Source organism: Aulonocara sp. 'chitande type north' Nkhata Bay, linkage group LG18 (assembly GCF_057382095.1).
Source record: "Aulonocara sp. 'chitande type north' Nkhata Bay isolate Kocher_YH1m ecotype deep benthic linkage group LG18, A_spYH_male_GT1.1, whole genome shotgun sequence".
Taxonomy (NCBI): domain Eukaryota; kingdom Metazoa; phylum Chordata; class Actinopteri; order Cichliformes; family Cichlidae; genus Aulonocara; species Aulonocara sp. 'chitande type north' Nkhata Bay.
In genome coordinates, this window is record NC_141361.1 from 7,300,050 (window position 1) to 7,443,868 (window position 143,819).

Sequence of the window (143,819 nt, forward strand, 5' to 3'; positions counted from 1 at the left end):
CGCAGTCAGAACTGACAAAACAAAAAGTCACAAACTATCTCACAAATAAAATAGAAATAAAAATTGCATTCAGGGCTTTTAGTTCAGTTTTCCCTTTGAATAACTAGCTGACGGGAGTTTGCGTGCACGAGTGAGGCTGAGAAAGGGCGAACTGCAGAGACACCCAGCTCTGGCGTGTGGTAATGAGATGAGTGGAGGTGGGGGTGGTGGCGGTGGAGACGGAGGAGGGGGGTCTACTGGTAAAGATAAACAGCCGAGCCGAGGAGCCTCTGAGCCAGATGAACATGGCGGCTCCGGTCCAGGACGCCGCTGCCGCTCCGTCCCGCTGACCGACATCTCCCCGACGACATCCCGCACGTCAGGCACCCACGGTCTCCCAAACTCTCAGGTAAGTTTCCCGTCATTCTCTTGACCCCCACTTCTCCCGTTAGTCCCACCTCCAAAAACACGTATTAACGTAAGGGCTCGTGCAAAGTGTCCACTAATTTAAATCGAGTTCTATACTAAAATGATGTGCATTTGTTGTTGTTGTTTCATGTTTTTTTGTTTTCCTTCATGGCGGTTCTACATTTTTATTGGGTAGTGAAAATATACCACAGGGTTAATTAGTTGATTACAGGAAATAACGTTATGTTCGTCCAGTATTTAAACGCGCAGGTCATTCATCCGTGTTCACGAACCGGGTCTGACGGCGAGTATACTTCGCTGTGTTTATCGGCCAAATCGGCTGATTGACAGCTATCACTACTGAAACGGGGTTTCGGGCGAAACTAGCTCGGTGGATAAAAATGCTAATTTCCGTTGGTAACCTGCCAAATCCACGACTAGGGTTCAAATGTTCGGCAGAAGAAGTGAACGCAGATTGGCTCTGCTGTTTGTTTAAGATGTTTAAGCAACCGTGTTACAACGGCACAAATATCCCAACCAGGACTTCGCCGTTTAACTTTTAACGGTTAGCTGTTTAAATCCCCTCTTCCTGATCGAGAGAAGCGACAACTGCTGGTTTATGTGAACCTCCGCTGTAGCCACAAGCGTTCAGTGCTCGCTTGTTGCTCCTGTTAAAGTTTCATGTAACCACCCATAATTAAACCCTCGTTGATCACAGATGGGTTTATCAGATTAAGACAGACATATAATTGTTTAACAGTGAACATTTTATGATGTTGTCACACTGGTTCATATCGCTTTAACTTCCTCAAGCAACTCAGGCGTCAAGCAAAACAAACGCAAGCATACACTTCCGGTTTGTAGTTTCAAAGTAAAACCAGAGACGCTCTAAAAGAGCTGTTCCACTTCCTATTACTAATCCCATTGAACAGAAATTGGCTGAAATTCTGCAGCGGGCCCACATAAATAATTTTATTTTTGGAAATACAGAACACAGATCTAATATTTGTTTAATGTGCAGACTTATAAAACAACTTTTATGTCCTTTTCTCATAAAAACACTTCTGTTAATACATGCTAAGTAATTGTTTAGAATTTGTGGCACTTTACCAAATTAAAACAAGTTGTTAAAAGCAAAGTCAACCCACAAGATACATTTTAAAGTGTGTACATGTAGCAGCTGGTTGTGGTGGTCTAACTGCCATCAGGAAATAAAAATTTCTGCTTTTGTTTCAAGTTTCAAGCCTGAAACTAACATATCAGCTACAGTGAAGCAGTTCACAGCCATGTACCCAAGTCCCTCAAATACTTATTTCACTATAATTAACCCATAAACAAAGACCATAATGGAAATGTTAGAAGAAAAAATGTTTAACCCATAGAAATTGCTGGGATACCTCTATAGGATGCTATCAGAGGTCCAGAGAGCTAGTGTTCTTCAATATATTAAAATTTCCATGTTTTTGTTGTTAATTCAGTTTAAAGATACAATTGTAGGTAGTTCATAACTTATGTTATTTCATGATGGTATAATTTCAGCATTTAGTAGAATGATGTCACAGTTTAAATGGCTGTTAATAATAGATTTTTAATAATTAAAAAACAAGTGTCTTTTCCTTTTCTTCCATCTAATTTGACATAGTTTATCAGCTAGCTCTACTGTGTTGTGAGGGGATGCTTATCTCTCCAGAATGTGTTTTTTTTTTTTCAGGTTTGAAGCTGCAAACAAACAATAATAAAAAGGCTAATTATCTGAAAGAACATGTTATTTCAAGTGATATTATCGTTTTAGTCCAGTGGGAATAGTCGTAGGTGAAAATCCATTAGAGACTGGTAGATGGATAGAAACTACTGACATTATTATCGTCATCATTTTTTTTAATGTATTTAAAGTCATAACAGGCTATACTCTGTAAAGATGGGAGGACGTCTGCTGGTTTGTCAAGAAGGGCGTTGTGTGATTTGAGACCAGGCGTTTAGGAAATGAGGGATATTTACATCAAACTTGCGTCTTTTTTTCATGATATATGATCCTTGAGAGTGCTTTCACTTTTGCTTTTCCTTTGTTATATGTGTATGCTGTTAAAAGCCAATTTGCAAAGCAAAAGCCAAATGATTTGCACTTTAGAGTGGCCAAGTTTGAGATATTACAATCATCCCTCTTATATATTCAGCAGATTGCTCCTTTTTGGACTACATAGCATGTGTATGTATGCTAACAGGACAGCATAGAATGAGGAGTGCGGCTGTGACAAAAACATGTCGTGCAGGTTTACGCTGAAAAGAAACACTCACAGCCCAGAACGTATTGTCTTGCAGTGAGGTGGGCCTTTTTAAATGCAGGCATAAGAATTTGTCTTTATTTGCTGTTGTGCTGGTTTCTCTGTGTTTGCTATTGTGCAGGTATCTTACTACAGGAAACCTGACAGTTTGCCTACGTGACAGGTGCCATCTGAGTCCTCTGGAAATGTTATCTTTGAGGGCTGGGCTTATGATTTTTTTTTGGGCTCTTTTAGGCTTATTTGCTCTTCCCGGCACCCAAAACTGAACTTTGAAAGGGATTGCAACATGTAGGCCAAGTGTTCAGGTTCTGTTTAACCCTTCTTTTTGTACCTTTTTTCTCTCTAAGGGGTTAAGAGGCATTATGCTATTTATGCATAGAAACAGTCAGGCAGCACAAAATACTGTGCATGCTTTGTTTTAGTCAGGGATTCACCTCTATCTGTTTGCTCTGTGTTTTTGTAACATTTTCATTACAGTTACAGAGTAGTGTCTTGTCTGATTAAATTCTAGCACATTACAATACAATGTTCAATGCCAAAACTACCTTATAGTGCTGCAGCAAAGTGCAGGAATGTACTTAAGTCCAAGATCTTAACACAAATTTGGCAGCCTGCCCAATGAGGGATCCTTAGTGGCTTGAATTCACTAAACCACATGAGGGCTCAAATAATGTCCTGACCAATGACGGCAGCAGCAGGAGAAGGAGGAAGGGCAAGGCTTGACTGTGCATTTCTCCTCAGTTTGTTTTCTATGACGTTTTATCCTGGGACAGCAAGGAAATAGATTCACACATTTAAATCATAGCCATCAATCCCTGATGTTATCCTGGTCTTGGATTTAAAATAAATCTAGTCCTAATTTAATGTGAGTGAATTAAATCAGATATAGACGTGAAAGTAGTGACAGACTATAAAATAAACATGCCAAAATTGTAGCTGTAGCAAATTCAGGTGGTGAGCACTGGGTTCCGTATCTACTTAAGAGCAAACGTTGCCTTCAGTGTTTCTCACCCACAAGCTGATATTGTTAATTTGGGAATGATTTAGGGGGGTATTTAAATACCAGCACAACTGGTTCATCTGTACATCTACTAGTATTTACCAAGGGGTGTATGTGTGGGTGTGTGCATGCTTGTCGACTTATCTGTGTTTGTTTATGTCTGTCTCCTCTCTCTGCCACCAACTTATCAGACACACTCTGCCCCTGGCTTTCTGTCACGTAGCAGAGACAGTCGCCTTCCAGGTCTGATCCTCCTGAGACCAAGTGCTCTAATTAACCACACACACACACACACACACACACACACACACACACACACACACACACACACACACACACGCACGCACACACCCATGTCACTGACTCCCCTGAAAGCTTCCTGTGGTGCCTGAAAACCATAATCACTGTAATATTCCCTCAGCAAAATGAATCTGCAGGATATTGTTACAGTATCTGATGATAACATACGTTTTACTTCTAAATCAAAGTGCATTGACTTGCAGATTTGAATACAAATTATCTCCTTAAACATTACTGAATAATAGGAAGTAACATAAAAGAGTCTTAGAATAGACTTCATATATGAGCGTTTAAAAGGTCAGACGATGTATTGGCTCATGCGCATTTTTTAAGTTATCTTGAATAAGTAAGAGACGATGCTTTAGATTGCAAAATGTTTAAGGCAGCCTATTTTGTACAATCTTTGTAATTGTTACACAGTTTCTAAATTAGTTCTTTCTTATCGTGCAAGATGTGACATACGCCAATACTTTATATCTGCGATAAGCTAATATCAGCTGATATCAGCTAGCCAATTCACTGGTTTTTATCATCTCTGTTGACACATTCAGTAGGTTATTTAACAAAGTTCTCCTTTTATTTATTTTTGTCCAACCATATTATTTTATTTGACCTTAATGTAAACAGTGAAAAGCCTTGATAAGGGTACTATATAAACCAGTGCAAAATGGAGCACATTTCAGATTGGAGAGCTGTAGTGAAAAATAGGTCTCCTTTTCCTTCTACAGCATTTGGCAGTATGTAGTGATATGGCTTTGTTCTGCAACATTCAGATACAGTGCATACACGATGGGAGCAGCAGCACCCTGACAATAGACATAACACTGATTGATGCAGGTATTGTAGATTCCACACTGACAAGTATATGAAGGCCTTCCTCGGCCTGAGTGACAAGAAGTCATGTAAAAAAGGATGCTTTTGGGTCCATGCTTACTGGTTCCATATGAATTAAGAGGGTAAATAGCAGCCAGATGCTGCTAATAAAATATGCTTCATTTTAGGTGTTTAGCACAATGCTGGAATTTCCCAGTGCTCAGAGAAACTGCAAGAAACACAAGGGCTACATCCTAGACTCTGCAGGCGTCAGTTAGCATGTTAAATCCTAAAGTACAAGGCCTGCATAGAGCCCTGTGAAAACGATATTTTTCACATGAGTGTTCATTAACGTGCCTGCCTTTGGGACCATTTGGGCTTTCATGTAAGAGACTGCACTATCGATTACCCATGTGTCTTTGAGGCTAATTTCTATAAAAGTATAACCCTTCTCTGTGGTGTTTGCAGATCTCCAGATAGATAATGTAGTATGATCCCTACATAACTTTCTGGTTGTGGCTTCCATGAACTATGACATCACCTTTACTCATTTATAGTGGCATTTGACGTGTGGGCCAGCCATTTTCCAAATGAAAAGTTTCTTAACGCCAAAAAATTAAAAAAATTAAAAATAGTTTCATCACTGATGGACTGAAAAAGCAATCATGGAGGTTTTTCAGTTTTGGGTAGACTATCTCAACTTTCTCAACTAAATTATTTCCACAGTTTCCCTCAGTGCCATCTGGAAATTTCTGTGCTCCTGCACTGAAAAATCGTTTTCTATTCCTATTCTATTTTGGATGCATGGGTCAGCATGTGTCGCAGTTTGAATGAACAATGACTAATGTGTCAACCACAATAGCGGCTTAATACAGACTCAAAGTTTTTTGGTCTACCACCTGTTTATTTTAAAAGGCTAATACTTCTAAAGGCTAGATGTGTTTAATAATTTGCCACGATTATGATTTAAAGGACTTAAAGTTTCAGATACATCAAAACATTTGAATCATATTTTTAAAATGTGATCATATTTTATCCTAATGACAGGAGCTGAGAGAACTGAGGAGAGGAGCTCTAATACAACAACAGCAACACATCATTGCTCAGATACTAGCCAAGGCGAAGCACTTGTAGCTATTCTTGCAAAAAGTATACATACTTATTATAGATATACTGGAAACACTTGTTTTGTTTTTTGTTTGTTTTTTCTCGCGGTTATAGTAAAACCATGAGACCTAAGGCATGCTATGAGGCATCTGAAAGTTAAGGATAGTTGTACAAAGAAAAGCTGTTCTTGGGAGATGCAGAGCAACGGCTGAAAAATTCTTGTTATTGTTAGGGGAGCAAGTCAGATCTACATGTCTGTTGCTTATGACTCAAATATGATCTTAATTCGAAATTCAGACAAAGAATAGATTGCAGCAAAAACCACAAGTATTTTGTAATTTCTTGACATGGTGACTGCACACAACAACAGGAGGGGCTTTCATTCATATTCCCTTATTTACCGTATGTGTACCTAAAATAAAATACTCGTGGACTGGAAAGTTTGATCAGTCATCGTCATCATAAATCACCAATGTGTTTCTTCGAAAAATTTTAAAAGACTCTACTGTACTTTGACATATGATAAGATGATACTTATCATATGTCAAATAAGTATCATATATCATGATACTTGTGACTGTGGCCATGATTATAAGACAGTGTGGTCAACACCATTAAGAAGCATTAAGAATTATTTAGTTAATTAATAATTGTTTGTATTGTAAATGATTACATCAAAACCTGACGTAAGCTCAGACCGCCTACAATTTAAATGAAATCTTTTTGTTTGTCATGTATCTGAATGATAGGAAGTCTTTTAGACTCATCCAATACTATTGTTTTTTAATTTGTGCATACTTAGATTTATACTTGCTAAAGCCTCATATTTGCTTCAGATAAATCTTGGAATCACTTCAAAAATGTAGCCCTTTCCCCTTGTTGTTGGTATATGATAGTGCTATCATAGTACTCATTTTAGTACTGTAAGCTACAGTGTTAGCCAGGGCACAGTTGTGGAAGTTTACATGTATTCATGATGGTAATTTGAGGCTTTTTATGACTTTTCTGAACGGTTCTTTGTCTGTTTCAAGATTTTTTTATTCAGCATACACCTTTGCCAACTTTAAAAATTAGAATTGGGTCCACAAGTTTAAATTTATTTTAGATTTTGTCTGGTTTAAACATGGTCAAAAGTACACATACAGGCACATACAAATATAAACATGCATACATAAAACATTTTTAATCAGTTGTGCTGAAGGTTCTCTAATGTCTTTTAAGTTGACTACAACTGCTAGTTTCTCTTTGGCAGCATAAGAAAACATTTGTTTGACACAACTCACTGGTTCAACCAATATAGAACAATGAAAAAGTCTAAGGAACTCAGTGAGGTTCTAAGAAGGAGAACTGTAGATTTATTCAAGTGTTTCCAAACGCAGATTCTGGGATGATCGGTTCAAATAATTTACGTAAATGCAAGTGGTTCTGATATGCCACCACTTTGCCGATGTCGGGAAAAAGACCTAAACTGTTGACCTCAGATGAGAGGGAGGATGTTCAGAAACATTTTAGGATTCAGCAAGGTTCAAACCTGCCTGGGTAGAGAGGGTGCAGGGCAAAAAAAGAAACCACTGCTCCAAAATCAACACCTTCAACTTCAACTGCAGCTGTACATGGACAAGCCAAATGTTCTTCCAATGATACATTGCACAAAGGGCATGCAATACTGAAGAAGGAGGACTAGCTCAAAATTAATCAATTTCACCTCAAATCAGCTGCTAGATGGTGGAAACTTCGGTGGTCCAATAGGACAATGATCCCAAACACATAAGAACTGGTTTTGGAATGGATAAAGGAGGCTGATGTTGGGCTTCTGGAATGGCCTTCCCAAAGCCCTGACATTAACTCGATTGTAAATTTGTGGACTATGCTTAAAAGCCAGTACTTTAATGAACCCTTTAGATCTGTTTTTTTGCAGTGGTTTTGACAACTGATTTAAGAATAGCAAAGAGAGCAATCAGTAATGCTTACCACTTAAAATACACTTTTGTTGAGGCTCTTTCAAACTTGGGATGAATGAATAGCATCTCAGGCAAGATTTATGTTTCTATTTTTATTTTTTCTTAGATTCATTATTGACTAATTTGGGAAATATGCCTAAATCCAAATGAATACTGTAATTTGAACTAATAAATGTGGAAAGATTTGTCCTTCTAAACACAGTTTTCCATCACCAGTTTACTCTTAGATTTAATTTGAAAGTGGTATTTAAAGTGGCAGAAAAAAGTCTTAAAAGTCTTCAGTTTGACTTGCTTAAACCACATATGCTACAGTGAGACAGTGAAAGTCAAATTTTAAAACTAGCAAGTATCAAGACACCTTCTGGCAGATACATTTACAGTCATTTTTTTCTCATTTTTTTTTATAAACACTGAAGACTGCAGCTGGCTATGAAAGCGCAGCATGCAGCCTCACATGATTTGAGTTTCTGGCTTTGAATTCACTCTCTCTCAGCTGTTGTGTTGTCGTGGCAGAAAGTCTTAGTTTTACAGTAAACGTCTGTTGCATATAAGGGATACATATAGCAGATTAAAGTGCTTAAACAAAGCAATAAACCAGCATGTTGCCACTCAGCTGAGGAGCAGGCTGCAAAGCTAACTTGCCTTCCTATGTGCAAACCATATGGAAAGCTGTGCAGGGTTGAAGCAGTAGACCCGTGAGCCAAGTGTAGCAGGTTGCATAACAAGTGCTAATTTGGTTAGCTGGAGCTGATGGCGGCTGTAATTCTCCAGCACTATGACAGCAGAGCTGTGTTACAGAGAGAGAGAGAGAGAGAGAGAGAGACTCCACAGGCTTCCAGCTGGATAATACAAGCTAATAGCATAACAGGCTTTTGCAGAACAAACGCAGGCCATGGCCAGAGCTAATTGTGTTGTTCATCACAGCCTTTTGGTGACAGACCATTGCTGCAAAGATGACAGTAAAGAGGTTAAGCAGCACTGTGGCCAAAATGCATATTATGGCTTGATTAAGTCCATTCTGATGTCCATTTGTTACTCCGATCCTATTCTCACCATGAGACTCTGGAGATGAATCAAAGTCACGTAATGACAAGTTATTAAATTCAGGAAATAACTGAAAAATTTTAAAAGTTTATAAATATCCTTTTGTCCACATGTGATCAAAGAGAGGTCATCAAAGCTGAGCTTCTTGTGTTTTGGTTTAGCATCACATCTGTGGCTGAGAGAGAATAATTAGATTAAGAGTAAAAGCAGATGACAGGGCTGCTTTTGAAAAACTTGTCATTTTTAAGAGTTACTTAAGTCATTTGTGGCTTAAGGGTAATTTTTGTGCAGTCTTAAGATGAATGATTGAGCAGAATTTGTAATTAGTTGACATGCTAACCTCCCTGAATGACTGTGGGTGCTTTTGTTCATATTCACAAATTAGTCATATGTTTCACATAACATTATAAGACATGGGCGGAATCTCACAGTTTCACAAGAAATTTGATGCATAATTGTGAACATTGCAAATTGCAGATGGGCTGTTTTTGCACATCTTATATGGGATTATATATTTTGCGTTACTGGCCAGGATTATCAGCCTATGCGTCTAACTTGTGTAATGTGTTAGACGCATAGGCTGTATACTGTAAACCAGCTCTGAGCTCGGTGTAGCTGTGGATGTCTGTGTTACCATAGAGCTGCTTAGTAACAGAAATTAATCACAGTCAGGAAGTAGGCCGTCTCTCTGTGTGGCTCTCATTGACTTTCTGTAGCTCCCTCTCACTCTTCCCTCTCTCTATCTAACAGACACTCAGTGTGTGTGTGTGTGTGTGTGTGTGTGTGTGAATGTGTGCATGTCAGTGTGTATGTGCGTGCTTGGTTACCACAATGTCTATTATGCAAATAATTAACAGTGTAACCCTCCATTGCTAACTACAAAGTTTGGTCTTTACACAATTGCCATGACTCTGTAGGTGCAAATATGTGTTTCTTTGTTTTTGCTGAAAGCAAAGTTCAAGTCACTTTGGGGGCCCATTGTTTATTTTTTTAAAACAGCCTTTAGAAATTATTTGCATGTTCTTTCCTTTGAGAAAAGGCTGTTTCCGAAAGGGAGAAAACAGTCCAACTGGTTAATCTGTATTTTACTGGTGCTTCAGTGTGCATCTTACTGTCTTGGTTTGTTCTACTTGAGGTCCTGGGTAAAATGACTGACAAAAATGTACCCTTTGCAGTACCTAAGTTTGCAGTGCACAAAGTGGGCTGGGTGACAGCCACAGGATTTTTCTGTCATCGTGCATGTGCGCAGGAAGAACATTTGTGCTTGCATGTGTGCTTGTGCAATTCACAAAGGAGTTGGGTAGAGATCAGCTGTCCATCTTTCCTCCACAGACACTGACACACTCTGATGCACACACAAACTGACAAATGCACACACACGCACAGCTATCTCAGTGGTGGCAGGTGCATGTTAAAGTGCAGTGTGGTTTGAGTGTGCTGTGTCCAACTGACTGAGAATGCTGCTGCCACACGCGCACACACACACACACACACACACACACACACACACACACACACACACACACACACACACACACTAAGTAACAGTGAACAAATCGGGGGGAAGAGCAAGCAGATGTTTCAGATTTGGCCACTGACCAAAAAAAATAACTTCTTCTTTTTAGTACTTTTCATTTGGTGTTCTTGATTACAGTAACTACACACACACACACACACACCACAAGCATGCAACACATTACCACTGTGCTAACGATCTCGATTTGGTAGGTTTGACTCTTCCATTTATTTCATCTATTTTAACTTGTTAAACTTTCAAGCTGCAACATATTGCATTATACACATCATAATGTTTTTAAAACTGGTTGGTCAACCCTGTCCATGCCCACAGTGAGCAATGCATGCGGATACCGAGTACTGATACCAGTTAAATGACTGGACTGTATTCTTTTACTACGAGGAAGCAATTGGGAATTGCTCTTTTATCTGCAAGGCAATGTCAGGCTTGGCTTTCGCTTTCCAGACTTTGTAAAACAAATTGTAACAGGCTTATTAAGTCTAGTAATAAATGACAAGACAACCAAGATGAATTCAATCTAAAATAAAAGTAAAAAGTGTGTATGTTATTCGCCTAATCTTTTTTGCACTAGTTTCATTTCAGCTCAGATTTAGAATCTTCCCTGCCCACAGCTTTCATTTCATACTAGTTTCTCCTTTCGCTGCTCTCAGTCTCGCCGTGAGTGCACCTACACACAAACACAGATGCACATGCACACATGTGTTTACATGGAGCTGACAAGAGGCAGGCGAGGTGAAATAATATTAATCAAGTTGACAAAATGTGTTATGTTAATGTATGTGAAATAAATATTTCCCAATAAGTGTTAGACTGAACATTGCAAGAGGGAGAGTGCAAGAGCAAGTGAGAGAGAGCTATGTTAGCTCTCCTGCTAGCAGTGCATTGCTACTGATTCATACTTTATTAAACACACAACAACATAGGCTTGAATTGCATAGATTGGCCCAGCTGTCGGCTTTTTGAGTCCGGATCAGTCTGATATTGGATCAGTACATCCCTGTGGCCGCATCAGCCTTTATTCCTATTTTGTGACATATTCTTTTGTTTGATGCTTCACATTATGTCTCTAAGGGAAAACAAGTTTCAGCTTCCTGCATCGAACGCTGAATTTGTTTAAACATAAGTACGTGAATGTTCATAGCCCCAAACCTCAGTATTAGTGAAATTGTATTTATAACTTATTTACTACTATGTCAGAAGTGGAAAAGAACAAAGTCACAGTAACAGTTCTTGTCAAGGACTTTTGGTAAAGATGTACAGAAAATTATGGAAAAATACTGAACGCTTCACTTCTACAGTCGGAGGATTTTGCAGGTCTGTTATGCTGTTGCACTGGACGTGTCGCTTCTGTGTCGAATTCTTAGGGCACGAGATGGTAAATCGTCACTCAAACCCACAGTGTGGGGTTTTCCTTTAATTTGCCATCCCTTTTAACACTGAGGGGGGATGAGGATGTGATTCAACACAGAGAGTATGTGATGCATAATAGTTCCTGAAAAAAATGAGTTTTTACTTGATTACAACAGATATATATGTGAGGGAGGGTGACTGAAATCCAGTAAACAGGTAGGCTCTTTCTGTCTTTCCACAGCAGCAGGACATGTGACCTACACTTTGGACTTTACACACACGCACATAGTTGTCTGCAACATGAAAATGAAAGGGCACGCTGTAAAATGGTTCTGAAATATCTGATCGTTAGGGAGGGATTTAAGTAGATTTCCACTACACTTCAGCTGTTCAAATAAAAGGAGACCAGTTGTTTCATAAAATAGGATGTTTCTTGAATATGAACCAAAGCCAGTGGGAACCCGATGAACCTGGAGCAGCACCATACTGTTCCAGGTCAACCTCACGGTGTGAAAAAGGCCTCCGAGCTCTCGGAATCTTCCTCCCAGGCAGGGTCATTGTCTGGGAAAAGCTGCAGGTATCCTTGTTATTGTGGGCAGGAGTGCGATTTCCAGCATAACTGGTGGGTGATGATTAAGGTTAAATTCTGCTAAATGATTTTACCCTGTAAAAGACGGCAGCATATTTAGCAAGCACACACTCTTACACATTTGATCTAGGCGTGCCCTGCATCTGTACTTGATGATGGGTTGACTCTTGTGGTAAAATGAAGTGATGTGTCTCACTTAAGTGTGTCTCATGCCTGGAAAGTGATAATTATTCATGCACTTTAGCAACTCAATATGATGTCAAAAAACGTTCACTCAGTACTTACGGGAATGTCTCATCAGTGTTTGTGTTTGTATGCCTTTATTGTTTAATATTAAAGTTACATTACTAGTTTTGGGAAGTTCTCATCCTGTGAAAATACGCTTTATGTTTCTGAGAAAATAACCTGATGATGTCACTGGGGTTGTTATACCTGTGAGCCTGGAGACTAAACATTATTTTATAAGCACTGGATTTTGAAAGACACATCTCCGTTTACATCTTCATAGTCACACAAAATACATTGACGTATGCTAATTTGCGCTATGAGAATGATCCAGTGTCTTAAGAGCTTCATCTGTATTAGGGATAAAAAGCTTCGCCAACTTGGCTAATGTTGCGTTGATTTTTGGCCATTTCCAGTTTCTTACAATTTTTCTCAGTTTGTGCCTAAGCTGTTCATTATACATGCAATAATTCATTGTCCACGTGTCTGTATTTCTACGAACAAGATGACATGCATGCATTTTATGGTCCTTCAATCTGGGATCCTGTTTTCAAAGTATTACATAGTAATAGACACAGTAAACATAGTAATAAAAGGCTGAAAGAAATGTTATTAACGAAAAAACTATTTTTAAAAGACAAGCAAAGAAACAAAGATTGTGCAGATTCTAGGATCAGCTGTCAGACACATTGCTATTTAAGAAATCTGTTTCGGCCCAACCTTTCAAACACAAACTTAACATTTATCTTTGTTTTTGTTTCATGTGTCTCACAGAGATAACTGAATGATGTTGCCATATCTTTATGGATGTTTACCCATGATGCTTTGCAAATCAGGTAAGCAGAATCTTTATGTTAAGATAGTGTTTTGCTGTATTACAATAGGATGCAATACAAATATAGCATATATCAGTACATATATATGTTAAATTACAATGCAAGTGATACAGAAAAAAAATTTATTTAGGAATGCAGTGGAGTTCAACATGCAGATGCACAGATTCTATAAAACACTGAATTTTATTTGAGTTTTTTTTGGTTTGTATGTTTGGTTTTGTGCTAAGGGAAGCAAATCTCTGCTTTAACAACACAACTGGCCTGTGTTTCACCCCTTCATCACACCATCCAACATCATTTATCCGGTGCAAAACTGGGGTGTTACATCAGATATATTGACCACTGACCAAGTTAAATTCCTACTTACTTGCCAATATACTGACATTAGCAGTGATGATATTGGCCAGTGACAATGGTAGACCATTGTACTGTAACGGCACTCTTGTTTGATTTTCTATAACCAAATATAATTAAATAGCATATTGCATGGCCAAATATCAGTGCCATGGCATCGGGAAAAGTACATTTGCAGGAGAAGTTCAAAGGTCATTCCTCAGTCAGTGTATTTGTGATGGAGTTCAAGTCCTTTAAGATTCGATTCAAGTTTATTCGTTGTGCTACACATGTACCCTTCAACCGGACTTAAGGGTACTTTCACAGCACTATAACAGGACTACTCATCCACTTTTGCACGTCAGAGTATAATCGCCTTCTAACACGGCAACTTGCAGAGTAGAAAATGCAAAAAAAGAAAACAAAACCCCAAAGTTTTCAGTTTCACAGCACTCATCATTCTGCCACTGTGAGCTTAAACTTTAAGCTCTTAAAAAAAAACAACCATCTGAACATTTGGTTGGGATCATTAAAACTTAAAACATGAAACTAAACCAAAAGGAGCATCACTGGATCAAAGGTAAGGAACACCGTCAGACATTATTTACAGCAGTTCATAGAAACCACAACAGCTCATAAAGCAAAACAGGGACATCCTGACATAAGAACATGGAAAGTGAAAACACAGAAGGACCGTATGTTTTAAGCGAGGGTGACAGTTAACCTAGCAATTTTTGTGCGAGTATGGGGTAGCTGTATGTGTGCGCAAAGCTCTTAGAGCTTTAGCCATTTGTAAAATTACCTCTTAGTGTGTGTTTGTCTCTTTTTTCTGTGACTCATTTCACTTGTGTGTGTGTCTGTGTTTTTGCCATCTCCCTTCATGTAGGGCTTATTATACAAGCAGGGACAATGCTTATTATGCAAGTGCTGAATGTAATAGTCTTTCTCTGTCACTCACTGGCTTCACTGTTTCTGACAGACATCTCTTTCTGCTTCAGTTTTGAAAGTTGTGCGCAAGTTTGAATAATAGAAAATGTATGTATGTATTTATTTTTTTGTTCTTCTTGTTCGCCAAAAATAGACAGAAATATTCAGGCACCCGTAAATTCTGACAGCACTCACATTTCTCATTTTGCCAAATATTTGCAGTTTTTTGAACATCTGCATGTAAGCATTGCAAGTTTGTGAAAAGTGTTGCAACTAGTGATAAAGTAACACATTTTGTACTTTGACTGTTTTGTAACAAATGTCATAGACGGTAATGATTAGTGTATTTTTTTAAAATAATAAAAGCCATCCAGAATTACAGAACAATAGGCCATGTAAATCATCCAGTGCCTAGAACGATTGTGAGCGAGAGGAGGGAGGAGTGTGTTCCTGTGTTGTGGGAGGAGACAGGGAGGAGTGTGTGTATGTGTGTGTTTCTACGTGATGGGGGGAGGGGAAAACAAGCGAGAGAGGGGGAGAGAGAGAGCAAGGGGGAGGGAGGGAGTGAGAGAGAGAGGATTTGCGGCATGTAGTTTGTCAGCTGTCATTAGAGGCAGATGACACACACATACACACAGACACACACACACACACACAGGAATAATCTCACAGAGAAGCGAGGGGAAATACAAAACGAGTGTATGGTTGTGCGTGTGTGTGTGTGTGTATGCTGTGAAAACCAGTGTGTTTGCCCGGCCGGCATGGGATGTTTAGCCGGCTCTGGACCTGTTATGGACTGTTTTAACCAAAGCAAAGGTAAGCAATGCTCAGACTCTGATCTGCTTCGTTCTGTTTCATGCTGACAGCAGATTAAAAGGCAAAGTCTATAAGGTTGGTTGACACACTATATTTAAGAACACACTCTTTTTTTCCATATGTCTCAGATAATGACATTAAACAGAAGCAATGTTTAGCAGTGTCGTCAGCTACTTCTTGTTAACTTGAATCAATCAGAAGTTATGTCCCGCTTTAAAGCACCTGTCAGTCACTCATGCTTTGATTGGACATATCTGAGCTAATGTTTATTTAATGTGAATGACAGAAATTAACTTTATATTATGTTATCCCCATGTTTCTTTATTAGCCCACAATGATGAGTTCTGATGCTCACAGTAGGTGTGACTATCCCAGTCATACTTGGACTTTGAGCTGTCATGTATTGTTGTTGTGGTTTTGTGTGTGCGAGCGTGTGTGCGAGCGTGTGTGTGCATGTTGCAATGGGAGTGGTTATGAATGACTGGCCACACACGCAGAGTGCACAGTCAGCAGGCCCGAAGCTGCTCTGTCACCTGAGGTCTAACCAGCCAACTGTTTACTCAGTTTTCTGCGCTTCAATAACAACTGTTGGTAAAACTCACCCAGAAAGCAGCAAGTTGGCCGAGTGTAAAATTCACAGGTTTGTGAAGTCGCTTTGCAAATGCTCAGTTTCGTAATGACAAGCTCGCAGTTAAAGGAAAAAAAAGGGGTGGACTTGTTAATATTATTAGCTAGTGAGGTGTCAGTTCAGTTTTAATCATTTTAACTAATTCCCAACGGCAGTTTTTACACAGGATATTAAATTTCAGTAGAGGAACACTTAAATAAATCTTTAGTGTACCAGAATGTTTCGTTTCCAAGTGAGCACAGCGATCCACGTTTGAAAAATCCATGACTGCTTTTCTCACAAAGGCACACATACCAGCGCCAAACTTGAGCAATCTTAGAGGTTAAACTTTGAAAGACAACTTTCTGAAGCACAATGCAAACAGCTGGCGTTTCATGGGGTCACTGGGCTGTGACTGCATGTTAATTTTCACACAGACACTAGCTGCTTCTGCTGATAAGTCACTCAGGGAGCTGAAGGTGGAGTTTGACCTCTGGGCCAGTAGAACAACGTGAAACTCCTCTGCTATCTCTATCTAGGAGTTTTTGCTTTCACTTTGTGTGGCTTTTTTAAAGTTGCCTACCTCACCGGTGAATTCGTCTAATCATGTCTGATATGAGCTGTGGTGTCTTCCCATGTCATAAAAAGAGATTTACTGCTAACTGCAAAGAAAGCAGCATTTTAGTGTTTAGCACAGTGTTTAAATTGGATAAAAGTGGTAAGGTTTGTCTTGAATTCTGCATATGTTATACAATGAAGAGGGACCACATCACTCCAGACCTGGGAACACTGTACTGGCTCCCTTATCTCTCAGAATTGATTCTTTTAAAAGTCACCTTGCTCAAAGGCTTAGGACCAGCCACTGCCTTGTGTCCTTTCTACTGCTGGGTAGCCAAAATCACACCAAAAATGAGAACTGGAGATGCTCCCTCATTTTCAGCTAATATCCTACTTGATGATATTAGTGATTTAAACATTTAAACACCCATTAAAAGCAGGGCTTCTCCTGTCACAAACTGTTATGACAAAATGCCTTTGTGTGTTGTGTAATTGTTATCGTTACTTGTTTGCTCTTTCATCAAACCTGCATCCTCATTTTTTTAGTGCCGCACATGTTGCATGAAAGGTGCTGTACAACCAAAGCAGTATTACACTACAGTATACTGAAAGATCAAAAGAGCTTTTCAGAAGAGTTTCAAACCACCGGCCCTGTACTGTGAACTTGAAACTTGAGCTGAGAAGAGGCAGAAATCATATTTAGGAGTCCAGATTTCATGATGACATAAAACAATCACTTTATTTCCGTCTGTGTCTCGACAAGCACCACTTTTATGTTTTGTGTTTGTTTTTAATGCATGTAGGATGATTCTGCACATTAGAGGAACATAAGTTCTCCTTTGGTGTCTTTCGTAAACTGCAGTGCCGAGGCGGCCCCGATGTTTTTGTTCTGTGCTGTTAAGCAGCCGCTCAGTTTCAGTGTTTACAGCAGAAACTCTTTTGTGTGTGTATGTGTGTGTGTGTGTGTGTGATTATCATCATGTTTGTCCATGTAGAAGCATGGCGTTTTTGTTTGTGTTTTAGTGAGTGTGCATTAGTGTGTGTGTGCGTATGCGTGTGTATGCACTCGCAATTGAGTTAGCATCCAGGCAGGCATGTTCAATGTTATTGATCATGTCTATAATCGATCACGCTCTCACATTACATGAAGCTGCACATGCCGAGTAATGAGCAGCTGCTGGCTATCTAGCCAGCTAACAAGCCATCTGTGAACAGTTTATTTAGAGTTATTATTTTTAATGTCCCTCCATTTTGATGCTATGATAATTACTCTGGCATTTCTGCACGGCACTTGCATCAGATCATCTTTCACTCAGCTGATTTTCTTGGGTTTCTGTCAATACAGTTGAGTTTCTGCTTGTTTTGCCTCTTGTTCCCTTTTCTAACTTTGGGAGAATTATAGAGACAGAGATGTGCAGATAATTTGCTATTTAACTCTAGTTCAAATTTGATCGGATCATTCTAATTGTAATCTATTAGTAACAACAAGATTTTTCTCAAGTTGATGTGATGACGTTGAAGATGGCAAAAAAGAAAAAGAAAAAGGGGAACAGAAAGAAGACTGAGCTAAGGTGGCTGAGCTATGGTGGTGGGGGTGATTATTTAGACAAAAAAAAAGGAGTGCTGGTTGAAGTGAGCCAGTTTGTACAGCTTGGTTTTTACGGGGACTCACTTCTCAGCACACAGAAAGGAATTTGCTTTTCATTCCAACACAACAGCGTCAAAAAGTCTTTGGAAACTTTGACACTTCAATAAAAGAAGGTCTGGGCAACCAGGTGGCAAGAGAGGTAACTGTGACCAAATGTTTGACGGGCTTGATTGGCTGAGAAACTCCTGTGTGTTCAGGTGGAAAACCGGCTGTAGGGATAGACGTATACTCGTGTCAAATTTGCATCCACTACATGGGCGTAATGGATACACTGGAAAGAAACAACACTGTGAAAGCTGAAGTGGAAGTCAGACTGTGCAACCCTCTCAAAGCCTTTCATAGTGTTTTTTCCTCTTGTTCTTGAGGTGCAACATCTGTTCTGGGATTTCAAATCTTTGATGTACAGATTTTTTGATGTTAAAAGAAGAAAAAGAAGAATTACAAAAAGAAAACAAAAGAGAAAATTTCATAATGTTTCAATTTCTTGTTCCCTTTCATGAGGAAATATTTTGCAAGAGGTCAATTAGCTATACCAACAAACGATCATATTTATTGAATTAAACTAAAGATTTACTGACATGTTGGAGCTGTGAAGACGATGCTGTTGGATGATTTCGTTTGGTCTTCCAACAGGATGTTGATTGAGGTGTAGGATAGTATTATGACCTAAATTGTTTGAACAGCTCTTTAGCTATATCCATGTGTGTCGTAATGTTAGCTATGCTATGGACTATCCAATTAAGATGAAAGGCTTGATATAAGCAGGAAATAAAAAAGCTCTTCTTAAATAAGGCTTAGTGTGACATCTGTATCAAATATACATATGTCACATATGATTTATGTTGAGGAAACAAACAAAACAGAGTTTGTTTAATCATTAATCATTACTGGACTGAAATTTAACATCAATCTAATTAGGTTTGTTTTCTTCTTATTTGTTGACACGCATTAGGGGTTTTTTTTCATATGGTCTTATGCTCTCAAATGCTTCTTTTCTGAGAGGTTAGTGGAGCAAGAAAAGGAACGACAACAGAGTTTAACACACAAAGGTGCAACAAGCAAGAAAGATGGACAGTTTATATAGTTTTTGACATTTAGTTTCATTACACTACAAATACATTTTTGTATATTATGACTTTAGACTACAATGCAGCAAAGCTAATGACCAACAAAAGAACAAACATGAACAAGAATAGCCCACATAACCGGTTATTCCATGTATCATGGCCATTTCCCTAAGTGGCAGCAGTATGTGTGCATCTGCAAAGCTCAGCAGAGCACCTGTGTGTTATCATCCTTAAGCCGTGTTGTAGAATCTATCCTTTTTGGCACATATGTGTAGTCTAACTGGTAACTGGTGTTAGTGCTGATTTGTGTTAGCTCAGTTAAACAGCCTACTGGAAAGTCTAATATTGTTTGAATATTTGCTGACTCGGCTCCAACGAGCCTCAGGCGTCAAAAAAGAAAGCAGCTGTACCAGTTCATCCACTGCTGTCTTTCTCTTTGTGGCGACTCTTTCTAGTAAATCAAAAGCTATTTGGTCATTTAAGGTAGTGGTTACTTGAAATGACTAAATAGTTATTGAAAGCAAATATTGTAGCTACTCAGAGAAATAAAGCTAGATATGCACAATACAAATTGTCACCAGTAACTGGAGAAGAGCCAACCATAGAGTCACCTGCTCAGCATCACCGTGGCACCAAACAGCCGAGATGTACATAAAGAGATTGGACTTGTTGACGTGGACACGCCAACACGTAGAAAGCCACATACACAAACACGCTCACTGTGCATATGTCGCAGGCCTTTCAGTGTGGGAGAAGCCAGTGTTCTTAATCCAGCTACAGCAGGGTATTAAATCTACTTTATGTTTGTGGGTTTTCTGGCTTTTAGACAACAGCCTTAACAGTTTACAGACACCAAAGGGAGGAGGGTCCTTACTACCAAATACCTCTGTCAAGCCCACTGGTGTCTGATTGCTAAATTGATCCTGATTTTTATCATTTAGTTCTTTGTTTTTGCACTAGCAGTAGTAGGGAAACAAGGCACTGAAGTACTAGTCTTCTATTATAGTGGACTGTACTGCATTTGTAGCTGTGACTCCTCTTCACAGGTTGCATTCATAAAAATAATTATTCGGTTTTATTTTTTTTTTTTATTTCTAGAGGTTTGAAAATAAAATTTAATATTGATCTGCAAGGAATAAAAAGTAAATTAAATTCAGTTTTATGTAACACCAAATCAGGAAGACATTGGCTCAAGGCATTTTTATATTGTGAGGTAAAGACCCTACAATAATACAGAGAAAACCCCAACAATCATTTGACTCCTTTAAGCAAGCACTTTGGTGACAGTAGGAAGGAAAAACACCCTTTTAACAGGAAGAAACCTCCGGCAGAACCAGGCTCAGGGAGGGGCGGCCATGTGCTGCAACCAGTTGGGAGGAAGTTAGGATGAAGACACGCTGTGGAAGAGAGCCAGAGATGAATAATAACTAATGATTAAATGCAGAGTGGTGAATAAACATATCGTGAGTAAAAAAGAAACACTCGGTGCATCATGGGAAGCCCCCAGCACCCTAGACCTACTGCAGCGTAACTAAGGGAGGATTCAGGGTCAAAGGTTTGTGTAAAGTCTTAAATATCATCCTTTGTCATCAACCTTTTTGAAGGTGTACTATAAGAGAGAGTATAATAACTACTAATAGTACTACCTACCATGCTTATATGCTTCGCAAATGTATGAAATTACACATATATATGTTAATTATTCATCCTTGAGGTGACTCTTTTTGTGTTTTGGCACTTTATACATGAAATGAATTGAATCCGGATGGATTAATGTGTCTGGGAGGAGTGATGCATGCATACTTTATGATCATTAAAATAAGATGTAAAACCTTTTCACAAAATGCAAAGATCTCCAGGAGGAGATTCAATAGAGCAGCCACCCACGGCGAGCTAAATTGTGCGTAACATTAACTGACGGACTCAATTCATTTCTGGGGATAAAAACTCTGACATTTGCACAGTAAATGTATTAGGACATTAAGAATAAACATGCAGGTTTTCCACTATTCCTGCAAAAAAACAAACAAAAAACCACATTAGCTTTAATTTTGTGCTGTCAGTCATTGCATAAGACTGCGTGGTCGTTGTTATTTTTTCTTTTTTTTTTGTTACACGCTGAAAACCTCAATTAGTCTGCACACTAAAGCCTGGGGATGACTCATTACCTTAATAACAATCCATAGTGCGTTTTACTTCCATGACAACTATCATTTGGTCAGAGTAGGTCTGTCATGCATATGGTGATTGTGGCATCCTCCTGACTTCCCAGCCATTCCCTGCTGAACAACAGGTCTTGTAATTATCTCTAATTTACAGTAGTAACAGATTTTCCAGAGGTTTTTACTCAGTGTGCTATTTTTGTTTACTTCTAAATGGGAGTCGGGTGTGCTATCGCTCATCTTTTTTTCTTCCCACCTGATTTCCATGTGGTTGCAATCCAATACCTACATGCTCTATACCTCTGTTGCACAGTGGGAATTATGGGGAAATTCCTGGAAAGCTGAAGGCCGCAAAGGTAGTTTGTATTAACTAAATGATAATGCCCCTGATCCACTCATCTGATTGCAGACATAGAGATTTAAACCCAGTGTTTTGTTCAAACTAAACAGAGACTACAGATGTGTCCGTTTCCTCTTCTTTAAAAATAAGTAAGGGAAGTAAACAACAAAAACACATAAGTGAAAGCTTCACCCTGCACTCACCTCTGTAACCCCCATCCCCACAAACTGAAAACAAAGAAACTGAGGAGCCGTGGTTTCTACTGGAGACAGGGTCCACTTAAGCAGGCAGTGATCAATCCTCAGCTTTAATTTCTTAATGGCTGGTTTGACCCTCTGGCCCTGGCTCTTCTCTGCTTCTCAAATTGTTTTTAAATGGCTTCACTTTGCGAAGCTCTTGGCTCCTCTGATTGCATTAGTATCGGGCTGAGCGGGGTAAAGGCTTTTGTCGCAGGCTACATTAGTGTTAATTCATTGTGTGCACGTGTGTGTTTGTGTGTGTGTCTTTCTGTGTTTTTATGCCACATGTCTCATGGATGTTCTTGTGGATTTGGACATGTGTATGTACTTCAGACATTGATTGAAGTATTTTAGTGAAGCTGATTGTGAGGAGTAAAGTGACTTTGTGCGTGCGTGCGTGCGTGTGTGTGTGTGTACCTTTCTCTGATTGACTGAATCTTTAAGCGAGGCTTTCATCAACTTTTGAGGTTAGCGTGCTGGACTCTCGTGATGATAACGTTAACTTCACCGTCCGCTGAACATAATAAGACTCTTTGTTTTGAAACTAACATCACACTTGACGTCGCTAACCTTTGTTTAATTAACTTTTAGAGAGGTGTTTCCTTTTTTTCCTACTTAATCCAAGTAAATGGATGTCTTGCACAGCTCGAGGGTGGAAGGTTAGTTTTGGTACTTGATGTTTAAATTTAAATATCTCCAGCAATGATTGACAATCAAGTAATTAACTCACACGTTGTAATTTCCTTGTTTATTAGGATGCTGATTACACTATTAGGAAAGAAGTGGGTATTGTCAAATGACTTTCTGTTCATTTGCATATGCCACGTGAGAGTTGATCAACTTGGCATCAATTTGTGTTAGCAAAATATGTTTGCAAAGCTAACTTTAAATCAGCTGCTGAGTACTGACAGGAACTAGAAAGTATAAACGTTTTCCCATATGAGCTCCTCTACACTGGCTCCCTGTTAAATCTAGAGTCAAATTTAGAAACTTAAAATCCTTCTCCTCACATACAAGGTCTTGAATTTTTAGGCCCCATCTTATCCTAAAGACCTCATGTTACCGCACCTTCCCAGTAGAGCACTTTGTTCTACGACTGTTGGCTTACTTGTGGGATATTTAAAAGTAAAGTGGGAGGCAGTACCTTCAGCTTTTGGGCCATTCTTCTGTGGAACCAGCCTCACCCTCACTTCTTTTAAGATTAGACTTAAAACTATCCTTTTTTGTAGTTAGGGCTAGATCACGTCACCTGGAATCTTCCCTTAGGTTTTCTGCAATAGGCCTGGGCTCCTGGGGGCTTCCCATGATGCACTGTGTGTTTCTGCTTCGCTCACCTTTTTTCACTCTGAGTTTATAAACCACAGAGTATTTATTCATCAGGTATTATTAATCTCTGGTTCCATCTGGCCATGGCAGATGTCTGCCACTCCCAGAGCCTGGTTCTGCTGCAGGTTCTCCCTGTTAAAAGGGAGTTCTTCCTTCCCCCTCCCACTGTCGCCAAGTGCTGGCTAATAGGGGGTGATCTGATTGGTGGGTTTTTTGAGGTGACTATTGTAATTTGGCTTTATATAAATGAAAGTGAGTTGAAAATGAAGACCTATAACGCTGAAAAGGGAACAAAGATGCCATTGATACTATAGAGAGCTAATAAACTATCTTCCATCAAACGACAGATGCAACGAAAGCAAAAAAAAAACAAAGTTGTTGACCCCCAATTCAATAATTTAATGATGTAAGTCAGCAGGAGCCAAAATGGGTAATAGATTTTCTTTGAACTGCTTCATGTTCAGAAAAGATATCAAAAAGCTGCTTTGACTCAGAAGGCAGCACAAAATTTCAAATTCCTGTTTTGTTTATTAGACTGTTTGCTTTCTCATGGTTGACCTGACCAAAAAAAGTAGTCTAAGTTATATTTTTAACTTACTGGCTACCAGACATGACGCGTGTTCTCAGTCTAATGCCTGTGTATGGGAAGGCATTAGAAAGGGTAATTACGGTGGCCAAGTGGACAGAGATGTTTGTCTCTCACCATGACCCTCATCACTGCTGAAATCTTCTGTATTTCATGTGGACCTGCTCTTTTAATTATATTCTAGTCATCAATCAGCAACCATCACCCACCATTAAGTGTCATCATGTAACCTACAGTAGGGACGTTAATGTCGTTCTATTTTTAATAACTTTGCAGTGTATATGTGTGTTTCTTCCTCCACATTTATACAAATCATAGGACGGCTAAGGATCCACAGCTCTGGTGGTGCTTGTAGCCTAATAACAGGACAGTCGAATGTTCACATTGCTAGCACACTGATATTTAGCAGGTACAATGCTATATGTAGTCTAGCATGTTGGTAGTAGTAGATGGAAGAGTAATTACAAAGTAATTACAAAACAGAAGTTGAACGGTTCAAAGGAACTGCTGGTGTAGCTGGAGGGAAAGTCTGGCCATAAACAAAGTCATTATAATCAGTCCTTTTGAGACAAATTCATTCAGTGGTTGTCAAGATGGCAGTGCCACTGTCAGACAGACATTTTATTCCTAAAGCCAGCCTGCTAGCTTTTCTAAAAATTGGCTGATGGCACGAAAAGTTGATAGCTAGCTGAATCACAATGATAACAGCTCATTAACAAGGGCTCTCTTTGCATTGTGGGAACTATCACCACATCCACAGCCAAAGACACCACTTGGCAAAAACTGACTGTCTGATTTTTTTTTTTTTAATTACTTTTTTTTTTTTTTTTAAATCACATTATTGATAATTTTCTGCTCTCTTGGTGTAATAGGGATATATTTTCCTCCTTCCTCAAGCCTGCTAATTCAGAACAGCAGATGCTCCTCCTCCTATTTTCTTCCTCCTGTTACCCCATACATTTCCACTTGTATTATTCTGCAACACTTACACTTGCCAGCTTGAAGGCTGTGTGAGAAAATGTTTCTGCAGGCCCTTATTTATTTCTTCCTTTATAGGTTTCTTTCTTTTTGTCTCTCTTTACTCTCCATCTCCCTCCCTGCTGTTTTTCTTTCCTTTATCCCTCTATCCTGCCTTTATCTGCACAGTATCAGCCCCTCTGACGGCCTGTTATGTAATAGTCAGGTGATGGGCTGGCCCGTTGAAAGGCCTTAAAGCCCGACTGTCCTAACAGACACTGCCTCTGCTCCTGCTTGTAACTGTTGGAGTCTGTCTCATCTGCAAATGATTGTTAAAGATAACAGATGTTTGTCACATCTATTCTGTCAATTTGTAATCAGTATGTCCTTTTTATTACCTCAACTCCAAACCTGTGTTATATTAACAAAAAAGGACACGCCAGTCCTTTGAAAGGCCTGAACCTGAAGCAATTTTTAACCGTTTCTTGGAAAACAGAACTAAGCGCCAAACAGCTACCATAACACACATCTGCAATTTGAGTAATTTAAAGTAAAACTGAGGGAGAAATCAGAGAGTTGACCATGTTAGACCAACAAGGGTTTTGTAAGCAGTGTTTTGTAGGTCTAGCCACATGAGGTGACCATATGGTGTAACTTTCCCTGCCAAGAAGTGTTTAATTTAAATGCCTTTCCACCTGTCTATACTTTGCTTCTTTTCGGTCTTACCCAATTCTTTCAAGATGACAAAAATATTCTTTAAACAACTTGGCTGTCGTCATTATGACTGCTACTGAATGCCTTTGACTCAAACACCATAAATGTTCATGTAAGAACAGTGAATGCCTACATGAATTAGCTGTTTCTAACTGAAGTAATTATTGACACCTACTGTATTCCCACTGGGCCTCCCACATTGCCTGCGGGCACTTTACAATAGCACATTGTGTTCGGGAGTCACGAGCGCACTCCCTCATTATACAAAATGCAGTGTGTGTACATCTTCAGCGCATTAACTTTTGCCTATAAATAATGAAGTGAAGTTCATCAAGGAGTGAGACGAGCACTCTTCACCGTCAGTTTTTAAGGATTTAGTGTCCACGGTGTTCAGCTGCACTTGTGCTGCTTCAATCTGGCGCATCGAGGTTATGTCTTTGTTTATTGAGATTTACTGTAAACACTTTGGATACGTTTGAAATCATGAACACATAAATGTCCAAAGGACTCTATAGTTTTCAGGCTTGTACTCTTGCTGTGAGAATTTAAATATTATGACAGGCAGCTCCAGTAACTGATCTACCTTTGTATTGCTTAAACAAGTCCGTGGTTATTATACTGTTGTACCTTTATATTTGATAGTTGCTGTTTATGCCAAAACATGTAACTTATGTTTTATTTTATGGTGATTTTAAATGAAGTTAAGCCTTCAAGCCACAGTTCTCCAGGCAGGCAGCTCCATCTGCACCACTACATGCACTCATAACGTGTCTCACATTCCTCGTGTCATATGGAGAGCATACTCGGTCTAAATTCTCATCCCAGTCTTCTTCAATTCCTCAATAACCCCAGCATCCACCTGTACACTCCAGAGGGCTATATGTACGCATTATTTACCAATTTTATATGTAACAATAAGCACGCTAAACACCAAACTCTAACTACAATCTGCACGGGTTTGCTTTTCTGCCTCCAGGTGCTGATATCTGCTGAAGATGAGTAGTGGGAGGGGGGACACCCCAGAGCCCCCCAGAGGGGGAGACTCTCTGAAGAGGAAGGACTGTCAGTCAGACCTCCTGGGGCCCAGGTAAAACCTTTATCCACCACACAGCCTCATGATACACTGTAATACATAAATGACAATAACAATTAATCAGAACTAAAGCCTTATTACTTCCTTATAGAACACTTGATTATTAATTATATAGCTCCTCATTTTGGTTGGTTAGATTTTTGACACATTATTAAATAAATAAGTAAGTAGTTATAAATGGCATGATAGTTTATGGCTCATTAAGAAGAAAAGGGAGTGATTAATGTGGGTCACTATAGAAAAATGCTGCTGCAGCATCTTTGTATACCACAAGTTGACTGAATGAACTGTTGTTTGATGGTACGCTGCAGACTATAATGAGGACACACTGATGTTGCGTCGGAGGTTAAGAACTTAATTTTACTAAGTGTCTCTTTGTCTCCGAAAAGAGAAGTAGTCAGTATGGAGAGCACGCGAGTAACTCTCGGATATGTAGAAACATTTTTGGAAACTCAGTGTAAGATTACTGCACGGTGCAGCAAAGTCCTCGGCTGTTATATCACAGCTATATTATCATACAGCGCAGCACCGTTGCAGTTATTGTGGTTTTGACTTCATTAATTTCTTTCAATGATGTCGTCATTTCCCTCCTTATCCTCCAGCCCTAAGAGGAGCACTGAGAGGAGAAACCGGGAGCAGGAGAACAAGTACATCGAGGAACTGGCAGAGCTGATCTTTGCCAACATCAACGACATGGACGACCTTAACGTCAAGCCGGACAAATGTGCCATCCTCAAGGAGACGGTGAAGCAGATCAGGCAGATCAAGGAGCAGGGTGAGGATATGCTCTTGTGTAATAATAATAACTAAATGTTAATAAATGTGCTTTGGCACTTGTGCTTGGAAAACCAAAGACACCCAGATGTTTTTGATTTGCCAGCGTTCAGGGTGTTTGTCCGTAAAACTTCTCAAATGTACATTTACAAATAAGAGGAAAAGGCAGGGGATCCCCCAACGTAATTACAAACAACAGTCAAATAGTCAAAACTAACTGCTGGTGGAGCTGGGGGAAAGTCTGGCCATTACCAAAGCCATTAGAATCTATCCTCCTGTGACAGTTCCATTCAGTGGTTGTCAAGATGGCAGTGCCACTGTCAGATAGACAGTTTATCCCTAAAGCCAGCCTGCTAGCATTTATAATTAATGACTGAAGGCAAGAAAAGCCGATAGCTAGCTGAGTCATGATGAACAGCTCATTAACAAGGGCAAGCAAAGCCACACACTCGTTTTTTGACTTGTCAGCATTTCCGTTTTTATCTTTTTGGTCGTTAACCAGTTTTACAATTACAGAAATTTACAAAAAGTCACAATATCTCCAAAGTAAGTACAACACTACAATCGATGGAGAATTTCTAGCAAAAGATGTTCCTGTTGTGAAGAAAAGTACCAAATCACAGTTAACCTCAAAGTTAACTCGCACACGTGCTGAATAGTTTCATCTGCCTTAATTACGACTCCAGTTTATACACATTAAAAAAAACGAACTCCTAACATCCCCAAAAAAACTCCCTGACTTGGTAGGAGTTACTTTAGAGACTACTGATAGAAGCCCTGAAGAAGAATATGATGAGGACAGTTATGAAAAAGACCATGTTAGCAGAAATTGTATTATACAAGTGTAATAATAAATGTTTTAAGAATAACAACTACTCCTTTTGGTGAAAACCAGTGCCTGGAAGTGCCTAAGAGAGAATCTGTTCAGCAATCTATTTTAATGAGTCCAGATAAGTTGAGAAAATTTCAAGTTCAAGGAAGATCAAACTCTCAGATGACAGTTTCATAATCAAAGAGAGTCTATTCATGTTTTCACAGTCACAAACATGGAACAATTGCCTGAGGAAAGCGTTGACATTGGAAGTGAAGAAGCATAAATAATATTAAGTCTGTAACAACTTAAGTGCTGCAAGCACATAAACTGAACATGTAATTATTGAAATGGCTTTCTGCTCTTCTTACGTGTTTAACTGTACAAAAGGAAACCACACTAATGACAACTGTCAGCACAAAACTGTCTTTTAGCATAACTTTAACACCTAAGTCTTGAAAAACAAAAACTCTGGCTCCGTCCTGCATGTAAGTCCCCATCTTCTAGGACCTGCAGTAGACTCGACAGACCGATGCGGAGAGAGGAAATGTGAGTGTAAACACAGACTCAATAATGACAATGTGTGTGTGTGATGATGGTGAGACAGACAGACAGAGGCAGGGCTGTTATGTAACACTGACCAACATGATGTGAGTCTTCAGAGGAAAGCGGGCAGACCTGCCTTCATCACAGTCTCACGATTTCCTCAGCTCCTGCACGTCTTCCCTTTAGCCCTCTTCCTTTATCTCCCAACTTTTCTCACCACATCTCAGTCTTCACCCGTTGCTTTTTTAAAACACGAGTCCCCCTTTTTACAGTGTCATTTCACTTTAACGCCACATTTTTCATCATCACTTCTTCCCTCATTTCTTCATCCTACCAGGTTCTTTCTTTTCCTTTGCTTTCCTTTCCTTTCCTTTTTAATTCTTTTATGTCCTTATCTCCTTTTTTACCCTTCCTCAGTCTACTTTAATTCCTTTCAGTCATTTTCTTCATGTTTTTCTTCTCTTCTTTTCTCCCTTTTGTTTATTCACTCTTTCAACCTTGATGTAATTTTATCCTTCCTTATCCTCGTCTTTCTCCTCTTTTCTTTCCCTCCCGAGCTTGCTTTACCCACTCTTTTTCCTCATCCTTTTATCTTCTTTTTCATGTGTTTGTCCTTTCATTTCTGTTCTTTTTTATCCTTTTTTCTTCCTTGTATTTTCTTCTTTCTTCTTTGTTTGTCTTGTTTTATACACTCTTTTATTCTTCTGTTATTTTCTATATTTTCCTTTCCTCTTTCTGTTAACCTGTTGTATCTTTCATGTCTCCTACACAGCCTCTGTCTTATCTCTGTACTTCCATTTGTCTCTCTTGCCCATATCTTTATCTCTTATCTTTGCTGGCTTCATCACTCATTTTCTCATGGCCCCTCTTCTCTTTTAGTTCCTGTGGTCAGCCACTTGGTGTCCATGTGTCATGGCGCAGTTTGCATTTGAAAACAACAGCTGAATAAGCACACACACGCACACACACATACAAACAGATAATACACACAGCTGCCTGGTCAACTTCAGAGAGCCACTATTGTCTGCATCTTTTTGACCTGCTGAGGTCGATTTCACACAAAAGTTATGAATTCAGACAAAAAAACATGTCACATGTCACCTGATGGAAAGCTCACAGAAACAAACAGGTGAGAAAATAGCATTGTACGTACCCATTCATGATAGTCAGGCGACAAGGTGTGTGTTTATGCTCTTTGGCTCACAGCTCATATTTACACTTACTGCAGGGTAAAATTCTAGATGATGAGTATTTGTGTAGTGAGCGTGCACTACCATATGAGTGTGCCGTGTCCTTGGTTCTCACTCAAATGCAAAAACACCAGTGATTAAAAAAAACCAACGCTCTGCTTAAGGCTCCACAAACCAGCGGGTGACATCCATCTCTATGTTTAGTAATGACTTACTGTAAGCAATCAGTTGTGTTGGCACTTAATTTCCTGTCTGTTACTCAATTAACCAGTTAATTATTTCAAATCTCAGCTTCCTAAGCTAAATAAGCCAGTGCAGAGGATGGGTTTGTTTTAAAGAGTGTTAACTAGCAATGAAAAGGGTGTAATCATCATCCGTTGTCCAACAAGATATTTGGAAATTCTGCATTTAATACATGGCTCTCCATAAAGAAAACTGTTCTTTTCTATTCTGACACATTTTTGCAGCCTGCTTTGTTTAATGTAAAACGTATATAACCATATATTAGACATTTTATATTCATTTAGAAAAATGGAATCTCACCCACTTGATGGGAGATGGATTTTTTCCCCACCCTGCTTTGTTTAGCTGAAGTTGTCTCATTATTCAAACTGCTGCTTAAGGTGTTGGCTTGAATAAAGCTGTTTAGATCTAATGAGCTGTGCGTTCGTCAATACTGCATACTGCATTATGTATAGTACACAGCTGTTAATATGCAAGTTTGACTGCTAGTATTGAGTGTTTTTGCTGTGATGTTTAGCTTGAAAGTTATTTTGATTATGTAAGCTTAATTTATAGGCAGTGGTATGCAGAATAACTCTTTTGCTTCTTCGTGCAAATTGGGGCTTTGGGGTCCAAACCTGAGTGCATAAATTGATCGTGTCAACTGGAGTGTAACATATTTATTGATTTAAAAAAAAATGCTGAGTATTATTGTAATACCCTCCAACGTGCACTGCAGAGCCACCCCAGGCTCTCTGTGACAGGGTTTAAGGCTGATGACTCTGTACAGCTCCGGTCCCACAACAGGAATGTCAGCTATGTGGTCTAATGGGGCCATGGGAGGCTTAACAGTCCAGTGGTACAACCAGGGAGGAGAGTGGAGACTGGCCTCTAGTATGGCTACGAAAGTGTAAAATGTAGAAGGCATTAGAGTAGTGATACCTGCTGCCCGCGACATCCCCACCACTGAAACCTACACAGGATCGTGCTGCTGGAAGATTGGTTTAGAGTTTATATAAGCACAAGGTTAGAGTAAGGACTAGCCAAAGAATGTAATGTGTGAAAGGTCTTGGTGTACATAAAAAAACAGTCTCTGAGTGGGTGTGTGTTTGCCTGAAGGCTTCATCATCACAAAAACAATACTGTCAGTGTTTTCTGTGAAAATAAAATACCCACTAAGAGGGAGAGCTACAGTGAAAGCTTCGGTCTGACAAGATAGTTTTCCAAGAAAATGAGCATATTTCTCTGATACACATACAGTGAGCTGGTTCATTGGAAACAAGCTTTCCTTTTGATGCTGCTGACATGCTCCATCATCAATGAGTCATGCCTTCATTAAATAACTTCAAATGTTTCGTGCAGTTTTTTTCTTGATCTGTTCCCTGTTGGATGGTAAAGGAATGTAGGCTATTTTTATTATTGTTATTACCTTATCAATACTTTTAATATTGATTAGGTGTGTCACAGTAAGTGTATACTGAAGATAACTATGATTTTCTACGGATTTTTTGCCCACAGTAACATCGAGGAGTGCAAATCTCAAGTCGTTACAGCCTTGCGTTGAAACCATTGAACAAGAAGATCTTTCTTGACTCGGAGATGAAATTTTGTCATGTCTGTTACAGAAAAGGCTCCGGTGGCCGATGCAGAGGAGGTGCAGCAAGCAGACGTCTCGTCCACAGGCCAAGGTGTTATTGATAAAGACACTCTTGGGCCCATGATGCTGGAGGTGGGTTCAACCAACAGTTTGTGGCTACAATACATGTGTTGGGGGAAAAAATGACAGTCATATCAGTAATAATCAAAACAAGCTACAGTGGGGCAAAAAAGTATTTAGTCAGCCACCGATTGTGCAAGTTCCCCCACCTAAAATGATGACAGAGGTCAGTAATTTGCACCAGAGGTACACTTCAACTGTGAGAGACAGAATGTGAAAAAAAATCCATGAATCCACATGGTAGGATTTGTAAAGAATTTATTTGTAAATCAGGGTGGAAAATAAGTATTTGGTCAATAACAAAAATACAACTCAATACTTTGTAACATAACCTTTGTTGGCAATAACAGAGGTCAAACGTTTACTATAGGTCTTTACCAGGTTTGCACACACAGTAGCTGGTATTTTGGCCCATTCCTCCATGCAGATCTTCTCGAGAGCAGTGATGTTTTGGGGCTGTCGCCGAGCAACACGGACTTTCAACTCCCGCCACAGATTTTCTATGGGGTTGAGGTCTGGAGACTGGCTAGGCCACTCCAGGACTTTCAAATGCTTCTTACGGAGCCACTCCTTTGTTGCCCGGGCGGTGTGTTTTGGATCATTGTCATGTTGGAAGACCCAGCCTCGTTTCATCTTCAAAGTTCTCACTGATGGAAGGAGGTTTTGGCTCAAAATCTCACGATACATGGCCCCATTCATTCTGTCCTTAACACGGATCAGTCGTCCTGTCCTCTTGGCAGAAAAACAGCCCCATAGCATGATGTTTCCACCCCCATGCTTCACAGTAGGTATGGTGTTCTTGGGATGCAACTCAGTATTCTTCTTCCTCCAAACACGACGAGTTGAGTTTATACCAAAAAGTTCTACTTTGGTTTCATCTGACCACATGACATTCTCCCAATCCTCTGCTGTATCATCCATGTGCTCTCTGGCAAACTTCAGACGGGCCTGGACATGCACTGGCTTCAGCAGCGGAACACGTCTGGCAGTGCGGGATTTGATTCCCTGCCGTTGTGGTGTGTTACTGATGGTGACCTTTGTTACTTTGGTCCCAGCTCTCTGCAGGTCATTCACCAGGTCCCCCCGTGTGGTTCTGGGATCTTTGCTCACCGTTCTCATGATCATTTTGACCCCACGGGATGAGATCTTGCGTGGAGCCCCAGATCGAGGGAGACTATCAGTGGTCTTGTATGTCTTCCATTTTCTGATGATTGCTCCCACAGTTGATTTTTTCACACCAAGCTGCTTGCCTATTGTAGATTCACTCTTCCCAGTCTGGTGCAGGTCTACAATACTTTTCCTGGTGTCCTCCGACAGCTCTTTGGTCTTGGCCATGGCGGAGTTTGGAGTCTGACTGTTTGAGGCTGTGGACAGGTGTCTTTTATACAGATGATGAGTTCAAACAGGTGCCATTCATACAGGTAACGAGTGGGGGACAGAAAAGCTTCTTACAGAAGACGTTACAGGTCTGTGAGAGCCAGAGATTTTCCTTGTGTGAGGTGACCAAATACTTATTTTCCACCCTAATTTACGAATAAATTCTTTACAAATCCTACCATGTGGATTCATGGATTTTTTTTTTCCACATTCTGTCTCTCACAGTTGAAGTGTACCTCTGGTGCAAATTACTGACCTCTGTCATCATTTTAAGTGGGGGAACTTGCACAATCGGTGGCTGACTAAATACTTTTTTGCCCCACTGTATTTGTAGGCACGATGGTAAAACCAAAAAGGATTACTGCTTTTGCTGCTGCTGCCAAAACTGAGGACAAGCGAATAGTTTCAATTCACTAATCTAGTGCTTCATAAATTTATGTACTGTGACAATGATTATGAGAGCTTCTCACTGGTTTCTGATGCTATCGTCACAGCAGTTGAAATAGGGCAAAAATGCAAATGCTAAAAAAGGAGATCTGACCTCATTATGGCTGCAAATATTTCATGTATGTTGACAATTTAGAGCATCTTCCTGCAGCGACACAGAGTGATAAGAGTTTCTGTGACAAACTCTAATGCAGTCATCCAACCTACTTGAGTGTGAGTGTGTGTATGCACGGGTATGTGGCAACGTATAACATGGGACCCGGTGAGGTATAAATACCTTTGTGAAAAGCCAGATTAGAAAAGGAGGGGCGGAGCCTGACCACACATACACACAGGCTATATATAGCGTTCACCAGCAGCAACGCGCACCGAGGTGTCGGCCTGGAGTCTGTAAGATAAACAGAATTCAAGCAACATCTTTTTTCCATTATATTCTATTCTGCACCGGTGTCAGGATACCTTTGTGTAAACATGGGTGTGCTAAAGGAAAAAAATCACAGTCTGTGCATTAAGGTGGAAAATGAAAGAAAAAATACACAGAAAATCACACGGCGGTCACTGGGATGTGCTGCGGTGCCTCGAATCATGCTCGGTATTTGAGAATATTAGCATTTATTTGTAGTAGATATCCATCTAAACTTTAACTGAGTAACGTGAGTCTCTCCCAATTTGTCTTCTTCCCATTTTCCCTTTCTTCCCCTTCATGTTTTCTGTTGGCTCTCTATTCTCTCTCTTTCATCCTGTCTTCACATCCACCTTCAGGCCCTGGACGGCTTCTTCTTTGTTGTCAACATGGAAGGCAACATAGTGTTTGTGTCGGAGAATGTCAGCCAGTATTTGCGCTACCAGCAGGAGGAGCTGATGAACACCAGCGTCTACAGCGTGCTGCATGTTGGAGATCACACCGAGTTCATCAAGAACCTCCTGCCCAAGAGCCTGGGTGAGAAAGTTATTGACTTTGGCAGCACTGAGAGAATCTTCACTTTCTTTTTATCTTACAACTCGGCCATGTTGATAGAAAGCAGAAAAAGTGATTGGTTTAGATCATTTTTCATGTTTTGTAATGGGTTGTGGCTAGTAGCTTACTGTTGGGAGCATTTACTGTTTTGTGAAATGAGCTTTTCTTGTAGCTTTTTTATCTTATATCGAATTTGTTTGATGCTGCAGTGTTTATGTTGGAAATTTAACATGCTCACGATGTCTCCTCTTTGTTTTGGCATCTCTCCCTGTCTCTCAGTCAATCATCGCGATTCGTCCAACAGGAACAGCCACACCTTTAACTGTCGCATGTTGATCAACCCTCATGCTGACGGTGAAGCCCGGCTGACCTCGGATCAGCAGGAGGCGGCGCAGCAGAAGTATGAGACCATGCAGTGTTTTGCTGTCTCTGAACCCAAGTCAATCAGAGAAGAGGGGGAAGGTATTGTCTCTCCTTATGCCAGTATACTTGTGTTTTTTGTCACTCTTTTCTGTCCTTTTATTTTTCTTCTTTTATTTTCTCAGATTCACCCGCTCATTTTCCATCTTCACTCTGTCATGCCTTTATTCCTCGCTTCCTATTTGCAGTCCCCGTCTTTATGTCTTCTTCTGTCTCTGCTGATTTGGTCCCGTTTTTTTGTTATTTCTCACCATGTAGTAGAGTGACTTTGGCCCTTTCACTTGTGTGCACTTCTTTTACACTGTCATTTCCTTTTTTTTTTTTCTCCACCACCCAGTCTGTGTCTTGACTTTCTGTCACTTTCCTATCACTCTTACCATCCTGGGTCTCCCAGTCTCTTGTGTCCTGTCCTCCTTCCATCATCACTTCTCTCTATTTTCCCTCCCATCCACTGGAAGAGACTAATTAGTGTGTGGCACTTTGTCATCTTCCCATCTAATCTAATCACACACACATGCACATTAGGGAAAAGAATCTGTCTGCCAATCTAATTTTAGATGTCTGACAACCAGATATTGTGCCAGTGTCTCCCACGTCAAGAGGAGGATATCTGGTGGACGGAGTGAAGGCTGCAGGTTGAGATTTAGGTTGATGTGTAGATTGACTCTGACTGAGACTAGTGCTGACATCAATGTCGGGGGTGAGGTCACAGTTGTCCTGTTTGATTTCAGTGCTGAGGTGAAGCTGTGGGTGTGTTTGATGTTAAGGTTGTGGAACAGACAGGGTTAACAAAACTGCTGAGAGTAAAGCTGAAGCTGCTTTAGTATTCGATCTAGGCTGGTAGAATGATGTGGGTAGGAGGTATGATGCCCCAGCCGAGGGGATGAAGATACACCTGGGAGTCACACTATTACATACACCTGTACAGTTTAACACATTCCAGTTTTTAGATGTTTATAACATTCAGTTTTTCACACATTCACCGACGCTGTATTGACTACATTATATTTTGCGGTGCTTCACTATCGAAGGTTACTAAAGCTATAAGAGCCTTTCATTCGCAGTCCCTGTTGCATTAGAAGCAGGACTTATTCTATAATGTAACCTGTTTATTTTTCAATTTTGCAGATTTCCAGTCATGTCTCATCTGTGTGGCAAGAAGAGCCCCTGTCAAAGAGAGACCTGTGATGCCCACGTATGAGAGCTTCACCACACGCCAGGATCTTCAAGGTACATCCGCAGGGCTAGGTCCTGGGTTAATATGCTGTATGATCTGTGGTAGCTTGCCAGCATAAAATACAATAAGAATATGTTGTTAGTATCTGAAACAGCTTCAAGTCAGCCTGGAAATGATGCTACTGTCCTACTCAAAGACATGGCTTTCACCATTGCTGTGCTGGTGTGGAATCTGACCACCACCAAAAATTTTGATAGCTTCTAAAAGCAAATTTTAGGTAGCAAATGATGAAATAATTTCTATTGGAAGAAAATAAGAGCAGACAGAATATTTTGGCTGCATCTGTGAAATCCACAGATGTTGCGGTTCCATCTTTGGGTCTATATGTATTTTGATGCATATTCTAAAACATGACTAGTAATCTGCAAATATCAATGTCATATTTTACCGATTCAGGTAAGATCACGTCACTGGATACTAGTCAGCTGCGGGCATCCATGAAGCCAGGCTGGGAGGACCTGGTTCGACGGTGCATTCAGAGGTTCCACCTGCAGAATGAAGGGGAAATGTCCTTCGCCAAAAAGCACCATCAAGAGGGTAAAACAGTTTTCTTCACATTCATCCATCTGCTTCCTTCCACTTATACAGCTCCAGGTTGTAAGTGGGGATAAGCAACGGAAAATGGTCTTCATAGTTCATAAATTAGTCATTTTAAGCAAGGACATGTTCATTTTACTTAATAGAAAGTTTGAGTTGTCTGTGTTTAAATCTTAGGAAATAACATTTTCTGCCAAAGGTACATTTTATTATCATAAATATCCAACAATGATAACTATTGGTCTATTTGTACTTATCCAATTTTGGGTTGCAGTGGTGCTTTAAACTGCCAGCAGGATTAGTCACAGGACTAAACATACAGATAGACAACCATTAACACTCACACCTACAATTTGGAATCGCCAAATAGCCTGACCCATGCACGTCTTCAGACACATAAATAACAACACAAAAAGGCCCCAGTCTGGATTTGAACCCAGGACTTTTTTTGGTAATTCTACTAACCACTGCACCGCCACTCCACAACAGCTACGCTTTTCTGTATTTTTTTTGTTACCTCTGCTACCAGAAATTATTTCCCTCTACCAGTTGTACTCAGTATTTATCATTCATATAATGATGAAACCTGATTTTTTTTTTTGTTGGTTCCCTTCCAGTGTTGAGAAACAGCCATGCGCTCAGCCCTCTTTACCGATTCTCCCTGGCTGACGGCACCATCGTCTCAGCGCACACTAAGAGCAAACTGGTCCGATCTTCAGCAACAAATGAACCACAGCTATACATGTCCCTCCATGTCCTGCAGAGGTACCACTCACTCTTTCTTTCCTTTGTCTTCACTACACGAGACCCAGTGCCCTTTATGTTTCATTAAATTATTTTTGTTTGCTGAAAAGAAGATATGTTGCATTTTTCACACAAAAGATTTTGAGTTTCTTGCCATGAAATATTTCTTTTAGATTTAAGACAATCAATGTAAGGTTTAGCGCTAAGGTTTATCTTGTTCTAATTCCAACAAAAAAACATTGACAAGTTGTAGTAAATGTGTAACTACAACCAATTGTAAAAATATATGGTCAGAACAAGTGACAATTATGTCACACACATAAGACTAGTCATTTGAACAACATAAGTTGTTCAAATGACTACTTAAAAGCCTAATTTACAGCAGAAATATACTTGATTGGTACATCTGGTACATAAATTACTTTTGGTCTCTATAGCTAATTTCCTCTTTCATAACAAATATAGGAGCATGACCATTTAAAAAATAAATAACCTGTTTAAATTGTAGGTTTAAAATTTGTATCATTAACCATGTGGCTCCATCTCCGCAAATTAAATCTCTGAACCAGACCTCTTGTTTGACCTGCTCTGTTTGTGCCTGTGCATTGTGCACACCACTCAAATGCTGCAGAGACAAAGGACTCTGCCCTGAAAAGCTCATCTTCCCCAGCTTAAGTACTCCCAGGCCTGATTGCTGAGTGCTACTCACTGGCTCCACAGAGAGATAGGCGTTACCTAAGACAGAGAAGAGAGCAACACAGTATACTCACATAGCAAACAACAATGGGCCTGCTGGGGCCTCAAAAGTGCCCTTCAAAGGATTTTAAAGCAGTTAGCTTGGCTCTCTGCTGGTTTAAAGATTAAAAAGTCCTGTCCAAGTATGTCATTTCTTCTTTTGGTGAGTGGAATTCTTGTATTTCATTAATGTGTTACTTAACATCTGTATCTGTGCTGCACAGATAACACCAGCAACCAGACTTGCTGATATTCCACCTTTTTGTCCAAAAAGGTCTGATGGTGGCACCCAAAATGCTAAAATCAAGAATGGGAGAGTCTTTCCAGATTAAGCTTCATATCTGTCCTCCAGTCATAGAAAACCTTTAGATTTGAGGAGTTAAGTCATATGATTTCTTGTTTATGAATCTTCTGATCACCCTTGCAGCTGCCACTTAACTCCATCCAAGTGCCAAGTTTCTCTCTTCCTTATTCAAACCAAATTCTTTCCCCAAATTGCCTTCATCCATTCAGAAAAAGCGACATACTTATTTTAGTTAAAGAAAAAGATGTACTTTTGTGTTTTTTTACATTCCCTAACAATTTTGGCCATTTTCTTCCTCATTTGGTTCTGTAGTTTGCATTGTAAACAGAGAGTCTCTTATACAGAGTTGTCATCGTATGTTAAAGCCAAAAGTCACACAAGAACTACCAGCCAGTCCAGTCCACAGTGCCCTCATTCCTCCTTCCCTCCACAGGGAAGGATTGCGACTCTACCAACATCCAAGTGCTGATACGAATGCTCAAAGTCTGGGTTTGGACAGTGGTCAGAAAACAATGCCAGGACTGTTACCCAGAGTGTTTGTGGATCAATGGCGAGAACTTGCCCTTTTTACTTCCACAAGTTTCACATTGAAAATTATTGCACTAGAATTCAGCACAATGAGAGCTTTGTGTGTTTGGTGGAGCTGAAGCTGATTGATGTTTGAAAGTCTCCCTCTGTTACAGTTACTCCCTCTGTCCCTTGTTACTATGATGTTTTCTCACTTGTGTATACTCGCAGACCTGCTCTGGTTGTTTTACTTTATGGTGTACTCTACTTAATCCTTACATGTGACATCGTTATCACTTATTCCAGAATGTTTTGGACTTTGGACTAAAAGACTGATGCCTCAGTCTGTAGGCTCTGAAACTCAGAATCAAAGTTCGTTGCCTTTCTGTTTATACCATCACCACTGACAAATCTAACTGGATAAGATGTGATTGAATGGGCATCTTTGAAGATACAATAATATAATTTTTTTTCATCTGCAAAAGCTGTATTTGAGTGTGATTCAAGAAAAAGCATATCAACTCTACTACGTCTTCACCAGGCAAATGTTTAACATGAAAAAGGGCAAGGTGCAGGATACTAAGGCACCAACACACCGACTTCCTTTTCAGCCATTCGAGAAAACAGTTCTCCCCAAGATGACACTCCAAAAAGAAAAATACATGCAGCAGGAAGGAAGGGGTCTATATTTGAATGCAAACACATTGTGCAAAATTCAAAAGACACTGGTCACTAGAAAGTGTTGGTCAGTGGAATCTCCCAGGGATGATGGATTGCACACAATAACCGTAGGTGGTATAATAGAATTTTATTTGGACGTTTATATCATTATAATAGAGCCTGCTTCACGTTAAATCTTTATTTTCATCTCTTTTATGTATAACTGTGTGACATGTGGCTTGTAGGTTTTATCCCTTATGTTTTGTCAAGCTTTATCAGCTCAGCATACACACTGAGTCTGCATATCTACATACTGACAGCACATAACTGAATAGGTCTCATTCTTGACTGTCTTCTTTTTCATCCAGGGAAAATGGCAGCATGACTGCAGACACATCTGCCAGTCAGGCTATGGCCAAACCAATGACCCCAACCAGTATGAGTGTGTCTTCTCCTTCCCCTGACGCCAGTGTCACCAGCAACACACACTACGCTGCCACAGCCTCTGGCAACCTTGGACGTGGTTATGGAGCTATGTCAGGGCGAGCGCCTACGCCTCAGGGAAATAGCCATGCACAAAAGCTGGGCAGCCCTTTAGCCTTGGGAAGCCCCATTATCACCTCAGGGGCCCAAGGTGCCATGTTGTCTCCTCGTCATCGCCAGAGCCCCAGCATGCCAGCTAGCAGCAGCAGTTGTAGTAGTCCGCATCTCCCCCAGCACCCCCCTGGCTCTTTCTCTCCTGCAGCCAGCCTCCGATCGCCAGCCCCTGTGTGCAGCAGCACAGGAACCAACCAAGGGTTTAACTCTCTTAGCGCACTGCAGGCTCTCAGCCAGGGCCACAGGATTTCCCAGGGACTCAGTGAAGGACAGCACCCAGAGTCCCCTGACAGAAAACCAGTCGGCCTTCAGAGCCCTCTTCACAGCTCCAACCCCGGTAGCCAAAAAGCCAAGAACAATATAAGCTTAGAGGTTGACCTATTTGGAACTTTTCAGGAGCAAGACCTTTTGACATCCCAGAACCAGGAAGGTGATCAGGGGGAGGGAAGAGATGGTGACCGGGAGAGTCTGGGTGACCTTAGTGATGCGCCAAACCAACTTCTGAACACCAAAGGCCATACCAAGCTGCTCCAGCTGCTCACCACCAAGTTGGAGCCCTCTGATCCCTGCTCACCAACGGGTGCTTTCGGAGATGACCAGATCTGTAAGGACCAGCTTGGTGGTGTAGGTGGGGTGGGACATAACAACCACTCCACCTCTTTAAAGGAGAAACATAAAATTCTTCACAGGTTGCTGCAAAACAGCACCTCGCCCGTGGAGTTGGCCAAACTAACAGCTGAAGCAACCGGAAAAGATCCCATTGGTCCAGAGTCGGCCTCCGGGGACAGCATGACCGCTCTAGGTGAACTCTCCACAAAACAGGAGCCAGGGAGCCCCAAAAAGAAGGACAATGCATTGCTTCGCTATCTCCTGGACAGAGATGATAACAGCATCCTGGATAAAGCCATCAAGATAGAACCTGGTGAAGGACTGAAGCTCTCCAGCGTTAAGACTGAGAAACCAGAAACAGGCTTTAACATGGAGCCACAGGTCAGTAATTTATCAGGCAGATTTATTAACTACTGGTTTGGTAGCGTCAGCTTGTTTTTTGTTTGCCCTGTGTGCTCGGTTCAGTTCCGTTTAGTTTTTAAATGCTTTTTTTTTAGGTTTCAGGTGGTGAAGCTCAATTATTTCCATGTATTTTCAGTTCCTTTGTTACATAAAATAGCCTTAAATATTACAGCTTTCACGTTTCAGTAGTAGTTGTCGTAGCTTCCTGCTACAATATGATGTCTTTACTACATGTAACATCAAAGTCATCAGCTGTTTCTCATTTACAACGAGCACATTGCTGATTAATTCTTGCTCCCTCCAAACTTAGTCAATTTAAAAATACTAAGAAAACAGCACTTTTAAGTCATAGTCATTGTTACAAATGCTACACAATCAGAGGCCTCAGTATTAGGAGTTTTTACTAACTACACAGGGAGCCCTGAATCCCTCAAAATAAGCACTGAGATGCATCATTGTCTAAGCAACACATAACGCTACATCTGTTTTAATAGATGATTCAATTTCTTGGGAAAACTGTATTGTTAACAAATCTTTGTAATTGCTTAAGGTTCACATGAACACCTAAAAGTAAGAAATGTGGTCGGTGATGCTCGTTTGTTCTGTGAGATCCGTGTTGAGTTCCTCTTTAGACAGCCAATGGCACACTGCCCCCCACGCTCCCAGAAACACAAGATGCCCTGGCAAAGAAAGCAGAGGAGTACTGTTTAAAGGCTTAGGCATATGTGTGAGTCAGTGTGTGTGAGCGAAGAACAAGGGAAACCAATACTGTATGGGAATGAGATTTCAAAAACACTGCACAGGTCTCCTGTGTGGTGTCTGTGTGTGTGTGTGTGTGTGTGTGCAGAGTTGCAGTTTCGCTGGGAAAGTTTACTTACTGTGTTTGAGGCATATCTTGCAGGAACAGCAGAGGAGTTGTGTTGCTATGGATCAGCACACATGTAGGTGTGTTTGCGTGCATTTGTATAAGTGTGCACGGCTGCATGTGTGGTGTGCCTGAATGTTTAAAAATATCCATATGTGTGCACATCACAGCATCCTAGAAGAATAAACCATGATGTCTGCCACCAGTTAATAGAAAACTTTATAGATTTGTTAGATTTGGAGGGTTGAATTTTTTTTTAAATAATGTTAAATCCCATGAACATTTTTTAAACATTTATTCCAGGAACCAAATGGGCATCATCAGAATAAATATTACATATGAAAACTTTATCTCAGTGGATGAACATCTGTCAGTGGACCTTGAAACAATGGTCAAAGTCTATCCATCTCTGGTGAGCATGTGTCACTAGACCTGAACTGAACCTGACAGTTTGTTTAAACATGCTTTAACAATTCTGTGGCTCATCACTTAGACTGTATTGAAAAGATGGACACAGTGATGTCACCCACAAATTTGGGGACTCCATTTTTAAGCCTCGAGATGAGCCTCATTGTCACTGTAATCTGTTTTTAAACTACATGTTATGAGCAGATGGTGGAACTAACTGAAAAAAATTAGGAATACTGTACACCTTAGCAATCACAAAATAGCCACGCCCTAAATCTTACACTACGTGTTGTGTATTTTGCCATACATTTGATGATAACTGACTAAGTTAACTTGCTCCACTGAGTATTTAGAAATAGCTGTTGACATCACAATGGCTGACCTCATTAAGGAAATGTTTGTTTTTGTTAACAGGACTTGTCCTCTTCTGGCTATTAGAATGACTCCAGGTTTAACTGGCACTGGAGAAGCACATCCTCCTTTTATAGACACACTTTATGACTTATCAGGGATATGTAAACTGACCAACCATAAATCCTCTGACATATGATATTGATATGGAGTTTGGTTATTATATTGACACCTGTTCAGGGGTGTGATGTGCCAGGAAGAAAGTGAGCAGTTGGTTTTTGAATTTATCAAGTGTAAAGATCTGAGAGACTACAGAGAAATCCTCCTCACAGTTCACCTCCTGTTTCCTTATGCCTATTGGATCCAGGTTAATTAGATGTATGCTAAAATAAACTATAACTTCAGTAGATTTTTCATATTAGATGTATAAGACTAGAGAATCTCCAAAACAGCTCATACGGTGGGGTGTTGCCGACGTGTGGTGATTAACAGCTACCAAAACTTGTCCAATGAAGTACAGCTAGTGAGTCAGGAGCTGGGTCTGTTGACCAATGGAAATTAAGGCTTGATCTCATGGCAGACCTACTGTAACACCGACTGCTTAAAGTTTAGGCTAATAGCAGACACCCGCAATTTTTAGCATCAACATGTAATCATTTGCCCACATTAATATTATGTATGTGGTTTCCTTCAAGTGGTTAAAAATTGCTAAACCCAAACACATCATTGGTTTCAGTGTCGTAACCCTCTATCCTGCTGTTATTGGTTAGTTAGTAAATCTGTATTCAGTTCAGATTGTTGCTTATTGACAAGGCAGGTGCATTTATGGTAAAAGTAAGCTACAGGAAGTGGCCAATGGAAAATGACTGAAGTTCAGTCTTTCGGAGAATAGAGGCACACCTATTAGCAGTACTATATTACATATGAGCACCATGCTAACAGCTAGCAAGACCACGAGTTATAAAGCAGGGTCCTATTACAATGTTATGAACAGCTGAACTTCTGAAATAATAAAAATAAATATATTTTTTCATTTACACATTTTTTTCTTTTTTACTAGTGTTTCCTTTGGTGTGTGGCCATTCTGTTTTCACCTTTCACTCTGTATCTGTGTGTGTGTTCTCTTGGTGTTAAACAGAGCTGTGATTGGGACTTACTGTACATCACACATGACCTCATTAGCACCAGCAGTTTATTTTTAGCTCCTCCTCTCTTCATCAACCAAATGGCCAGAGGCAACCGTATAGTGACATACGTTGTTTGAATTATGAACTAGTTTTAGTGGCATGCCAGGATTACCACAGCATATGGAAAAAAGACATGAAACCACATGATGTTACATCTACTTTCGAACCCTATTTCTGCACGTTGTCACATGAAAGCATGCATTTTTTTCATTATTCAGTTCCCTAAATGTCAACAGCCCTTCACTGAAAATAATGTTACAACGTATGTTTGGATGTAATGCAGCAATGTGGCACACTGGTGCTACTGTCATGTGATGTAAAATGTGTTTTATGTCATTTTATCCTATAAATAATCTATTTATTAATCCTGTTTTTTCCCTGTGGCTGGTCTCAGACCAATGAGCTCGAGGACCTGTTGGATAACCTGCAAAGTGGTGGCCAGGAGCAGCAGCCGCTGTTCCCCAGTCAACCACCGACCAGGGGTGCTGATCCCTCGTCATCCTCTTCCTCTTCTGTGCCACCTGCCTCCTCTGTCGACAAACAGACCACCATCTCTGACATTCTGCAGATGAAAGACAGCGGCAGCCCGCCCACCCAGCACAGACCCTTCCCTCCCATCGTCCCCGCAAGTACGTCTGCAACACAGTGTTTGTGTTTGACTGAATTACACCATTCCAACATCTTGAACTTGCTAAATATTGAGAAAATCTTCAGATTGTCTCTAAATATGTACAGTACTGTATGGGGAATAAAAAATACTGTTTTTCCTCCTAGCAGGCTTTAATGGTCCCAGGCCCAGCCATCCAGTTCAAGGTGGTCCTCCAATAAGGAGCATGTCTCTTGACAGCAGCATGGGCCCCTCCCCTCACACCAACAGGCCTTTCCCTCCTCAGCACAGGAACAGTAGCCCATACCACTTAATGCAACAGCAGCAGCAACAAGGCATGATGGGACCCCACGCGGGCATGGCTAACCAAGCTGCAATGACTAACACAGGTGAGGCAGAACAAGATATAACTTTGAGGTGTATTTCTGGCTATATAGCAAATATGTATGTCAAATACATATATACACATATATACAAATACATATATAATACTAAATAACCTTTGAATGAATCTTTTCCCCATAACAGGAATGCGTGGCTCCATGCAGCAAGGTTGGAGTCCCCAGAGGCCCATGGGGGGCTCTGCAGGCCCAGTAATGGGCCAGGGAGTTGGACCTGGTCGTATGGTTCCCAACATGAATGCTGCACTCCCTGCAAGAGGCAGTGTTCCATCTGGATCCAGAGCCATGGTTAATATGCAGATGATGAGCAACGGTAAGAGAAAATGGGCAAATAACAGAAACTCTTCTCTCCTTGAATTCTACGCTGTTTCTGATATTCTGTGTATTTTTCCCCTGCAGAGTTGGACATGGCAACGCCTCCTTACCCTCAGCAGCAGGCTCCACCTAATCAGACTGCTCCTTGGCCAGACCGAATGATGATGGATCATTATGGAAATCCAAGCAGGTATGGCATAAGAGAAGAGTCATCATAAGCAGAAAATGAAGCACTGAATCTAGTTTGATAATAATGCCAACTTACCTTCCAGGCCACCATACAGTGTCCCCCAGGAGGATGGCATGGGGTGTTGCGGCACAGGGTCTGAGGGCCAGCCAGATGAAGGCACTCTACTGAACCAGTTGTGTTCGGTGCTAAAGGACTACGAGGGTCTAGAGGAGATTGACAAAATGCTGGGAATCCCCACATTGGCAGGACAGGTGAGCTCCTTTAAGCCACTCTATGCTAAACATATAACCTGTTTTGGAGTTTTGGTAAATAACATGTGAAGCACTTTTAACCACTCTACAGGGTCATCTGCCAGACCAGGACCAGTACCTGGGCTCCTCGGACCCAGCAGCTGGCATGAAGCCTCCTCTCTACAGTCAACACTATGCAGGTCAGGCAAGTTATGGTGGCATGCCTCCTGATGGTGGTTATCACGGCCAATCTATGGGAAGCCACATGGGGGCTCAGAGAATGCCGCACACATGTTATCCCCCAATGATGAGAATGCCTGGAGGTGCAGGGCCGAGGCAGGCTGGCATACGACCAGGGGGGCCTAATCCTATGATGCCCCCACAGCCCAATAACCTGAGGCTTCAGCTGCAGCACAGACTCCAGGCTCAGCTGGTAGGTGGCGCCAAATATTTGAATTTCACTCTTTTATTTTTTCCAGATTTCCAGACGTTTTACTGTACACAATATAACATTGATGTTGCAATACTGTATTACAGTGTTGGTTGTGCTCAATGCTTGATGACAGAGCAGTTACAGGTTGTGTAGGCGTTACTTGTAGCTAATAGTGCTTAACAAAAAGCTGAACATGGCATTAGTTTTGGCAGGTGGGCAGAGTGCAGCTGGCAGTGCTGATCCTTTCTTGGAAAGCACATCCTTCTTAGGGTGTCCTTTCTAAGCTGTGTCATCCTGCATACAGTTTCTTCTGCCTCTGCAAACCACTTTGCAACCCAGCTTCATCCTTTTCATGCTATTTCTGACATAGTCGATATTATGCCTGTTCTCACTGGTGCTTGCTCAGTTCTGGGGAGGGGGTTATTGCTGCTGTTCTTGCCTTAGTCTTGCCTTGCCATCCCATGTCAAAGTGCAGCGAGGTCCCAGAACAGAGCCATACTACTAAAGATAAAGTACTGCAGATGAAATATCAATCCAGTTTTTCTGACAGAAATGGATATAAGGACAATTATAATTAGTTACTCAGCATGAAGATTAGATTAAATTCAAAGATGTGACCTGGCTAATGTAACAAGTTCCTCCATTTGGTTCTTTTTTCTTTCTGATTCTCTTTGTTGCTTAAAAAAGCCAGCAATTATTGCTGCATGCAACTGGTGGTTGGAGCAAATAAAAATTTCAAGTAAAGTTTGTCTTGTAAAGCAACGCTTTTATGGAAATTCAGTACAGTGATTGTGATTGACCGTTGTTGTTGTTGACCCCAGCAGTCACCGGGTTTAAAAGGACATCAGTTGCTTTGCAGACAGTCAGTTACATATATTTATAGTCATGTCCATCCCTTAATGTCACCTAAGTACGATCACAGAAACAAATCTTTTCCTTTCTGTAACTACAAACTGTTTCATATGATTCAGTCATGAATCCTGGCAAACCAGGCATTGATGTTTCATTCAAGCATGAAACCTCATTACCATTTTGAAAAAGAAAAATCTGATTACAAAAGATGCCTCTGAGCCAACAGGGTTCACTGAGTTTGAACTGCAGCAGCTAGAAAAGCACAAATGTTTTCCAGCTTTCTGGCTTAATCAGCATTTTTTTGTTGCTTAGACAGTTGACAGCTGAAACGGCAAAATATGCACAGACAAATTCATACACATACCTTATACTATTAGCTGGTAACACGTTAGGATTTCTCTTTGAAAAGCTGTTGTTGTCTAATTTCTCTATGTGAAACACTTTTATTTTTTTTATTGTGTTTGTATTACTACATAAATGTTGAGCTTATCTAGATTTTCAGTTTTTGTTTTGTCTTAAATTTTGTCTACGCCAACAAAGACACAGCTGGTGTTTTGGTCCAGGCTGCCACCTGGTGGAGAGTCAAGGCAAAACGCTTTGTCCCTTAAACGTCACTGAAATTAGCAGCAATTAGCAGTTTGTTCAGATGTGTGGCACGACTTTTACACTTCCCGCTTTACATTTATTGTGCCAGCAGAGAAACAGTGAAGTTTATTTATAGAAGAAAACTTTTTTTCAAAACCCATCTGAATCAAAAATGTGATTTTAATTCTTTTTTTTTTTCTTTAAATGGGTTGCAGGTGAATGCAAAACTGCAAAACTCTTACAAACACCCAGCTCAGTGCTTCAGTACTTGTGCACATCAGTTAATCATATGCATTGAATGTATTTTAAGGCATTTATTAAGGGCAAAATTGCAATATCATATTTTTTTTAATTCCGGGCTGCTCTGCCTTCTCTCTAGAACCGACAGCCAATGGTGAACCAGATGGGTGGAGTCTCCAACATGAATCTACCTCTACGGTCTAATGTACCAAACCAGGTCGGTTTGCCTGCACGAACACTTTATTCTCTTGTAAACACATGCTAAATATTATCAGCACAAATCATTTCCCCTTTTTGCTCCTTGCCTAAATGTGCATCTCCTCCTGCAGGGAACCCTCAACTCTGAGATGATGGCCCAGCGGCAGCGCGAGTACCTCACCAACCACCTACGCCAACGCCAACAACAGCAGCAGCAGCACATGCAGCAGCAGCGTGCCATGATGATGCGCACTCAGGGCATCAACATGCCACCCAATATGCCCACTGGGGGCGCTGCTCCTACGCCAATGCCCATGGGTGGTACCAACCCACGGCTCCCGCAGGGCAACCCGCAGCAGTTCCCCTACTCGGCCTCCAGCTACGGTACAGGCCTGCCCTCTCCTCCTCATCCAAGCTCCTCCAGCCCCTTCTCCTCCCCTCACTCCCCCAGCCATCATCTGGCTAGTCAGGGCATGATGGGAAATGTGGGAGGGCAATACAGAGGTGTAATGAGTCCGCCATCACACCACAGTCCCTTCCACTTCAGCAGTGCAGGTATATGATGAGAGCACAGCAACAGCATCTCAGTGGTCTGTGTGTGCTTCATGGAAGATGTGCTGTAGTTCTTTTTACTTTTTTTTGTGGTGGCGGTCTTTTTTTTCTTTTTTCATGACTGGGTGTTGGTGGAGGCTGCATGATTAGTTTTTTCCTTCTGCTGTCTTTTTTTCTGTGCTAATCAACACAGAAGCAAAATTATTTTCTTATTATTACTTAAAAGAACAAGGAAGTCGATTTTTTTTTCTGTGATTGTTTTATTGTAACTGTCGTAAACCAATCACAAGGGGTGGGGTGGCTTGTAAAAGTTCTGTCAGTGCTGTCAGAACTGAAGTAAATGAATTTCATTTAACAAAAAAGATCTTCTGAAGTGAGGACAATACGACATGAGTATTTTGTGTGAATTTAATTTATTAACAATCTAGCTGTTGGTGAGTTTGGGCCTTTTTTCTTTCCATTTCTGGTTGGTCTTTCAGTTATAGGGCTCTCTCATTGGTGAATCAAAGATTTTGATGATTTTTCAGATACTGTAAAAAACTTTTCTCTGAGTCTCAGAGGAAAGGTCATTCTCATTTGTCTCAAATTCACTTTATCCTTTTGGTAAGATCTTCATATAATGTTGGGGTCTAACTAGTCCAGATTACCACCATCTGAAAATTATTATAAAGTCTTAGTTTTTACTTGTGTTATTGTAACTGTCTATGACACTCTGACGTGCAGGAATGAGCCAGCAGCAGCAGCAGCAACACCAGGATCCAGTGTCCTGTTTTCCATGCGGGGCCACCACGCCGCAGAGCCCCTTGCTGTCCCCCAGAATGGGGCAGGGTCAGAGCCCTATGTTGCAGCAAAACCAAGGTCCACCCCAAACCCAACACCAGGGTCCGAACCAGGGAGGACCTCCCAGCTACCAGCCTAGTGCCGACCTCAACGGATGGTCTCAGCCTGCCAACATCACCAGCAGCAACAGGTATTATGTGCAAATGCTTTTGAAATGTTGTGTTTATTTACAGCTGAGTATTTCTGTTATTGGCTTTTACAAGAGTAGATTTGCATATTCACAGTAGTAATCCTTATTTGGGGGCTTGTTTTGGCCTTCTGTTGTCCAAAACTAGCAGTATTAGCGCCTTTGTAATGTTAGTCCAGCTTACTTCTGATTGGCTGTCCTGAGGAAACCGAAGGCTTGAACAGCTGATGAGATGGTTTCTGTCCTCAAAGTCAGAGCTGTGTGTTCCTAAATATTATTATAATTGTTATTGTTTCCAAATTAGGGATATCCACACTAATTGCTGACATATAGAACAAAGAGTAGCTATTTTAAAGATGCACACATGGCAGAGAATAAGGAAAAGCATAATAGGTCTCAGTCATTTTAGTTTATTTTTCTTTTTTTTTAGAATTCTTTTTATCCTTTTTGACTCAGCTTGTCTTCTTTCAGTGTCTACCCCCAACAGTCTCAGTCTCACTACTCCACACAACCCGGTGGAGGAATGTACAGTGGCAACAACAACATGAACCTTGCCATGGGCAATAATAGCATGAACCCAATGTCTGGACAGATGAGCTCCATGGCCTCTATGAATACAGAACAGGTGCTTCATACAAGCTTACATTGTCACACCTAATTCTTTTTATGTTGTTTTGTCACACATGCAGAAGCTGTAATTGTGGTTGTTCACTATGAATTTGCAGGGCAATGAAAGCAGCCTTATCCTGGAACAGATAACAGGGATTGACATGCTGACTCAAGAGGGTGAATCCAGTTCTGTAAGTAATGCACTTCTTCAAAACATCTTCGTATCCTATTTGCACGGATGTTTCTGTAATACTAGCACAGGCACAGTGTTGTAAAACGTAACAAAACATAGGGTGTAATACACAGTAATTGCTGCAGGTTGCTGGGAAATGTATGCTATAGGTGGAAATGCTCTGTGATGTGGCTGTACACTGTTGCTTAAAAGTGCACCCATCACTACACTATAAAAATAATGGTTTAACTCTAGGCTCAGATTTTGCCATCCTTAGCTTGGTATTGCCCCGCTTTCAGTCTTTAGATTTAAATTCATTAATTTGTGTTTAAAATGTGCACTGGAAGCCTTTAATGGCTGAAAATGAGATATAAGGTGTGGGTGAAAAATCAGTTTTTGTTTTGTTTTTGGTTACATGATTGGTTTTGATTCTGTGGAGTAAAAGTCTGTAATAACATAAAGACTTAAATTGAAATGCATTTGAAGTTCTTCCCCCAGAACAAGTAGAGATCTTAAAATGTTGAAAGCATTCAAATGATCAGATGGTCCTTGTTTATTAAACTGATACATCATTTGTTACCCTTTTATTGATCTTTTGTAATCAGCACTTGGAAACCACTTATGAGTGCAGAAAACTCAGTTCAGTTCTTTGTTATCAGAGTGACTGTAATTTAAATTACCTTGATGATTTTCTGTCTTCTACAGAATTTTTGCTGACCCCAGGCTGCAGTTGAGACGAGCAGTGAGGGAATCCATGCAAAAACACTGACACCCATTCAGCTCAGCTCACAGAGACGTATGAAGGACTTGATGAGAACACTGCCCCTCTGTCACACCAGGCAACTCAGAGGCTCTATAGCATGAGGACAACCGAGACATGTGCAAACTTCAGGACTACATTCACAGTGGGTTTAGTCATTGCTTAACATTTTATGCAAGAAAAAGTCTGACATTACAGGGAAACTGCCATCTGAACCATCCTGACAGCAAATGCCCAACATGAGGATAATCCTGAAAAACCCCAGCTATTTGTGGTTTTTAGGTTTTCAATGTAACTTATTCTTTGATTGATATCAGCTAATCAACATGTGGTATGTATCTGTAAGCTGTAGTCAAATCAAACACTGTATTCACAGTAATCAAACACTTAAGAGGACTTTTAAAACAGAATTTTTCTAAAAAATAGTTAATAAAAGTACTGAAAGGTGTTCTGTGTAGCATTTTTAAAAAGGTTTTCAAGCTTTGTTTTTCTTATAGTTTAAAAAGAAGTTTGGATAAGGAGGTTATATCTAGAAATGAGAAAATGTGAGTGTGTGTGCGTTTTTGGGGGGACGTAAATTTACAAGGAGGGAAAGAAAAGCACATACAGCTGTAAACAGGCGTAAAGGTTGTATTTCTACAACCTTTACATCTTAAAATTGATTTCAATACCTATGATATTCAGTTTTCCTGAAATATCCTCGGATTTCCTCTACAATTAAAACGGATGTTGTGAGGGTTTCAACAGTAATAGTATGTAATCAGACACCGGTAGCACATTCAGGGTTCATTAGGAGATATTATTTGAATTGCCATCAAGAAACGAGGTAAACTTCTCCACCTCTAGCATTTTTCAGCATGCTTTGTTGAGCTGGAGTTGGATAGAGCAAGCAACAAACTTATTCCTTGCACATTTTGACACTTTAGTTAAAAAAATGCAAAGTCATGCTGTAATTTTCACTTTTTATTATACTTCCTTAAATTGGGGGAAAGTACTAAACATGTCTAAAAAGAGAAGAAGCTTGTCTATAATGAAAATGCTACATAGAGCACCATTTAAAAAAATAGGTAATTTGCAACTTGCTGAATTAAAATTTGTGTGGAGGTTATTGGTCCCAAGTTGCCCAAGTTAACACAGTCACACACACAGTGTTTGCTGTTTGAATGTCCTCTGGTCAGATCAGTGTATTACCAGAATTTTTTATGAGTCTCTGAGGTAACTATGATGGATTAAGTTTCTTGTGTGTGCGTGTGTGAAACTGAAACATAAGTGGCAGGATGATGAGTATAAATGAAGCCTCTGGATTATATCTTTTATGGTTCGGTTTTGGAGCCTAAGTGAAAATGACAATGAGAAGGTTTATGAAAGATATTTTATGGTTATTTATAGTTTTAAAGAAGATTTAGAGATTCTTTCTATGACAAAAAACAAAAGAAAACAATCAAGAATATCAAGAATAAAAAAATTCTCTCAAATGGTACATGTTGATGTCGATTTAAAATTAATATATTTCAACTGCTGTAGTTACAGGGGACCTGTCTCCCCATTTAATGACTTTTTGAATGAAAGTGAATGTGTATAGATAGTGTACATAGATTTTTAATATCCTTTTTTGCCCCAAGTGGTATTGTAAAGCAGCAGCTCGGAGTTTAGTTCAACAAAAAATGAGAGCAGAAATATTTTGTTGGTTAAATGAGCATCAGTAGATGAAGCTAAAGAAGCACTTAAAGTGAAAGTTTATTCACTTTTCTGCCCTGTTTGCAGGCTAGCCCTTTAGCTTTCCCAGCTACAAAATCACAAGCTATTGCTAGAATCCTGAAGCTATTTTGACAAACTAGCTAACCTATTTAGCTTTCCACTTAAGTAGCAATAATAATAATTTCTTTTTCTAGCTTTAAGATCTTAGTTTTCAGTAACTTTGTTTTCCTGGACTAACAAGGGTTTTGGTACAAAAAAAACCAATTGGCCAGTATTAGCGTTATAACATCTTAAATTAGAATGGTGTCACGTGGCTAAATGTTAGCATTAGCATTGAAAATAACGCTATTGTTATTTTGAGCACATTACTTTTTTCAGACCATTCTTGTCAGAAATACTTTTCCCCACTGAGATTTAACCAGTGAGCTTATTTCTGCCTCTAATGCAGCTTTGCCTCTAAATGAAAAGAAAAATGTGTAAAAGTAAAAAAAGAAAAAATCTCGACGCTACTGCAGCTCATTCTGAAATGACCCTTCAAGATCGCGACCTTGTAGCCTGCCAGAATGTGTCTTGCACTGCAGGTGTGTAGCTGAATCTTGGGTTGTGCTGAAGGGCAAATTTAACTGTTTCTTGTGTTGGGTTTCTGTGGTTAAAGTTGTCATCTTTAAGTCTCCATACTGTATGTATTGGTAAACAATGCAAACATTTTTTGCGCCAAGGATAAATCCTTACATAAATGAAGAACTAGAGCTAAATTACTTTGTCCGTTTCACAAAGTTATAATGTTTTCAATCTAAATTTCTATAGACTGGACTTTTATTTTCCATTTTGATTCAATCACTTTGCAAGGTACTGTTCATTTAGGTGCTGTTTCGTGCGTGTGAGCTTGTAATTGTGAACAAAACTGACTGTAACTGGCAACATGTGTTTCTAGACTTCTTGGTCTGTATATGATCTGATACTCTAACAATGACAATATGATTGAGAGTATGTGAAAATACACACTGTAACACTGAAATGAATTTCACTGTAGCGCTTCTCACTTTGTTTCCACATCCTAACTTTTTAGCCCCAAAAATGTTGATGAACTGATGATGAACTGTAAGCCATGAGTATCCGAATGTCACACGTTGAGGGATGAACGACCACCTACAGTAACTGCTAATGTTTGATTTCCTCGTGTGACGTGAGCCTGCACAGGTTGTCACTCAGAACAAAATGGTTATTTATGGTTGCACTGTACTGGTATCTAACCTGACTAACATTGTTTTTGGTTTTAATGGGTATTAAGTGTTTTTTACATTTTTAGCACGCCCAGTTAAGCACATTGAGCTACTGTGGCCCAAGAATTACTGAAGTAATTCTAATGCAGGGCCATGTTTCTATTCAAGAAAGGCATCATTTCTGCCTTTCATAGCTGACAAAGTTCAATATTTGCCAATATTAAAAAAACAAAACAAAAACCTACTTGTGGAACTGGATATTATTTCGAATGATTTGTCGGAAGTGTTAAGTTTCCATATGAGTATCTGTTCACACCGAGCTTACTTTTTAGCAACTTTATCTTCAACTTCCCCCCCAAAAAGAAAAAGCTGGCATTGTTTTTGAAATTGTCTCAGCACAAACAGTAGTGTGAGAACGATTGGGCAAATTTTAACTTCCGCTTTATAAGATCTGACACTTTTCAGTTCTCTGTGCTTGAGAAATATTTGGGGTGGAGGCTCAGTGTGAAGAGTTCCCATCTTGGGGGTTTTACATAGCACCACCTGTGTTTCAGCTTTACGCACAAAATGTACAATTTTACAAAATGCATGTTTGTCAGCCTGCAGATCGGGGTTTGTGTCAGGACTTGTTTTCCCCTGCTGTTTGTTTTGTCTTTGAAATTTGGCTTTCATTCACTAGTTTAGACATAGCCACTAAAGACTGCTCGATAGGATTTAGCCACTAAAAACTATTTAGTTATGTTTGGTTATTTTTTCAGTTAGCTTTAGAAAAAAGATTGTGGTTTCTGTTAAAACGCACCCTTCACATGTTGGAAGTGACCGGTCAGTGGCCCTGATGACATAAAGCCATGCATCAGACACCAAAGGACACCTTACCTGTAAATAAGAGACACCAGCATAATTTAAACCCTGGGAATCAGAACAGGAATCGATAACCTCTGTAATAGAACAGTCATATACCAGATGACATACGTCAGACATATGAATTTCCCTTTTGGATAAACTTATTCTTATATATGAGGGTAATATAAGAAATCTAAGATCCTTTTTTTTTTTTACCATTTAACTAAAATGAGGGTTTTTTTTGTTCATTTAAGATAGTTTAATATTTGATGTGATTTTACCTTCTTTGTAATTATGGCCATTATATTTTTTTCTTTCTTTTTATTTTGATTCAAAAGGTTGAGACAGGATCAACTGGTCTGTTATGGATGTGATTCTACCAGAAGGTGGCGCCAAAGTGTTTTAAATGTACTTACGCGACCTTGGTCATGCAAGAAACGTCTTACTTCTTGTGGGTTTTAAGTTTTGGGGATGTTTAAAAGAACCAGTGGAAGAGTAATCTCTGTCACTGGTAAAATAACCCCTGAGTAAAGCTTCTGGGTCAACCCTAACACATTTTTGCCTCCCCTTTCTTCTCTAATGTCAGTAAATTGACTCACTTCCCCTCTAAGAGTCATTTAAGGAAGTTACTTGCTCTGATTTTCTTGGGTTCTTTCTTTCCACTTATGAAATGTGTCTGACATCCTGATATCTACGCAGTGGTAAATTAGAGCAAAACAGAAGGAGAATGCATGTGTCGAAGAATATTTTTCTCATCGCTATTTGAAGTACCCTCTCTACTGTGATTTAACATCTCAGCTGTGACACAGTCCAGTGCATACAGTTCATCATTTTATGCAAGCTGTCGACTCTAATGTTGCTTTTGCCAATGCTGCTTGTTAATTTATGATTCATGCCACTGTAAATAAATTATTTTTACTGAACTGAGCTGTGTCTTTGTTTCAATTTCATCCATAAAGTGACTTGTGCGGTCCCAGGGAATCCCAGTCTTTATATACTTTATATTTAACCTTAACACCACAACAAAACGTTAATAAATGTAAGTTATGTGGGATAAATGTGCTTTAAAATGTGGGTGGTGCGTAGCCTCTGCATGATTGATGGATACCCGAAGTGCCTTGAAATAGTGCTGACTTATGATCCCTTTCCATGGCCCAAAGACCTTTCTCCTCACCTGTTAATATCCTGGGAAAATTCCCCTTCCCCCGAGCCCCGCACACCCCACTAATCAATGATCAGACACTGTTAAAATTCCACTGACATTTACTTTTAAAGTGTCAGTTTTTAGTTTCAGTTTGCAGTTTGTTTATTCTCGTATATCTGACATGCTGAGGGTAACACAGGAAATAGTTTGGCCGTGCAACTGTGTGACACATCCAAGAATCATGTGGCATCCAGAGTGGTTCCCTATTTAAGTTTGGACAAGTGAGGAACAGCAAAAATGTCACAACGGCACACACACCCTGCCTTCGTAAGGCTCTTTTGTTTTCTGCACAGGGAAACTTGGAACTGGTCCAGAGACCGGTGCACTCTGTGTGGCCCTTCAAATCTAATCAGGCAGCAGCAGGCACTGCCTTCTGTCCACCAGTATAGATATGAAAACTGCTCCAGCATACCTTCAGATAAATGTTTTTGTCATGAATCTAATATTATGAAATGTGGCTGGCAACAAGTGTGAGAAGTCACGTGGGGCTTGAGTAGATAAAGCCTATAGCATACAGAGGATTACTCAAGGTCATGGGATTCGTGAAAGGTCACCAATTCTATCTGCAGCGTTTTTATGATTGGATTAGAAATATTTTTGTTATTTCCAAATGTCTGAAATTCAAAATGATGATGTAGGGAATGATCCTTAAAAAACACGGCTCCTATAGGATGACATGAGAATATTAAGCAACGACAGGATTTGTAACTGTTTATTCTCTGGTGCTGCCGTTAGATATTTTCTCTTCTAATAATCTAATCTGCTGGTGTTACGTTATGTAAAATGTTCACGCTTTTGTAATACTCCACGTTTTTAGTGTTTGGATTACAAAGGAATTTATGAATTATTGCTCAAAGTCTCTTATTTCCCGAATGAAGGCGCATATTCCTGGCTATAATTGGTTGGAATTTTCCATGGGACGTGATCTGGGTTCCTATTGGTGGACCAAGCTGTCAGTCAGACAGACTGGCTTTGGCTTTGGTTTCTAAGAGCGGCTCGCGAGCGCCAAAGAAGGGAGGAAAAAAGCGACGATGCATCACTCTGCTGTTTCTCCCAGACAGTAAAGTGGAAATGAGCTTTTAAGAGCAGAATTTAAGTTGAATAATTTATGTTGGGTTGTTACAGCGTCCCAGTTAATGCCACAAAAAAATATATAGCATTTATAAAGGGGTTACTCGTTGTAAATGGCCTGCATTTGTATAGCGCTTTTCTAGTCCATAGGACCCCAAAGCGCTTTACACTACGTTCAGTCATTCAACCATTCACACACTGGCGATGGCAAGCTACATTGTAGCCACAGCTGCCCTGGGGCGCACTGACAGAGGCGAGGCTGCCGGACACAGGGGCCACCGGGCCCTCTGACCACCACCAGTAGGCAAACATGGGGTTAGTATCTTGCCCATGCAGCCCGGAGGCAGCCTGGGATCGAACCACCGACCTTCTGATTAGTGGCTGACTTGCTCTGCCACCTGAGCTACAGCCACCCTAAGGAGCTTGGAAAGAAAAGCGTCTGGACTTCTTTAAGTTGCTTGAGAATCCTGGAAATAAGTTTGAGAAATGAGGAACACTGGGTTACTCGTTATTTATTTAAAGGTTGTAATATTAAGACAAGTCAGTCAATGAAATGGTTGGGTGTGTCCTGATGCTACAACAAACAAACACACTATATCTGAGGTTTTTCATGAAGCATATTTGTTGTTGAATTTCAGTGAAAGGGTCGAGCAATTAATGGCTTCATGGCAATTTTCACTCTTTTTAAGGCCTCCAACAGCCCGACGTGGGCTCAACCCAACAACAGATGAATGGGAAAAAAACATTCCCTGGTCTGATGTATCAGGATTTCTGCTTTTGCTTGGTACAGCACAATTTGACTTTCACAACATGAAAGCATGGATTATTTCTGCCTTGTATTCTTGTATTAATGGTGGTGTTGTAATGATATGTTGGGGGGGGGGCACACTTTTGGCCCCTTAGTATCAACTGAGCATTGTGTAAATGACACAACCTACTAGAATATTGTTGGTGATCATGTCCAACTCACAGTGTACCCATGACCAGATTCAATAGAGCGCCTTTGGGATGTGTTGGAACAGAGATAAGCATTGTTTGGGTGTCTATAAATCAGCAGTAACTGTGTGATGCTATCGTGTCAATTTGAACCAAAAGGATTGTGTCCAGCATCTTTTTTAGCATCTTCCATGCATGAAGAATTAGGAGAATCATAAAGACAGACTCACTGGCCACTCTTTTAGGTACAAGCTGTAAACATTATATAAACTGCAGATCAGCGAAAGGCACAAAACCTTCAAATTTCTGTAACAAAGTAATAATTTGTCATAATGATTTAGATGTAGAAAAACTTAACTTCCTGCGCATTTTCACTGTGACTCATCACCACACAGGAAGGCTGGATGGATTTCAGTGAAAGGGCTGAGCAATTAATGGCTTCAGGGCAGTTTCGCTCTTTGAAAGGCCAAATGGCCTCGTTTTGACCCCAGAACTTGACACTTGACCCCACTGCGCTACCGAAACCGCCATGCAGTGACTCACCTCACTAAATGTAGGACCTCTGCAGAGGGGGTGTGTATGATGAGAAAGAGGGCGGTAACCACTGCAGTCCTCCAGTAGTTCCCCTGTCACGGTTATTGACAGTATTACTGGTCGCTGCTTGTAGAAGAGTAAATCTAACATTTTTATTTAACAGGTGACGGGGGCCAAGGAGACAGAGATGGCTGGCGCATCGGCACCAAAGCGACAGGACACCCGGAAATTCTTTGAGAATCTATCCGGCGCTGGTAAATCCATCGCAGTGTTGACCAGCGGCGGAGATGCCCAAGGTAACTTAGTGAGGTTCCATTATCGGACGGCGCTCCTGCCCTAATGAAAATAGATAATTTCGCGTAAAAGTGCTGCCGAGAAAGCACCAGGAGAATAAACTCCTCTCTTAAAATATGCTATCAGACGTGTTTACTGAGGCTGACGTGGTAGTGGCAAGCACTGCCAGAGTTAGGCTACTTTAAGTATAAGCGGTTCTTCCCCTAGTCTGGTTGTAGGGTTAATTTTACTCCCTACCTCTTTGTGGAGATTTGGAGAAATATGTTAGCTAGAGGCCTGTCCGACAATGGATGTATCCCCTCCAAGCTTGTCAAAAAGCGTGGTGGTCAATCAAGGTGCATAATTACATGAAAAAATAAATAATGCATTTTATTTGCCTTGTATATATTTATTTTTTCTTGATACCCATTATTTACAAGGTATTAAGCAAATCACAGCGACTATTACGCAACAGCTGCTCTGAAACCCTTGTCTTACACATTTTTCCATGGATGCTGCAGTAGACTATTTATAACCGCTTGAGGAGGTATGAAATAGTAGTAGTAATCACGACCTGCTGGAAAAAGATATGCAGCAGGGATGAGGGGGCCAGTTTGGAAAGCTGCAACGAAATCAACAAGTGTTCGCGGTAATTAAATAATTGAATCCTCTTACGTGGGGAGTCGCTCTCCTTATCATGCATTCTGCACCACTGCAGAATCTATATGGACTGTGTTCCTGTATTGATTGCCTGTGTCCTGCGTCCCTGTGCGCGTCCAATGGCACACGTATGATGTAAACAGCAGCCCAAAGCTGACAGTGCTATACACTGTGGTGTGCACTCAGTCAGGTTTCGCCACTGCTTTTGGTGGAAAAGCATGAAGTCCACAGCTCGTGATGGAAATTCTTATTCTTGTTCTTATTCTTATTATTGTTATCATTAAAATCCCTATAATTTATCGGTTCAGGCAAAAGTTGACAACGCCATTAAATGTCATCTTATTTCTTTATATTAACTATGATTTTTGCAACTTCCCCTCATTTAAAAAAAGGGTCATGTTTCAGCAGAAATACACGTATTGTGTCACTGAAGATGAGTCGTGAGGAGGACCACCGTGAAGAAGCCAGACTAAATTACTCGTCTTCCGGCGTAACCTTTCACAGTAAAGGGTTTCCCCTCCCCTTTCCGCAGCAGGGCCTTAATTTTGAAAGAGACCTGCAGTGACTTCCTTTGTCCTTGAGTCACTGTAGTCATCCGGAAGTCACGAAGGGTTGAGTCGCCTACGTGAGGGCGAGCTGGTGTGCTGTGATGTGCAATGTGCAAAGGAAACGTAAATAAGTTACTGTGTGTGGATGTCATTTTATCCGTAAAATTAGGTTCTATGACGACAGCCTAATATAAGTGGAACATTTTTTTTTAAAAAAAGGTGAAACAGTGATTTTGGTATTTTTATGTGTCTAATAGCGTCACCATTCATTCATGTGATGTTCCAGAAACAGCACTAGAGTGTATTTATTGGACTTCTATATATCGATATTGGAGTGTAGTATCGGCTCTATGCGTGCAGTGCAGCAGCAGAGCCATTGTTGCCTTTGAGCCAGGCTGTTACATAACACACGGTGCCTATAGGCTCCTCTATGAGTGGATGAATATTTCGTTTCTCTGTTGTCTCTGCAGCAGAAGGCAGCACATGAGCACCTGTGTAGAATGTAATAGAGCCAGCCTCTGTAGGAACTATGTGTAGGAGCGCATACTCCTGGCAGCAGCTGAGATTTAATTATAACTACATTTGGACATTGTTCCCGGGGCGTGAAAATGATGCGCACACAGTCCCACTCACCAGGGTCAAACGATAGCAGGACTAGCTTTTGAATGCCTTTCCTGGAGAATCTCTCTGCAGTGGAAGCCTTTAACAGCCTCGAGTGTCTTTAAGGAGGTTTTTTCCCCGCTTGCCATTGTCACCAAGAATAATTAGGTTTGTTGTGATATAATAATCACATGTGGACAAAGTTTCTGATGTCTATGAGCACTGGTTCCATTTAACATTTCTTCTGAATGTGTATATTTTTACTACCCAGACATTAAAAATTAAAAAATACAAAACAAATACAAACCAAAGAAATGAACTGTAACTGCATGGTACTGTTATAATGTAAGACAGTGTAATGCTAACGTTTTAAGAATCATTAAAGAGGATCTTTATGCTTTTCCTTATTTCCAGTCAAACCTTCTGTGTTTCAGACAGTGGATGAACTGAGGATCTTCACCAAGGTTCAGATTAAGCCATATAAAGAATATGTAAACTGTAATTGAAGCAAAGCGTTTCTAATAGAGACTAAGAAAAAAAAACACAGAGCTAGAAATATGGCTGATAGGCCTCTTTTAGTGTTACTTAATAAAAATTCCCTCTTTCTTAAAAGCAGAAACAATCGGTAGTTTTGTGAAATATTTCAGGCTATTTTTCAGACTTTCATTTAGCAAACTTTACAGTTTTCTGAACTCACAGGAACATCGGTGCTTCATGTGCAATGACAAATTTTTGCCAAGGCAGATTTCCCGACCGCTGCGGAGAATACATGCCCAGACTGAGCTGGAGATGTTTAGTCATTGCAGCAGTCTGGGAGGAAATACTAACAGCATTTCATGATTTGTGATTTAATCCAAGAGCTCAGCTGGGACACGACACACACACTCACACACACATACATGAGATGATAAATGAGATGTACTCACGGTCGCTGATCGCTCTTATCTGTCTGTGAAATCCTTATTATTTTTTTCTTTCTAATTTTGTAAAACTCAATTATAGTATCACACAATTCAGCTCAATTTTACTCATTTGCCAGGTCCCCTCTGACCAATCAGCACTTTGCAGGTCTATTAGCAACACTAGCTCCAACACAAAAAGAAACACAGTATGGAGGCCTGGATGTGGTTTCAGCCTGTTCAGTGTTTGCTAACGAGTGCTGACAGCACGGTGACTCCCCCACCCAACCCCCACCCCGTAGTGCATTTGTCTTAGATGTCACCTGCCTTATAATGCTGTTGCTACTTCCTCTAGGTCAGCAGGAGTAGTTTTGGTAAAGGGCAAGATAATTAATTATTTTACATAAAAGAGGTAGTTAATGATCATAAATAAGAGAAGTGAGGAAAACAAAAACAAAGATTAGAAAAGAGATATTTTTAGTCTCTTATCAGAAAATTGCAGGCAGCTATTGATTTATTGAGTCATCCACTGACAGAAAAGTGAGTTTATGAATATTTGGATCATAAGAAACCCTTGAAAACCCCTCATTAATACAAACAGTCCTTGTCTGAATTAAGATAAGATAAGATAAGATAAGATAAGATAAGATAAGATAAGATAAGATAAGATAACCTTTATTAGTCCCACACGTGGGAAATTTGTTTTGTCACAGCAGGAAGTGGACAGTGCAAAAGTTATGAGGCAAAAATTAGAATACAATAAGAATAAATACAGTACACAACTGTACAGAATAGAATAAAATAAAATACTATATACAGTAGAATAAAATAAAATAAATATACAATAAGATAAAAATAGAATACAAATACAAATACTATATACAACTGAGTAAAAATACAACGATGACAGAAAGGATTATTGCACTTAGTATTATTGCATATTGTATTATTGCATATGTATGGATGTGTGTGCTTGATCAGTTAAAGTCTTCCTGCATATGATAGTTTTGAGATACAGTATTTTTATACATTATTAATACGTTTATTTTATTAGTTTGCTTTGTTTACCAAATTATATTTGAACATTCATCAAACACAAAATGATGTGACTTGAGAGATCGATATTAGCCACTGACACTGACACTGTTATCTTATTTGCTAATAGCCTGATATCAGTCAACAAGGCTGATGTCAGCCTGTTCATCAGTGCTTCTCTATCTAAAGCTGATTGCCCATGCAGTGGCTGCCACTTAAACCATTATTTCTGTCTGTTGCAATCATTGCAAGGTAAACAGAAAACTTTGTTTATAGTTATCTGCAAAAAATGTATGATTGCACACATTTGACTGATTGCAATGCCTTTCCAGAAGAGTTCATGTTCAACTTTGTTTCCCCCAGCTAAGCCTTTGTTGTTTCGCTCTGGCCCTTTGCCATGGCCCCGTTGGCTCTGCCAAGCTTAGTGAATTGAGCTCTTGTAGTAATGCCAAAATCGTGACATAGTCATCCAAGGAGTAGACCCATCCCATACGCATTCTGCAGACAAGGGCCAGTAAAAGGGATGGGTTGTTTACTCCATGTGGTGTGGGAAGAAATTTGGCGAGGTGGTTAAGTTGGCAGAGCGTGCTAGCTTGTGCTTGCTGGGCTAAATTCTGGGATGCATGCAATGCCTCACCAAACTGGGCTCACTGAGATCTAACATGCTCGTCATTCCAATGCTTTTCCATAAATGGCTAATTAATTCTTTATCCCTATTTTGAATTTTTAAAGTGACCTTTTCTTTTTTTACCAGTCATCTATGTTCTCTGTGCTCTTTATTAATTGCTATGCACTGACCCTATTAGATTGATTGATTAGCTGATGGAAAGAAGAAATAATCAATAGCAATTACGATAATGATTCAGCCACTTCACGTGTTAATGGCATAAAAAGCCAAGCGTCAGCTGATTCAGCGTCTTGTTGATTGGATGTCTTTTTCAGAATAACTTAAAACTGTTTATTATTAAGATAAGATAAGATAATTGTAAATTACCCATTTCTGAGACAAATAAAGTCTATCTTAGCTTATCTTACCTTTAATTTGGTAAATAATCAGTTCACTGATAAGTCAAAATTCAAAGATGAAACAGTGGAAGATGGATTTGTTATTTTCAGCCCAGGCTGATACGTAGAGCTTGTTTCTTTTTTTCAGGTTCTCTTATTACACCTAGCGTTAGGATCATTAAAGTTTTATTACAGCTCTTATTCTGTATGCAGGTTGCGACACAGAATCAAAGTAACATCAATTTATTCCTTCTCTCAGCGTTTTTACACATCAGATATTTCTCGTCATCGTGCTTTTATGGGAGTCTTCGGTGATGTAAAACTGCACCTTCACTGTGACACCAGACTTAGCTCAAGGTTTATGTTTTGTTCTGTCTCTAATTTCACTAAGTGCTCTTTCAGACCCTTCTATGTTTTGACACAAAATCCTCAGAGGGATTCTCACTTGCAGTCTCCTCTCCCTGTCTCCCTGTTTTTTCGATGGCGTTTACCGCTCCTGTTATCTGCTGGTCTGTCTAGCTTTCTGCCACGCCCTGTTTGTGCTGCTGCTTATACAATCACATTTATGGAAACATCGTTTATTTAGTTCACTGACAGATCTAATTTCTTAAATGTCAAAAGCACCTTAGAATAAGACCGACATTAACTACTTTCTACCTCCAGTTTCTGTGTCTCCCACATCCTCTGAAAAGGTCAAACTGCTGCTAGTCGCTGCGCTGCAGTTTTAATAAACATGGCGGTTCTTCATTAGCTGACACCAAAAATATCTTTAAGACCAATTTGTCAGCATGAAAAAGAACCTGGGTAGGCTCGCAGTTTACCGCAGACGGACATGGTTAATTTCCCAACCTGTCAAACATGATATGTGAGAAACACTGTTTGTTTCTGTATCAACCCCAAACTCTTTTTTTCTCTATTTCCAGGTATGAATGCAGCTGTCCGGGCTGCCGTGCGGATGGGCATCTATGTGGGAGCAAAGGTCTACTTCATCCATGAGGTGAGGCATGACTCAGGCTTTAGACATAGCCCCAGGAGAGTCTGCAGTGTCTGTCACATCACACGGTGAACTAAATTAGAACTGACGAGTCTTTTTTATCGAGCTGTGATTGTCTGTGATACAGCCAGCAGGACTCAAGACTGCATGTTGCTCTGCTTTTGTAACTGAATTTGACCTTAAGGAGTCATTCAGGTGGCTGCAAAGTCTCAAAACTGAAAATTTGAATTTCATTGTTTTATTTTTCTATTGGGGTTAAATGCATCGCATCTACAGGGTTGCATAGATGTAATCTTTGGTGTAAATTCACCACATTGTGTCAAATCAGGTTTCATGAAGAGAAACGCAAACATGCCACAGACAAGTCATTGTGCTGTTACTGCCTGTTGTTGCAAAACAAATTATATTTTGTTCACTCAAATTCACCCAAGTGTAGCTGCAAAAACCTCTGTACACATAAATATCAAAAACTGCACAGTGTTGGCAGCCCACCACTTCATTTTTGTCTCCTTAAGCTGTTCTGTGAAAGCTGTTCTGTTCCAACAGATTTAAGCATTTCTCACCTCACTTCATGCTGTTTAGGTGCTATTTTGAAAAGATTACCTTAAATCAGCCACACTGACTACAGTCATTGTTTATGGCTCTGGTCGTTAAGCCTTTGTTTTTCAGTCATTAAGATCTCCCCATTAATCCCTTTACAGGTAGTGACCTTGTTTTTGTCTTTTTGGCCTCCACACTTGTCACACTAACGCTTGGAGTGTCTGTGTGTGAACATTTGATTGAAGTGGAGTGTATTGACACTTAAAACTGTGTCCACATGGAAATTTGAACCCACTATGGGCTCGTTTTGTGTTTTTAACCTACTGGAAGCAAGGGCATGGATTTGGATACAGTATGTACTCTGACCAGCTCCAACATAAAACCACTGGATCATAAATTTTCTACTGGAAAACCTTGAGCTCTGGCATTCATGTGAATTTTACTTTGACAAGTGCCGCCTACTGTTTGGGCTCTATCACAGATCACACCTACTGTAACAGTATTTGAACTTAAACGTGCTGCCGATGGAAATAATGATTTGATAGTGATAGTAACTGTAGTAACTCCTTCTTTCCTGAGTCTCTCAAAGTCATCGATATTGAATGCCTGAGGATGTACAGTATGTGCAATTTTAACTCGACATGATGCCATGAACGACGGGGGCAGACAGACGTGATCTGGTCTCAGTGTAGATATAATTGGATTACAAAGGGCAGGCTTCATCCTTCACTTGCCACACTGTCATGTCCCCATCAGCTTCAAATAACCACTGGGCTGTGAGTAATAACAGCTGAGTGCCACAGTGCTTTTATTTTGGTTTGGGACCATTGCCTCGCAGTTTTAATCCCTGAACACAACACAGCAGTTCCCTAAAAAAGCTCAACCTGACCCACAGGGTTGTCTTCAAGTTCCTATTGAGTTTTGGTTCAATTTAAAAATACCGAGCACTGTCCTTCATTTGTCAGTTAAAAAATAAAACTTTTTTCAGCTTTTGCCAAGTTATCAACAATCCGGTGAATGTCTGTCACACTGATTGCTCTTCTCAGGGTTACCAGGGGATGGTGGACGGTGGAGACAACATCAAAGAGGCGAAGTGGGAAAGCGTCTCCAGCATGCTGCAAGTGGTGAGCAGATCAGTGTTCAGCTCACACACACCGCACATTTCTTCTTAATGGGCTGTAAACAGTGAAACAAACTCAGTCTGCTTTGAGAAAAATACTGTGTGTTGTAAATACTGTAGACATTTTAGCATCATTAAAAGTGTTTGGTAAGAAAACCTTTGTAGTACTTATGCTGGTACGTGTTGTCATAGTGGACATGAGTGACTTTTACTCAAAGGGACACAGGCAATAATGCTTTTAGCTTGCAGCTTGATGATACTGAAGTAGCTTGCCATTGCCAGTGTGTGAATGTGTGTGTGAATGGGTGAATGACTGAATGTAGTGTAAAGCGCTTTGGGGTCCTATGGACTAGAAAAGCGCTATACAAATGCAGGCCATTTACCATTACCATTTCAAGGAGACCTTTTCACTGATGAGTGAACAGTGGGGATAAAAGATCTCGTAGGTCAGCGATACTGGAAAAAATACAGTCTAAGAGGACACAATGTCCTAAAAAGAAGCCAAAAGAATCTTTAAAAAATTTAAAAAATGAAGAAAATCATGACAGGTTATTGTAATGTTCGTTTACTTTAGGGTGGAACTGTCATCGGGAGTGCCCGCTGCAAAGATTTCCGTACCCATGAGGGCCGCCTGAAAGCTGCACACAACCTTGTGCAGCGTGACATCACCAACCTGTGTGTGATTGGTGGAGACGGAAGCTTGACTGGGGCCAACCTGTTCAGGGAAGAATGGAGCAGCCTGTTGGAGGAGCTCCTGCAGCAAGGTGACTCCTCACAACAGGAGGTTTTGTTTTTAACTTTAACACCAGGCTTCCCTGCTTTTACAAGTTTAAAGGGAAACTTTCTCCCTCCTTGTTTTTTGTTTAGGTTTGATCGATGAGGAAGCGACCCAGAGAAACTCCGAGCTCCACATTGTCGGTATGGTTGGCTCCATCGACAATGACTTCTGCGGCACTGACATGACCATTGGCACCGACTCGGCCCTGCATCGGATCATTGAGGTGGTGGACGCCATCATGACCACTGCCCAGAGGTGAACAATTTCTGAGAGAGGTCTTAATAGAAAAGATATAAACTGTGGTTTTTTTTTACATGCTTCAGTGTAGGGTAAAGGTTGGAGTTCCCCCTCTACTGAACAAATTTAGATCAACCCACTGAGTTTCAGCATAAATGCTCTTTTTTTGTTTGTTTTTGACATTATTTCTGTTTGTTTTTTTATAGCCACCAGAGGACGTTTGTCCTGGAGGTCATGGGGAGACACTGCGGGTAGGCATCTTTTATTCCACACACACATATACATAATATTGCGTGACATCCACTTAGTCTTAGTGGCCACAAAATCATATGCTTGTAATCAAATTCTTTAGAAAGCATATTTAAGACTTTGAAAATGTCGAATGATAAATGTGGAATGTTCAAATACCGACAAGTGAGTCAGACTCCAGCTAAAATGTCAAAGTAGTATTTTATGCAGATACATTGTATGTACCATGGTCCAGAAAATTTAGCATTGACAACAGGCGAAAAATCGACTCTGTTCGGAATCGAACCCACAACCTTTGAATTGCATTGCACGTTGACTGGAAGTCCAATGGGCTGTCCATTATGCCACAGAGCCTGCTGTTTAGGCCTACTGATAAGGTTAGTGAGTGGAGTGCATTCTGGCTTTAGTGAGATTTCAGTGTAGCAAGAGACTAAAAGAACTGTCTTTAGTGAGAGCTGAAATGTATGATTTTATAAATTGTGTATGTGTGCAGATATCTGGCCCTGGTCAGCGCCCTGGCATGTGGAGCAGACTGGGTTTTTATCCCAGAAATGCCTCCTGAAGATGGATGGGAAGACAACATGTGTCAGAAACTGTCCGAGGTGACAAACACACACATACACACACACTGTTTTCACTGTAGTAGCTTATGTTTTAATTAGAGTGGATAGTTTTCTGTCTTTGGCTAGGAGGACAGAAGTAATTTAGCTAAGCAAGTTTCTAATAAAGATTTACATGACAGAAAATATGTTAGAATAATTAAGCAAAAATCTTTATTTTCTTGAAAATACAGTGTAAAAAGTGAGAACAGTAATCCCTGTCACAATAAAGAAACTTATAAATGACATATTGGAAGGTTACAGCTGTCAGAACTTAGTATAATGTGTAGAAGTGCTTGCTTTGATGTACGTCAGGACATCAGCACCCACAGAATTTTACCAGTTTCTCACAATGCTCTGAGGGGACCATTCTCCAGTTTTCATCCAGTCTTTGCCACAGAATTGTGACTTGTGTGTGGAAGCAGACATCTTTAAACTTCCCCAGATATCCACAGTAAAGCAGGAGTCCCTCAAATTCGACGTTCACTATAAAATCGAACTCACATTTGAACTGTTTAACTATTAGTTGTGCCACAAGGGCTTCTATTTTTACACGTTTCAGCTTGACTCACATGCTGCCTTTTCATGGATTTAATTTTAAGCATCTAAAGTAGAAAGTTTAATGTTTCCTTTGAGATTTTTTGTATAATGAGAATCTTTATAGTTTTCCCCTGTAATAAAGTGACTCTGTTGGCACTTGAACCCACAAGCTTTGAATTGCATCTGAAGAAAATCATTAGAAGTCTAATGCTCTATCCATTGCGCCACAAAGCCTGCTGAATGCTGGCTGTTGGGTCATTAAGCAAACCTGCAAAACTCAACCCAGAATCTCCAAATCATTCGATTGTAATCTTAAACCTTCCTATAAGTAAACTTCAATTTAATTTCAAGCTGGAAATTAGAGTCCATAAAAGCAGTTATGACTGAAAACTAAATGGCAGAAGAATTGGAGAAAAACAGGCCCTTGAATGGCAGCCTCTGATGGGATTAAGACCTACAAACTTTGAATTAGAGCTCAACTGCCAACTGGCAACACATGAAAGGCTACCATTAAAGTTCATTCTGTGTTTAGTGAACCTGAATAACTAACCAGTTTGGTGGTTACACAGTCCCAGTTGATCAAGATGCTTCGTGCTGGGATGACTAAAATCACACTGGCCAGTAGCTAAGATGTAGCAGCACTTGGTCTATAACAAAGGTTCTCCACACACTTTAATAAAGTGGCTCTGGTGGGATTTGAACACACACACTTTGAATTGCATCTGACATGATCTAGCTAGAAATCCAATGCGCTATCCATTGTACCACAGAGTCTGCTTGAGTCACTGTTGCTTTCAGTTCAAGTCTGTTCATACATTAACAATAGTAGCTCAGGAAATTGGGTTTTGTAATAGCAGTTAGTTAAGAAAGTTATATGGTAGAGCCTGACTCTTGTGGCCCTCAACCCCACAAGCTTTCGATTACATCTTGACTCTTTGCCAGTCCAATGTGGCCACCACATAAACACAAGACTATTCTAATGTTTATCACAGACCATTTGAAGACCTGAAGAACATTGTTTTGTTTTTTTTATTTTCCAGTCAGTCTCATATGGTTAGTATTCTTGTTATTGTCCAGATTCGATCTCGAGGTTCCAGGTTGAACATTATCATAGTTGCTGAAGGCGCAACTGACCGACAAGGACAACACATTACCTCTGATTTTGTAAAGGATGTGAGTAGAGCTGTGTTTCAGACTGACACAGAGGGGAACCAGAAGCTGGACCAGCTGGTGGATATAAACATGAAAATGAAAAGCTACAGCAGAGCAACCTTTCTGTTTTGAATCCAAACATTTGCCACATGCCACACACATAGGAAAGGTTTCATTGTGATATTATAGACATTCATGTTTCGGTGTCATGGTTTCTTTAGCTCAGTAGACACTGACATTGAATGACTCAAAACTCAAGAAGTTTATTGTCATTTCATATTGTGTTACCCAGCCTGAAACGAAATACTGTTTCTCACCAGCCTCTGCAGTGCAAAAAGCAATACAGTTTAAAAAGAATAAATACAGTTTAAAATGATCTGATGTCTTAAAAAGTTTTTAAATAAAAGGGAAATATGGTGTTATAAAGTGTACCCTGTAGTGCAGCTGATTGACTGTTGATGGCACTAAATGTATATTTCAGCCAAATTACAGCAAAGAGCAAAGAGAAAGCCTACCAAACAAAAAGAAATTCCTAAATTTAAAGTTTTCAACAAATTCAAAATTGTCTTTTAGAAATGTTTTATGAGAAAGGACCAAATATGTGAACACTGCATGTAAACTGAGCTGTAAATAAAAGAAGGTTCTGCAGTCAACTTTAAACTAACCCTGCTGGCTAACAGCAATAGTATAAGTAAATTATTGATGTATCTCTACAGCACACTGGTTTTCATGACCAGTTAACTTCACATATGAAGCTTCTCCCAAATTGTGGCAAATGTCTGCTGATGAAGGGCAACCTGTTGGTGCTCTTTGGAAACGCAAAGGTCTCTCAGTAATTAGCGCTCAGACTTATCCTACGTTACTGGTTCCAGCTTTTGGCAATGCAAAACATTTTCTGTCATGTTTTAAACTGCCTTTGCTTGTTTATATCCCTCTAGAATCGTGCTGATAAGAAAAGGCTGAACATTATTATTGTAGCCGAGGGTGCCATAGATCGCCACAACAAATCAATAACCCCCGATTATATCAAGGATGTAAGTACGGTCACGAAGCCTGGCCGATACACGGAGCCACAAATTCTCCCTCAGAAGCATGGGCCACTGTCTTTCGTGGTTTGGATGTTGGTTTCCTTCACCATGGGAACACACCATTTCGTGTCCTGTATGCTGTTGTATTTCGTTCTTTTTTACACAAATGTTCATATATCCATTTATGAACCATTTATGGATGAGCTGTACGGTTCTCTTTGCACCCTGTATTTTGCTTTATGCCTGTTCACTTTGCATGTGTATTACATGACAGGAGATGTTTTGCATGATTTCTCCTTCTTATTTTTTTCTTTTGGCATGTCTTTTCTTGTTATTGCATGTTCCTACGAATGTTCTTGTTTATTTTTAAGATGCTATATAATCCTGCTTTATATAATATTACATTGACACTACATATTTAGTAGAAATATGATCACAGTCTTCAGAAATTTGGAATTTTTTAAAGTGAAATCCTAAATATTTTTTATAGATATATTGTATTTAACTGGAATGGCATATATTTTTAAGCCCTTTATGCCAACTAATAATTCATGTTTACTATTCAAAACCAGCTGGTAGTGCGCCGCCTGGGTTTTGACACCAGGGTTACTATCTTGGGCCATGTGCAGAGAGGTGGAACACCCTCAGCGTTTGACAGAATCCTGGTAAATAGCAATCAATAAATAAGACTCATATCATGGATTGGTGAAAGTCAAAAAAAAAAAAAAGTTCTGTGCTCATTACTTCCCTCTGAATGAACTTTAATCTTTGCAGGCAAGCCGCATGGGTGTGGAGGCAGTGCTAGCATTACTGGAGGCATCTGCAAACACCCCGGCCTGCGTCGTGTCTCTGGTTGGCAACCAGGCTGTTCGACTGCCACTTATGGAGTGTGTTCAGATGGTAAGTATGTTTGTTTTAGAGACAGATATGAGATTGTTAGGTTTTATAATAAAGGTCAAAGGTCCATCATCAGAATCAGAATCTTTCCAGTAGAGGAAACTGTTTTGTTGAAGAGATGTGGCTAGAATTTAGAAAGAGATGAATTTTGGAAAACAAAAATACAACAAAAGCCTCAAGTTATATTGGTCTTTTCACTTGTCCTAATCTTCTTTCGTAGCAGGAGTCACACAGAATTATGTGTAAAGGCGACTCTGGTGGAACTTGAATTTTTGAATTGCATCTGAAGGGAACCACTAGAAGTACAATATACAAAGCCCAATGAATGACTAAATTCATGCTGGAAAAAAACTGAGATTTTGGTGTAGCAGGAACCTTGAACAAGGTTTTCCCCTTGTTCAAGGTTCTGTGCTGTGGATTCTGTGCTTAGTAAACTTGAGGCTTTATTTTCCTGGTGGTAGTAACAGATTTTCAGTTGACCAAAGAACTTTGTTTAGATGACTGCAATCGAGCTGGTCAGAAACTAAGATTTTTTTGTAGCAGGAACCTTCAATAAAGTTCTCCCCTTTAAATTAGTGACTCTGGTGGGACTCGAACCCACAACCTTTGAATTGCATCTGAAAGGATCCACTAGAAGTCCAACGCGCTATCCATTGCGCCACAGAGCCTACAAATTCTGCACTTGATGACCCAGAATGTGGCGTAGAATTCACGTTGGTGATGTGAACGTCCCTAGAAACCCCATTCTGAGTACCTACTGTTCAGATGCGCATTTGTGTGCAACCTGAATCTTCTCTTCTTTGCAAAGAATTCAAGGGAAATAAAAACCCTCTTGAGTTAGTGATTCTGGTGGAACGCAAACCTTGAAAATTACATCAACAGCAAACTCAACTGTATTTAAATGACAGCCATATGCTACTACAAGTAGTGTGGATTCTGTGCTTTGTAAACTTGAGGCTTTCATTTCCTGGTGGTAGTAACAGATTTTCAGTTGACCAAAGCACTTTGTTTAGATGACTACAATCGAGATGGTCAGACCCTAAGATTTTTGTGTAGCAGGAACCTTCAATAAAGTTCTCCCATTTAAATTAGCGACTCTGGTGGGACTTGAACCCACAACCTTTGAATTGCATCTGAAAGGATCCACTAGAAGTCCAACGCGCTATCCATTGCGCCACAGAGCCTTCAAATTCTGGACTTGATGACCCAGAATGTGGCGTAGAATTCACGTAGGTGATGTGACTGTCCCTAGAAACCCCATTCTGAGTACCTACTGTTCAGATGCGCATTTGTGTGCAACCTGAATCTTCTCTGCTTTGCAAAGAATTCAAGGGAAATAAAAACCCTCTTGAGTTAGTGATTCTGTGGGAACGCAAACCTAGAAAATTACATCAACAGCAAACTCGACTGTATTTAAATGACAGCCATATGCTACTACAAGTAGTGTGGATTCTGTGCTTTGTAAACTTGAGGCTTTCATTTCCTGGTGGTAGTAACACATTTTCAGTTGACCAAAGCACTTTGTTTAGATGACTACAATCGAGATGGTCAAAAACTAAGATTTTTGTGTAGCAGGAACCTTCAATAAAGTTCTCCCCTTTAAATTAACGACTCTGGTGGGACTCGAACCCACACCCTTTGAATTGCATCTGAAAGGATCCACCAGAAGTCCAACGCGCTATCCATTGCGCCACAGAGCCTCCTAAGTCTGGTCTTTATTACCCAGAATGTGGCGTAGAATTCACGTAGGTGATGTGAACATCCCTAGAAACCCCATTCTGAGTACCTACTGTTCAGATGCGCATTTGTGTGCAACCTGAATCTTCTCTGCTTTGCAAAGAATTCAAGGGAAATAAAAACCCTCTTGAGTTAGTGATTCTGGTGGAACGCAAACCTAGAAAATTACATGAACAGCAAACTCAACTGTATTTAAGGGAGAGCCATATGCTACTACAAGTAGTGTGGATTCTGTGCTTTGTAAACTTGAGGCTTTCATTTCCTGGTGGTAGTAACACATTTTCAGTTGACCAAAGAACTTTGTTTAGATGACTACAATCGAGATGGTCAAAAACTAAGATTTTTGTGCAGCAGGAACCTTCAATAAAGTTCTCCCCTTTAAATTAGCGACTCTGGTGGGACTTGAACCCACATCCTTTGAATTGCATCTGAAAGGATCCACTAGAAGTCCAACGCGCTATCCATTGCGCCACAGAGCCCACAAATTCTATCCTTGATGACCCAGAATGTGGCGTAGAATTCACGTAGGTGATGTGAACGTCCCTAGAAACCCCATTCTGAGTACCTACTGTTCAGATGCGCATTTGTGTGCAACCTGAATCTTCTCTGCCTTGCAAAGAATTCAAGGGAAATAAAAACCCTCTTGAGTTAGTGATTCTGGTGGAACGCAAACCTAGAAAATTTCATCAACAGCAAACTCAACTGTATTTAAATGACAGCCATATGCTACTACAAGTAGTGTGGATTCTGTGCTTTGTAAACTTGAAGCTTTCATTTCCTGGTGGTAGTAACACATTTTCAGTTGACCAAAGCACTTTGTTTAGATGACTACAATCGAGATGGTCAGAAACTAAATTTTTTGTGTAGCAGGAACCTTCAATAAAGTTCTCCCCTTTAAATTAGCGACTCTGGTGGGACTCGAACCCACAACCTTTGAATTGCATCTGAAAGGATCCACTAGAAGTCCAATGCGCTATCCATTGCGCCACAGAGCCATCAAATTCTGGACTTGATGACCAAGAATGTGGCGTAGAATTCACGTAGGTGATGTGAATGTCCCTAGAAACCCCATTCTGAGTACCTACTGTTCAGATGCGCATTTGTGTGCAACCTGAATCTTCTCTTCTTTGCAAAGAATTCAAGGGAAATAAAAACCCTCTTGAGTTAGTGATTCTGGTGGAACACAAACCTAGAAAATTACGTCAACAGCAAACTCAACTGTATTTAAGGGAGAGCCATATGCTACTACAAGTAGTGTGGATTCTGTGCTTTGTAAACTTGAGGCTTTCATTTCCTGGTGGTAGTAACACATTTTCAGTTGACCAAAGAACTTTGTTTAGATGACTACAATCGAGATGGTCAAAAACTAAGATTTTTGTGCAGCAGGAACCTTCAATAAAGTTCTCCCCTTTAAATTAGCGACTCTGGTGGGACTTGAACCCACATCCTTTGAATTGCATCTGAAAGGATCCACTAGAAGTCCAACGCGCTATCCATTGCGCCACAGAGCCTACAAATTCTAGCCTTGATGACCCAGAATGTGGCGTAGAATTCACTTAGGTGATTTGAACGTCCCTAGAAACCCCATTCTGAGTACCTACTGTTCAGATACGCATTTGTGTGCAACCTGAATCTTCTCTGCTTTGCAAAGAATTCAAGGGAAATAAAAACCCTCTTGAGTTAGTGATTCTGGTGGAACGCAAACCTAGAAAATTACATCAACAGCAAACTCAACTGTATTTAAATGACAGCCATATGCTACTACAAGTAGTGTGGATTCTGTACTTTGTAAACTTGAGGCTTTCATTTCCTGGTGGTAGTAACACATTTTCAGTTGACCAAAGGACTTTGTTTAGATGACTACAATCGAGATGGTCAGAAACTAAGATTTTTGTGTAGCAGGAACCTTCAATAAAGTTCTCCCCTTTAAATTAACGACTCTGGTGGGACTCGAACCCACAACCTTTGAATTGCATCTGAAAGGATCCACTAGAAGTCCAACGCGCTATCCATTGCGCCACAGAGCCCACAAATTCTGGACTTGATGACCCAGAATGTGGCGTAGAATTCACTTAGGTGATGTGAACATCCCTAGAAACCCCATTCTGAGTACCTACTGTTCAGATGCGCATTTGTGTGCAACCTGAATCTTCTCTGCCTTGCAAAGAATTCAAGGGAAATAAAAACCCTCTTGAGTTAGTGATTCTGGTGGAACGCAAACCTAGAAAATTTCATCAACAGCAAACTCAACTGTATTTAAATGACAGCCATATGCTACTACAAGTAGTGTGGATTCTGTGCTTTGTAAACTTGAAGCTTTCATTTCCTGGTGGTAGTAACACATTTTCAGTTGACCAAAGCACTTTGTTTAGATGACTACAATCGAGATGGTCAGAAACTAAATTTTTTGTGTAGCAGGAACCTTCAATAAAGTTCTCCCCTTTAAATTAGCGACTCTGGTGGGACTCGAACCCACAACCTTTGAATTGCATCTGAAAGGATCCACTAGAAGTCCAATGCGCTATCCATTGCGCCACAGAGCCATCAAATTCTGGACTTGATGACCAAGAATGTGGCGTAGAATTCACGTAGGTGATGTGAATGTCCCTAGAAACCCCATTCTGAGTACCTACTGTTCAGATGCGCATTTGTGTGCAACCTGAATCTTCTCTTCTTTGCAAAGAATTCAAGGGAAATAAAAACCCTCTTGAGTTAGTGATTCTGGTGGAACACAAACCTAGAAAATTACGTCAACAGCAAACTCAACTGTATTTAAGGGAGAGCCATATGCTACTACAAGTAGTGTGGATTCTGTGCTTTGTAAACTTGAGGCTTTCATTTCCTGGTGGTAGTAACAGATTTTCAGTTGACCAAAGAACTTTGTTTAGATGACTACAATCGAGCTGGTCAGAAACTAAGATTTTTGTGTAGCAGGAACCTTCAATAAAGTTATCTCCTTTAAATTAGTGACTCTGGTGGGATTTGAGCCCACAACCTTTGAATTGCATCTGAAAAGATCCACTAGAAGTCCAACGCGCTATCCATTGCGCCACAGAGCCCACAAATTCTGCACTTGATGACCCAGAATGTGGCGTAGAATTCACTTAGGTGATGTGAACATCCCTAGAAACCCCATTCTGAGTACCTACTGTTCAGATACGCATTTGTGTGCAACCTGAATCTTCTCTGCTTTGCAAAGAATTCAAGGGAAATAAAAACCCTCTTGAGTTAGTGATTCTGGTGGAACGCAAACCTAGAAAATTACATCAACAGCAAACTCAACTGTATTTAAATGACAGCCATATGCTACTACAAGTAGTGTGGATTCTGTGCTTTGTAAACTTGAGGCTTTCATTTCCTGGTGGTAGTAACACATTTTCAGTTGACCAAAGCACTTTGTTTAGATGACTACAATCGAGATGGTCAGAAACTAAGATTTTTGTGTAGCAGGAACCTTCAATAAAGTTCTCCCCTTTAAATTAGTGACTCTGGTGGGACTTGAACCCACAACTTTTGAATTGCATCTGATGGAATCCACTAGAAGCACAATGCGCTATCCATTGCGCCACAGAGCCTAAAAAGCCAAGTCTTGATGACCCAGAATGTGGCGTAGAACTCACGTTGGTGATGTGAACGTCCCTAGAAACCCCATTCTGAGTACCTACTGTTCAGATGCGCATTTGTGTGCAACCTGAATCTTCTCTGCTTTGCAAAGAATTCAAGGGAAATAAAAACCCTCTTGAGTTAGTGATTCTGGTGGAACGCAAACCTAGAAAATTTCATGAACAGCAAACTCAACTGTATTTAAATGACAGCCATATGCTACTACAAGTAGTGTGGATTCTGTGCTTTGTAAACTTGAGGCTTTCATTTCCTGGTGGTAGTAACACATTTTCAGTTGACCAAAGAACTTTGTTTAGATGACTACAATCGAGCTTGTCAGAAACTAAATTTTTTGTGTAGCAGGAACCTTCAATAAAATTCTCCCATTTAAATTAGCAACTCTGGTGGGACTTGAACCCACAACCTTTGAATTGCATCTGAAAGGATCCACTAGAAGTCCAACGCGCTATCCATTGCGCCACAGAGCCTTCAAATTCTGGACTTGATGACCCAGAATGTGGCGTAGAATTCACGTAGGTGATGTGACTGTCCCTAGAAACCCCATTCTGAGTACCTACTGTTCAGATGCGCATTTGTGTGCAACCTGAATCTTCTCTGCTTTGCAAAGAATTCAAGGGAAATAAAAACCCTCTTGAGTTAGTGATTCTGTGGGAACGCAAACCTAGAAAATTACATCAACAGCAAACTCGACTGTATTTAAGGGAGAGTCATATGCTACTACAAGTAGTGTGGATTCTGTGCTTTGTAAACTTGAGGCTTTCATTTCCTGGTGGTAGTAACACATTTTCAGTTGACCAAAGCACTTTGTTTAGATGACTACAATCGAGATGGTCAAAAACTAAGATTTTTGTGTAGCAGGAACCTTCAATAAAGTTCTCCCCTTTAAATTAACGACTCTGGTGGGACTCGAACCCACACCCTTTGAATTGCATCTGAAAGGATCCACTAGAAGTCCAACGCGCTATCCATTGCGCCACAGAGCCTCCTAAGTCTGGTCTTTATTACCCAGAATGTGGCGTAGAATTCACGTAGGTGATGTGAACATCCCTAGAAACCCCATTCTGAGTACCTACTGTTCAGATGCGCATTTGTGTGCAACCTGAATCTTCTCTGCTTTGCAAAGAATTCAAGGGAAATAAAAACCCTCTTGAGTTAGTGATTCTGGTGGAACGCAAACCTAGAAAATTAAATCAACAGCAAACTCAACTGTATTTAAGGGAGAGCCATATGCTACTACAAGTAGTGTGGATTCTGTGCTTTGTAAACTTGAGGCTTTCATTTCCTGGTGGTAGTAACACATTTTCAGTTGACCAAAGAACTTTGTTTAGATGACTACAATCGAGCTTGTCAGAAACTAAATTTTTTGTGTAGCAGGAACCTTCAATAAAGTTCTCCCTTTAAATTAGTGACTCTGGTGGGACGTCAACACACAACCTTTGAATTGCATCTGAAAGGATCCACTAGAAGTCCAACTCGCTATCCATTGCGCCACAGAGCCTACAAATTCTGCACTTGATGACCCAGAATGTGGCGTAGAACTCACGTTGGTGATGTGAACGTGCCTAGAAACTCCATTCTGAGTACCTACTGTTCAGATGCGCATTTGTGTGCAACCTGAATCTTCTCTGCTTTGCAAAGAATTCAAGGGAAATAAAAACCCTCTTGAGTTAGTGATTCTGGTGGAACGCAAACCTAGAAAATTACATCAACAGCAAACTCAACTGTATTTAAAGGACAGCCATATGCTACTACAAGTAGTGTGGATTCTGAGCTTTGTAAACTTGAGGCTTTCATTTCCTGGCGGTAGTAACACATTTTCAGTTGACCAAAGGACTTTGTTTAGATGACTACAATCGAGATGGTCAGACCCTAAGATTTTTGTGTAGCAGGAACCTTCAATAAAGTTCTCCCCTTTAAATTAACGACTCTGGTGGGACTCGAACCCACAACCTTTGAATTGCATCTGAAAGGATCCACTAGAAGTCCAACGCGCTATCCATTGCGCCACAGAGCCCACAAATTCTATCCTTGATGACCCAGAATGTGGCGTAGAATTCACGTAGGTGATGTGAACGTCCCTAGAAACCCCATTCTGAGTACCTACTGTTCAGATGCGCATTTGTGTGCAACCTGAATCTTCTCTGCCTTGCAAAGAATTCAAGGGAAATAAAAACCCTCTTGAGTTAGTGATTCTGGTGGAACGCAAACCTAGAAAATTTCATCAACAGCAAACTCAACTGTATTTAAATGACAGCCATATGCTACTACAAGTAGTGTGGATTCTGTGCTTTGTAAACTTGAAGCTTTCATTTCCTGGTGGTAGTAACACATTTTCAGTTGACCAAAGCACTTTGTTTAGATGACTACAATCGAGATGGTCAGAAACTAAATTTTTTGTGTAGCAGGAACCTTCAATAAAGTTCTCCCCTTTAAATTAGCGACTCTGGTGGGACTCGAACCCACAACCTTTGAATTGCATCTGAAAGGATCCACTAGAAGTCCAATGCGCTATCCATTGCGCCACAGAGCCATCAAATTCTGGACTTGATGACCAAGAATGTGGCGTAGAATTCACGTAGGTGATGTGAATGTCCCTAGAAACCCCATTCTGAGTACCTACTGTTCAGATGCGCATTTGTGTGCAACCTGAATCTTCTCTTCTTTGCAAAGAATTCAAGGGAAATAAAAACCCTCTTGAGTTAGTGATTCTGGTGGAACACAAACCTAGAAAATTACGTCAACAGCAAACTCAACTGTATTTAAATGACAGCCATATGCTACTACAAGTAGTGTGGATTCTGTGCTTTGTAAACTTGAGGCTTTCATTTCCTGGTGGTAGTAACAGATTTTCAGTTGACCAAAGAACTTTGTTTAGATGACTACAATCGAGCTGGTCAGAAACTAAGATTTTTGTGTAGCAGGAACCTTCAATAAAGTTATCTCCTTTAAATTAGTGACTCTGGTGGGATTTGAGCCCACAACCTTTGAATTGCATCTGAAAGGATCCACTAGAAGTCCAACGCGCTATCCATTGCGCCACAGAGCCCACAAATTCTGCACTTGATGACCCAGAATGTGGCGTAGAATTCACTTAGGTGATGTGAACATCCCTAGAAACCCCATTCTGAGTACCTACTGTTCAGATACGCATTTGTGTGCAACCTGAATCATCTCTGCTTTGCAAAGAATTCAAGGGAAATAAAAACCCTCTTGAGTTAGTGATTCTGGTGGAACGCAAACCTAGAAAATTACATCAACAGCAAACTCAACTGTATTTAAAGGACAGCCATATGCTACTACAAGTAGTGTGGATTCTGTGCTTTGTAAACTTGAGGCTTTATTTTCCTGGTGGTAGTAACACATTTTCAGTTGACCAAAGCACTTTGTTTAGATGACTACAATCGAGATGGTCAGAAACAAAGATTTTTGTGTAGCAGGAACCTTCAATAAAGTTCTCCCCTTTAAATTAGCGACTCTGGTGGGACTCGAACCCACAACCTTTTAATTGCATCTGAAAGGATCCACCAGAAGTCCAACGCGCTATCCATTGCGCCACAGAGCCTACAAATTCTAGCCTTGATGACCCAGAATGTGGCGTAGAATTCACTTAGGTGATTTGAACGTCCCTAGAAACCCCATTCTGAGTACCTACTGTTCAGATGCGCATTTGTGTGCAACCTGAATCTTCTCTGCCTTGCAAAGAATTCAAGGGAAATAAAAACCCTCTTGAGTTAGTGATTCTGGTGGAACGCAAACCTAGAAAATTACATCAACAGCAAACTCAACTGTATTTAAAGGACAGCCATATGCTACTACAAGTAGTGTGGATTCTGTGCTTTGTAAACTTGAGGCTTTCATTTCCTGGTGGTAGTAACAGATTTTCAGTTGACCAAAGAACTTTGTTTAGATGACTACAATCGAGATGGTCAAAAACTAAGATTTTTGTGTAGCAGGAACATTCAATAAAGTTCTCCCCTTTAAATTAGTGACTCTGGTGGGACTCGAACCAACAACCTTTGAATTGTATCTGATGGAATTCACTAGAAGTCCAACGCACTATCCATTGCGCCACAGAGCCCACAAATTCTATCCTTGATGACCCAGAATGTGGCGTAGAATTCACGTAGGTGATGTGAACGTCCCTAGAAACCCCATTCTGAGTACCTACTGTTCAGATACGCATTTGTGTGCAACCTGAATCTTCTCTGCCTTGCAAAGAATTCAAGGGAAATAAAAACCCTCTTGAGTTAGTGATTCTGGTGGAACGCAAACCTAGAAAATTTCATCAACAGCAAACTCAACTGTATTTAAATGACAGCCATATGCTACTACAAGTAGTGTGGATTCTGTGCTTTGTAAACTTGAGGCTTTCATTTCCTGGTGGTAGTAACACATTTTCAGTTGTAGAAAGCAATTTGTTTGGATGACTACAATCGAGATGGTCAAAAACTAAGATTTTTGTGTAGCAGGAACCTTCAATAAAGTTCTCCCCTTTAAATTAGTGACTCTGGTGGGACTTGAACCCACAACCTTTTAATTTTATCTGACGGGAACCACTAGAACAGTATCTGATTTTTCAGGGAGAAAATCTGAAACAACATTAAATTTTATAATAGAGAAATTGGAATAAAATCCAATTCTAAAACGGAACATGAAACAATGATATATTAGACTTTTTTTACCGCTTTGTAAAATGTAAAACATTAAAGAGCTGTATCAAATTTCTGGCTAGTCACTTTTCTGTGAGTTCTTCTTTATCTCACAATATGTTATTCAGTCAGACAGTCCATCATAAAAAACAAAAAACTTAAATAAAGACAACTAATCTGATAGAATCCACAGTCAGCCTACAACATTAACAAAGCAGATAAAATTAAGAGATTAAACAGGCCTGTGTATGTTCTCAGTCAATGGTAGTCTGGAGAGTTTGAATAAGAAGATAAATGATCTCTTCAGGTTTGTGAAAATGTAAACACATTTTTCTACTTCAGTTATAAAACACCTGGCACAGAGGTAATTTCAACCCCCACTCCCACCTCAAGGTACCACAATAGTTCACATGATGGTGGGGGTGGGGCAGGGTCTTACAGAGGTTTTACCTATTTAAGGAAATTGGGCCTCACCTTTTTCACACCTTGGCTCTATTATTCTATACTGCAGATTATGTAACAACCCACATGAACAATAATGGGTCTACAACCGTCAGGTTCTCCTCAAAAGGGACAGCCCCCAGTAGGGGTTTGTTACCTAAGTCTCTCTACCAGTTGTTTCAGAACTGAAAAAGTCTCTTGGATGAAAGGTGAAATGTCTTCACAAACCTCAACAAACCTTGACATTTAGCATTTACCAGCTTAATGCAAGAAGATATAAAATAATTTGAAAACATTTATTTTCTGGGTGAATTGCTGGGTTGCACACTGTGAAGCTCCACAGAAGAAACAAAGCAGTTTACAAATCAAACAGTGAAAGATTAATTTTTATTCAAAAGAAAAATATGAACTTGATTCCTGGAAAAAAAAATAAAGATGTGAAGATTAATTTTAAAAATGACCTAAAATAACTACAAAAGCTTGAGAGTCTCTTTAAGCAACAAAGGTTGCTATTACGTTTGCCTCAAAAACTATATAGTTGACAAAATTGTTTATTCATTGATTTTTTACATTTTTATTCTTGCAAAGAAAGAGGTCTTAAAATAAACGTACTAAAGGGATGTAGCTGGTATTCAAGAAGAGATAAAATATGGACTGGCTTTCATGCCGTGAGACTGGAGCAACTATAGTGCTTGGATCACAGGTGCTTTGAGTTTCCCATAACTCCAGACACTATTTACATGCAATACAGTTAGCAGGCAGCACTGCCTCACCAGAAAAAAATGCCCTGTTTTTTTTGTCATCAGACTCAAGAAGTACAGAAGGCCATGGATGAGAAGAAATTTGATGAGGCGGTCAGACTGCGTGGCAGGTATTTGTAAAATTCCACTACGCTGACATGATTAAACACCTGTAGGATTTGTTATGTTTATATATAACCAATCGACATATTGGAAGATTAAAAAATACATAAAGTGCTTAAATGTTGCTCATGCCAGGAGCACTGGTTCGAATGTTGCACATGATGTCTGACACTATACACAGCACAGAAGTTGTGTATAGTACGTTTTGCGGTTTGACAGCATCCCACTTCCTGCTTATCTGTGTTAACATTGATCTCTTAATTACTCTAAATGTTTGCCCTGCTGCATTTACAGACCAGAATTCATATTGGATTTTCCACATTGTTTAACTTTTTTTCCATCTGCAGGAGCTTCGAAAACAATCTGAGCACTTACCGACTCCTCTCATTTCGGAAGGCAGATTCTGAACTTCCAAATGTAAGTATTATCACTCTCAAATATTAACAGCTAAAATAATTTAATTAAACCAGTAAAATAATAATTACCATGTTTATTCTCCAAATGTGTCTTTCCACCAGCTGCTCTGAGAATTGTACATTAGCATAAGGTATTTCCTGGTCAGGTGTATTGTGGGTGCTGCAGTCTTTTTGTGACACTAACACAGTCTGTCTTTCTATAACTGTCCATCCTGAGGGAGAGGAGGAGGCGGGGGATGAAGAGCAGATTGATGTATGTGATGAGTGAAAATGGGGCAGCTGAGCAGGCTTTTGATCAGCGTCTGAAGCTTCTGCAGGTGTAGGTCATACGAGGAGCTGCTTTGCAGTTAGTTTGACCATCTTATTCCCTTTGGCTTCTAATAATCTTCCCAATGCTGAGATAAATATGTGTGGATTTTAGTTTCTTACCAAGTCTAGAACTAATATCCACTTTATTTTAGTTGTTGTAAAATGGTGCCACAAAAGGACAGCGTCAGTGCTCTTCACCTGTCGTTCTGTCTGCCTTTGCTTATTTCCTCATGGCTCTGCTTGGATGCTTGGAATTAGAAATGTAGACATGCAAAGAGGTGCATTAGCGCTGCAGTGCAGGACTCCGACCAGCCCTGCTGTCAGGGATAATGGCAATGAGGGTGTGATCTGCTTCAAATCGCTCTGAAGTAGTCTCCTTTATAGATGTGTTTTCGCTGACTCTCAACTCAAACTGGACAGGCTCCAAGCTCTTTGTTTTATTCAAAGATGGTTAGTGGTTGTTAAACGTAAAGCTTTCATCTGTTGAATATTTGTTTTTTATAATCTTCTTTTTTATCTCAGCATGCCTATGTTCTCCAACTGTTTAGTGCTGTCTGTATGCAGCAGCCAAAGATTTTTCAATCTTTGAAAAATGATGAAGAAATTGTATTTGATTAAACAGAAAGTAAACATAATCTGATAAGGCTTCAAAAACCAAGGTTTGATTCTTGGCAGTTTTTGATGCTGGTATAGTTTCTGCAGACACATTTCTGTCTGACCTTACCGGGCGTTGTAGTTTGATTCCACTTGTGCTTGCTAGACTTCAAAAACAAAGCAAACTGTGTGAGATTTGGTATTAAGCATTTATTGAGAGAGAGTTGGAAGCCTGTCCGTTTTGAGGTACTTCACGTCATATTTATATGTGCCATTAACCCAATTGAAAACAAGAACATTACGGGCTCAGTCTATTATTGGAGCACAGCATAATGCATTCTGTGTTGTTGGGTGTATCCATATTGCATTTTGCAATGTGGACCACATGAACCCGAGTTTGACTTTGTAATAAGATCCCCTCTAAAGTTGGCCAAATGATTCAAGACTGAATGGCAAGAAAACTGCTAAAAAATTTTGGGAAAATATTCATTTGACTGTTGATATTTTCAGTGGCTGTCATGACAAAGTAGCTACTACTTCACTGCGTCTTTTAGCAGCATGTGGCTCATGCATGAAAGGCTATCACTGCCTGCTGCTGTGTGAGGCAGAGTCTCTCCTGATGACAGATGAAGCCGTGATTATGGCTCCATGACGTCCAAACTGAACCATTTCAGTCCAGTTTTTGTCCAGTTTGCCTCATGCCATGGAATTAATGGCATGACTGCATTGCCGGTAAAAGCTGCTCATAGATATATTCTGTGTTCGTACACTAAATATAGGAGTTGGGCCTAAAGTATGAATATGGTTTAAAATTTGAAAAAGCTTAAGGGTGCTACCACATATCACAGTACCATGGGGTTCTGCTTCCCCTACTGTAAGGTTAGTACTGAGTGTTACATGAGTGTGATTGGTGCTGTGTATCACCCACAGAGCTCCTTTAATGTGGCAGTAATGAACGTCGGTGCTCCAGCAGCAGGTATGAATGCTGCTGTTCGTTCTGCTGTCAGAGTGGGAATCACCGAAGGCCACAAAATGTTTGCTGTAAACGATGGCTTCGAGGGATTCTACAAAGGACAGGTGAGATTCAATGTACATAATTGTCATTCAGACAACTATGTACAAATATAGAGTTCCACGGATATCTGTTATTGGGCTTTCTCTTCATACCATATGTTATTGAAAAACCGAATATAAGTTACAATTTCTATTCTGATGACACACTATTGTACCTTTCATTAGACATGAGATAAAATCCTGATTTTGAAGGATTAGATTGGTTGAAAAGTGAAGCTGGGGTCCCTGACTAATAACCCCACTAAGTATCACAGTGATTGAAAAAAAAAATCCTAAAAAAACAGTAATAATCTGGCAGTTGGGGCGCCAAAATAATATCAGAAAATAACAGAACTTTCCCATGAAAATACGGTTATTTTCAGTAATGACAATACAGTTTGTTGCCCTAATTTCACATGGGATTTTGCCTTTTTCACGTGCTTTTAAACATTAAATTAGGAACAATTTAATGTGATTAAACAATAAATTACCTATAAACAAGGTCAATGAATGTGGCAAAATGAATCATAATACTTAAATGTACAGAAATATACAGTTATTGTTGGTTTAAATAATAACAGACTGCATTCATGCAGTGCTTTATGAGACCCTCAAAGCACTTTACAATTCCACTTTATAATTCCTCTCTGGCCATCACCAGTAGGTGGTAGGTGAAGTGTCTTGCCCAAGGACACAACAACCAAGAGTGTCCAAGCCGGGGCTCAAACCAGCAACCTCCTGATTACAAGACAAACTGCCAACTCTTGAGCCACGATCGCCCTAAATAACAATAATAATAATTATTTGATTTTTATTTATTTGAACATTTCAATCTTTCAAATAATGAACAAATATTTGTGAAAATATGATGCATTAGTGAATGTATTTTAACAATCTAAATATGCATATGTACAGACAAATACATTCAAAAAGGAAGAAAGTTATGTTTTATTACATTTACAGTGATTTTATGTTAATTTACATTTGAAATGTAAAATCACAGTCTATTTAGGTGAATTTAATATTCTAGAAGAACAGTACAAAACTGTAAAATACACAGTAAAATAGTTTTATATTACAATTTTTTTTACAGTGCATCTTACAAAAATGCAAATGTCATGAAAGTCTTTATTGTTTATAATTTAATTTAAAAAAAAGTAAACATCTATATTCATTACATGTTAATTATTTCAAGACTTCAATCCAGTAGTTCAAATTATTAGAACATTTCCTAAGTTCAATCAAAAGCAAGAATTGACATACAGAAATGTCTAAATTCTGAAAACTATGGTTGTACTCTCAGTGGTTGGTTGGGGCTCTTTTATCGTGTGGCATGGGGGTGGCAACGCTGAGGTGTTTTTGAAGCCCAGGTTGCTTTGATAGATTCTCTGTAGGGTTCAAGCCAGAAGAGTTCACTGAAAAGTCAAGCTGAGTAATAACATTGTCAGTAAATCATTTGATAGTTTGGATACAATGGGCAGGTACTTTGTAAAAACAGTGGATCAATCATCACCAACACTTGCTGACAACATGACACATCACAGACTACAGAAACTCCACACTGGACTTCAAATAACTTTGATTCAGTGCCTTTCAACTCAGCCTTAATATTTTAAGATCTTAATTTCCAAATGAAATGAAAAATGTGCTTACAGAGAGTAATATGAACCACTGAGCAACAGCCTGGTCCTTTTTTTCTCCTCATCCTAGGTAAGCTGCCTCCGATGTTGTCATCAGGACAGTCGTATTTCCTTTCCTTGGGAAGTGGGCTGGGGCTGGTGTTTCATGATGTTCTTGACTTGTACTTGACATTGTAGTTCCTCTCAATGCTGTGCTGGTGCTGTGTGCGGATGCATTTAAAAAGCAGAAACTCTATCTCTGATGTTTTTGATAATTCAGACACTGACACAATAATTTTCAAGGGAGTGTTTATCTGGTAGATTGCTTTTTGTAATAGTCCCAGTGAGATCTGTGAACCTTTTCTGCCATGCATTAATTTGTTTTGTTGCGATACAAATGAGCTGCCTTTCTCTTTTATCAGATTAAGGAGATCAAATGGGGAGATGTTGGTGGTTGGACTGGCCAGGGTGGGTCACTGCTAGGGACAAAAAGGTAATCTGCTGCTTTATTATATACCTGTTATTATAAGCCTACATCATTTTTAAGTTTCCTCTTGATGAGGAAGGTTAAAAACGAGGTTAAGGTTGGCACTGACCCATTTTTAGGTTTTTATGCATAAAGGTGCCATTTAAACTTGTTTATTGCATCAAGGCTTTCTGACTTTGTCAGGAACCTCTATTTAAACAAACATGAAAACAAAATTAGAAAATGTTCTGGTGGAAATTATGACCATTGTATTGTTACAGTCGGTTTCAACTCTGTTATAATATAACATCTTAAAACAATAATTAGAGCCAAAACTGAAATCGTAAACATACTGTGAGCTCACTAACACTGTCAGAGAGAAGTTAGGGGCTTCTTCACCTTTTTGCCTCCTTCCCGGAGTAAAAAGAAAGTGGTAACATCTCTTGGATTGGAGTACCTCCTGCCTTACATGGCAGGCCAACTGCTGCAAATGTCATCAAAATGACTCTGTGAGTTCCAGGTTTGCGTGACAAGAATAAGTGACAACTTGATGGGTTTCTGCCATTTTCACCAAAGAAACACATTGTTGCTGTGACAAACTTTGAAGCAAGAAAACTCCATGGCTACATTTAGGATGATATTTACATGGAATACCTGGAAGCCTATACTGGTGTTCTACTTGCTGGAGTGTACAGATCCAGCAATGAGACCACTGATGGTATGTGGGAAGCATCGACAGGCAGGCATATTTTCCAGGCAAAAATGTCACTCAGACCTTTTGAATGATATCAAGAGTCCTCAGATTTTACAACAGATAGATAGATAGATCCTAGAGCAAACCTGACACGCATGCTCCCATTAGGGATGTCTGGGAGAGATGGGTGGAGCTCTTTCCATCAATGTTCAACACAAAGGCAGAGGTGAGAGTAAATGAACATCTGGGCAGCCTTGGATGCAAAAAGCAGCATCACGGGCTGTGTAATTCTGTGCATCGAATTGATAGAATTACACAGGAATGTTATTATAGTTAATAATATTGACATAAAAAATAAATGAAACCGATTTATTTCAGAGATATGTTACGTTACATTGCTACAAGTTTTTTTTAATCTCTTGAGTTTAATTTGCTATAGTTTCGGAATGAAAATGAGAGGTGTGCTGCAAAAAGAAAGAGCCTGAGGGCCACAGGAAAAATATTAAAACCCATCTTTTCATGGATAAGGAAGCCTAACAAGATTACAAACAATTTGAATGATAAACCACTGTTTTGAGGGAACTTTTTGGTTGATTTAAGACACAAAACTATCCATTAACATAAAAGATAATAACAGAAAGCTAACACAAGAGGAAGGTTAAATGCTTTAACATTAAATGTACATGATAAAGTGTTATCCCCTTTGCCTTTTTAATGACTAATCATTTTTTATGTGTCAGAACTCTTCCAGGAAAACATCTGGATAAGATCGCTGAGCAGATGAGGATTCATAACATCAATGCTCTGCTTGTGGTCGGAGGGTTTGAGGTATGTACAACCTTTCCTGGTTATTGCAAATTAAAGCATTTTGTTTGTAATCACATTTTATCAATATTGTATCTCTGACCATTTTTTATCATTTAGAAAAATACAATGAGTAAAAAATCTTAAATTCAGCTATTGTTTCATTAAAAAAAGCTACTGATATTGTAAAAGCAGAGTTATTGTGTAATGTAAAATGGTTAACCTTATTGTATCAGCATCATCAAGCACCGTCTCCCACCAGCATTTTACGATTGCCATGTGTTGTATTGCTCAGCATTTTCTGGTCCATTTGTTTCTCACCAATTTACCCAATTTGACATTTTAAATTTGCAAAACACATTTTCTATATTAATATTTTTTCAAAATATAATGAAGACATATTTAAATTTTTAAGGCTCTCTCCCTGTCTGTCCATGTGTCAGTATGAACTGTTGGCCAAGCTGCAAAGCCAGCATGTATATAGATAGATTTAATGACATTGAAATGGATGTTTATGGTATTTTGATGCTTTTCAAGCTCTTTGTCCAATCGAGAGATTAAATGAAACCAGCATAAAACTTTTATTTTAACAAAGAACTTTAACAATTCAACCATGCCATTTAAAAGAAAAGGTTTTTGACTTAGGTAGCTTGGCCAAAAATGAACGTTGTCTCTGTCTTTGTCCTTTTATGTGAGGAGCTGCAACATTGACTTCCTGTGTGTGTCTCACTGCCCGTCATGATTGGCCTGGCTCTCTCCCCTTGGCTTCTCCTAACAGTACATTCCTCACAGACGTTTCTTCATCCCATCACTGAATTTTCATTTCATACTCCATTTCTTGAGCTCCATCTCTCATCAGCAGATCCCTCCCACCTCAAAGCTGCCTCCTCCTTCACGCCCACCACAAGTTAACTTATGATTCCTAAAGCAAACATGTTCAGATTATTAGTTTGCATGTATCATAGTTATGATTGGCTAAAATTTTAGCTTTAATCAATATATAACAATAGAAGTAAAAGTTAATGTTATCTTAAGCCACTTTTAGTAATGCAGTGATTCTTTTTTACAGTAGTACCTAGCTCCTGCTGTAGCTGATGAAGAAATGAAACATCTTGCAGAAGTTGGTGAATAAAGTGAAACATTTGATTTCCATTCGACAAAATCAAAGCTGTGCAATGCTCAGCGTTTGGTGCTAGCCCATGAATCAATTAGTGGACTATACTCCATTTTATAGTAGATAATATCTTCTTCTCGAGTGTAGTATGGATTTTGGACACACCTTTGCTATCTCCAGTAAGTTCCCAGCTCTTCCTGTCATGTTTTTTCCCTCAAAACTCACCTGTGTCCTCTTGTCCACTGCACCTTCAAAGTCCTGGGGATTAGAGCTCTTCACTTTTCCCCCACTTGTGTGTACATACTCAATGACCACTAAGACGCTGGCTCTCACTACTGCAGGCCTACGTGGGATTACTGGAACTCGCTGCTGCACGGGACAAATATGAGGAGTTCTGTGTGCCCATGGTTATGGTCCCGGCCACCGTCTCCAATAATATACCCGGTTCAGACCTCAGCATTGGTTCAGACACTGCTCTGAATGCCATTACTGACGTAAGTGTGGCTGGGCTAGAGAGAATGTATGTGTGTGTGTTTCTAGACTTAACACACATGCAGACTTAACACATCTCAGAGTTCGGGATTTGCTGATTGCCAGCTCGCATCCTTGCATTAACAAGCAGTAGGTCAGATTTAGTTCACACGTCAAGACAGTTTAGATCTTTTTACAGGATCCATTTGTTTTCTAGTTTAAATTCAGAAATTGAAAATATATTATTGTTATTGTTTCTTATTTAGTATAAATTGTCAAAAATTGGTTCTTAATCTTGTGCATGGGCTTAGAGCTGCCATTAATTGAACTTTGGCAGTTTAGGAGTAGTGACAAAAAAGCCAGATTAAAAAACAAATATTTGAAATTCTGACCTGCTCATTGGTTCCCTCTGAAATGAAATCAGCTGTGCCTGGGTAAGATTTTTAACTTCAAGTTTTCACTTTGAAGTGCCGTAGTTTCACTGACTGAAACTCAGGTCACATGACAGAAACATTTTAAGAAGCACTCAGTGCTAGTGCTCTGTAATGTTTTGTGTAAACACTGGCCTCCCGCTTAACAACCAAACTTGTGTTTTTGCAGAACTAAATGGAAAGTACAGGCTTACTGCTTTCACATAAACACAACCGTAAGATAATAGAAACAAGACCTTACAGTTAGGACAGGCAACGCATACTATGCCAAATAACTCAGCTCAGTTTAGCTGATGCAGACATTAGACTGTTAATAATCAGCATGAAGTACAGTAGAAAACACTTGCTGCTGGATGCGGGCTGGTCAGCAGAGGTCCCAGGTAAGTGTTAGGGCATGCAGTGGTGTGTTGTGGCATGCTCTTGGTGCGTGACCCTGGCGTGTTCATGCGGTCTTCTTTGTGTTTTGTAAGAGGCAGATAACTAGACAGCAGGAAGGTTCAGTCTAACGGGAACACTGTTTGCGTTTGGGAAGTAAGTTTGTTTGCTGCATAACTGATTGTGGTCTACATCGTAGTTCCTATTGTTCTTATCTGAGAAAGCCTTTCTTGTCTTCAGACAAAACAAAAAAACCAAATAGAAATAAAAAAAACGTCCTCTTTGCTTCTTGAACATAAAAGGAAACGTTGCCCGACTGCCTCTGGAGTCTCACCTCGTCGCGTCGACACCGTTACATGTCAACCACGATGCAACCCCTCTTCCTCATTCCATTTACTCTCAGCCAATGAGAAGCCAAAGTCCCCCCAACTCCTGGAGAGAGCCAGCCAGTTGCACACACTACAGGACACACACACAAACACACATGCACACACACGCAGAGCTGCATATTCATGGTCTCATTGGAGTTAAAGTTACTTCTTTGTCTTGTATCCTTCCTTTTAAAATGCTAACCCTAAAGGTTGCAGCAGGTTATAATTTCAAACAATTTGGGGTTTGTAAATATTGTACAGTGTATAGTAGACCATCTTTAAAGAATTATATGTCATGTCAAATTAAAACTATTCAGAATTTCATGGTAACAAGCTTTTCCTGTCAGGATGAGAAGGAACACCTTAGTGATTTCATGCTGATGATTGTCTGTGCAGTAATGGGTTTATCTTTACATCACAGACACTCCTTTCCAACATTAAAACCTGACAGATCAGACAAATATGGGCTGGGCTGTTTATGTTTTAAAAAGCTGCTAGTATGAAACAGAAAAGTGCATTCAATGGTGTTTTATAAAGTATCCATCCATCCACGGGGATATTGCAACTTGGCATTTGATTAACAAACAGCTTTAGCTATCATGATAATGAAGGATACAAGACAAGGGAGTCACTGGGCACCAGAAGCAGCCACTAAAGGGCACACTGGCATTTTTAGATGTGTAGTCTTCCCCCTAGTGGTCTAACTCCATATTACGGCTACCGTCATCAGGCCTTTGAGTCCATTCTGCAGCTGTATGTGGCCCGGGCTGACTACGAGGAGTTTTGCATCCCGATGTGCATATTGCCTGCCACCATTAGTAACAATGTGCCTGGCACTGACCTCAGTCTTGGAGCTGATACATCCCTCAACGCCATTGTGGAGGTAAGGGCCCAGCAAACGAGATGAGGGGAGATATTAAGAGCTACAGATATGCTGAAGTGTTACCGTTAATAAAAATTGGGTTTAAAAGTGTCAAAACTGTTGTTGTTCACACAAATCCTAAAATAAAGACCGCTCGATCAGCACAACAGCAGATGTTGCTTATGTGCCTCGTGCATTAATATTGGTTTGTTGTATTTGAAATATGACGATTTTATTATCTTCCGTTACCATCCAGGAGGATGTAGAGAATGTACTTTATTATTTATTCATTATGTACAAAAACAAGGCAAAGAGGGCAAAGAAAGTACAGCAAAGACTTGGTTAACTGGATCCAGTCCTGCAAGGTGCAGTCATTTGAACTATGCACTCCAATTCATCTACTAAAACTTTAAGAGAGGAATGAGTAAACAGAAGTAAAACCCGAGTGTCAGTGAGTACAATGCATGTCAGTGACTGTTCCTGTGTTTTACTGACTGTGTTGATTATTTCTGGCCTCTTGTGCATTTGGTACCAGATGGGTGAAGCCAACTAACAAGACTTTAAAATAAGAGTGTTTTTGAGAAGGTAAATAGGAAAGGACACCTCATCTGGAAGCCTGAAATCATCTGATTAGACTAAAGGGACACACAGGTTGACTCTGATGGTAAATTTACCAGTTCTTTACAGTCTCCTTTTTTCTTTATTTATTCTTGGGAAGAAAAAAACCCTCTCAGGCTAAAAGTCCACACTAATGCGCATCGTTTTTTCTCCGTTTTGGCCTCCCGTCCACACTGAGAAGGCGTTTTCGCTGATGGAAAACGCAGCGGTTTGAAAACGCTCTCGAAAATGCATACATTTGGAAAGGGTGCTTTGGCGTTGCAGTATGGACAGCAAAAACGCATGTTAGTCATATGATGCAGTCATGTGACCAAGTAAACTAAGATAGCGGAGGGCATTATACAGCAGTTGTTTTGTTTGCTCTGAATTTTTAAAGATTAATATCAGTTTGTACCTGCTCCAGATAGATTTTCTTCAAATTCTTTAACTCTCACTTGCTTTTTCAACTTTGTACTTTTGTGTTACTCGCAGCAACAACTCCACCTCATTGTTAGTCCATTTAAAAAACTCGGTGCTTTTCCTCAACATTCGACGTTTCAAAGAGCCGAAAAGTACATAAGCGGCAGAAATGAGGCAGGTCGAATCTTCTTGCGTTTCACGCATGCACAGTACTGGGACGTAAGCGTTTTCGGCCGTTTCAATGTGGACGCAGAACTCTGTGAAAACGACTGAAAACGCTAGTGTGGACGCAGAGCGTTGTCAGACGAAAACACCGTTTTCAAATCTGTCCGGGCTAGTGTGGATGTAGCCTCAGTCCGCGACCGTCTACATCAGGGGTGTCATAATCATTTGCATACCGTCTAGTTTCACCTGAACTGGGCGAGGCCTGAAATAAAATCACAGCAGAGTAACTCTTTTGCTGCAAATGTTCTGTACATCCTGAAAATATTTGCATTTAATAAATCCTCCACTTACAAAACTGATGATAAGATGTCTGAAGAAATAAGCACGTTTTTAGCCTCATGCCCTGGTCTGTCCACATGCAGCCAGTCGACTGCCACGTTAAACAATCAGATAAATTAGTTTCAGTGTGGTATGACAGGCTGTAAAATAAATGACTGGACTGAGTTACTGAGTCAATCTGTGCATCTCTAAGGACACTCAGCTATTTTATGTACTTTAAAGTAGAGCTGATGCAGGTATCTTTTCTTTTCTTTTTAATTTTATTTTACAAAGTGATGACATATATGACATATTTTGGGACTAATAAAGGTATATCAAATCAAATCAAATCATATTTACCAGTTTTCACCCACAATCAAAAAGCTCAGATGTTTTCTCACAAATCCTTCTTATATTATCAGGATAAATAAAATATTCCTGTCAGCTCTACTTGTGTGTACAGTGTGTTTTGCATTTGCATGCTCTCTGCGTGAACATATTTTTCTTGTTTAATGATTGTATACTGTTTTATGTGTGTGTGAATCAGACATGTGATCGCATCAAACAGTCAGCTAGCGGCACCAAGCGGCGAGTGTTCATCATTGAGACAATGGGGGGCTACTGTGGCTACCTGGCCACCGTGGGTGGTCTGGCTGCAGGCGCCGACACTGTCTACATCTACGAGGAGCCATTTGACATCCGTGACCTTCAGGTTAGAGAGAAAAAGTCTGTATCCAACAGAAAATGCCTTATTTTCATGTCTCCTCTCATCATCAGAAAATACCAAGACCTTTTACTCTCTCGATGACTCTTATAGCCATGATTCCTGTCAAGTCCTTTTTGAGTTCCATTTAATTTATTTTTTGTATGTTTCATGACTGGATTTTATTGGTAACACCATTTATGAGGGCAACAGCATAAACATTCAGGATTCAAACTGCTCCTAATCCTCCGTTTAACATGGCTTTTTTATTTTTGGGCTCTGTATGATGTCAATAAGAACAGAAATTCCTAATATGGTCATCTCAGCCACACAACTGAGCCCCACCCACGTAATGTTCAAGCTTTCTGTCTACGACAGGCAGCCAGTTAGAAGAAAGTTGGCTAAAAATGGCTTGTTTTGAAAAGTCAGGGCATCCGTCCACTTTCTTCTGTTGCAGGGCTAACACAGACTTCCAGCCAACCCTGCACTGGATTATGAATCAAGAGTTCAGAATAAGCAACATAGAGCTGGAAATGAGCCTAATACCTTTCACTACATTGCACATTTCCATCCTTAGCAGTAGTGGAGCAGACTGATCGCAGTGCAGTGCAGAAGCTTCCGTTAGTCAATCAGTGCCTCTGCCTGGATGTTTCAGGGCTGTGCAGGTGACCCAGATTATAGCAGTGCACATGAAGCAACTTATTAATAACCTCTGAGCTGCATCAGTCATTCAATGACAGACAGATCTCATCAACACAGATCAGGTCAGGGAGATTAGAGACGTCAGGACTATTATTGTTTACAATGTTCCTGTTACATACACTTTTAATATTAATTGTCTTTTTATTTATTTTGTCTGTGTATGTTTTACTTAATTTTAATCTAACAATGTTGAGTTCTTTATGCTCTGTAAATTTTGTCAAACTAATTTTCTTTTTAAAAAGTCTGGGCGCAGTGCACAATTTAGTTTTTTAGAAGTCTGCCTTTGCATATGAACTGTAACTAGTACGTGTCACAAAGAATTTCAACCATAAAAATGCATGAATAGGTAATAAAACAAACAAACACTTTTTCAGTGATCACAATGAGAAGCAGTAAAAAGCGCATGTGTGTGGTGTCGTAAACCTGCATTTCTGTTGCATTAACCCTCTTGGGCTCACCAGCTGGGTAAAAGACAAGATATGGCGCCCCATGGTGGTGTAAATGTTACCTGCAGCTCTTCACTCTGCAATGAGAGACTGAAGAGTGAGAGTTGCTCTTGCAGGTTTAATGTGAGAGACTCTGTGTTTTCAGGCCAACGTGGAGCATCTGACAGAGAAGATGAAGACGAGCATCCAGAGGGGACTGGTGCTCAGGTGAGGCTAAACACCTTCATTCTTTAAAGTTACATTTAGATGCATTACCTTACACAAGCCTGTGGGATTTATTGTACGGACCTGTGCGTACGTCTGCGATGAACAAAAAATGCAAAATGCTCTATTTTTAAATGTCATCTGCAGTGCGTTATTTGTAAATAAGTGTTTCTCAATTATGTATATAAAACCATTTTGGCAAATAAAAGATTTTTGATTAACCTTACACTTTATTTCATGTCCTCTATTGAGGTTATTTTAGTCCACTGCACCACCATGCTGTTGGAAATTGCTCCCAGCAGGACCGAGGTCTGTGGAAATAGGACAAACGTTGTATTTTGAACCGAGTGCAGGTGACATTGTGTGCCTGCATAATTTCATTATTTTAAGATGCCCTCAAACATAGTGGTGCATCACAGCATCTCTATGCATGCATGCAGTGAAAAGCAGAGCCTGGATGAAGGGTATATGAACGCTGGTGTGTGGAGACTTAGCAGCCTGGTGACTCTGTGTCCTCTGTTAGTTGATAAATGGGTTCAGGCATTGTTTAGAGCATCTTCTTTTAAGGGAGCACTTGTTATTTGGTGAAGCGATCCCTTAACCGGCCTGTTACCCTTGTGCTGTGTTTTAGAAATGAGAACTGCAACGAGAACTTCACCACAGATTTCATCTACCAGCTTTACTCTGAGGAAGGGCGAGGAGTGTTCGACTGCAGGAAGAACATCCTCGGTCACATGCAGCAGGTTGGCCACGTGCACAAATGAATGAACGCGATGCTGTGCTTGATATGTTTATCAGCAATGATGACAATCTGTGATGCAAGGAGCCAAATCCACAAAATATCTGCTATCCTTTATCCATCCATCCTGTCTATCTGGGAGATATTGCAGACATTACTGTGTAGAGTTATGTTGCTAAACTAGTGATTGTAAGTGATCAAAATTAAGAGTTATAGTGTAACAGAAAAGTGCACTTAACATTATTTTAGATACTAGACTTGTGATATTTTATATGTAATGCCCTTATTTTGAATAAATATGACTTTTTTTCCATGTCAGGGAGGAGCTCCATCTCCCTTTGACAGAAACTTTGGTACCAAAATTGCAGCCAAAGCCATGCAGTGGATCACCCGGACACTCAAGGAGTCCTACAAAGGAGGCAAGCACATAAATGTGACACTTGATTCCAGCGAGGATGCAGAACATTTAGGTGTGAAATTGCTTTGCCTCAGTTACAAAAGCTGATGCTTCTCTTCGTTGCAGGGAGAGTGTTTGCGAACTCGGAGGACACCGCATGCCTGCTGGGGATGCGTCGCAGATCTCTGGTCTTTCAGCCTGTGGCGCAGCTCCGGGACGAGACAGACTTTGTGTAAGAAGATTGTTTAATATCTGTAGCAGTGCAGCTCACAACCCTGAGTAAGTAAGCTCACAAGCTGAGCTTACTTACTGTGTGAGAGGAAAAATGTTTTAGAGGACCATTTGCAGATCTTTAACATAGTTAAAAACAAAAGGTAGTGCTAATGCATCTGAACCAGATTATTAAGAACAAACCTGGAAAATATTCTGACCCAATTCCCTTAAAATTCTCTGAAGCAGCGGTCCCAGGCTTTTTGTTTTAATCTTGCTTTTAAGATCTCTGTGGTTAAGAAATAGTGTAGAGAACATTCGTCTATTCTCTACTTTCAGTCACAGGATCCCTAAGGAGCAGTGGTGGCTGAAGCTCCGTCCTCTAATGAAAATCCTGGCCAAGTATAAGACAAGCTATGACGTGTCCGACTCCGGGCAGCTGGAACACGTGACGCGGGTCCGACCCAAAGACAGCAACACCTCAACGGCCATCTGAACCGCCTCACTTCCACACGCAGAGCTTCACTTCAACAGGACAACAGCTTCACAAAACAGTGACGGCTACTCACTCACTGACTGATCAGCTGCTGACTGACTGCAAATACGTTAAGGTAGATTATAAAAGATAGGTTATTTTAAAAGCTCTATTGAATGGTAAAGTCACGGCACTTTTCAGAAGGGATTCTATATTATGGGTCATGGGATTTGAGATTTTATTAAGTAGTGTGAACTTCCTAGCAGCGCTAATATTTTATTTTATAGATCCCTAAAAGTATTATATAAGTAAACACACATATATGGACCCTGTTCATTATGTACTGTATAAGTATTTAGATTTTATCTCCTAAAGAGTAGCTATATCTAATTTTATTACTTGAAGATATGTAGCTGAGCAAATGTTGTGTAAACACAGCTTGGCTGAAATCCGGCTTTTGTCACCTTTACCTTGTACTGCACTTTGAGCCCCATATTTAATACGACCCCCTAAAGCTGCTTATACAGAGAGAATATATTTCACGAGGATCACATGCTTTCAGCATGTTGGCCAGGTTGATTATAAAATGTTGAAACTTGAAGGATGTTTTTCTTCTGGGGGTTTTGGGACGAGCTGGTTGTGTGTCCTGTCACCTGCTAATTGTGTGTTTGTTGTGTTGTTGCCTTTGCTTTTTGTATCCACCCTGGGCGTTGTGTCTGGCATCTTGTAGTGGTTATCTGTAAGTAGGGTCCAATTGGCTGTTGCTGTAGCTCCTCAGTGAGACGGAGAGTGTCTGAGACTACGCAACATTTATGTGCTGGCAGTGTGACGTGTTCTTTCACAGAGTAATAAAGCATTTATTGTGTTGAAACTCTAACTGTTTTGTGTTATTGTATCTCACTTTTATGTGGCTGGCTCTTTGTATTTGTTTGATGGGAGGAGCCTGAGATGTTGATTGTTGGATTGAGTCATAAATTAAACTGTAATGTTGTGTAACTTCACACAGGCACCAGTATAACTTCTATCCATTCATTTAGACAGGGGCTTCAAAATATCTGCAGCCATCTTGGTAAAGCAGTAACTAGCAGAACCATGAGATTTACTTAGGTTCAAGTACTCTGGCAGGAAGTAATTCTGTAAAAAACAGTAAATTACCAGGACAATGGGGACACTGATTGTGGAACGAGACCATACATCCATTCGCTTCCGCTTATCCTTTTCAGGGTCGCGGGGGGTGCTGGAGCCTATCCCAGCTGTCATGGGGCGAGAGACAGGGTACACCCTGGACAGGTCGCCAGTCTGTCGCAGGGCTAACACACAACGACAGACAACCATTCACACTCACATTCACACCTAGTGGCAATTTGGATTTTCCAATTAACCTATCCCCACAAGCTGCATGTCTTTGGACGGTGGGAGGAAGCCGGAGTACCCGGAGGGAACCCACGCAGACACGGGGAGAACATGCAAACTCCACACAGAAAGACCCCGGCCTGATGGTGGAATTGAACGCAGAACCTTCTTGCTGTGCGGCAACAGTGCTAGCCACTGTGCTGCCCACTGCCTACTGTTAAAACTACCTTTAAAGTATTTGAGCCCAGGCAGAAATATTACACAAATATCTTAAATACTGGACCAATTAAGTCAATATTTGGGGAAACTAATTTCTTTCCCCCAGGAATAAAGTGTTTTAATGACTCACCAATGACAGATTTTGTATTCCAATGTCATGATGCAGCATTTAATTCTAATATGTACATAACAGAATATGAATAGGCAGTCATACAAGTATTTCAAATGGCAGACACTGATTAGGTAACTTTCTTCCTCTTTCTTTTGTGCGGTTCAGCTTTCTTTTTGCCACCATTTAAAACATTTCTGAGATAACACTTGTTCTTTGGATGACCACTTTGAAAATATCTACTGACAGTCCTATTTTATAATCCATGAAGGATCTTTTTTAATAACGTCATTCTCTGGGCCCAGAATGGCAACGCCACACGTCTTCTGACCAGCACTGAGGTACCTGCAGAAAAAAACGAGGGATTATTTTGCAGGCATAAGAAAGCTCTACTTGTTGTAAATAAACAGCAGCATCTTGACAAATTGCATTTTGCAGGATTGGTCAGTTTTACCTTTCAGCCACATCCACTAGGTTTTTATGGTCAACAGCAAAGAGTCTTTGTCTGTGACTCTGCTTCATCTCGTCCGTGACCCCACTGAGGAACTGACCCATGCCTGCACCAAAGACAGAGTCACAAGCTTTGCATCAGAACATAAAGAATGCTGAAATTACAGCTTCAGCTAAGGGATCCATTCGCTCTATAAATTCAACTGTATATTATTACTTCAAGTCTAAAATGATGCAAAATAGTTAAAGATGGGGGAAGGTAGCATGTGCACCACACTGGCTGTGAGAGTCTGAAGGCAAAGTTCTGTACAGATGCATAAACACACACAAAATTTACTCTATTATGAAGCCTTTTTGAATATTTACAGATTCATTCTCATGCAAGGACAGAATGTGTTAAAATCCTTTAAAGGTTTGATGTAAACTGATCCAGGCAGCTGCTTTCAGGGAACCTCTCATCACTCAGATGGCACCTCACCTTTGTCTGCGGGGGCCACAGGTGAGTCCACCGCTGAGAAGACTGACAGTTTGGCTTCGTCGATGTCTTGCTGGGTGAACTTTCCTGACTTTGCCCACTCGATACCGTTACCAAAAGCAGATAATGTCTGCACTGTGTTTGGATCCCTTGGACACAGAAGAGACAACACATGAGGTCAAAACTCTCCGAAATTCTTATCATAATTTGAACTTTCAATGTTTCCTGCCTTCCTTCCCTATTGATACACAGTAAACCTTTGTATTGAACTTCTACCCACCTGTAAGAGTAAAAGGTGAACAGGCCTCCTCCTATCTTGGCCCCGCCTCCATAAGCTCCGCCTTTCTCACGGATCTCTCCATGAAGAAACTTTGCTGTCATCATCCTGGCTAAGATGCACAAACTAATGAAGGAGTAAAGAGAAAGTGTTTACTGCATGCAGTTATTACAAATGCATAACTGAGAAAGAAAAAAAAAGCAACACATTTTCAGTAAAATTAAGTAAAAGAACACACTAAAGCCGCCATAAACTGTGTTACAGTTATTTACCTGCTGCTAGCAGGATGTAATGATATCGTTACCTGGCATAGTCCTTGTGGGAGAAGGGCACTGCGCGAATACTCTCACTGACAAAGTTGACAGGGAAAGGCATCTGAAAGAAAGTCTTCATTGGACATGGATGGAAGGTTGGCTCCTGAAAAATGTAAAACCGCAAATTAATTTAATTCTAAATCAGAAATGGATTACTTATTGAATTATGAAGATGTTAATTGTAACAAAACAATTCTTCAAAAATTGATCAGTGGATTAAGAAAGAAATAAAGAAAAATGTAACTATTAAACCTACTGATAATAGTTTTCTTCGTGGGCCATTGTCATCCAGAGGGTTTATCGGCTTCTGCAATAAACACAAAGATTAAAAAAAAAAAAAAAAAAAATTGGATTGATTATAACAATGAATTAATTCATTTACACATATTTTGTTTTCCCTGTTCAACTTCACCTCAATAATATTTGGTCTGACAGGTTTGCGTTCCTTTCTGTTCTTAGCCACATCCTTTATAAAACCCTCCAAGTGTGCCGCTGCATCAGATACTTTCTCTGGAGTTGAGTTGATTGCACATCTATATGGACACATTTAAAATAAGATGCGTTGAGTGCCTGATATTTCACTATTTTATAGTTCATTATTTACAGTGAAATAAAGATAAAGTCTACATATAGCAGGTGTATTATGGACCCACCTCATGTTGTTTGGGTTGAAAAGGTGTATTTTGAGCCTGGGTAACGTTCGGATGATTTGGCTGAGGTCTGCTATCGCAGCTGTTCTCTTCATAAACGTAACCTGTTGTTAGAAGATGAAGTATTGGTTCCAAAGTATTGACACCATCACATCTCTACCCTTTGTTGCAGAAATTTAAAATAACATGTATAGTGATTTTAAACATACAGTACATTTTCTTTGACACAAGACACTGTTGGATGGAGTTTGGAACCAGGCCCGGGGAGCGTGCCTGAGGGCGAGCGCCTAGTTGCTGGGACTTAGTTCATGAGGCCTGGGCGGGCCTGGCCCCGAAAATGCATGGCTTGGTGTTGAACCAGTCTCCTGGAGAGGGGCTTGAATCTGTCTGAGTCTGGAGTTGCCCTTGGTGAGAGGCAGTAAGCTGGGGTGGGTATCTAAGTATCCCCTCAGCTTGCTGCCAATATGTTGGGGTTTTTCTGGTGGATGAGAGGATTTGTTCCTGGCGCCTTCAAGACAGGAAATAGGTCCTGACTGTCATCTGTAGTCCGCAGGCTGATGATTGCCTGAACATGGTCCATTGCACTGAGCTGCAGCTACAAGATGGTTGGTGCCTGTGGTGGTGGTAACCTCCGAACCAGATGGTGGACACCTGAGGTGGAGGGAACCATTAGGTTGAAGAAGGAATCCTATCCGGCTTTGTTAGCCGGTGGGACTTTGGAGGCAGTACTTAGTAAGTACTTAGTGATGTGGACACAGTACCGGTCAGTCGAGATGAAGAGAGCTGAACATAAAAGCAAAGCTCTTAATTTACTGGTTGATCTACATCCCTACACTCGCCTATGGTCACGAGCTTTGGCTAATAACTGAAAGAACAAGATTGCAAATACAAGCGGCAGACATGAACTTTCTCCGAAGGGTGACTCAGACTATAGCCAATACACTTCCACATTGAAAGAAGCCAGTTGAGGTGGTTCCCTGAGTCAGATGCCTCAACCACCTATGTCCCACTGGGACACACTGGTGAAATTATATCTCTCAGCTGGCCTGGGGACACCTTTGTGTTCCCCCGGACATGCTAGAAGAGGTGTCCGGGGAGAGGGAGGTCTGAGGATCTCTGCCTAGGCTGCTACCTCCACAACCCGGCCCCGGATAATTAGAAGAAAATATAAAACAAACAAATAAACAAGCAAAGCAGCTTTGCGGATAGCTGGATTTTTCTGAAAGGTTAAGCCTTTATTAAAATGTACAAAGATACCTGTTCCATCCCACCAAAAGTCTCCTGGAGGTCTCCAGCTGGAGTGAGGTGACGACCTGCCCGAGTCATAGCATACAGGTGACCTGAGTATGCGATACTATTGGCCAACTCCTGTGCTGACTGCATCACCAGCACCCTCAGGCGCTCCTCGTCATCAAAGTGAGGACTAAACGACAAAATAAGACCCATTAACTGACAGTTCCATCTGTTGGTGTCGCTAGCAGTGGAAAATGTAAAAAGCTGGGAGGAGTTACCTGTTGAATATGTCGCTCCACAACTGAAACATGTGAGGAAGATTCCTCTCCAGGCACGAAGAAGATAAGAGGATACCCTGAAACAGAAGGTAGAGATCCAGATGTTCAAACACAGAAAGGAAGTGCTAAGAGCTCACTGAAGTGTCTTTAGAGATAAAGTCTTGGTCTAAAGTTTAATTCTATCCTTCATGAATTATTTGATTATTTATTATTATTTTTCATTTGTTATTTCTTTTCAGAGAGGCCAACAGATTCAGTTCATGCCACTGTGCACTGTGTAAAAACACAAGGAATCAAGCTGAAAGCTACTTTCTGTTTTGCATTTTGCACACAGCAATGATCACAGATAGAAAGGTGTTATTGGCTTAAAACACACTTAGCTGGCACTGACCTGCTCATATGTATCCAGCTCGTTGCAGTCAGTGATGACCTGAGTGGAAACAGACATGCCCCCTGTCCTCAGCTCCATCTGCTGGGCCTGCTGCCTATAGTCCAGAGCTCCACAGCCCATCCTAATTAAACAGACAAACATATGCGGACACACAAACAGACATTTGAAAAATCTTTAATACTCCATTGTGCAATCCATTTGGCATTGCATCACAGTCTGATAATTTTTTTTCAACAACCTAATCTTTTTTTATGTTTTCCACTGTGATTACACCACAGCACACTTACCTTATTAAGGTCCCCAATAGGGATGGGTACCATAAACGGTAGTAACCACCGAAAAGCAGCGCACATTTCGGTGCTTTTTTTTCCCTGAGCTGTGATACACTTTTAGCCAATCGTTTTACGTTTCCGAGAATAGTAGGCGGGGCCAGGTACGTACGTTCTTTTAGAGCAGAGCTACAGATTAAAAATGTCCAAGGCGAAGCGGTTAAAAGTCTGGCTGTACTTCACAGCAAAATATGCAAACTCAGCAGCAACAAGTACTTTAAGCTGATACTGTGATACTGTCAAAGGAGGTAACACCTCAAATCTCATGAAACACCTGGCGACGCATAGCGTTTTTTTAAAAGCCGAGAAATGCGCCGTATTTGATGGCAGCAGCAGCCGTTCTTCTCTGCGTGAGGAGCTTAATGTTGTTCGCGTGTGATTTACGTTTAGTAGGCTAACCACGTTATTACATTAATGCATGTAAGGTGAACTAGCAAACATCATCATAGCTACATGCGGCTGTCTTCTTGTTTGATGGCAGATACTCCCTTCACCCTGGCCAAAAAGGCTAAAATGACCAAAGAAAAAGTGGAAAACAGTTAAAGATGAGAGGTTTTTGGACAAAGTTTGTGTTTTTTCCATTGTTTAAGCGCTGCTTCCAGCCAAGAGTGATACCATATATGCCCCATAGCTGCAGAAAAGGCTAACATTGTTATCTTTTTACAAAAAAAACAGCTGAACATGAGAGGTTTTTGGACCAATTTTGTGTTCTCCATTCTTTAAGCACCGGTTTGAGCACCGTTTGAGCACCAGCACCGTTTCAAAAGTACCGATTTGGCACCTATCGGATATCGGATAAAACCTAAACGATACCCATCCCTAGTCCCCAAAGACTGTGTTCACATGAGTCAACACCAAATATTAACAGGCAAACCAGAAAACCCAGAAGAGATTACCAGCTCAGTGCTAAACTGGTTTTCAAATAACATTTGAAAATAAAATAAATATTCAAAGCTGAAAAAGAATTCAAAGATCAGCTTCAGTCTGTAGTATTAATCAGCACAAAGTAATCCAGAAAACTTGATAAGTATTTCATTTGGAAATATTTAAAAGTATTTAAAGAATGATGTATCAGCAGGAAGAGACATTTACCAGGACTCCTGAGCGCTAATCCTTGCTAGTAAGCACCACATTTCAGATTCATCTTGTTCTGGTCTTGCAGACCAACAGGTTACTCACTTGGTAATAACACTGCAGAAGAGCGGGACGAAAACCTTGAGGTCCTCTGGAAGGGTGTTGAGATTACACAAAGCTCTGAAGTACACCAAACCATTGGTGGGCTGCTCACAGTACTGGACCGGAACGCCTCCTATGAAGAATGAGAAAGTGCTCTATATACAGTTTATATAAGACAACAGTTTTCGTCACACGCTCTTTGTAAATCAGCATAGACTCACACCTGCAGTGCTTATTTGAACAGGAGTGATGGGTATCGTTGGCTCGATGTCGGACACTTTGAGTGCTGGCAGGCAGGAGACATCCTGGGTTTGACTCTGAGCAGCCAGCAGCTCCAGACCTTTCCGAGAAGAAAAATCACATTATACTAACATCTACTGAATGCAGACCTGTCTTAATATACAATGCTTCAGGTCGGTAATATTCAGTTTAACAGATTACACCCACGAGTGATCAATCTTCTGGCAGTTCAAATGTTACCTTTCTCATAGATCTGCTTTCTGTCGCTGTCAGAAAGAACCTCGATTTTCTTCTGAAGTTTCTCCTCCTCAGCTTTGGCCTGTTTCTCCAGGTAGGACTCCTCTGGGCTCATTGACAGAGTCAGTCGGTGTGTGTTCTCCTAAAAACCAGTCAATGACAATTAATCCGAGGTGGCATCCTTTGTTAGCAAATACCTGCTCTGCATTATCCTTGTTAAAGCATTTATATATTTATGTTATATGTTTTTTCATTTGTTTCACGAAAGGACTCAGGAAATGTTTTTTGATACTACAACATAAGAAATAAACTGTCAACTATGAAACAAAGTATTTTATTATACTCTCAGCCTGTAACTGTGCAATTTATCTTCCCAACAATGTTAAATAGTAAAGCCCTGAACCTGTAAGTAACATAATTTAATGAAGACATACAAACAAAAAATATTTCAAACACTATGTGCTTAAATCACCTTAAAGTATTGCCTGACTTTCTCCTGGAGAAAGCGAGGGTTTTCCTTCAGGGCTTGTCTGAACTTGGCAACACTGTCACTGATCTGCAGCAGCTCCACCGGGTCCCCATCATGGTTCCACGATGAAGCTATGTACTAATAACATAAGATGAATAAAGGTTTTGGTGAGGAATTTACTAGGATTATTTACACCTTATAATATATAAAACTCTTAAACACTGTACCAAAGACAGCCTCCCAAAAAATAACAACAGTTAAATTCACATTCTTGATTTGTACAGAATTTAAACGAAAAAACAGGGGAAACAAACATTCAATGTGAGGTTTTATGCAAAATGAACACACACTAATAAACAGCACTGCAAAGCCATACTTGGACGTAGGCGGTATGTTTTTACAACTACAAGTGCCCTTGTAGTTGTAAAAACAAAATAAAGGTCACAGATAAACAACAGTAAACTCACCGAGGCCAGAGACAGGCCGAAGTTTGTGGTCTGATGTTTAATCTGGATCTCAAGCTTATGGATAAGAGCCTCAATCCTTCTCTCCTCAAAGCCATTCCTTTGTTAAATGACAAGTGTGAAAATTATTCTTTGGCTTCTTCCTTCTTTCCTGTTTTAGCTTTTTTCAACAATTAAATCTTAAGTCATACATATGCTTTAAACCCTACAGTAAAGATCCTGCTGTATTCTGTCGCTCACTCTGTGCAGAGAAAGTAAAAGTCCTGAGGTATAAATGTTACAGAAATATTGGTTTTTCAGTAAATACAACAAGTCTGTCATATTTTGTAAATTGTAACTTATAAGTGGCAAAGCTGTGCCTCCTCTCACTGCTCACCAATGGAACTAAATGCTTAACCAATTCGTGAACACACTCAAAAAACAAAACAAAAACATTAGAAAGACCCATGACTTTTATTTTGCCCAGTAAAAAATTGAAAAATTGATTCCAGCATACAATGTTTTATTTGTTTTCCTACATTTTTAAAATCTGCTACATAAAGTGCAAGATAACAGTTGCTGTATAGGCTTTAGTTTGTTACGCCAAAGAAGGAAATTTTGACAAGAGAGGAGACTTGATCAGGGAACTTACTCTATAATTTTATCGATGGTTTGGCTGATGATCTGCTTCACTCTCTCTATATCCTCCTCATCAACTCCCTGCAGTCCGATACTGAACGACGCCTCTTTGGTGCTGCCATCATATCTGCAGGATGCAACACTTGTATCAATACTCCACAAGTACATGCAGGTTATGGATGCTTAAATGGAATTCTTGCGTAACAAGTGGTAAGAGAATTTGTGAAGAGTAAGTAGGTATACAGACCCAAACTGTATGCATCAGTTATTAAACTTCCAACAAAACTGGTGAAATTAAAGGTTTGATGTGGATGTTATAACGCCTGCACACATACCCAACAACAGAAGAGAAGTCTGTTCCCAGTTTGGGTTCGATGAGAGATTTGTAGAAGGGAGAGTTTGGCCCAGAGATCATCAGAGAAGACAGCAGGCTGAGAGTGAGTCCTTCAAATGCATCAGTGATGCTAAAGAGAAAAACAACAATAAGAAAAAAAAAACACCCATTTTTACTGTCAGGAACACTATGGGAGAGTCAATGTTGAAACTTTAACAGGAACTTTCCTTAATGTGTGAAGCACTGTGTCACAGTGGGTTCTTATGGGTTCTTATGGCTCTTGAAAAATTATCTACAAAAAGGACTATATAAAACAACCTAATTGAAATTAAAAAAAAAAAAGATCAACTCTAAAAGAGGAAGAAGTATGTGGGGTTACATCTCATGTTGAACTGATTTTTAGCAGATATCTCTACAGGACACAGCAGGAAATAAATGATATAATCTTACTCTCCCAGCAGATAGCTCACACACACTGTGTTCTGCTTGTTTGGATCTGGAGCCAGAGGATCAGGACTGCAAGTCACATGGTCCTCTTTCTGGGAGAAAAACAAATATTCACAAATCAAATATTCAACTACCTTTTGTAGCAACTAAAAGCATTCTTTGAAATGATAAAAGAAACAGAACTTTGTTTATCTGATTCAAGGCAAAATAGATTATCACTCCAACACACTGCAGCAGAGACACGCTTAATGTGAGCTTACAGGACTGGTCCAACGTGGCTGAGAAGGAACTTCTGTTTTCGGGTCGATGCAGGCAAACTTGGACAAAGCTTCTTCTTGAATCTGCTTCAGATGAGGTTCTAAAGGCAAATCTCCATAAGTGAAGAACCTAGATGTAAGAAAACATTTAAAAACAAAAATCTCGTTTGTTTATAGGGCAAGATATTCTAATGTTCCCAGTTCACATTTATTTTACAAAACAACCCCAAAACGCTTCAACCATAATTAGTCATATTTAGGGATGGGTATCGTTTAGGTTTTATCCGATACCGGTGCCAAATCGGTACTTTTCAAACGGTGCCGGTGCTCAAACGGTGCTCAAACCGGTGCTTAAAGACTGGAGAACACAAAATTGGTCCAAAAACCTCTCATGTTCAGCTGGTTTTTTGTAAAAAGATAACAATGTTAGCCTTTTCTGCAGCTATGGGGCATATATGGTATCACTCTTGGCTGGAAGCAGCGCTTAATCAATGGGAAAAAACACAAACTTTGTCCTAAACCTCTCATGTTTAACTGTTTTCCACTTTTTCTTTGGTCATTTTAGCCTTTTTGGCCAGGGTGAAGGGAGTATCTGCCATCAAACAAGAAGACAGCCACATGTAGCTATGATGATGTTTGCTAGTTCACCTTACATGCATTAATGTAATAACGTGGTTAGCCTACTCAACGTAAATCACACGCGAACAACATTAAGCTCCTCACGCAGAGAAGAACGGCTGCTGCTGCATCATCATCCGTCATCATTTCTGCTACACTGACAGGGCTAGGGGCCAGGACTCTCCTCTTCGTGTTTTTGGGAGATATTGCTAACTCCAGGTCCGATAACTGGCAACCCACGCACAGTAGATGTGCTCGGTGTGAGGTCTCGCAGCAAGCTATCATACGGCGCATTTCTGGGCTTTTAAAAAAAACCCGCTATGCGTCGCCAGGTGTTTCATCGGATTTGAGGAGTTACCTCCTTTGACAGTATCACAGTATCAGCTTAAAGCACTTGTTGCAGGCTGCTGAGTTTGCATATTTTGCTGTGAAGTACAGCCAGACTTTTGACCGCTTCGCCTTGGGCATTTTTAATCTGTAGCTCTGCTCTAAAAGAACGTACGTACCTGGACCCGCCTACTATCCTCGGAAACGTAAAATTATTGGCTAGAAGTGTATCACAGCTCAGGAAAAAAAAGCACCGAAATAAAGCACCGAAATGTGCGCTGCTTTTTGGTCTGGTTACTACCGTTTATGTGACACCGGTACCCATCCCTAGTCATATTCTTACAGTAACTCTGGATGATTTATGCATGTGCCTATTTACCTTGCGTTGCTGGGATGGTAGTGTGTGGCATGGAATTGTTTAAGTTGCTCCCATGTAAGGTCAGGAATGGCCAGAGGTTCTCCCCCTGACACCACAGAGTAGGTATGGTCAGGATACAGTTTGTTCTGGAGGTGCTGGGCGTACAGACGCTCATTGTCTGACTGTAAGTACACACAGCAAGAAACATTATTCTAAACTAAACATTTATTACAAACATTTTCTGTTTTTATAAATGAAAAAGCTTAAAGTTGGTTTGCAGCAGGCACTCTGTTAATTTTGAACAAAGTCATACTTCTTACTCTTTTTTTTGAGTCCACACACAGACACAGTGTAACCCTGTCTCCAGTGTTTTCTTATCATCCACCATCTTATCAGTTCAAGGCTAAACGCTGTTTATTTACACAGTTAAAAGTGCCAGAGTGACAATTTTTATTAGACAAAGAAAAAAAGGAGTGCTGTTCAGAAGAATTTATTACTTTCCTGCTTTTTTTCTTATTCTTCTTCTTTTTTTTTTTTTAAAGTTATGCAGTCGTTAAAGGCTTCTGTAAGTGTGAACTGCCTCAAGCAGTTTTTATTGATTTTTTTAAAAAAAAAGAAAGAAAGAAAAAGTCATATGAAAGTAAAGTATTTCTCTTAAGTATGAAAAAAGAAATTGAAAAAAAAAATAAATAAAAAAAAAAGAGTTGTTTACTTTGCATTTGATGGAGAGTTTGTAACCGAAAAGTACCCGAGGTGGGGAAAAAAGAGCATTTATGAAAATATTATATTCTATACATTTAGAAGCTTTGTGGCTGTGTCAACTTACAAAAGCACCCTTCATTTCATTAAACACCACTCCTTTAAACATTAGAGGGGAGTTGTTATCTGTGGGGTCTTCATTCTCCAGCCTCCAGCCTTCCTGCCTGGAAAATAAACCACAGACAATCAGATCAGACAGCCAGGCTTTCTTAGCTGGCTCAACAAAAAACCTAAAACCCCAGTCGGTGATAACAGGTATTATATTGGTGGTTATTGGTTTTATCTTTGAAGCTGGGCTTCCTGCTTCTGCCTGTGCTCACATAAAAACTAGGGTTTCATGAGACATACGACTGAACAAAATAATCACTGAGTGACACCAAGTTCAACCAGAGAGGTGATGATGATGATGATGACGACAACTGGTAATTAAAAATCTGTAACGAACCAAGAATTAACAGTAAAATGTAACCTTGTTGTAAAGAGAATAAGAGATTACTGCTGCAGAGGTTTCATCACATAGAGCGACAAAATTAAGATTTTAAATTTAACACTGAGTGAAGTCGCGCTGCTGTTTTATTTCTCAGGTGTCGACAGCACAAAAGAAATCTGAAACTTTAAACTGAATACATTTAAACATCAAAGTTTACTGTCCCACAGTCTAACAAAGGAACCGCCCAAATCACTTCAGTTTGTCTTCAGATCAAACAATGTCTCATACAGTTTGCCCTTCTTTAACTTCTTTAAGTGATTTTTGTACGGTACACTTTATCAGCTTGTACATATGAAACATATTGTCCAAGCACAGACTCTACATTGTACCTAAAACATGCTGTAAATAAAAGAATTGTTGAAAACATGGCACTTCTGGACGACTTCAAACTAAAACTTGGTGATTCATGCTGATTTAGCCAGATAAATAACGCCACTTTGCTGACACAGAAACCTCAGACTTTAATAGCTTAATGAGGCTGATTGACTTTAATCTAACTTTGTAGTTCACCCCTCAGCTATCTTCATTTCATCAGAGAGAACAGATCGGACACACAATCTATACTTCTCATCACTGAAGTGCCACAATAACGGCATCATATCTGAAAATAAAACTTGTTTACCGTTTTGCACTTGATTGCAGTACAAACTTAATTGCAGTTACACTCGTAAATGTAAATACGTAACGATGATCTAAACTCACCAGAAATCCTGCTCTCGTAAACAAGGAAAAAAAACTGCATCCAGATACACCGATAGAAGATTCTGGAAGTCCTTCCCATTTTGGGTTGAGAACGGATACATGGTGTAGTCACTGGCTGTTTATCAATAATGGGAAAGGTCTCATCAGAAATGTGAGAAATAACCAACAATCATTTAGAATACCTTTCATTTTCTTTTGAAGCTGAATGATAAAATAATGACTGGTTTTTGATTAAATAACCACTTAGCTTGCACTTCTGAGAATTAACTTTATTTGGTGCATGGAAACACTCATTGTTATTATTTAACGCAATAAGTAAATATAAAAAGCATAAATAACATAAATTAAGAATAAATATAAAAATCCAAATGTAAACACATTACAGTGCAAGAATTTACATGACTAATGAACAAGCTTTCACAGCTTTTCTCTCGTGGACTTGTAGGTCACACAGTCAATTGACGTCCAAGTTATGCTTCCATACCTGTGAATGCATTCATGAAGGTGGACAGCGACCTATTGAGCATCTTGAAGAAGGGGTCTCTGCAGGGATATTTCTCAGATCCACACAGCACTGTATGCTCCAGGATGTGTGGTACCCCTGTGCTGTCCATGGGGGTCGTCCTGAACTGGACACTAAGGGAGAGAGACTTTAAGTATTTTTAAAAGGCTAGATTGTTTTTATATAGTTTTGTTATGACTTGAGCAAAACAAACAAACAAAAAAGCCCCACAACGCTAACCTGAAGAGGTTGTTGGAGTCATCCCGTGCTGCATGCAGATACTGAGCTCCAGTTTTATCGTGCGTCAGCTTCACTGCTGTGAGAAACAGGTCAGGGACCGCTACAACCTGGGAAGGAACAGAATTAGTAGCTTTGATCACAAATGGTTTGAGAGCAGGTTCATAAAGGATCATAGCTCACAGCAAGATAAATGGAAGTTCAGTCAACAATAAAAGAAATGTCACAACAGATCTCTCACATTTACCTGTAGAGAACAGTTCCACATTTTTGAAACACGTCTTAAAATATTTTACAAGCTAACCCCACATAACTTAGTTATACTGCATTAATGTCACCTAACAGAGTCAAGCCAAAATTTAAAGTGTTCCTACTTCTTTGACCGTAAAGCCGTGGATCTTCTGCCCCGGTTGGTACTGAAGGGCTCTCTCTCTGGCTGAAGTGCTCTTCAGCCTCCATGTGTGCTGCTGTCCATTGAAACTTAAAGAAAAAAAGGAGTGCAAAGTTTAGTAGGTATTTTTACAAAGAATATAAAATATATCATACAAAATAATCATAATACATAATTTAATAATGGTTATTGTGGTTTACAGTAGATGCCAAAGTTTCAGTTATGATGTTCCTCTGAAAATGTTGAGGTTAAAGGGCTGGACTGAAAGCCAATGCCCAAAGAAAAACTCTGAATGACCGTCAGAAAGCCTGGAGAACTACTGCTCAAGAAACATTAAAAATGCCAAGAAGGTATAGTTACTTGGAAAAAAAAAAACTATAAAGAAATGAGGGATGACTCAAGACTTTTGAGCACTATTGCACTTTTTTGGGACTTTTTGACCATATCCACCATGTCTTTTCAGACATGCCCACCCAGGTAAGAGTCTAGTAAGACAATTTCCAGTTGGGACCACAGGCAAATACTAATCACAACAAATCTCAGAATGACTTGAAATGGTACAACACCTGTGCCGGCTCATAGAAAGCCTTTATCAAACCCTAAATTAGCTATCGTTACCCGTCACTGGAACAAAATGCAGACATTTAACCTCTACTACAGCTCCTAAAGCAATAATAACTGATTACTGGCTATAAACAGTAACGCTAACTCTGAAGCCATAGGTTCTCATCATTGATTGCATCAGCTTTTTCATCAGTCTTGTTTCTACTATTGTATATAAAGTAACAATATTTGAACTACACATCAAGGTTAACACTGTCTTTCTGTCTAGACAGAGTCGACAAAACACACACACAAAATTCCCTAATTAACGGTTAGCTTCAGGACGTCTTGGAAAACTCACCTTAAGTATCGAAGTTTCTGGAACACTGACTTCGTCTGTCGAAACATTGTTACTAAATTAAGTTACTACCCCTACCCTTAAAGTGCCCAGTTTTAAACTTACACACACTCCTACGGGTTAATTGTCATTATTTGACTGAGCATCCTGTGCCGTCTGCTACCTAACATGCCGTGTGTAGCGGTGCCGTTGACGTTGAATGGGAACGTACACGTAAAAATGGCTGCGACACCGGCGCGCGTCGCAGATCTGACAACAGGTTTCTGCTCGATTTCACCGATCCTACAGCACTGCAATTCTACAGTTACCGACTGAGCAGTTTTTACCACGCGGAAAGCTGAACATTCACCTCGAAGCGTCCCTGTTTGTGATTGGTCAACGTTGAAGAAGAGGAGCTACAATTGGTTAAGCAATGTAAGGTCTCCGAAGTTACTAAACGGTGACTAGAGGGTTTTTTTGAAGGACATTTAAAAACGATCTAATTAGGGACTTTAATTTTGTTACAATTTGTAAAGAACAACAATCTAAATAACGTCATTCCGCTCTCTAAAAGTTTATTAAACTTTAAAAACAAAACACAAATACAGTACAAATTTATATTTAATGCAGTTACAAACAACCTCCAGCAGATGTCAGCATAAGATCGCATTAATTTGACAAAAGATAATTCTCTTCGAGCACGTTTGTATTAGTTTTATCCCCACCCCCCTTTTTTTGTAGCACTCATTTCAAAAAGGTAAACTGTGATTAAAAATGCAAATGTACAATTTTGCTTTCAAGCAGTGCATACACAATCTGACCCAATATTTATTTCAAACAATATTAATGTATATATTAAAACACAGTTTTTAAACCTATGTTGCTGTCATGTTTGCCATGAAATTGCAAAATGGTTTCACTGTAGGAGAAAGCTTGAACACGAATAGACCTAAATAATCTCTGTTATGTTCATCTTTGTCAAAATAACGATTAAGTTACTTTATAGCAGACTATTAATCTTTTTTTTCTTAAAAAAATCATCATGACAGTTGTGCGACTGATTAACGGTCTGTTGTGCCTTACAACTGTGTTAAAATTCCTTTCGATCATTGACATGCAGAGAGTTTTTTGCACTTAAATCCAAGTCTGAGCTGGCTGCAGGATTAGAAATATTTCATCACCATGCTCTATCTGCTTTAGGTTCATTTAATTTTTTTCTAAATTACAGAGTATTTCTTCTTCAGTAGTTTCACAGTAAAAAAAAAAAAAGAACTGTAAAGTTGCCAGTGCTCTATAGCCTATATAAATAGAGTGTACATATACTTGAAACTGTATTCTGGACTAAAGCTCTATCTCACTTTAGGTTCTTTGCAGACTCATGTAGATGCATACATTAATTTATTGATTTGTACTTTCTTAAGGAAAAAAATGGATACAGTGATGCAACACAAAGTAATGTCACAAACTAAACCTTCGTTTTTGCTCACCCCTCACCATTTGGCACCCTGACGACAGTTGTTCAGTTTTTCTTTTCATTCCTATTCACAACTGCACCAGATACAATGTATGTTAAAAGTGAAAAAAAGAAATGCAAGCCTCTGCATTAGATACCCTAAAACGATGTGTTAGAAAGGTTATACAGGTGTGATATATTTATTAGAAACCTTGAAGTGATGCTGCAGAATCACAATGGTATCCTATGGGATTAGAAAAGGTAGCTATTTCTCATTACACAGACTCCCCAGCTTCTTGTTTCTTCTATGCAAAAATCAATCTGCGTCTATTGGCAGCAACAGCCAACAGCCTTTTTTTCTTTTTTCCTTCTTTCTTTCGTTCTTTCTTTCTTTTGAATATCTTTTGAGGCACCCACGGTCATCTCTTGTGTTGCACTGACAGCATGTGGGAGATTTTCCAGCAGCATAAAGAGAAGGCCTTGGTAAGCAAGCAGGAGGGGCTTTTGAAAAAGCAGGAGCATCTTTCAGTGCGGTAGCTGGCTCCAGTCTGTTAGTGCCTGTTCATTATTACTAAAAAAAACCCCAAAACAAACCTTGATCACACAAACAAGGGTTAAAAAGGTAAACTACCGGGAAACAGGCAAAAACGATTACAAGAGAAGTAAAATGTAGCCATGAGGTAACATGATCTCAGTGAAGTTTAACAATGTTTTAAGAATTTGTAAAAGTGGACATGGTGTCAATGGGTCTAAAACATTTCTGTTTTTTCTTTCAAATTTTGAATTAAAGCCTTTTTTTAATGTTCAAACCATCAATCTTTAATCTACAGGAGAAGAAAAACATTTCGGCTGCATGCCTCTTGCCTTGTTAATTTGTTATGATCATGCTTACGCAAAGTTTTGAAGAAGGGCTAATGGAGGAGTGGATCAATCAAGCAGTCTATGAAAGAGAACTCAAGCAACTTTTTATGTGTTTCTGATGCGATAACAAAAAAAAAATGAAAATAAACTTACGCTCAAATTTTGCTATGTGTTCTTATAAGGGATTTACTGTAGAAGAGCGGAAAAGTAGCAAACAAGTCTACAAAGTCACTTTTCATTTCATGGTGACTTTAAGGTCAACTGAAGGATTACATAGGCCTCTGTTAGCTTGAGCAAGCTCTATACCCCTACTCCTCTAAAAGCCCTTATTTAAATAAAGTAATAAATACATGCGGTCAAGCTATAAAAACCAGGGTTTTGAAAGCATGGAAAGAAGATAGATTTGACAATATGGCACACAAACAACAATTCAGTTTCCAAAGCATACTTTAGGTAATGGAACAATCATATTTCTCTACACAGGATGAAATGTTGTCAGGAAAGTGAGTAGTATGTTGCTGCTGATGTGTTTTTTCCTCCATGTAATCCACAGGATTTTATAAATGTCTGGACTGGCCAGACGCTGGTTCATCCAGGCTTAGGCGACCCATCAGTGTCAAGTAGAAAACAAAACCCTCAGCTTCTCATGCGCTTCCTTATTTCAGCCTCAGAGCTTTGTTGTCCAACAACATTTTCCTGTACATGAATGTTTCTTTTATTTCATAAACAACCTTCTACTCTCTGTTACGTTCACTATGAATATAGACAGTCCAGTCTGTATTGGAAAGGGTCTGGATTTCACTTGAACTTTGCTTTTTTCTTTTAAATATGGAAAAGATTTTTCCCTGTTTCAACATGACAACATCCTTCTGTGCAACAACAGCTCCATGTACTAATATCTGCCTCCACTTTGGTTGGAACTTAATTTTCCTGCACAGAGCTCTGATCTCTATCTGATCCAGCACGCTTGGTGTGAATTAAAATACTTGACCACTGTATGAGTCCTATCATACAAAATCACATAAAGGTAATTGCTGCTATAGAGGAAGATGAATGTTTTCTAAGGTTTCACTAAAACATGTCAATCATCACACACATGAGTTCTGCGTGAGTACGGAGCTGGCCATGTAATTTAATTCTCCGTGTACAGACGGAGGAAAACTGTCTATAATCATAAACTGCACAGCATCAAAGCCATTTCACGCATAAGCATGCACATATTTGTGGCCTGTGATATAAAATGAGTTTGACATCACTGCCCTGAACTGTATTTTACCTTTACATTAAATGAATCTGCAAATCTAAGTTGCTTTTTTAAAAACAATTTCTGTTTTGGAGGATAAGACAGCAGACAACAGGAAGAGGCTGTTCTTAGATATAGAGATAACTACATTTTTAACATGGTGAGCATATTTAGTATGTTGCATGTAGCCTTTTACAAAGGATGTTCTTCTTCAAATTTTCAAATTTACAAGCATGCAAAGTGAAAAAAGAGAACAACTACTGTGATCACTAAATATATCCAAGCACCAGCAAATAAAGGTGCTGTCATACAAGTGAAAGACCTATAGATGCAAAGTAATGCTCTGGCTAAGTATATATCAATAATAATCTAGCAGTCTTCCAACAGCCTTCTGCCACTGTATGCAAAGTAAATGTTGCTCATATCTACCAAAGAACTAGCATTAAAAACAAAAAAGCGGCTGAGACTGATGGGAATGTCTGATAGCTGACATCTGATAGCAGGTAAGATAGCTTAGTCTGGACCAAAATGTTCCAACCAAGAGCGATAAGCTGGGTTATCATTGTATAGTCATCTAAATTTTAATCTTGTTTTGGGATTACAGGTTCTAATCACATTCTGTTCACATGATGCAGCAACCATTCGTGTGTGGTCACCATTCAGTTACCTGTCACGTCCGTTCTGGGGTTTATCATACCCGTACAGTTTTTTCACTCTTGTCATGAAGGCCAAATAAAGGTCAGGTATTTCATTCAGGTTTAATTATATAGCGCCAAACCACAATCACAGTTGCCTCAAGGGGCTTTATATTCGATGGCACAAAACCTACATTATTCTGGAGAAAAGCCAAACAAACAATAACTTATGAGTAACAACTCTGTGACAGTGGGAAGGAAAAACTACCTCTTAACAGGAAGAAACCTACAAGAGAACCACACTTTGTGAGAAGAGGGATTTTAAATTAAATTCTGGACTCAACAGGGAGCCCATGAATAGAAGTTAATACAAGACAAATACGATCTCTCTTTCTTGTCCCTATCGGTTCTTTTACTGCAGTGTTTTGGATTAACTGGAAGCTTTTTAGGGAACTTATAGAACAACCTTGTAATAATGAATTAAAGTAGTCCAGTCTAGAAGCAATAGATGCACAAACTTGTATTCAGCATCACTCTAACAGGATTTTTAGACAGATGCATATTGCACAGATGAAAAAAGACGTTTGGTTAATGTGCACTCTGAAGGACACAATCCTGATCAAAATGACTCTCGATCACAGTGTTACTGGAGACCAAGTTAATGCCATCCATCTAGTTAGACATCATGTTTCTAAGATTTTTAAGACAAATATGACAGCTTAAGATAAGATAAGATAAGATAAGATAGAACTTTATTAATCCCTCGGGTGGGTTCCTCTGGGAAATTCGACTTCCAAAAAAAAGCACAGCAACGACCGAAGTTACAGTTACAGAATTGTTATATATATATATATATATATATATATATATACACACACACACACACACACACACACACACACACACACACACACACACACACACACACACACACACATATAAATACAGAGACAAATATAAATAAAATATACAAAGGGGATAAATAGAATAAATAGGAATAAAAAATAAAAATACAAGTGAATTGCACATTTCAAGTATTGAGTCTATTGCACTGTTGACTATTTACAAAAAGTATTGCACAAGGTATTGTACAGTGAGGTGAAGAGGCACTACAGCTTAGTTGTTCCCTTTAGTAGCTTTGCATGAAATGTAGGAAAGAAACTGAGATCTTTATGACTTATGTGTATTTTAAATAGTTGATTTGTGGAAGCAGTAAATTGTGTGATTCTTATATAGAACTACTCTCCTAGAGCACACAGTATCTTGCCAAAGGATATTTGGCATACCAGGGACCAAACCACAGATTGCACAGAACCCTGTGGAACTCCATGACTAACATTTGTGTGTAAAGAAGACCCCTCTTGTAAACTATCAGATAAATATCATTTAAACCATCACAGCACATTTTTAAAAGCCCAATAGTGTTTTATAATCTTTGTGGTAAAACATTCAGTTAACTGTTTGAGAAAGACTCCTCCAAGAATTCTTGAAATGAGAAGGCTGAAGATTGGTCTAAGTAAAGAAGTGGTTTAATTACAGCCACCCTGAAAGCCTGTCGTACATATCCTGTTGAGAGAGAGATATTGATCATATTTGAAACTGCAGCATTAATTAATGGTAATACTTCACTGAACAGTCTTGTAGGAAAGGGGTCTACTAAACATGTTAATGATTTAGAGAAAGAAATCATTAAAGTTAGTTTTTAAAGTTGCTGTACTTAATGATATGACTGTGGGATGACCAATCATTTTTAACTTTGATGGATAAAATTTTAATTTGACAAAATAAATTATCGTGGGTTGTTTACTTTAAGCTCACCACATCTTTGGGAAGCTGAGCTTTCTCCTTCATTTCAGCTGTAAAACACTGTTGTACCAGGTAATACTGGTCCGGATGGGTGTATATGAAATAACCCACTATTTTAGAAAAATGGGAATGTGTAATTTTCACATACTGAACAATACCCAGCAATGCTTTTTGTCTCCCAGAAATTAAACTGATTTGGAATGAAGCCATTTCCGACTGCATAACAACACGTATTAAAGCACCGAATGATTTGATGCCAGGCGTCAGTGCGTGTGCTGCTTCTGTAAAACACAGTGAGCCAGGAAAGAGCAACAATTTAAATGTTCAAACTGAACAAGCCTGCTGCCTCCTGGGATTTGTGTCCTCATTGCGGTTTCTCATGCAGGTGATGATGTAGGATAAAAGGAGCAGATGTTCTGCATTTTTAATATTGGTCAAATGCATCTCTGCAAATTTTGTGTTAAAAGGTATCAAAATTGCTCGTGAAGAGTCTAATTAATACCTGCATGATTTGAAGTATTGACTTGCTCCCGGTCCCACAACGCTCTTTGCTTGGACACTGGCCGATCTTACAAGGCTTTGCTCTTTTTGCACTGAAATGTCAATTTCTCCCCAGACCTTTTCATTAGTGTACATTTTAGATGGATAGTTGGCCCTGGGTCTGCACTCCCATCCCATCCACTTTCCTCTTCACCTCTGGGGCCAATTAGGATGCTGGAGCTGAAAATAAATGAAACGTGGAGGCAAAACAGCATTTACTTCAAAACCTTGTGCTTAATTTGAAGATCTTTCTCTGATCTGAAGTTGAATTAGTGGGGTGATATTCCTTTTGATCTTGCAGGTTTTTGCATTTGCTGCCAACTTATTGAGCAGACACTCTAGGGGAACAGGCAGCACTGAATGTGTGGATACATAAAGTGCATAGACAAATACACAAAGAAAGTGCATATATAGACAGAAGTGCACAAATTGCTATAATCTCCACTCCCTTAACTACAGCCTACAAAGCCCAGTAACTAATGCTACTACGACTAATAATAATAATAATAAAACCTAAAGTTCCTGTTTTAACATATTTTAAGGGCTTTATGAAGAGTGTGATAGAAGTTAAGGTGCTTTTATAAAAAAATATTTTTAAGCTACTTTTGAAAGTGGTTTGTATATGATATTCAAAATACATTTTACCAACTTATCTATATCCACTTTGACCTTGACCCGCAACAGCTAAAAATGTCTTCGTATTTTGGATCTACAACGTAAATTTTGCTTTACTAGTGTCACAACCGCTGTCATAGTGTTGTCTAATATGCAAATCCGAGTGTGCAGGTGCCTCTCCGTGATTGGTGGATCCAGAGGACCGACTATAGGGATAGGCTAACTAGCTGGAAATTACTTATACAATGACGTGGCCATGGACTGCCATTCATTCATCCTCAACTCTTGCAAACATGCTCAATACTGTTCATTATATACAGGAGTTTGTAGGGGTGGACTGCCTTTTTTGTATGATTATAGTTTTCTCCTGTTTTTCTTAGTTAGAGAGGTAAGTTGTTGTCATTTGGTTTGATTCTTTTCATTAGGTAAGTTTGGTAAATCCTCGAGATAGGCTCCTTTTGTTTGTTGTTTTTGCATTAAGTCCACCCCGAAGTTATAACCAGCTCCTTTTTAGTGTCAAATAATGAATTAACATATTGTAAATAAATCATTATCAAACTGTACCAAATGTGTGATATGGCGAGGATGGATCACACTTATGTTGTTATCTGGCCATAACACTACACTACACAGACAGACAAAAGAGCAAAGAAGAAACATGCAACACAATAATTTCCTGCTTTAATCGTTTTTTTTATTGGTAATGCTGACTTTGTGTGAACTTTGTGTGATACACAGACCCTTGTAGCACAGCGCATAAAGGCTGAAATATTTAAGATACAATTCATTTATTCTGCAACTGATGAGTCTCAAATTCATTCTGTAACGTGAAAAATAGAATTGATCCAGAGTCATAAAGTAGACCACTGATATAAACATCATCGAGGTAACCTGGGTAAACATTAGATACACCAAAACAGGTTAAAGCAACAGAACAACCAACTGGAAAAATACACTACAGTAGCTACAGAAAAATGTACCAGGGAGAATTTACGCAGTTAGAAAAGTGAAGGATAGACAAACCGAATATTGATTTTATGAAGATTTCTCCCATTTTCACTTTGTATAAGGCCAATTTCCTACAAGGTTTCTGTGTGAAGTAAAGTGATTTTAAAAAAAAGAAATTTTTAATTAACTTTTTTGGTCTTAAACTTACAAAATTAAATCTAAAGCAGTGTTTGACACTAACATAAATGGATTTTGTGGAAAGGCCCTCGCCTGCTTACCTCAGAGTATGGCGGCTCTCCTGACACACAGCCTGAGGCTTTCCTGCTTCCTATTTGGAGTGTATTAAAAAAAGGTTCCAAAAAGGTAAAACATCACACTTACACAAGCAGTGTAGCCAGCTGAACACCACACATTGTGTCTAGATGAAAAGTGAAATCAATCACACATTGGTTGAAAACATTATTGGCTAAGAATTCTCTTGTTCAGGTGTTAAACAAGGTGGGTTGAGTATTGAGCTGTTTGCTGGCTCCTATTAACCTCTCAGCGGGGGTGTGAGCTGCCACTGTGCTGCTTTTGAATGGGATTGATTCAAATCCCCATAAAACAATATTTGCAAAATAACAGAAAGATCACCTGAAACATAGGTGAAATGCCTGAAAATTTTACGCTGACAACTTTATGTTGTCTATACAAATTTCAATGCAGTTTAATTTGACTAGTATCTTTTCACTCATCATATAATAGTTAATATAATTCAACAGCTTGAAAAGGGCAAATAAAAAACAAAGTTGAGAGCAATGATGTTCAGGTTTTTTGGCAGTGGTTTGCTTCTGGACTGCTTGATCTGGGTTATAGGAGGAAGCTGCCCCAAGCAGGAGAATTCATGTATCATGTAAGAATTGAGATTTTATTTAAGAATGATGAAACGTGAGAAATACAGACACATAATTCCACGTGCTGGGTAATTATTAAAAGAATAAGGATGCAAATACAAGTGGCAAAATGAGCATCCTTTGTAGGGTGGCAGAGTTTAGCCTTAGATGAACTGTTTACAGTGAGGAGATCAGACATGTAGAATAAAGCTGCTGCTTCATATAGAAAGGAGTGAGCAGAGGTAGTCTGAGCATTAAATTAGAATGCCTCCTGAGCACCTCCCTTTGGAGGTTTTCCAGGGGTGCCCAACTGGGAAAACAACCCAGAACCTAACCTGGAAACGTCTCAGGATCCTCAGGGAGAACCTGGAAAGCATCACTGGGAATAAGGTATGAAATACCCTACTTAGCCTTGATTTTGCATAAGTGTAAAATAATGAAACAGAAAATATATATTTAAGATGCAATTTACAGAAATAATTCAAGGCTCAAAACAAGGCATGGGGATATCATTTGGAGTCTGACACTGAGAAACTGGCAGCAGATCCTTTGGGTTGTGTGGCTTGTGGTTTGGAGCTTCTGCAATTTCAGTTTGTTTCTGTTTATCCTCCAAAAGCTTAATTGGGAGTTTGAAGGTTTGACTTGGGATATTTTTTTTTCTGGTTTCTTGAACAGATCCTGAGCATATTTTAGTGTGTATGTCTCAACATACCTGCCATGGCAGTACTGGATGCTGGTCTTCTTTTAGCAAAATAGCCAAGAAGTTTGGAATCGTGATGATTAAACTATAAAAACTGAGCAATCAGGAGATGACAGGTGTCTTTTTTCAAGACAGACAGACAAACAGCCCCCCACATTATTCCACCTTTAATGTTGTTGTCACACATCAAATAAGACCGTCAGACACAAAGTCATACCTATCCATTTTTCCATCTATATCTAAAGAACATTTTCTTTATGGTCTGGGGAATAAGCAAAGGCTCATATTGTGCCCTGTGAGTTCAGTATGTAGGAGTTTTTCCTGTTTGAGGAGCCTTCCCAGCAGCCTTGGCTGTGACCTCTAGAGAGGATGGATAATAACTTCACTGCAATGAATGTTCAAAGTTAGTTTGCCCTCCACCCACAGCTATATCTCCAATTTCTGCATTCACTTTCAAGCTTGCACCCTCTCAGTCTCTCAGAATTTCTCTCTCTCTCTCTCTCTCTCTGTTTCACACTCTCTCTGTTTCACACACTCTCTCTCTCACACACACACACACACACACACACACACACACACACACACACACACACACACACACACACACACACACACACACACACACACACACACACACACACAAGCATCCAGCTTGTCTCCTTCTCTTTTCCTCTTTTCATCTGTTGTCATGGTAAGGAACTGCTATCTATATCTATCTATGTTTATCTAGTTTAGGTGTTGCACCCAGTAGTCTGTTGTTTTCAGCCTAAAGATCTTATTAAAAGGATTGAATGTCACTGTATTCATGTCAGCCCAGTGTGGGGACCTCAATGTGGAGATCAGGGAAGCGTCTCCTCCAGGCAAATGTATTTACACTTTGACTTATAAGGAATGTATAATGAGCCATTTGTGGTGTGAAATCTTTTGTCCATTACTGGGCGTTTCTGTGCAGCCTTTCACTCCCTTTTAGTTTTTGGGGGCGATCGTGGCTCAAGAGTTGGGAGTTCGCCTTGTAATCGGAAGGTTGCCAGTTCGAGCCCCGGCTTGGACAGTCTCGGTCGTTGTGTCCTTGGGCAAGACACTTCACCCGTTGCCTACTGGTGGTGGTCAGAGGGCCCGGTGGCGCCAGTGTCCGGCAGCCTTGCCTCTGTCAGTGCGCCCCAGGGTGGCTGTGGCTACAATGTAGCTTACCATCACCAGTGTGTGAATGGGTGGATGACTGGATGTGTAAATCGCTTTGGGGTCCTTAGGGACTAGAAAAGCGTACAAATATACAAAGCCAGGCCAGTTTTCCAGTCTTATTGTCAGGATCTCTCTCACATATCCATTTCAATTGTACAATCAATCAACCGAATCATGAAATAGTCACACACTGTTTTCATTTTTGCTGTTTTCATGTTATGTAATAAAACAGGAAAAGTGGAAAATGTGCAATTATGATAAGTGAAATGTACCAGAAATTGTGCACTATTTATATGGTAATCCATGATATTACTCAGCATCCCCAGGTAGCTACAAAGCACTAAATGGCATAAAAATTAGCAACTACCTACTAAATACTTAGTAGGTAAAGTTTCAGGTACTCCTCAAAGAAACACAGCATGAAAAGAAGGAGCTGGGGTGGCTTGACAGATTAAATTAATTTTAACCTCTATAACATTAACAGACATTAACCATTATTTTGACATTTTTAAAACTGTTTCAGTTTTCTTTCTATTCATTTTCAGTATCATTTATTTTATTAATTATTTATTTATTTAAATAATTATTTATTTTATTATTTATTTTATTATTTTCTCTTTCATTTATAATATTCTATTTTTTTTGGTCATATTTTCTCTAGTAACGGTCTTTGAAGGGCCAAAAACCAACTTTCATTTTATTCATCTGCTGTCCCTGTCAAGCTCCACCTGCACCCTAAACCGAGTAATGTTTAGTTTGAACCTGTAAATCATTTTTCCGTTTGTTAAAATTTAGCCTACATTTCTGTCTCAGTAGAATTGGTTCTAAAGAACTATCATACAGATAAAGTTATTAACTTAAATATAACTGAGTGAAACAACCACAGATTGACAGGTGCTTGCCGACGCAAGGCTGTGCTTCCACCTGGTGCAGCCTCGCTGTAACCTTGCTGAATATTTCACATCTGTCAATATGTTTCTGTGTCACACTTTTGAAGTAGTGCCGTCAAATTTCACATGGGGGAAAATTTTGGAGGATTGTTTTTCTTTTATTGTTTTCTTTTGCTTTTTTTTTTTTTTTTTTTACCACAACAATGTCAATTTAGCATGCGCTGCTCATCAAAAGCAACCTTGCTGCCAGCTGCAGAACAGAAAGCTTCTCTTTCAGCCTGTTGTTGTCATATGTTTAAATTATGCATCTGAATTTTAATAGACAGGAATATGATTATATAGTTTGACAATGAAGGGGAGGGGGCAGGAGGGGGGTACGGGTGGTGAGGAGTGGGATCCTCCAAAATTCATTTCAAACATTCATGCATATTTAATAGGCTGGATGCCAAGACTTCACACAGTAGTATAATCCCAATATGCACCGAGTCGTTATCACTGTCAGAGGCAATATGCAGTAATTCTGCCACAGTGCACCTCTTTGGAAGACCAAATAGTGTGGTGCTGGTGTTCAGCAACCAAAATGGTATCCAGAGTCAAAAAACCCGCAGCTTCCCTCAACCACATACGCTCAGCACACATCTGCCTCTCAGGGTTTTTCATTCCTTCACTGCCTCACTTTGTACTCAACAGCACTCCAGCCCTCTCTGTTGCCATCTCTGCTTTGTGACAGGTGTAAATGGGTGATGCGTGGGTGAGGCGTCCTATCCGGCAGAATCTCTAAATTCACAGCAGAGTTCACATTTACCCCTCCCTACATCCTTGTGACAACGCTGCACTTCAGAGGTGGCAAAGTGGCTTTACTCTTTCTTTTTTTTAAAACTCTTGAGACATTCAGCCTTAGAAGAGAAATATCAATTAACCAGCGCAACACAGGCACATCTGCACATCTCTTTACTTCTCTTGTGGAAATTATTTTAGTACCGACACTTCACTGTTAAAAAAGGGATCAGAAAACAAACCAGAGACATCCTTCAAGAATGGAGAAGTGCATGGAGAGCTTTTTAAATACAAACACATGAGGGAGGAGTTGTTGGTTGTTGTATTGAGGAATGAAGTGGATGTTACAGGCATGATGTAAATCCTCATGCGTGAGCTCTATATTGGTGCACCCATGAAACGAATATAAAAGTGGGGAGGCTGGGGAGCAGCCCAACTGATTCACAGGTGCTTCATGTATCATATACATCAAAGAATAAACAGTACAATTGAGAAAATCTGTTCATCCACTGTGCATCATTGGTAACTTTATGCCACAGCAACTTGCAACTTGGGAAAATACAGACGGAGCTGAAAAAAGCGGAATACACGCTCCCTTGGTTTAGTGTTCTCTACCATCCTTCTGAAAAAGTTTGCTTTTTTAATGGTAATCCTGACATAATTTGAGCTAGCAGTATATGAGTAGAAATTGTAAGGCAGGCACTATTGTAAGATTTATAGTGAACATGTGGCATATATAATTTAATTCCAGGGATCACTGGCTCATGGCCCCTGGAATTAAAGATAAGATAAGATAAGATAAGATAAGATAAGATAAGATAAGATAACCTTTATTAGTCCCACACATGGGAAATTTGTTTTGTCACAGCAGGAAGTGGACAGTGCAAAAGTTATGACGCAAAAATTAGAATACAATAAGAATAAATACAGTACACAGCTGTACAGAATAGAATAAAATAATATACTATATACAGTAGAATAAAATAGAATAAAAATATACAATAAGATAAAAATAGAATACGAATGCTATATACAACTGAGTAAAAATACAACGATGCCAGAAAAGATTATTGCACTTAGTATTATTGCACATGTGTGGATGTGTGTGTTTGTTTTAAAGCCTTAATAGCTCTTTATCTATTGCCTCTCTGACAAGTTGGAATGGTTAAAAACTGAGGAGCAGACTATCACACAAAAAGCTATGTCATTTGTAAGATAATTCAGTTAATGGAAAAAGCCTAAAATGACTTAAACGCAATAGCTCAAGTTAGCTGGTATTAGGCCCAACAGACTCTATTCCAAATGGGTGAGTTACAAACAAGTTCAATACTCAGTACAACCCAAACCAAAGAAGTGTCTTACCAGGTTGTAAACATTATAATTTCATTAACAAAGCTGACCATTATAATATGGGAGTCTGTGGAGGCTGACTCACTTTTGGAAACAGCTTTTTGGCACTTGTGTGTTGGCTTAATTTTTCTGCCCTAGCAGCAGCTGCTGGTTATAAATGGGATACATGAGGCACCATAACTAAAACACAAATGTGTGCGGTAAAAATCTTTACGGTACTGCATTTTATTTTATTGTATTTTATTATTTTGCAGTGGGACATGGATTGAAGCACACAACGCTTGCATTGCCTTAGAGCACAGACAAACAACGCCTTGCCGTTTCATTAAAAGTTGCTGTTTAAAGCAGCAGTGATTTATTGTTTGACCAGAGGCAGCAGAATGTGTCAGCAAAACTTGCTATTTTAAACATTAATCAGACACAGAACAACATTAGCATTCATTTAAACTTGTGCATCTGGCCATCAGTTAAATCTCCAGCAACTCATGAATCATCTGACTTTTGACTTGTTAGATGTTTTCTTGGCGATTGCTGTGCACGTCTGCTGTTTGGTGTTGAGCAGGTTGTGTAAAGCGGGTTTGTGAGAGGAGTGAGACTGAACCAAAATAATAATTTGTAGGCTGCAGATTCAAAGCAGCATTGTTTGCTCATTAAAAAATAAATGCGTCAGTTTAGAAAAGCATAAATACAGTAAACAACGGTTGTTGGTCAAATGTAAACAGGTTCATGAGTAAAATAAAATGTAAAAAAAGTAATTATTCTCCTAGAAAATCAAATAAATCACAAATTTTGAGCAGCTGATTATGTGATTGTCTTGTACAGAGACAGAGTCAAGTTACAGTGCTTGACCTCAATTGCAGTCCTTTTACATATGAAGGCAGTTTGCTTTTGTCTTTCAGTTTTTGGTGATATCTGGGCATGGATTTCTGCACAAGTGTGCACTTTAACTCTTGGATCACTTCTTTAAAACTTGGGTTGCATGGCACAAATTTGACTACTGCAATGAAAAGAAAAAGTTCTGCAGGTTTTAGTGTTTGACTTCTATTAACATTTGCATTTACAGCTCTGACATATCTGGCCTCTCTGCCGTTTACAGATTCTGTGGGTCAGGCTAAACTAGAAACAGATCACACACCCCGCTTTTTAAATAACAAGGCAGAAAATTACCCCTTTCATACTCGACTGCACAAAGTAATGGTGAACTGACAAATGGTTACCAGCCAAAGTGGTTCACTCAGAGTATATACTGTACCAGCTGTCGATGTAATATGGGAAAACTTCCCTTAGAAAGTTTGGAAGCTGAAACATTTACTTCTACTTTTGCCCTCTAAAATGTGACATTGGAGGAAGTGCCCTTCTGATTTGGAGATGAAACCCGTGGCCCTTGCATCTGACCATTTCAAAGTGCTGCTAAGTCTGAACAAGCCCCCTGTCACTCGTTGTGAGCCACTGTCCAGCAGCCACCTGCTTCCCACGAGCCTCTGGTGGGCTGTTGGCCTCCATTCATAAACGTCGGGAAAAATTACACATGTTGGCTGTGACCAGGATGGCCACATAATAGGCGGCACGCATAATTAACTTGGAGAACGTTTATTAGGCCCGACGGCACCGAGTGCACGGTGTGGAATTGCATGGGGAAATATACGTGTAAGTGTGTGAGAGGAGTGTGTGCAGTGATGTGCATAGAGAGAGGTTTGAGGTGTCCATGTGTGCTTGAGCGCAAGCAGGAAAAAAAGACACATGCATGTACTGATTTAAGTAATAGACCTCGTGAGTGTGGAAATATTTTGGTCTGTCCTCGTTTCAGAGGACCACTTGAGATTAAAGCTTGGTTTGCTATAAGGGTAAAGATAAAGTTTTAAGGACGAGGATAAAGTTCAACTATGGCTCAGTGGCAGATACGACAAGTAGTATCTAGACCGACTTGACTGACTTTCTTTCAACACATAAGGCAGGGAACGTCTGTATTGATTAAATATAATTTATCCATAAATACTCTTGAGTCAAATACTTTTCATTGAAATTGACAATAAGTTCCTTAATTTGTCTGAATTTTTCTTATTGTGGCTCTCAAACACAAAATGCATAAGGATTCATACAGTGTTTGGATGCTCATTTTCTCTGAGCCGAGAGTGTTTCCTCAACAAGCCCTTGTATTGTGAGAACAAATGGCTGTTAATACCAGATTTCAGCCTTCCAGTTAGTAGATTGAGAGGCTTCCTCTCATTCAAATTCACCATCACTCACTACTTAGTTCCATCAGTCATCTTTTTTTTTTCTTCCTCTGCTCTGACAACAAAGTGAACCTTGTCTGGAAGCAAAACAATTACGCCGGCTCTGTCACAGATACGTCTGCCGAGTGCCTCAGTTGCTGTGAAAGTGTGCCAAGTTTTTGATGCGTCTCTCCTTGCTTTCCCCTACCTCCACCACCTCACCCGTCTCACGGACATGTTGGCTGGCTATCGCTGTTGGCCAGTCGTCCCACTGTTTGAGATGTGCTCCCTGTGCTTCAGTCTGCAGGGAAACTGTGACAGCCTTATCTCTCTTGACGCTCACTCACCTGGAAAAATATGTGAAAAAAATTAGGCTGAAGGGTTTCACAGCTTCCTCGGGCACCTTCCTCCACAGCTGAAGCCTGCACAGGAAAAAAGAAATTAGAATTTACTTTCCTAAGGAATTAAGATGGTGCAATAAGAGTTGTGAGAGAAGAAAGACACAGGATTTACCAAATATAAGAATGAAAACAGTCATGCATATTGTCTCCATGGTTATGGAAATTGACAAAAAATAAAGCAGAATTATGGAGAAAGGCACAAAAAGCATTTAGTAAAAGAGATGCAACCTTAGTTTTCAGCACTTCTGCTTTTCCACACATTAGTAGAACAATTTAACAATGTGTTTTTCTAAAACTGGAAGATCTGAGCCCAGTGGGGATGAACCACGGCGGGGGGATTATATGATCATGATCAATCGCTTACAGTGATTACCCACATTAAAACATTAAAACCAGGTGATATGTATAACATCAGTCATCTGTTTAATCCAGTAATGTCAAGTGTATCATATTTGATATGGGAGTTTTTGTGTGTTTTCGAGACTTCTACATCATCAGCATGATCAAAATGTATGTAATAAAAAAATCATGCATATTAAGATTTTACTTTTTTAAAATTTTGTCATAGGGTTCAATAAACATTCCATTTTCAAAAAAATTTAATTATCAGCCATTTAAAGGACTAATATCATAATACCACATGTGGTTATGGCTACTTGTTGCCTAACATCAGCGCTTTGGTTTTACTTTGCATTTACACAAAATTTGTTTAATCCATTTGTGGAGATTAATTTGCTCATCAAAAGGTATCAAACTTTTATTTCCCACAGAGCCTATGTTTTGTCTATGGAAAAATTATCCACAATATTGACACTTGTGGTTTGAGGTAGATGTAAATGGTTTACAGTAGTTACACAAGAGTTATGTGCAAAATGTTTTCTTGATCTATATTTTTGTTTTCAACATGCTGTGTGCACACGCTATGGCCATTTTGCACACCACAAACAGCAATTGTTTTTAATGTACTATTATTTGTCAGTACCACAGGTATCAACTTCATGAAAACCGTATTGTTACAGTGAGAATAGGGGTAATTTGAATCTTGGACTGAGTGGTGAACGACCCCCATGGGAACAATGAGACATGTCCCGAGGGTAGCCCAGGAGTGGTTTTGGCCAGCAGTGAAGAGTCAGCTTGACCTGCAATAATACATTAAGCAGGAAAAGTTGACAGACCTCTCATCAGGCGTGACTAACTCTCGCTGTCCCCAATGTGAGGTTTCCCACACTGTATGTGTCTATTTCTCGACACATAAAACCTTGACAACTGGCCCAGTAGACAGTAAGAGGGAAAGGAAAAATAGTAGGAAGAATTACATAAAAAAAGAGAAAAGCCTGTGCTGCAGGCAGTAAAATGTCACAAAAACAAATCTCAAATTGTCAATTTCAGTCAAAAACACCGATTTGAACCCGAGCTAATGCCGGAATGTCAGGTTACATTTGATTCCAGTGAATGTTTGTGTGAAGTTTTTTCCTACACTTGATATGCTTGATGGTGGAATATAAAGACAATCTTACAAAAATTTCAGATACAGCTTTTTTCAAATCATCTTTTAAAAGAAACAGGGTTTTGGGTCCACAGCCTTGTAAATTTGATGTTTTAAATGACTGTTTGTTTGTTTTTTAAGTTTTTGCAGGTGCAAATACAAACATAGAATGCCTTTAGCTTTCAGATAGATTTATTGGCCGTTCCCAAACTTGTGCATTTTTTAATCTGAAATTTTTTTTTTCTCCCAGATGAATATTGTGGCCAAATGCATGACTAACGTGGTGCCCATTAAATTGACACACAGGCTACAAAATTAACAGTCTGGTGGTTTGCATTAACAGAGCGACCTGGGATGGAGTGGAAATCGCAGCCTTGATTATTAGTTCAGATGTAAATTGGTTGTGCTGTTGGTCAGACTTCATATCAGTTGGAAAAAAATCATGCAGTGAACATTTTAAAGCCAGTCACTTGTTTGTCTTTCATATATTGCATGAAGAGAGCTAAACAAGGAAAAACCTAGTTGCAAAAAAGTTTAATGAAAATCTTGTTGAAAGCAAATTGCTGCCTGGAGGAAAGAAAATGTAAGAAATCATGCTTCAAGCTTCTCAAATGACTGACAATCAGCGCAATCAACATTCTAAACTAAATCTATGAGCACTTGTCACATACTGGCAGCTGTTCAGGAAAAAGTCTCACAGGCTTGCTTAAATCAGCTGCTGTCATACAAAGATCGCCACAGTACTTGTTTACTTATAACTAATTTGCAGAATCACCCATCATGTAATGATGCCACAGTTTTCCCTTTTCCTGCATGAATTCAAGCCCTGAACTTTGTGTTCATCGCGCTGCTGTGGATGCAGGTACAGGTGAACATTTTTTGACGGTTACACAATCACAAAGTCTTTCATTAGCACCTTGCCCCTCAGGTTTCCATGGAAACAAGCTTGGCGACTGCACATGTGAATGTGTTGGAGAGAGGATGGTCTGTCTTCTCACTCAGCGCGTATGTGTGCGAGAGAGACAGATAGCATATGGCAGCAACAGCATGTGCATGAATGTGTCATAGAGTAAATAGTTTGTGAGTGCCTTCTTTGTGTATGTGGCTGCACATGTATTTTCAGTGATACTTGTGTGCTGCATGGACTCACTGCGTGTGCCCGTCAGTGAGAGCATAGTGAGTTACCTCTTGTGCATTTGCATGTGTGAATGCATTTGCATATTAGATTATGTTTGTCCAAGTAAGCAAACATAAAAAATCTGCAGCAGTGTGCTTGTGTTTGTGTGTACACAGGTGTTTACACAAGTGGGCATGCATGTGGCTGAAGTGTCAATATGTGCTTGTTTGTATGAAGCTGTTCACAACGAAAGCGAGTGGAGAAGCATTTTCATATTTCTTAGTCTCTGAGTGGGTCTGCATAACTGAGATGGAACGTCAACACAAGACAGATATTCAATATAAGTAAACAACTTGGCATCATTTATTGCATACATTGAAGTGTGTGTCGCTGAGTGTAGTAGATGAACACACAATCAAACAAAAACCAACATACAGACACACGCACACATACACTTTTGCCTTGAACCACTCAGTAGTTGGCAACATGAAGCTATCTCATGCAGCAGATGCAAATGACTCTCCCATGACATTTCAGTGCTTAAAAAGAGAAAAAATTCCGTTTGACCAATTTGACTCTGTTGGACAGTTGTTCACAGAAACATACAAGAGCATGCAAAAACAAATACAGACACTATTAAGTCCAGTTGAGCTCTGCCTTGAGGGGGAAGAAAACCCTGGCTAACAGGGCCCTGAGATGAGTCAGAGGGCTTTTACATACAGGCTCATTTGTGCCAGCTTTAAGCTTGTTTGTGTTATTTATTCATGTTCACTCCTCCCAAATCAATGCACAGAGTTTTAGCCTCAATATACAGGGACGTAATTCTCTCCTCCCCCCCCCCCCCCCCAATGATCAGACCCAACCAATATACCCCCCCCCAATAAAATGATGTATTATCTTGCATAAATAGGCTGTTGATTTTCTTTACTCATTTCAGTTATTACCAGTAAAATAGTTGCATGTTTAATCATCTGGGAATTTACCCAGATTTATTTATTTATTTAGACAGAGATCTTGACCCCCCCAGTGTTCAGCACAAAGTTACGCCGATGTCAATATATATGTTTTTATACTATACGGGCTTTTTTTTAAAAAACCTTTCTGACTGCTTGAAGCGTGGATGGTAAAAAAAACAAAAAAAACACCCTCTTTCAATTCTATGAGCACATAATAAAAATAATATGGTCCTTAGCGGGTCTTAAATTCAACAAATACAACCTCAAATGAACTACAAGAAGACATATCAGAGTTTGCCAATATCAACATCAGCAATAATCAGACTTAAAGGCCTTTGATTCTCCTCATCAAAGGGTAATTTTCAAACATTTGAACTCCATCATTCTACTGTGAGCATATTTTTCACAAGTGGAAAACCACTTGCCAGTCATTTTGTGTGCGGACATTGCAGCAAACTTGCATCCACTATTACTCCTCTGTACATGTCTTTCAGTCTTTCCTCTCTAATGTTGTCTCTAAACCACTCGACCTGAGCTGTCTGTCTGATACTGGTTCTCATTTCTAATCTTGTCCAAGTGGATCTTTGCCAATGAAATATTAACATCTTCAATTCTGCCACCTCAAGATTTGCATTGTCTTTTTCTCAATGCCATTGTCTTCAAATAATACACCGTAGCAGGCTTCACTATCTTCCCCTTCACTCTTGCTCATACAAATCATTTATTTCTTCTTCTGACACTTGTCTCCACCTACTCCACCTACACGCTCTTCTTTACTTTTTTTGGTGCTCTGTTGCTTTGGATGGTTGACCCCAGCTACTCTCACTACTTTCCTTGCATCTTCACTGTTACACATGCTTCCCTCTCATTTACACACGTCTTGCTCTTCTGACTTTCATTCCTCTTTTCTTCAGAGCATACCTCCATCTCTCCTGTCTCTCGCAGAGCTGGCCACTGAGGTAATCCCACTCCCACCCAACAAAGTTACAGGAGTATTATAATTTGCAAAACCTCTGCCACACTGATTACTGATGGAAATATCAACTAATGCTCATAAATACGGTATTTTTTAGAGCTATGAATGTGTACTTTGCCATGAAGAACTTTCTCATCATATCATCTGTCTAATCAAAGATTCTATGTCTTAATGCTTGACAACTTACATGAGGCATAAGAGAAATTACTTCATTTATGCAAAATCATTCACAATTACTCATACACTACCGACCCAATGGTCCATAAATAATTAAACAACTAAAAGATTTGAACTCCACGTAGTTTTGAAAACTCTTTCCTGCAAAGTCTCATAAGAAATGATTTTTTTTGGTCTTCTTTACAGTAGATTTGCATGAATTTTTTTCAGTTTGTGTGGGTTGTTTTCTCTTTCTTAACTAACTCTTTGTTGATTTTAAACTGACAAAGGAAAATCACTGAATGTGTTTCACTTATTTTTAATTACCAGACCAAGTATTAGATGTGGTGAGCAAAGTGAAATGACTTAGGTCATATCTTAAGAAGTGATCTTTGTGATGATGATGTGAACCGATAGTGTTGTAAGCTGTACATGCAAGCTAATATGATGGCACGTGAATTTTACATGTGCACACATGATGTTAAAGTGGCCCTTTTTCAAGCCTATTGTACCTCTTTTTAGTGTAATTAATTACAGTAAAGCCATACGGAAAAAACTGCATGTGGCTTTTCAAGATGCATTTAGAATTTTCCTTAGACTTCCAAGATAGATATCTTATCAAATGTTTGTCATAAACATGTCCCAACCTTTGTGTCACGAGTGCCAATGCAGTGGTGAGGAGTGTGGACCCAAGTGCAGGCACTGATGAATGAGTAACTGTGCATTAGTTTCATTTAAAGTGGGGGAACAATACAAACAAAGGCAGAGCATGGCAGCGACTAAAACTAAGAAAAATCTGAACTGGGGAAAGGTACGAAAATAATACAAAGGAACAAAATGTCTGGGACTTAAAACATGAAATATAAAAACTTGAGATAGGAAAAAACAGAACATGAAGACCAGCGAGACGAAACATGGAACCCGGAGAAATTCAGCAGGAGACAGACAGACAAACCAGCAACAAACAGTGGAAGACACAGGGCATAAATACACAGGCAGGTCAACGAGAGGATGGAGAACAGGTGGGAACACAGCTGAGACAAATCAGACATAATGAGACAAAGGAAGCAAAGGACAAGGACTATCAAAATAAAACAGGAAGCACGAGACATTTGCAAAGATGCAGATTTGACACAGAGATGTGAAAACATGACAGACGCCATATAATACAAACCATAATTCAAAGAGTATAACTTAAACCAAAAAACACAGTGACCCAATGCCGCGACATTTTCATTCCTTACTGAGGAAGTATATGAACATATTTTAAGAGTCAAGATATTTAATAGGAAGAGCTATTGTTTCTGATGTTTTTCCTCTTCTTCTTTTTTAATGTCTGAAATAGGCTAAGCTAAAACAAAAATCTTTCTCTATCTCTTTCTTTTTCAACCGTTTAATTGAAAACAAAGTCATTAGAGTTCTTGCTCCATCTCCGTCCTTTCCCTCCCTTTCTGCTTTTGCCTTTTGCTTTTACTTCTACTCCATGGAATTTCCCAGAGACTTTTTCTCCCTCTCTCTATTTTTGCTCTCTCATCGTCTTTGTGTCACTTTTTCTGTTTCACTTTTTCTCTTTATCTTTATGAGTCAGTCTTCCCTTCTGTCCCTCTTTCCACGTCTGACTCACTCGCTCTCTATTTTAATCTCCGTCTGTCTGCGTTCCCACTTTCTTTTTCTGTCTCGATAGCCAAATCTTTCTTTTCCTCTGCGCCGTTCATTCCGTTTTACCGTTCTCTCCCTCCTCCAATCTTCCAGACTCCACCAGCGTCTCTGTTCTGGGGCTTTACTTTTCTACCTCTATCTTTCTTAAAGTCTCTCATTCTGTACATCTCGCTTTCTGTTGCCCCTTTGCTCTCTCAAACAGCTCCCATTTCAGAATCTCTTGGGTGCAAATCCTCTCCAGCCTTTTTTGTCTATCATCATTTTGTCTCCGTGTACAACCTGACTGACTTAGAATCCACCTCCCCACACGCAGACACGCACCCAAAGACACACAGACTCCTACGAAAGCGCTCATTCCATGCATATGTCGCCGAATTAGCCTTGTTTGCCCGCGGCAGCTTCCATCTTAATAAGTGCATTGTTTATGGGCCTATAAGCAAAATGCTGCCTGCACAGCTCATTACTGCTGAGTGGGGAGGGAAACTCCCATGAGGGAGTGTTCACACACTCACGTACACACATGTAAACTCATGCAGCTCCATCATAGTCTCCATCTCTTGCCTGTCAGAAACTCTACAACTGACTGGTTTTACTTCTCTATCTCTTAATGTACACTTCTTTTCTATTGGCATGAATTGAGATAAATCTTTGATATCTTGCCAGTTTTTTTGCAATAAGACATTCTTACAAAGGGGAATGATTATTTTAAGAAAACACTTGAACATCTGTTAATATAAATAAACTTTCAGTAGTAATTGTTGATGAAATTATATCATCCATAATGAGATTACAGGTCGCTTGCACTTCTTGGTAGCTCTAATGAATCAAGAAAATTCCCATAGTGTGCCATTATACCCATATGATATGGAACTACTTAAAAAAAACTAGTGCTGAACATCAGGACAGAAAACTACATTTTAAATAACTTGCACTTAAACCCCCTTTGTTTGCCATTTCTTATCATTTGCAACTGCTAGTAGCTTTCTACTAGTGACAAAGCATTGATTACTAGGATATATGAATCATTGCTAACAGGCCCCAACAGACTCAAAAGCCTAAAAATTCATATTATAAATGGTAAATGGCCTGTATTTGTATAGCGCTTTACACTACATACAGTCATTCACCCATTCACACACTGGTGATGGCAAGCTACATTGTAGCCACAGCTGCCCTGGGGAGCACTGACAGAGGCGAGGCTGCCGGACACTGGCGCCACTGGGCCCTCTGACCACCACCAGTAGGCAAAGGGTGAAGTGTCTTGCCCAAGTACACAACGATCGAGACAGTCGGAGCCGGGGCTCGAACCGGCAACCTTCCGATTGCAAGACGAACTGCCAACTCTTGAGCCACGATCGCATAAACGCCTCAATCTGTAATTTGTATACTGTATCCAGTATTTGGATTTACTTACCATGTCTTAAATATACTGCTTTATTCAGTCCTGCGCAAATGTCTTAATCTACAGATTCATATTCGGTAGGAAAAATGGAAATAGGTACAGAGATTTATAGAAACATATGTAAATGCGCATGGAAACACATAAGCAGAATTATATTTGATATTTGTATGACCACCTTTATTCTTCAACACAGCCTAAACTCTCTGTATGTAGTAGACATACAGTAGACAGAGTAGGGAGACAAAAGGATAAAACACGGAAATTAACATGGGAACAGGAAAGGAAGAAAAGGCAGCTGGACTACAGGACACTGAATGCAGCCATGGCTTTCCCACTGTTTAAATTGCACACAGGAACTTAGAAAAAACAGTGACAATTTTGTCAACAGTGATATGTAATTTATTTTTCAGTCTGTTCATTCCAGACACCTACTGTGATAATTTAATTTCAGTATCATCTCAGTGACAACCAATACTTTGTTGACATACTGTAGCTAATGCATCATAATGACACACATGTGTGTGATGATTTTTGCTTATAATAGTTTAGCTTTGAGCAATTTCATGATGTGTTCACATATTCATGTGAAAGCACCTCTCAAGAGAAAAAAGAGCTTTATCATTCGACTGCGATGCAGTTACATGGTAATTTATTCAGCAGTATTTTAGGTAGAAAAAAAGAATAGTTACAAATGTATTTCTGTTTTTATTTCAATATAAAATTAAAATAAATTTGGCTTATTTCAAAGAGGCTGGATATAAAAACGTTACAGATTAGAAACAAAACACACATTACAGTTGACAGTCAGCTAAAAAAGGATAACTTGACTGAACTTGCAAAAATAAAGAACATAAAGTACTACAGACAACCAATAAAACCAATGATTTAAGAACAAGTAGAGAGGCAAGTAAGAAAATGGACTGGCAAAACTGAATATATGCATGGATCCTGTATTTGGATCAGATATTGATCTGATCCTGACTCAGAAAGGTGGCTCTATGGCCGATTCATTTATTATGTGTTTGCTGTTTGCAAACTGTAGGCCAGTGAGTTGAGCAAACTCAGTTCACCCATGACTGTGGTGTTAGTTCTTGAATGTTTATGATTGGTGTTTCTCTAGTTTGGAAGCCTTTACTGCAAACTGTAAAATGCTGTCGCCAGCTCTTTTAATGTTAGCTCACGTCATATGTCCCAGCAGCTCCTGTCCACATGCTGTGTGTGTGTGTGAGACTAGTGATATGCTCATTCTCATGCTGAGGTGAAATTAAGAGCAATAAATTAGGAAAGAGCAAAAAAAAAGGCAAATATTTATATTTCCATGCCTTAAAGTTAAAAAGAAGGCAAATCATATGAATAATTTTTTAACCCCAATTATATTTATTGTTGATTGCTATTACTAATAAATACCAGTTTCATAAATTCATATTTTTTGGTGAATTTATTTGCTATAAAATGCTAGTAAATAAAGAAGTTTCAAGAATCATTGCAACGTATTGGTTGAAGTCACAATTTTGCAATGCAGCTGGAGTTTGCAAAGACAGTCTTTTAAATGGCTGCAGTTAAAATAGGAAGTATTTGAACCTGCCAAGCACCCAAATTGCACTAAGAGAGCTAACTCAGCTTTGAGTTTATGATGATGATAAATAGTGGAAACGCTGACAGAAAAATTACTTCCACTATGTTCATTCTTGTTCTGGGAGATGAAATGAGGTGATAAGTGACTGTTAGTCGTAGTCTTTGTTTCAGAGAATCGCACCCCTGGTGTGAAACTGGGAGTGATCAGTAGTCTACAACATGGAGCCATTACTAATTTATGGTAACTACACAATGACATCAGAGTTAATCTTTAATGTAATCTCACCAGGATGCCTCATTACAACAAAAAAAAAATGCTGCGTATACAGCGCCTCCTTCTAAGAAAACGAATATCAGGGAATTCAAAATTTCAAACAGATGTCACATGTTTTTCATGTGTCTTCCAACAATTCATCCAGTTTGTAGCCAGAACTTGTTTTTGCATATTCCACACTGCCTCCACAGAGTGGGGTGCTGTGAGACTTTCTCACTGCAGGAGCAACAGTACGTGACACTGAACACATGTCTACACTGGGAGCAAGTTTGAGAAACAGATGGTAGCGTGAAAGAGTTAATCCTTAAGCTGTATGAGGCACAAGCAAGTTGGATCAGGCATGTAGAAACAAACCTATGTGTTAACACACGGAAACGAGCATTTCACATTTCAACAGACAGACAGAAAGTGTGACAACTGCAACATCGCACTGGTTATTGGTGCCTTTAGTCCCTCTGGAGAAGCAGCGGTTGACTGAGCGATGTTTTTTAAAAGACGAGGGTCAAACGAGTCAAGCAGGAACAAAGCATGTATCACAAAAAGATAATGTGGCCCCATGCAGTCTGCAGCTTTCACATCTACACCTTCATCAAGTGGTGATTGCATTCAAGTCACAGATAAAAACATCTGTTGGCAAAAAATAAATAGAAGCCAAACTTTCAAACACAGCTGACTGTTTGCAATAACAAAATAATCCAATGTTCAATAAATGCTTTACCAAATCATTTTCTTTTATTTGCTCACTACTTTTTTGTATGCAGTATATTCACATTTATGTTGCGCGGTACAACACAAGCAAGGTGAACAGTAAAGTTTTGGATCTTTTTTCATCGTTGACGATGAAATAAGAAGTGTAAGAGTGAATTTTTTCACACTTCAACAAGAGTTTGAGAACCTGAAGGAATATTGTTGAACCTCAATCAAGTCAACATTTAATGTTAACAAAGCTTAAGCACTGATGTTGGGTTGAGTCATACAGTAGAGCTGGCACAAACCCTAATAACCAAGTTTTTTGGGCTGACAGACTTTACAGCTCAAATTGCCTTTTTATACTTTGTTTGGTAACTTGTAGTTGAACTGCTGTTTGAAACATGGTTAAATGGTTAGAAAACTATTTATTGTTATGTTGAACTTTCATTTTTTTTATTACAGAACAACCTTTTGCCCACAAGGTCAGGCTTAAAAGACTGAAAATGCTTTTAAATTCAAGATACCTGCTTTAAGGGTTTTCAACTTGTGATTAGTCTTACAACCAGTGACAGCTGAAGTGAAAACATTGTTCACATCGTTCCACATTGCTCTACTGGGAACAGTGTGGATTCTTGAGAAGAACAAACTGAATCGTACTGTGAAAAATGGCTCAGGGTGTAGCATCTATCGGTGCAACAAACCTGTCCCACGTTACACGTCACTGCACTCAAAGGGTAAGCTGCAAACGTCCTGTGGCATGTAGGTCCCATATCTGTGCCCCCAAAACATTTGGTGCAGAAGTTTACATTTATTTTTAATTTTCTATAATATAATTACATATACATCAGGAGTATATGTAAACTTCCAATCACAAATGGATCTCTAGGTCCCTGAAAGGAAAGCTGACCTCATAAATGTGTTGGACTGGTGCGCTGGTCCATACCCAAATTGGTCCAGGGCCTGGCAAGTTGCTCAAGTTTGTACTGAGCGTGGGAGAACTATTTTTAGTTCCCATGTTCTGACCAACCAGAACTCTTACAAAACGCCCCAAACAAATTTCTCTGTAACACTCAATTAATTAAAATTCATAATGATGATTCTGTTGGCTTCTGTTTGAAGCTGTTTAAACTGATTTGCTTGTTCTACCTAAATCTTGTGTCCTTAATTAATTGTATTTTTTTGTTTTATCAGGCATCATTGTAAATGAGATGTTGCTCTAACGAAATTAATTAAAATGATTATCTTTACTGCTGTCAACCAAGAAACAGTAAATACATATTATATGTGATACTGTACTTGTTCAGTTATTTAACTAAATGCCCTTTTTGATGTTTTCTCACCAACAATATTGTGTGTACACGATATATTCTGTTTCTGCTAATTAAATTTCATGTGCAAAATGCAAAAAAGGCACGAATAAGAGATTAAATGAGACATACAAGTCATAAACACTTACTATATGTTTTTTTTCTGTTTGTTTTCTTTTTATTTGGAAGAATAACACAAATATCTCAAATGTAAAAACAATGATTACATGACTGACACAAGCTGAGGATGTGATAACCCACTGCCAACAATGTTTTCAACCCCATTTCCTACTTCCCGGCTCTCCAGACACATACACAGACCGACAAGCAGCAGCAGTAACAGTGTTAGAAGGATGCTGAGGATTGTTCTTTGTCTAAACTCCCAAGAGACTAGAATAATTACTTTTCCATGAAATACACACATTGTGAATTTTGTTTTCCTCTATAATTTTGTAGATAATTGAATTCAATACCCTTGAGGTGTTATATTGCCTCAAAAACTAAGCCAAAAAAGCAAACACGTACACACACAAACAGCAGAAATCTAAAAAATTGTCTCAGCGTTGACTTATTATATCTGTGCCATTAGATGACTTATCTGAATGCAATCTGTGTCAGTCTGGATAATGCCGGATTGACTGACGCTGCCAAAAACCAAAATAATTGCCTTAAAAATAACTCAAGCAATCACAGTGGATCTGAGCAGCTACACATACACTCGGAGACACACAAACAAGGAGTGTATATATTGAAAAAAAGACACATTAAAACACATATACTCTCACAGTGGAGGGACTACAAAGGATCTGGCAGTTCTGTATTTGCTTGTTGAGCTTTCATTAAGTGTGATGGAGGTGTGAAGGTTTCGTTTGATCATTGTCTCATCCACATACCAATTACTCCAGTTAGCTGCCAACACGAGTGGATGGGGAAGCTAAGACAGCCTTGAAGTCCATCTACCCTCCCCCTCTTTACTCACTTCAAATTAGGGTTACTTTACAGTTTCTTTAATGGACTTTTAAACCCAACATATATTTAGCTTTTGGCTGGTGAAAACTTAGCGGGGATCACCTCTTTACTGAGCTTCAGATGAAAAGGATGTGATGTATTTACAGATCTTTTCTAGTGTCGGATTTAAAGTTACTTCAGTTAGCAGCTCTAACAAATGTTTAAAAAAAGTGAAAAAGATTGTGTGTTTTGGCATTTCAGTCACTTAGATGACGACTTGCAGTAGAAATTTAATCAAAAACACAACAATGTCTTACTGTCTCAAAAGACTGAGGAGGACCTATAATTTACACGAAACACTGCAGAATTAGGTGAAAACATTGATTTCATGTTTTTAATGGAGTGTGAGGATTACAGTTGCAGTGGTAGAGTAGCATTTAAATTAGTCCAACAAACTTTTTGTGATCCAGCACTGGTTAAACCTTGAATTAGCGTACTAAATCACCAGAATCACTGATGGGGAGCTGAGCGTTTTGTTCTCTGGTAAGGAAAAAAAGGAAAAAAATGAAGTCAGATCCTCAAGAGATTTTCTGAGTGTGAAAGTCTTTGTTAGATGATTGCTATAAAAGGTTTTAAAACACAGATTATGCACAGAAGCTGTCATAATAATGTGGCACCATAATGCAAATATATGTCAGAGAGCAATTTATCAGGACATATGTGCACAGTCACAGCAGCAAATCCATTACTT

The 143,819-nt window shown here is 39.6% G+C and overlaps 3 protein-coding genes and 16 non-coding genes across 34 annotated transcripts; 2 read left to right on the forward strand and 17 right to left on the reverse strand.

Annotated features, from left to right (window-relative positions):
- Positions 1–216: 216 nt before the first annotated feature.
- On the forward strand, positions 217–56,211 carry LOC147307896 (nuclear receptor coactivator 2-like). 5 transcript variants are annotated; one of them, XM_086270692.1, is made up of 23 exons: positions 217–388; positions 13,370–13,431; positions 26,688–26,798; positions 27,407–27,579; positions 31,973–32,076; positions 34,651–34,828; positions 35,126–35,308; positions 36,395–36,496; positions 36,900–37,040; positions 37,658–37,805; positions 40,359–41,577; positions 44,804–45,038; positions 45,184–45,405; positions 45,545–45,730; positions 45,817–45,922; positions 46,005–46,173; positions 46,265–46,585; positions 48,402–48,479; positions 48,592–49,015; positions 49,736–49,982; positions 50,451–50,604; positions 50,705–50,779; positions 51,466–56,211. In XM_086270692.1, exons 3-23 carry the CDS (start codon positions 26,707–26,709, stop codon positions 51,475–51,477), a joined length of 4,569 nt encoding a protein of 1,522 aa, XP_086126818.1. In that variant the 5' UTR covers positions 217–388; positions 13,370–13,431; positions 26,688–26,706; the 3' UTR covers positions 51,478–56,211. The 5 variants fall into 5 exon arrangements, with proteins under 5 accessions (XP_086126818.1, XP_086126822.1, XP_086126821.1 ...); XM_086270696.1 differs by having other exon boundaries at positions 45,187–45,405; XM_086270697.1 differs by having other exon boundaries at positions 218–388; positions 48,592–48,844.
- A 2,889-nt stretch (positions 56,212–59,100) lies between these two features.
- On the forward strand, positions 59,101–99,329 carry LOC147307897 (ATP-dependent 6-phosphofructokinase, platelet type-like). 12 transcript variants are annotated; one of them, XM_086272467.1, is made up of 24 exons: positions 59,101–59,325; positions 64,973–65,046; positions 66,630–66,707; positions 67,278–67,467; positions 67,571–67,736; positions 67,925–67,969; positions 68,461–68,569; positions 70,184–70,279; positions 71,859–71,951; positions 72,061–72,186; positions 83,441–83,505; positions 83,845–83,914; positions 84,131–84,166; positions 85,747–85,893; positions 87,911–87,981; positions 89,389–89,476; positions 90,908–91,060; positions 92,945–93,097; positions 95,124–95,288; positions 96,573–96,634; positions 97,263–97,374; positions 97,690–97,789; positions 97,894–97,999; positions 98,317–99,329. In XM_086272467.1, the coding sequence occupies exons 1-24, from the start codon at positions 59,217–59,219 to the stop codon at positions 98,471–98,473; spliced, it is 2,571 nt and encodes an 856-aa protein (XP_086128593.1). In that variant the 5' UTR covers positions 59,101–59,216; the 3' UTR covers positions 98,474–99,329. The 12 variants fall into 12 exon arrangements, with proteins under 12 accessions (XP_086128593.1, XP_086128594.1, XP_086128597.1 ...); XM_086272468.1 differs by lacking the exon at positions 70,184–70,279 and adding an exon at positions 71,197–71,292; XM_086272471.1 differs by lacking the exon at positions 92,945–93,097.
- Positions 72,760–72,851, reverse strand: trnar-ucu (transfer RNA arginine (anticodon UCU)). Its single transcript is given in 2 exon segments — positions 72,760–72,795; positions 72,815–72,851. It is a non-coding gene; the product is annotated as a tRNA-Arg (tRNA).
- trnar-ucu (transfer RNA arginine (anticodon UCU)) lies at positions 73,276–73,367 on the reverse strand. Its single transcript is given in 2 exon segments — positions 73,276–73,311; positions 73,331–73,367. It is a non-coding gene; the product is annotated as a tRNA-Arg (tRNA).
- On the reverse strand, positions 73,792–73,883 carry trnar-ucu (transfer RNA arginine (anticodon UCU)). The gene is given in 2 exon segments: positions 73,792–73,827; positions 73,847–73,883. It is a non-coding gene; the product is annotated as a tRNA-Arg (tRNA).
- Positions 74,308–74,399, reverse strand: trnar-ucu (transfer RNA arginine (anticodon UCU)). Its single transcript is given in 2 exon segments — positions 74,308–74,343; positions 74,363–74,399. It is a non-coding gene; the product is annotated as a tRNA-Arg (tRNA).
- Positions 74,824–74,915, reverse strand: trnar-ucu (transfer RNA arginine (anticodon UCU)). Its single transcript is given in 2 exon segments — positions 74,824–74,859; positions 74,879–74,915. It is a non-coding gene; the product is annotated as a tRNA-Arg (tRNA).
- On the reverse strand, positions 75,340–75,431 carry trnar-ucu (transfer RNA arginine (anticodon UCU)). The gene is given in 2 exon segments: positions 75,340–75,375; positions 75,395–75,431. It is a non-coding gene; the product is annotated as a tRNA-Arg (tRNA).
- On the reverse strand, positions 75,856–75,947 carry trnar-ucu (transfer RNA arginine (anticodon UCU)). The gene is given in 2 exon segments: positions 75,856–75,891; positions 75,911–75,947. It is a non-coding gene; the product is annotated as a tRNA-Arg (tRNA).
- Positions 76,372–76,463, reverse strand: trnar-ucu (transfer RNA arginine (anticodon UCU)). The gene is given in 2 exon segments: positions 76,372–76,407; positions 76,427–76,463. It is a non-coding gene; the product is annotated as a tRNA-Arg (tRNA).
- trnar-ucu (transfer RNA arginine (anticodon UCU)) lies at positions 76,888–76,979 on the reverse strand. Its single transcript is given in 2 exon segments — positions 76,888–76,923; positions 76,943–76,979. It is a non-coding gene; the product is annotated as a tRNA-Arg (tRNA).
- Positions 77,920–78,011, reverse strand: trnar-ucu (transfer RNA arginine (anticodon UCU)). Its single transcript is given in 2 exon segments — positions 77,920–77,955; positions 77,975–78,011. It is a non-coding gene; the product is annotated as a tRNA-Arg (tRNA).
- Positions 78,436–78,527, reverse strand: trnar-ucu (transfer RNA arginine (anticodon UCU)). Its single transcript is given in 2 exon segments — positions 78,436–78,471; positions 78,491–78,527. It is a non-coding gene; the product is annotated as a tRNA-Arg (tRNA).
- trnar-ucu (transfer RNA arginine (anticodon UCU)) lies at positions 79,467–79,558 on the reverse strand. The gene is given in 2 exon segments: positions 79,467–79,502; positions 79,522–79,558. It is a non-coding gene; the product is annotated as a tRNA-Arg (tRNA).
- trnar-ucu (transfer RNA arginine (anticodon UCU)) lies at positions 79,983–80,074 on the reverse strand. The gene is given in 2 exon segments: positions 79,983–80,018; positions 80,038–80,074. It is a non-coding gene; the product is annotated as a tRNA-Arg (tRNA).
- trnar-ucu (transfer RNA arginine (anticodon UCU)) lies at positions 80,499–80,590 on the reverse strand. Its single transcript is given in 2 exon segments — positions 80,499–80,534; positions 80,554–80,590. It is a non-coding gene; the product is annotated as a tRNA-Arg (tRNA).
- trnar-ucu (transfer RNA arginine (anticodon UCU)) lies at positions 81,015–81,106 on the reverse strand. The gene is given in 2 exon segments: positions 81,015–81,050; positions 81,070–81,106. It is a non-coding gene; the product is annotated as a tRNA-Arg (tRNA).
- Positions 81,531–81,622, reverse strand: trnar-ucu (transfer RNA arginine (anticodon UCU)). Its single transcript is given in 2 exon segments — positions 81,531–81,566; positions 81,586–81,622. It is a non-coding gene; the product is annotated as a tRNA-Arg (tRNA).
- A 700-nt stretch (positions 99,330–100,029) lies between the features above and the next one.
- Positions 100,030–114,355, reverse strand: pitrm1 (pitrilysin metallopeptidase 1). Its single transcript, XM_086272466.1, has 27 exons — positions 114,061–114,355; positions 113,140–113,245; positions 112,769–112,875; positions 112,511–112,662; positions 112,027–112,141; positions 110,902–110,998; positions 110,097–110,257; positions 108,776–108,902; positions 108,519–108,607; positions 108,070–108,198; positions 107,748–107,861; positions 107,120–107,216; positions 106,656–106,790; positions 106,187–106,325; positions 105,930–106,046; positions 105,710–105,839; positions 104,202–104,322; positions 103,811–103,887; positions 103,557–103,722; positions 102,303–102,403; positions 102,062–102,182; positions 101,906–101,956; positions 101,640–101,752; positions 101,339–101,461; positions 101,062–101,207; positions 100,588–100,690; positions 100,030–100,478 (listed from the first exon to the last, which is right to left on the reverse strand). Exons 1-27 carry the CDS (start codon positions 114,105–114,107, stop codon positions 100,385–100,387), a joined length of 3,078 nt encoding a protein of 1,025 aa, XP_086128592.1. The 5' UTR covers positions 114,108–114,355; the 3' UTR covers positions 100,030–100,384.
- Positions 114,356–143,819: the final 29,464 nt, after the last annotated feature.

Excerpts from the sequence above, each read along its gene's own strand:
- LOC147307896 (XM_086270692.1), top strand. The coding sequence starts at position 26,707 with ATGAGTAGTGGGAGGGGGGACACCCCAGAGCCCCCCAGAGGGGGAGAC. Across the intron at positions 26,799-27,406 it reads TCAGACCTCCTGGGGCCCAG|CCCTAAGAGGAGCACTGAGA; the intron begins GTAAAACCTTTA and ends CTTATCCTCCAG. Across the intron at positions 50,605-50,704 it reads CCTCTATGAATACAGAACAG|GGCAATGAAAGCAGCCTTAT; the intron begins GTGCTTCATACA and ends ATGAATTTGCAG.
- LOC147307897 (XM_086272467.1), top strand. The coding sequence starts at position 59,217 with ATGGCTGGCGCATCGGCACCAAAGCGACAGGACACCCGGAAATTCTTT. Across the intron at positions 65,047-66,629 it reads AGGTCTACTTCATCCATGAG|GGTTACCAGGGGATGGTGGA; the intron begins GTGAGGCATGAC and ends TGCTCTTCTCAG. Across the intron at positions 66,708-67,277 it reads TCTCCAGCATGCTGCAAGTG|GGTGGAACTGTCATCGGGAG; the intron begins GTGAGCAGATCA and ends CGTTTACTTTAG.
- pitrm1 (XM_086272466.1), bottom strand. The coding sequence starts at position 114,107 with ATGTTTCGACAGACGAAGTCAGTGTTCCAGAAACTTCGATACTTAAG. Across the intron at positions 105,840-105,929 it reads TGTTCAAATAAGCACTGCAG|GAGGCGTTCCGGTCCAGTAC; the intron begins GTGTGAGTCTAT and ends CATTCTTCATAG. Across the intron at positions 101,957-102,061 it reads TCAGACCAAATATTATTGAG|AAGCCGATAAACCCTCTGGA; the intron begins GTGAAGTTGAAC and ends TGTTTATTGCAG.